At 46.7% G+C, this 133,622-nt stretch overlaps 4 protein-coding genes and 1 pseudogene across 6 annotated transcripts; 3 read left to right on the forward strand and 2 right to left on the reverse strand.

The window, feature by feature from the left end:
• Positions 1-1,478: 1,478 nt before the first annotated feature.
• LOC118590728 lies at positions 1,479-2,334 on the reverse strand (annotated as a pseudogene).
• Positions 2,335-42,317: 39,983 nt separating this feature from the next.
• Oxa1l (OXA1L mitochondrial inner membrane protein) lies at positions 42,318-49,420 on the forward strand. The gene is made up of 10 exons (XM_036199771.1): positions 42,318-42,409; positions 42,810-42,959; positions 44,573-44,786; positions 47,410-47,553; positions 47,766-47,851; positions 48,006-48,170; positions 48,323-48,427; positions 48,530-48,692; positions 48,915-48,995; positions 49,076-49,420. The coding sequence occupies exons 1-10, from the start codon at positions 42,347-42,349 to the stop codon at positions 49,192-49,194; spliced, it is 1,290 nt and encodes a 429-aa protein (XP_036055664.1). The 5' UTR covers positions 42,318-42,346; the 3' UTR covers positions 49,195-49,420.
• Positions 49,421-50,197: 777 nt separating this feature from the next.
• On the reverse strand, positions 50,198-95,850 carry Slc7a7 (solute carrier family 7 member 7). Of its 3 annotated transcripts, none has more exons than XM_036199774.1 (10): positions 95,781-95,850; positions 90,749-91,291; positions 58,750-58,875; positions 57,469-57,613; positions 54,050-54,173; positions 53,715-53,818; positions 53,336-53,432; positions 52,147-52,296; positions 50,863-51,046; positions 50,198-50,635 (listed from the first exon to the last, which is right to left on the reverse strand). In XM_036199774.1, the coding sequence occupies exons 2-10, from the start codon at positions 91,245-91,247 to the stop codon at positions 50,532-50,534; spliced, it is 1,533 nt and encodes a 510-aa protein (XP_036055667.1). In that variant the 5' UTR covers positions 91,248-91,291; positions 95,781-95,850; the 3' UTR covers positions 50,198-50,531. The 3 variants fall into 3 exon arrangements, with proteins under 3 accessions (XP_036055667.1, XP_036055666.1, XP_036055665.1); XM_036199773.1 differs by lacking the exon at positions 95,781-95,850 and adding an exon at positions 92,309-92,433; XM_036199772.1 differs by lacking the exon at positions 95,781-95,850 and adding an exon at positions 92,382-92,427.
• Positions 95,851-109,934: 14,084 nt separating this feature from the next.
• Positions 109,935-112,963, forward strand: Mrpl52 (mitochondrial ribosomal protein L52). Its single transcript, XM_036199350.1, has 5 exons — positions 109,935-110,088; positions 110,159-110,219; positions 110,298-110,365; positions 111,971-112,035; positions 112,788-112,963. Exons 1-5 carry the CDS (start codon positions 109,950-109,952, stop codon positions 112,932-112,934), a joined length of 480 nt encoding a protein of 159 aa, XP_036055243.1. The 5' UTR covers positions 109,935-109,949; the 3' UTR covers positions 112,935-112,963.
• A 2,648-nt stretch (positions 112,964-115,611) lies between these two features.
• On the forward strand, positions 115,612-126,083 carry Mmp14 (matrix metallopeptidase 14). The gene is made up of 10 exons (XM_036199811.1): positions 115,612-115,971; positions 119,780-119,928; positions 120,186-120,308; positions 120,636-120,943; positions 121,858-122,019; positions 122,515-122,675; positions 122,847-122,985; positions 123,113-123,263; positions 123,743-123,858; positions 124,201-126,083. The coding sequence occupies exons 1-10, from the start codon at positions 115,864-115,866 to the stop codon at positions 124,530-124,532; spliced, it is 1,749 nt and encodes a 582-aa protein (XP_036055704.1). The 5' UTR covers positions 115,612-115,863; the 3' UTR covers positions 124,533-126,083.
• Positions 126,084-133,622: the final 7,539 nt, after the last annotated feature.

The raw sequence follows: 133,622 nt of genomic DNA on the forward strand, positions 1-133,622 counted from the left end.
GGAGAGGCTGCTCAGTGGTTATGAGTAATTGGTGCTCCTGCGGAGGACCCGGGCTCAGTTTCCAGCACCCACATGACAGCTTACAACTGCCTATAACTCCAATACCATGGTATCTGATGCCCTCTTCTGGCCTCCAAAGGCACTGCATACATGTGGTGCTCATACATGCAGACAAAACAATTATAAGCATAAAATTTTTAAAAATCTTTTAAAGTATTTTTTAATTACATTCATCTATTGGTGTATGTGTGAGAGAGAGTGCCAGTATGCCATGGTGCATGTCTAGAGATCAGAGAACTACACGTAGAAATTGGTTCTCTTCTTCCGCCATGTGGGTACCGGGACTTGAACTCAGGCCACTGGCCTTGGCAGCAGGCACCTGTATTTGCTGAGCCATTTCTCTGACCAAAGCAGCTGAATCTTTTTTTTTTTCCATTAGGAGAGAATTTTATCTTAAAAGTGTCATCTTAAATTGCAAGGCTGTCCGTTAAACATCACAATTAAACATGTCAAAGGAGAAGCCATGTTGTCACAATGCCCACTTACCCCACCTGTAGCTGAAGCTTTCCTGGTCCTGCCTGGGCCATGGTCAGGACAAATCTCTCTCAACCGCCAGTCCCACAGCCGCTCAGACTCAAACAAACATACAGACACTTATATTATTTAAACTGTTTGGCCTAATGGCTCAAGCTTCTTGCTATCTAGATCTTACATCTTAAATTAACCCATTTCTATTAATCCATAAATTGCCATGTGGCTCATGGCTTACTGGTATTTTAACATCTTCTCGTGGTGGTGGCTGGTAGCGTCTCCCTCACTCAGCTTTCCACTTCCCAGAATTCTCTCCTCTCCTTTGTACCATCTATACTTCCTGCCTGGCTACTGGCCAATCAGCACTTTATTTATTAACCAATCAGAGCAACACACTCAGAGCATACAGAACATCCCACAGAACCCACCAGACACCTCTTGCTGACCCTTCTATGTCCCCTTTTTTCTTTTTTTCATTTTTTTTTTAATTAAATAAGAGAAAGTAGGCAGATACATGTTGGTAAATGCTAACTGTCTGTTTTCGCATAGAGATACAGTGTAATCTCTGAGCCCAATATACAGAGAAAGGAAAAAAGCTAGAATTCTATCACACAGGGGCCTGGCACCCCGGCAGCCTCCAAGGGGGCCAGAGGGCTTTTCTTCTTTCCCACAGAGCACGGTGGCACTGTTGACTCCACAGTTTGAGACAAGAAAGGATAAAAAGGAATTTAGGACAGAATAGTGGAGTTTTTTTCCTATTGTATTTTGCTCAAGGTGTTTCCCCAAAAACAGGTTGAGAACCATGGTGTTGAGAAGAGAGACCAGAAAACGGGTGAGTGAGGGGTTGGGGGGTGGGATGACCGAAACCTGCTCCCAGGGACTGGAGAAAATGTAAAAAGAAAAAGGAAATTTTATAAAAGAGGGTTGGAATCCATCAGTCTTCTGTGCTAGACATCCTCGCCTTCATCCTCCTCCCCTTCCTCCCCTTCATCACCACCTTCATCTTCTTCACCTTCATCTTCTTCACCTTCATCTTCATCCCCTTCCTAATCAATATCTTCCAAGCCTTCCTCTTCTTCATCATTATCATCATCATCATCATCTTCCACCTCTCCTTCTTCATCATCCATATCAGGAACCAAATAGTACTGCAAGGGGTTTGGCCAAGCACCGTCTCTGATGACCTCTCCTAACTCGTCTGCGCCTGCAGCAGAATGGTCAATGAACCAGGTGAAGAAGCTCTCCGGCTCTTCATGCTGCCTCTTCCTGCTGGCCTTATTCTGCATTCGACTTGAGCGTTTTGTCAAATCCTTTCCAGATTTCCATTTGATTTCAGTGGGCTTTGAAGATGGATCACCACTCTCATTCAGAGGAAATTCTTTGGAGAGAACTTTATTTTCAAAGCAAGGATTTTCATCAGAATAAAAGTCTATTCTGTAACCTGATCTAATGTCTTCCCATTCAGTCCCTTCCTCTGGTCACGTGATGCCGATCCTCCCCAAGCAGTGCAGACACGTGTGGATGGTTGACAAATGTTGTTACCCAAAATTTGGAATTTTGTAGATCAATTCTGACCTCTTCTGAAAAGAAAAGAAAAAAAAAACTGGTTGGCGGAGTTTGTTATATTTTTGTTCTGCTTTCAAAATTTCCTCACTGGCTTGTTCGTTAAGTCTGTGTATTTCATTTTGTACTTCGTCAATGGGTTCAATTGCTTCTCGCTGTTCTTTTTCTGAAGTCTCGTCGACCCCATTGATGGTTGGAGTTGAGCTCCTTTTATCTGGCTTTGGCCATCGGTGCCAACATGGTGCGAAAGAGGACCAATGGACGGCCAGCGGGGGGCTGCTTGCTCCAGCCGCCTCCTCCTGGCTCGCCCTCACCGCCAGGCGGACACCAAAGCTGGCAGAGGTGGGGGCGTTGTGACGGGCCGGGAGAGGCGGCAGCAGATAGGCTGGGAATCAAACCTGGGTCCTCTGGAAGAGCAGCCAGTGCTCGTGACTGCAGCCTCACATCTGGAATTTTTGTCATATTTTCACCCCTGCCTTGTATGTTTCTGGGTTTCAATTTGTTTTACATTTATTTATCTTGTGTATATATATGCCATGTGCATTCCTGGTGCTTCCTAGAGGTCAGAAGAGGAAGTCCAATTACCAGAAACTATAGTGGTTGTGAGCCATCATACAGGTGCTGGAATCTGAACCCATATGTTTTACATGCACTAGCAACACAGTCTCAATCTGGATTTTTAAAGTAAAATATGTTATAGAGGTATTTTCATGTTAGTAAATATATAAAATCAATTTAAATTATTTGAATCACTCTCCTATTAATCTCTCTGACAATAGAACACCATCAATTATATCATAATAAACACTTTAAATGCTTGAAACAATTTTAAGTGTTTGAACAAATGAAAATTCAAACACTATATAGATAAAGTCAAAACTTTGCTTTCCTCTGTTCCTAGTTCAATTTCCCACAAGCATCACCAGGGACACTTTATGACTGGGCTGTTCTTATGATTATTATTTTGTCTTTAAATATTGTTTCTACTGTTAGTAATATACCTGATGGTTCCTTAATCTGTCATCTTGAGAAATAATATGGGTATGTTTTGAAATATGGGAAATTGAACTTTCCTTAACCCCTCCAACGTCACACGCTGGTATTGCTTTGTTGATGTAATTCATGAAACATCGTGCTAGACTCTCTGTTCTTATTGTCACCGTTAGCTACTATTCCTAGCTAGCCCACTATCAAAGACTAATTAATTAGCTGGTATTCCAATACATTAGTATTTTTAGTTGTATTAGTATTTTATATTGCCAAGATTTATAACATTCGTGTGATGTTCCATGACTTCAACTAAATCTTTGTATCTTGCCTACAGGTTAATGAAGAAGTAGAAAAAAAAAAAGTCAGTATACAATTTATCCTATCATTGAGTAAATATTACTGTAATTTTATTGGAACTGGGGAAACAAATATAATTCACTTCATTTATACTTTGTTGCTTGAAGAACATCATCCAGATGGCTAGATCTAGCTAAGGATGAACCCAGGCTTTGTTGGTCTTGAATTTTGTAACATTTAGGAGGTCTACCAAGGGGAAAACATACAAATTTACAAATGCTACACCACAAGATCCATGCTTTGGCCTTGGATAAGCAAAAGAGCCAAACCCCAGCTTTCCCAGCTCCATGGTGAATTACCTTATTCCCTTGAGACAAGCTCCCACTAACCCTGGAACTAGGATAGTAGTTGACACCCCAGCGATTCCCCTGCCTTTGCATCTCCAGCGTGAGGTTACAGGGCTTCTTCTTCAGGTATGCTTTCACAACGAGGGCTCTTACTCACGTAGCATCTCCCCAGCCCTTAACAGACACTTTAAACACAGATAGTAGGCTCAGAGAGATGTTCAAGGAAAGAACAAGACATTCCCAACAAGGGGATGGACCTCTCAAGGCAGGATTGTACTTAGGTGTCTTTTCAGTGAGTTTTTACAGATGGGGGACTTTCAAGTTCCATCTGTAAAGGTTGCTGAGAGTTCCTCCCGCTTCCGCATTGCCCAAAGAGTGACAGTTAGAGCAGGGTTAAAGATTAAAGAATGTTCTTCCACAAACAGAGTGGCAAGGTGGATTTATGAAGAGTGTGGTTTAGATTGAGGAATGAGCAAGGATGCCAGAAGCGCAAAGTTATGCATCATTTGGCCCTAAGTAAGCACAGTTTATGTTTTCAAAAGATGTCTTTGGAAAACATAGCCCATTCCTGTGTGCAGTCTAGACTATGAGGAGCATTTGAAGTTTCTCAGCAGATAAGGTAGACCAGACCCTGGGACAAAGGGCCTATTTCCTCCCATGCCTTCCTTCCCAAATCTCCATAACTTTCCTATCTTTCCATCTTGCCTCAGTCCGTTGGTCTTTAGACCTTTTGTCCACTGCTTACAGTTGATCGACCTTCAGATGGCCTTAGGGAAACTTAGCCCATATCTCTGAGTCCTTGATTGTCCTTGAAAGTCAATGAGAGTGGTCACCCTAAGTCCCTCTATGCCCTGTTTCATCCAGAGGTGGCCATTTCTTGAATGATTTTAGAGTCTTTGCTCTTGAGGGGGTTGATTTGGTAGCCAGTTGTGTGTCAGAGACTGACACTGCAGGACTCTGGTCACTAGTCAAAAGGGATAAGGTTTAAGTCTTATCTCTGGCCCTGGGTGGAACAGACAGTCGGAACTGTCTATGAGGTCATAATGCAATTATCTAGCATGAAGCTTTTTGCTAAAGAACAAGGACATAGCACTGTCCCCTCCCCTAGAGTCAATCCAAATGAGCCTGTCAATCATCTGTACAAGAAAAACACCTCTGAGAAAAAGCTGTCTGTTCTAGAAACTTTGGAAATATTACAAAGCCTACATGAAATATAGGTCAGCACAATGGCCCCTTAGGCCATTTTCTGCTCTTACCCTTTGAGTGTGCCCGATGGCAATGGTCCCCTAGGCTATTGCTCCATTCTCAGTCCTCGAGAGTGCCTCACTTTACTTTGTAATGAACTCAAATTATCCTTTATGGTATGCTTTATGTGTTCATCTGAATTCTTTCAACAGAGTTCATAAAGCCCAGGGCTCCACAGTGAGATCCAGGGACAGGGAAATTTAGCATATTCCTTTCTTTTCTTTCTTTTTCTATCTTTGTAAAAATGTTCCCAAAGTTTTAAGATTACATCTATTTATTTATGTGTACACATATACAATGGCATGTAGGATGGTCATTGTGTATATTCAATGTACATGGTGTTATATTACAGAGGACATTTTCATCCAAGCATATGTTGTATATTAAGTGTATTGTCTATACCACCTTTCTATCCTCTTTTCTCTTCTTCTCCTCCTATTCCCTATGTTTCTCTACACATTTTGCCTCTACATCCATGTCATGTATATGTACATGATTTTCTGTGTATGTATACATTGAGAACCACAAATAGAATACATATCTTTGTTTGAGAGTGGCTTAATTAATTTAATATAATAATCTTTAGTTTTATCCATTTTCCTGCAAATGATATAATTTCATTCTTCTTTATGACTGAAAATATATAAATACATATATTTATATATTTATATAAGCATAATGTATATTTATATATTAGTATATATTATATAAGTGTACAATATGTATTTCTATTATAGATATTCATATATGAGTATATTTGATATATCTTTATCTATATGTATTTTATATATTATATAAAATATAAAACAAATATGAAGATATATATAATAAAATAAAAAATTTTAAATATATATATATATATATATATATATTTTTTTTTTTTTTTTTTTTTTTTTTTACTCCTCTGTTGTTAGACACCTAGGATGGTTCCATAACTTAACTGTTGTGCATAGTACTGGAATAAACACTGAAGTGCAAGTCTATAATGTGTTGAATTGGAGTGCTTTAGGTAAATATCCATGTCAGGTCCTGTCTGACTATCAGTCTTGAATGGAAGAATGAGAATTAAGAGATAATAGATATGAAAAATAGAGACACAGACATAACAGAAAAAAGGCAGAGACACAAAATAGCAATAGGAGAGTTCTGAGTCAATACAGAGTCACCCTGAGTTTATTTCTCAGGACTTTTTTATACCCAAAGCAAGGGGGGCAAAAAACCTCCCCCTCTCAATGACATCATGGTTCAAAGTACAAAATGCAAACACCTCCTTAATTCTCTAGACATCTGATAACCACGTCTTTGGCAAAAACATCCTGTTATTCGTCCTTGAAGGGCAAAGCAAGCTCAGACTCTCTGACCTTGAGCCAAGATGAAAGAAGGCCACACTATAGAGTCCCAGTGGGCCTCCACATACCCACAAATGGTCATATGTAGCTTTGCTTTTAGTTTCTGAGAAACTTCTCAGCACAGTCCATGGTGGTGCAATAGTTCACGTTCCCACCAGCCGTGTATAATGGTTCCTTTTTCCTTCATCCTTGCCAGCGTTTATCTGTTTTTTTAATGATTACAGTTCTGACTGGCGGGAGCTGGAATCTCAATGTGGTTCTGATTTTTATTTATCTGATAGCTAGTGAGTTGAGTACTTTTTATAAGTTTATTGTCTGTATTTCATCTTTTGAGAACTGTTGTCAGAGGAAGCTCAAATGCCTGAAAGACATTTAAGGAATTGCTCAACATCCTAATCATCAGGGAAATGCAAATCAAAACGACTCTGAGATACCACTTTACACCTGTCAGAATGGCTAAGATCAAAAACACTGAAGACAGCTTATGCTGGAGAGGATGTGGAGCAAGGGGAACTCTCCTCCACTGTTGGTGGGAATGCAAGCTTGTACAGCCACTTTGGAAATCAATATGGTGCTTTCTTAGAAAATTGGTATTCAATCTCCCCCAAGACCCAGGTATACCACTCTTGGGCATATACCCAAGGAATGCTCAATCATACCACAAAAGCACATGCTCAGCTATGTTCATAGCAGCATTATTTGTAATAGCCAGAACCTGGAAACAACCTAGATGCCCTTCAACTGAAGAATGGATAAAGAAAATGTGGTATGTGTACTCAATGGAGTACACGTACTATTCAGCAGAGAAAAACAATGACATCATGAGGTTTGCAGGCAAATGGATAGATCTAGAAAAATCATCCTGAGTGAGGTAACCCAGACTCAGAGAGACAAACATGGTTTGTACTCACTCATAGGAGGATACTAGATGTAAAACAAAGGATGACTAGACTGCTACACAACTCCAGGGAGGCTACCTAGAAAAGAGGACCCTAAGAAAGACACAGGGATAGCCCAATGACAGAGAAATGGATGAGAGCTACATGAGCAAACTGGACATGAGGGGGGATACTGAAGGGCAAGGGTCAAGGGAAAGAGAGCTTAGGGGAGCAGGAGATCCCAGCTGGATCAAGAACAGAGAGGGAGAACAAGGAAAGAGATAGCATGATAAATGAAGACCCCATGGGAATAGGAAGAAGCAGAGATCTAGAGAGGTCCCCAGAAATCCATGAAGATACCTTCACTGTAGACTACTGGCAATGGTTGAGAGAAAGCCCGAACTGGCCTAGTCTGGTGATCGGATGGCCAAACACCATAACTGTTGTGGTAGAACTCTCATCTAATGACTGATGGAAGCAAATGCAGAGATCCATGGCCAGGCCCTAGGTGGAGCTCCAGAAGTCCAATCGGCAGGAAAGAGGAGGAATTGTATGAGCGAGAATTGTTGAGCCCATGATTGGAAAAAGCACAGGGACAAATAGCCAAACTAGTGGAAACGCATGAACTATGAACTAATAGCTGAGGAGTCCCCAACTGGATCAGGCCCTCTGGATAAGTGAGAAAGTCAATTAGCTTGAACTGTTTGGGAGGCCCCCAGGCAGTGGGACAGGGACCTGTCCTTAGTGCATGAGCTGGCTATTTGGAGCCTGGGGCCTATGCATGGATACTTTGCTCACCCTGGAAGTAGGGGATTGGACCTGCCTGGACTGAATCTACCAAGCTGAGCTGAATCCCCAGGGGAGTCCTTGCCCTGAATAGGGGGTGGGCTAAGGGGAGAGGGAGGCAGGAGGAGGGAGGACAGAGGAATCCATGGCTTATATGCAAAATTAAATTAAATTATAAAATAAAATAATTTTAAAAAATAAAAACATGAAATTAAAAAAAAGAGAGAGAGAGAACTGTTGTCCATTTATTGATTGGGTCATTTGATTTCCTATTGATTAGTTTTGAATGTGTGTGTGTGTGTGTGTGTGTGTGTGTGTGTGTGTGTGTTAGCTATTAATCAGCTGTCAGAAGTACAGCCATCAAATATTTTCTTCCATCTGTAGACTGTCTTTTCCCTCAACTGTTTCCTTTGCTGTGGAGTTTTTTACTTTCATGAGGCTCCTTTGGCAGTGATTGACATATTTCTGAGTGACTAGAGTCTTACTCAGAAAAAAAGTCTTTGTCCACAGTTGTATATTGAAGTACATACCCTAATTTTTCTTCCAACAGTTTTAGAAACATTGGAGTTGGTTTTTTGTATGCAGATTGAGAGGCAGATCTACATCTGAGAGATAAACCCATCTGCACCTCCAGTTTTTCCAGCACCGTTTATGGAGGAGCATATCTTTACTCCAATGTAGTATTTTGGCATCTGTTAGATCAGGGTATGCCCTGCATCTTTCTTCTTTCCTTTTCTTTCCTTTCCTTTTCTTTTCTTTTTTTTTTTTTTTTTGAGATGGGAGAAGATTATTATTTTAGTAGTTGCATGTTTATTTTATTATGTCTTTTATTTTTGAAATTATAATATAACTTCATTATTTCCCCCTTTCCCTTTCCTCCCTCCAAACCCTCCCATGTGCCTCTCCTTCTACTCTTTCAAATTCATGGCCTCTTTTTTCATGAATTGTTGTTACGTGTAAATATGTATGTACATACGTAAATATAACTGCTCAGTCTATACTCTATGCATGTTTTCTGGGCTGGCTGTGTGGTATTCTATAACCCACTGGTGCCCTCTTCCCTGGGGAAGACTTTTTCTCCTACTCTCAGCATTTCTTAGTTACCACTAGTCCCTTGTGTAGGTTTGGGGCCTTGTGGGCTTCCCCCTGTCCACTTTAGTATGTCTGTTGATATTGTCCTTGTTCAGCTCCTGCTTAGGCAGCCATGTTGGTGAGACTTTATGGGTGTAGCCTCTGATGTTACTAGGAGACACAGTCTCACAGGAAAATCCCTGCTCCCTCTGGCTTTCATAATCCTTCCACCATTCACCCCCCTCCAGAATGTTCTCTGAGTCTTACATGTGGGAGTTTGTTTGTAGATATAGCCGCTGGGACTGGGCTCCATAACTCAGCCTTTTGGTTGGTTGTGTTTCTCTGTGATAGTCTCCAACAATTGAAAAGAGAAGTTTCTTTGATGAGAACTACATTTATATATGTGTATAGGGATAAATATTTGGAATGTAGTTGGGAATTATGCTGGTTTAGTGAAGTGGTGTTTGTGGGTTCTTCTCTAATATCCATGACCTCACTAGCCACACCCTACTCTAAGTTACTCCATACTAAATAAAACAGTGGTTCTTCAGTCTATGCCTTGCCCTAGAAGGCTCCACTTTACAAGCAGGTGTTTATTCCATTTTGAGGAAGGAGGATGACTGCAGTCCCTGGGGGAACCTGCAAACCATACCATCTCTGCAACACCACCGACTTAGCATAGACCGATAAAAGAACTATTCCTGCAGAAGAAAGTGTGCCCCACTTCAAGTATATTGGGGGGTAAACTAAGACTGTAGGGGCACCTAGGCATATTAAAACCCTCTCAGGAAAACCAGGCTCAAGAACTAAACAGACACATCAAAACCAAGGAAGGTATAACTCCCTCACTTGGACTCCATAAAGAATGGATGTATAGCCCTGTGACCTGACCTGAGCCTATGGGTGTTATGATATACACGTGCTGATGGGTGGTTCTGGCAGGTAGATCCAAGGTGCCTCACAGCGGGTGAGAGACAGAGATCTGTGTGAAGAGTTTTATTTGGTGATGAATGAGAGGGAGAAGAGAAAGAGGGGAAGAGAGAGATAGGAAGAAAGAGGAGGGAGAGAGAAGTTCAAGAGATGCATACCTTGTGGGAAGAAAGCAGAGGGAGAGAGAGAGAGAGAGAGAGAGAGAGAGGAAAATGGGTGGAGTTTTCCCTTAAGAATAGACTTTTATGTCAGGGCATAGGGTGGCGCCAAAGGGCAGCATCAGGATATTGGCAGTAGGCATCAAGGATGAACAGAAAGAGAAAAATCAAAGTGCCCTTTGAGCTCCAGTTCAACAGACAACAGTCCCTGCCATTAAGGTGGCCCACTTGAGTGCCTCCCACCTGTTTGCCAATCTGAATGAAAAGCTCCTGCCTCCTGCTCTGACTGGTTCTGCTCTTTTGCTAAGCAGCTGGACTCTACCCTGTAGCCCTTACTTCAGCAGGGCCTGAGCCCCAGCAGCAATTCCATTTGGCCACTGGTCCTGGGTTCCTTATCTATACAGATTATACTAACATTTCCATCAACCATTTCTGAAATCTTTTGAACTCAACCATGGCCTCTGTATTAGTCAGGCTTCTCTAGAGTAACAGAACTTATATATATGGAATTTATTAGAATGAGTTACAGGCTGCAGTCCAGCTAATCCAACAATGTCTGACTATGAATGGGAAAGTCCAGGAATTCAGTAGTTGCTCAGTCTACAAGGCTGGATGTCTCTGCTGGTCTTCAGCGTATGCTGGAATCCCAAAGAAGTAGGTTCTAATGCCAGTGAAGGAATGGGCTTGCTATGCTAGCAAAATGAGATCAAGCAGGCAAAGAGCAAAAGCATGAGATTTCTAGGAAAAACCCAGTTTCTTGGGGGCCATTGTCTCACTACTCCCTTAACCAGGTAGAGGGACTGGAGGTTCCTTAAATAACTTCAATGCTACCAGGCTGATTCTATTGTTCCCCCATTTTCTGTTTTAACACTTCAATCTGGAGGTAGAATGTCTGTGTTTAAAACAAATGTCACAAGTCAGGATGAAGGTTAGTGCTATATATCCTTGTAAAGAGCAGCCTGACCTGGCTGCCCTTCAGGAATGAGGCTCCTCAGGAGAAAGGGCACCAAGCCAGGGGGCATTAGAGAGAAATTGCAATGTGTCAAAAACAGCTTAGCACTCGGCCTGATAGAGGCTTCCCTTTAAAGCCTCAGAAGCAGGCACTTCTTTAAGGTGTTTTTAAGTGAGAGAAAGAGGGGCAGCTTCGTGAGAGGGAAGACTGGGGATGGAGGCAACTGAATTTGTAGAGAAATCTCCTGAACACAGAAAAAGATCTGGCTTTTTTTTTTTTTTTTTTTTTTTTTTTTTTTGTTTTTTCAAGACAGGGTTTCTCTGTAGCTTTGGAGCCTGTCCTGGAACTCACTTTGGAGACCAGGCTGGCCTCGAACTCACAGAGATCCACCTGCCTCTGTCTCCCAAGTGCTGGGATTACAGGCGTGTGCCACCACCACCCGGCAATATCTGGCTTTGATAACTTGCCGGGGAGAGGACTTGTCGGAACTTTATACCACACAATTTTGTGCCCCTAGACGCTGAGTGTCTCGCTAGAACCTCATTCCTGTTTCTCAGGAAGATTCCTAAACATGTCCACAAATATCTCCTCCCTGCCCAGAGGAGATATGGCACAGGGCCTGACATCAGTGACTCAGAATGGCTTTCTATTTAAAAAAAAAAAAACCTTTGTCATTTTTTTTTCTTTTTTGATAGGGACTCACTCATGGCTGTCCTGGAACTCACTATGTAGATTGCTTCAAACTCACAGTGTTCCACCAGCCTCAGCCTCCCAAGTGCAATTTCTTTTTATTTTATGTGTATGGGTGTTTTTTCTACGTATATGTCTACATACCGTGTGCATGTGTAGTACCCATAGGAGCCAGAAAACAGGGCCAAATTCCCTGCAACTAGGTTGGGGTGTGAGTGCTGGGAATAGAACCCAGTCCTCTGGAAGATTAGCCAGTGCTCTTAACCCATAAGCCATCTGTTATTTTTGGAAAAAACATAAATTTAACCTTTATCAATATTGAAAATGTATCTCAGAAGACTAGGTATGTCACTTGGAGGTAGCATCCCTGCTCAGTAGGCAAGAAGTTCTGTGATGAGTGATGTTGCCCTGTATGCTGTGAATGTGTTGCTCTGATTGGTTGATAAATAAAATGCTGATTGGCTACTAGCCAGGCAGGAAGTATAGGCAGGATAAGCAGATGAGGAGAATTCTGGGAAGAGGAAGGCTGAGTGAGGAGATGACAGCCCACTGTCCAGGGAGCAGTGTGTAATGGCACACAGGTAAAGCCACAGAACATGTGGTGACATATAAATTAACAGAAATGGGCTGAGTTTAAATGTAAGACCTAGTCAGTAGTTAGCCTGAGCTAATGGCCGAGCAGTTTTAATTAATATAAATTTTACAATCAAATGTCTTTCTGCAGTTAAAAATCCCTTTGTGTGTTTACTTGGGTCTGAGCAGCTACAGACCAGATGGGACACAGGAAAACTTCATCTACAAATGGCACCCAATGTGGGGCAAGAATTTCCATCTAAAACCTGAGAAAGCTTTAAAAAAGGATTCTAAAACAGAGCTAAAAACAGCTTCATAGTTATGTCTCTCAGAAAAGCTGTGATACAGAGACACTGAGGCCTGTGGGCTTGTGTTACAATATAGTGGGTTCATGGCACATGGGCTTTAATGCAGCATGGCGGATTCCTGCCACTGTAAAGGAAGTGTCGGCAAGCTGCACAACATGATGCATGGTGGATAAAAGTTTTTTGGCTATACACTTGTTGATAGTGGCATAAACCCACTGCTTCTGAGAGTTGGTGATAGGCTTGATTCTCCCAGAGCTGGCAGTAAATGTAGTTCCACCATGTTGGGAAGCTGAGGTGGGCAGAACCAACAGCCAAAGCCGCTATTTTAGTCCTAGTCATGCTGCAGTTTAAAGCAATAGATTCACAATAAAACAGATTCAGATGAGATAAACCCTAAACAGTTCACAATGTGTGTAAAAATGTATATAGGCTTGGAAGAGAGAGGAAAAGAAATATAGGCAGTTATGTAAATAAATATAAAGTTTTTTTAAAAGATAGTCTTGAAAGAGACAGTAAAGCTAATATAAAAATAAGCCATGTAAAGATGGATATTACACAGAGAATCTGGATTGTGTTGTCTTTGGGATTTTTAACTGCAGAAAGACATTTGATTGTGAAAGCTGCTGAGTATATATATTAAAGATATCTTGATTTCAAAATCTATGTCTAAGGATACATTGCTTTGGAAAAGAGGTTCTGCTTTTGTTTCCATAGAAGATGAGAACCTGTGGATTGCTTCCAGAATAATATGGTTTGACCAGCCAAGACCCCCTGAAAGGTCTTTGATGACACCATGGTCTAGATGATCCAACATCCAGAATGATTTCAAAGAACTGGCTCAAACAATGCAGCCTCACAGACTATTTCAGTCAGGACTTGACCATAATTCTTAATTGTCTCAGGATCCCCATAAGAATATAGTGCTCTCTATCAGCAGGAAGTAGCTGAGACCACTACGCCCACATTCCCAAAAAATGGATTATGGATGTTTGTCTTTGTTTAGGTTGTTGGTTACAAATTGTTATTGGTCATAGTCAAAATCTTTCTAAAAGAAGACGGGCGGTGGTGGCGCACACCTGTAATCCCAGCACTCAGGAGGCAGAGGCAGAGGCAGGTGGATTTCTGTGAGTTTGAGGCCAGCCTGGTCTACAAAGCGAGTTCCAGGACAGCCTCCAAAGCTACACAGAGAAACCCTGTCTAGAAAAACCAAAAAAAAAAAAAAAAAAAAAAAGAAGAAGATGAAGATGAAGGAAGGGGGATATGATATGGAAATATAGGATATAGATATGATAAGATAAAAGGATGGATTGTTGAACCTACTTGTAAAGAGCAACTTATTTAAAATGTTTTACATTGGTATAGATTTTAGTTTATTGATGCAAATTTTGTTATACTGTATGTATATTTCTACTCTTGTTTAAGATACTATGTTTGTGCAGCTCATTTAAATTGTAATAGATAATTAAAAATACAGATAAATAATTAGTCATCTATAATAGTAAAACTTTGTAGTCATGTTAAGTTTTCTAGGTATACATAGATATAATTTTAACTAGGTATATGTAAATATAATTCAATTAGGTAGGTAATCTTCAAACACTTCAAAGACCTACAAAATATGTCATTTAAAATGTTTTAAAAAACTTAGGGGGCTGGAGAGATGGCTCAGAGGTTAAGAGCACTGGCTGTTCTTCCAGAGGTCCTGAGTTCAATTCCCAGCAACCACATGGTAGCTCACAACCATCTATAATGAGATCTGGTGCCCTCTTCTGGCCTATAGGCACATGTGTAGGCAAAAACTGTATACATAATAAATAAAAAAAATTTAATGTTTTAAAAACTTAGATTTCCAGGACAATGAGACACATCTGCTCCTGGCAGCACCAATTTACTTCAGGGAGAAAGATGGGCATCAAAGACACTCCATATGTAGTTTATCTTCTTCTTGGCAAAAATAGACACTTGGACAAGAAACTGTTCTTTCCTGGACTGCTTGACAAAATGTTGTATCGACTGGACTTGCAGGACCCATAGGAAGGTGACCACTGAACTTTGCAAAGGAAACTGCCAGACATTCTACAGGACACAAAGAGAAGCAACTGAAAGATTCTAGGCTTGTAGGCTAAAAAATGGATGCCCCAACATTGCAGAAGAGCTTTGGGTAACTGTCCAGTTATCCAGCTGTCTCTATCATTCTAGATTTTTTTGGAATTTGATTACAATGCTCTTCCTGTTTACTTAGATAATATTATATCCTTCTGGGGTCTTTGATGTAGTATAAGACTAGATGGTTATAATTATGGTTTTCCTTGGTTATGATAAGAGAAAAGGTAAATATAAAACTTTAAACTCACAAATATAAAATAGATGATAAAATATTTTCTTTAATTTTATAAAATACAAATAGACTAGATATTATAACTGTAATTCTTGTTTGATAACTGTTCTATTATATGTAATTTTACTATTTTGAAGTTAAAACCTTCCTTTTAAATAGAAAGAAAAGGGGAAATGATGGGTGATGTTACTCTGTGTGCTGTGGATGTGTTGTTCTGATTGGTTGATAAATAAAATGCTGATTGGCCAGTAGCCAGGCAGGAAGTATAGGCAGGATAAGCAGATGAGAAGAATTCTGGGAAGAGGAAGGCTAAGTGAGGAGATGCCAGCCCACCATTCAGGGAGCAGCATGTAATGGCACACAGGTAAATCCATAAAACATGTGGTGACATATAGATTAACAGAAATGGGCTGAGTTTAAATGTAAGACCTAGTCAGTAGTTAGCCTGAGCTAATGGCCGAGCAGTTTTAATTAATATAAACCTCTGTGTGTTTACTTGGGTCTGAGCATCTGCAGACTGGGCAGGACACAGGAAAACTTCAGCTACAGTTCTGAACTAATGTTGTTTATGATAAAAAAAAAAAAAAAGTTGGGGTTAATTCCAACACCACCAAAAAAAAAAAAAAAAAAAAAAGATAAAACATGTCTCAAGATCACCCACTCTCCATTTCCATGCCTGACTTAGCTTGTCTCTAGAATCTGTCAAGCATGGCTGATGGTCTCCCTTCCTTTCCAGTCCTCTCTTGCATACCTCCAAAGTGAGCTTTATAACAGGTGACTGGATCCAACCACTTCTAAGTACAAAATTCATTAATGGCTTCTCTTTGTATTGTAAATCAAGGGCTCCACAGGCCTGCCTCTCAGCTACTCAGCACCTGTAGCTTACATCATCACCTGTGCATTTCCTATGCCATTACAAGCTGTGGATTTCCCTACGAAACACACACACCCTTTAAAACATCCCTCCAGACATTACAGTTCTCTCTCTCTCTCTCTCTCTCTCTCTCTCTCTCTCTCTCTCTCTCACGTGCTAAACCTCTTGCATTAGATCGGTTAGATCTTGTTGTTAGATCTTACGGTAGATCTGTTGTGTGGTGTGATCTATGCAGCATACCTTGGCCTGGATTGCCAAGGTCAAAGTACCATCCCCTGATTGATCCTAACATTGTTATCGCTAACTGTAAGGCTCTCCTGGTGCCTATGCACTGGCCCACATGTAGTCTGAGCCACACTGGGACCCTACCCACCCGCTCCACCTGGAACTACCCACCCGCTCTACCTGGAACAGATCCACCTTCTGGTCCACCAATCACTTGGCCTTCCATCAATCACCAGCAATTAGTGAGTGATCTATCTCAGTCAGTATAAATGCTTCCCTGAGTCTCTGGTACTCTTGGAAGTAGAGATACCCACCTCTGACCATTTCCCTTGGGTGAGGCTTCATTTTCTAGAACAAATTTTCACCTTCTGGCTTTGTTTAAAAGTCCTGGTACCAGGTGCCCCTGTCTCCTCAGGCTTTTAGCCCTGGTCCTTGAACTGTGTAAGCTGATGACCCCCACTATTCAACTTACATTCATTCAGTCCTCCCTGAGTCCTTGGGATGCCTTTGACTTTGGGTTCTGGACCTTCCTCTCCACTTCACCTATGGGAACTGCATCATCAACCTCCTCACTCCCCCTTGGGATGTCTTTTGGAGAGCATCCAATCACTCCTCTCCAGTCAAATCTGCTGGCCTCAATGCCCCTTAGATAATCAATCCAAAAGCCACCAGCAGCCAAGCAATGAGGAAATGTAAAAAATTCCCCATTCCCTGTCTTTTTCTTTGCTCCAAGTCATTGGCTTCTCCCTCCCCACACTGTGTAAACAACATGTTTTAAGTCATGGTTGATGGATCTTAAGTTTGTTGCAAAGTGGATAGTTGGAGCTACCAGATAGTTGGGGGAGGGGGAGAGAAGCAGGCTAGCTGTAGGTGCTCAGCAGTGTCCAGTGAGCTACGCTTCCTAAGGTATGTACAGATCATTTGTTTGTGAATTTGATTCCAAGTTGTGGAGTCCAGTTCTTCAGCGGCTGCTCCCTCTAGCCTGCTGTATCTTCCATGCGGCTCTGGCTCTTGTAACCCACTGACCCACGCGTGCAGCCGCCTTCTCTCCTGCTCTCTCCGGCTATCTCTGGCTCCAGCCTGCAGTCCCACAAGTTCAGTTCTCACCTCCCGCTTGGAACTTTTAGGACACACCCACACAGTGTTACACTTTTCACTCCCTCTCTCTCCTTCCCCCACGGACTCAGATTTTATTGTAACAGCTTGGCCTCAGCACAAATCAATGGCCAAAAATTGGTGAACCTGATTTCCAAATTCTCATAAATTGTTAACAACTACTACTGCCACAAACAAACGATCCCCAAATATCTTATGTCTAAACTTGCTCTGCTTGCCGCTTTCAAAAACCTCTTCCCGCTAAGGTTCTACTCCCCATTCTTCAAATCTTTTATCTCTATTCCTTTGCACTCTGCTCTCAAAAAAAAATTAAGGTTATGCTGTAAACTCAGGATTTGTTAGTTGCTCATCTGTTATGGTTTAAAAGCTATATAATCTATAACAAAATTTGGCTTTAAACTTATAACAAAAGGCTTATAATTAAAATTCTATACATGAGCATCTATATATGTGATTCAACTCTATATGTGTAAATGTAACTTGGACTCAACTTAATGTGTGTGTATGTAACTTGGATTCAACTCTCATGAAATATAGATAAATAGAAGATAGATAAATAGATAGATAGATAGATAGATAGATAGATAGATAGATAGATAGAGTTGCCAGTTTCTCTATGGACTGTATCTATTATTAAAAGTTTTATTTTGATACTAGAGCTTCAATTCAAAATTCTTATTTTTAAGGCTAAACCTAGCATGGATGGAACATGAAGTCCTAGTCTTACAAAGGCTACTAAATTATTGTAAACTCTTAAGGATAATTAAAAGGAATGCAAGTTAATAATTAGTCACCTTATAAATGATCAAATTCTTTAATGTGTTCAGAACTATAGTTGTAGTCATGCTAACTAATGTAGTTAATTATAGACATAGGCCTTATTTAACTTCATGTAGATGTTTTCAAAATTAAACCTAAAGCAAGTAGCTAAATAAGGTATCCTTAACAGATAGATGGTCTTCAAACTCTTCAGAGATCTGCAGAATATGGTATTTAAAATGTTTAATAAAAAGGCTTTTTGTAGCCAGGCTGTAGTGGTGCATGCCTTTAATCTCAGTACTTGGGAGGCAGAGGCTGGTGGATCTCAATAAGTTCAAGTCCAGCCTGGTCTACAGAGCAAGTTCCAAGACAGTCAGGACTGTACACAGAGAAATCCTATCTCAAAAGGGAAAAAAGGGGGGGGGAGCTTTTTTCATGATAGAGAGACATGCAGCTCCTGGCAGCACCCTATCTCCTCCAAAGAAGATGATGGGGCACAGAAGAACCTCCACCTGGAGCTGGCTTTAAATGTGGCAAAGCTGGCCTCTGGGCAAAAAACTGTCCTTCACCTTGACTGCTACCAGGACCCTGTCCAAACTGTGGACAAGCATGACACTGGGGAGTTGATTGCCCCACTTTGCCTAGACAAGGTAGACCAGTCCCCCCAAGTTCCTCCTCCACAGGAAAGTCTGTTGGATCTTCTGGACCTGGCAGCTGAAAACTGACATGACCCTGGGACCTCTGCCCCCAATGAGCGCAGAGGAACCTAGGGTGATTGTCATTTTTAATAGATTTGGAAGCTGCTTGGTCTGTACTTCCTTTTTACTTGGGTGAAATTCATCCTTCTCAGGTCTCTGATAGAGTTGATGACTAGGCTAGTAATAGCTGTGTTGGTTTTAACAGCAGCAACCAAGGCTTCTCAGCTGTCTTCATTTGTAAAAATCAGGGCTCAGGCCTCACTTTCCTGGAGCTATTACTAGGTCTAGACACAGTTTACCTTGTGACCAAATTCAGAAAATAGATAAATTCACAAAACAGATATCAATAACTTTTTACTATGCCTTTATTTAAAGGAATTTACTTTACGATGACTGCCCTCAGTAATCAACTACCTGTGTCTCATGGTGAATGATTAAATTAAAAAAAAAAAAAAGTATAAGGTTCACATAAGGTCTGAGGATAAGTTCACATAAGCTTAAGTTGTGAAGAGCTAAGAAAATGTTTTAGGGTCTAAGATGGTGTTTTAAGTTATATAAATGCACGTGATAAAACTTAGAGGACATGAAAGCTTAAGTGGTGATAAGAAAGTGATTTAAGGTGCATAAAAAGGATGAAAAACACTTCAGATTTCTCTCCCTTGCTAAGCTACTGTTTGTTGTATTGAGACTTCAAAAGTTCCGAGTTTTAACATTAATCAATGAAATTCTGATAAGCTATTAATCTAGCTCTGGCAAAGCACTACTACTATTATCATAGCCACAAGCTCAAGATTTTAAATTTCCTTTGATTAGCTTCTAAGTAGAGACTTAAAAGTAATTCACATTGTGCTAAAAAACATCTATCTAATCTATATACATCCAGTCTTCTGGATAGAGGAAAGAGGCCCCGCTTTCATGGTCTGTATTCATGCTGAAAATCAAGATCAAGAGAGCTATAGCCCTCTGCTCCAGGGGAGGTTTCCATCCTCCCTGAGCATGCCGTAATGAGTGTTCATGCTTTAGCCCACAACCATCTCACAAGCTCCTACTATGACACCAAGGTGTGCATCCACTGCCTTTTCTACAATGTGGAATTCAGTATAGAGTACAAACAATGATAATGCTAATGTGTCTAAAACTTATCTCTCTTTGTAAACTTAAAAAAAAATTCTTATAAACTTCAGGGAATTGACTTGACTCCACCTCTCATGGGTCAAATGGACTCCAGATAAGTTACTCCTGTCAATCCACAGCCTGTTTCCCCACCTGCCTATTCTGCTTGTTCCTAAGGGTGGAATCTCTCTCCCTTTTCCTGGTCCTGGGACTCCCCTCCCTCAACTACCGGGACCATGGGCCCACATGTTTCCAGTGTACAGCTAAGAAAAAAATTTCCCCCTAAACTCCTTAACTTTAGCTTCTACCCCTAATATATATATATCTATTCCAGCATCCTGCCAGGTCCAGGTGTCCCCTCAAAATCTGTACTCCAGACAGCTTCAAAGAAGCTACCCCAGGTGGTCCAGCCTCACAGATTGCTCCAACTGGACCTGCACTTTCCTAGCCCCAGATGGTCCCACAGAGCCTGGACAGCAAGTGAGACAGCCAGCTTTCCCAGCTTTCTTGAGTCTCCAAAATTGTCATCAGGAAGCAGTCTAAAGAGCATGGAACCCCCATTCCTGCATCGCCAGCATCCTCACCTTTTATAAAATGGGCAGTGGTAGAGCACATCTTTAATACTTGGGAGGCAGAGGCAGGTAGACCTCTGAGTTCGAGGCCAGCCTGGTCTACACAGCAAGTTCCAGGGCAGCCAAACTACACAGAGAAACCCTGTATCCAAAAAAAAGGAGGGGGTTGTAAGTCAGGTGCTCCTCCAGCCTGTCTTTCAGTGACTCAATGCTAGCACTTTATGTCGTCACCCACTGTTACTAGGTGTGGTGCATTTCCACTGTCACTATGAGTTGCACATTTTCCCATGCAACACGCACGCCCAATGAAAGGTCCCGCTGGACAGCACCGCTTGCTCTCTCTCATTCTCTCTGTCTTCCAGGCTCTCTGTGTCTCTCTGTGTCTCTATGTCTGTCTGTCTCTGTGTCTGTCTCTGTGTGTCTCTCTCTCTCTCTGTGTGTCTGTCTCTCTCTCTGTCTCTCTCTCTCTCTCTCTCTCTCTCTCTCTCTCTCTCTCTCTCTCTCTCTCTCTCTCTCTCTCTCTCTCTCTCTCTCTCTCTCTCTCTCTCTCTCTCTCTCTCTCTTTCATGCCCCCACTCCAAGATGGACTTTCACTCCCTACCCAATAACCTCTTTTGTTATATGCAGACCCATCAAGGTACCTTCTGCCACTCCATCCTAACACTTCGGTCTTCAAATAAAACCTTATGTCTCAGTGTCCTATGCCAGTTCTGAGTTCATTGGAATTTTCTTATTACACTTATTTTATGTGTGTGTGTGTGTGTGTGTGTGTGTGTGTATGTGTGTGTGTGTGTACACTGATCCCATGGTATATATGTGAAGACCAAAGGACAATTTACAGAAATCATTCTCTCCTCCCACCATATTGAACTCAGGTTATCAGGCTTAGCAGCAAGTGCCTTTACCCGCTGTCCCACTGCACTATCCCTGGCCACTGGACTTTCTAAGAAAGACTCCCCAGCTGACCTTGCCTGTCCCAGGCCTCCCTGCCAAGCTGCTACCTCTTAGTCCTTATCCATCCATCCTCCGGCCATGGTTGCCTCTACTAAGGTCTCTGCTTTTCATACACTTGGGGCCTATCAAGGACTTTCCTCCAGAAAGGTGCTTTCTCTATTCTGCCTGTGAGTTCAGCTCACTCTTCAGATTTCTACTTAAATGTCATTCTCCAGGAATCTCTTCCCTGACCACTCTATCTATATATGTTCTTTCACCCTACAGGTCCTTTCTGTCTCAATTTATTTCATCCACCGCACTTCAAATTGAACACTGGGGCTGAAGAGAAGGCTTAGAAGATAGGAACACATACTGATCTTGCAGAGACCTGAGTTCAGATCCCAGTACCCAAATCAGGTAGTTTGTAGATGCTTATAACTCTAGCTCTAGGGGGTCCAATACCTTCATGTGGCCTCTGTTGGCGCGCGCGCACACACACACACACACACACACACACACACACACACACACACTACACGTACACACAATTTGAAAATTAAATCCTAAAAATTTATAGCTAACCCTTTCTTACCCCCACTTCGTACTAAAGACAGGGTCATCTTCTTCAGGGCAGGCACCCTGCTGTGCCAGCTTTCTTCCTGTTAGCTGTTGTTATTGCGTTCCCCTTTGTGCAGAGAGAACAAGGCCCCTCTGTATTTACTGCCCATGTGGTGGGGCCCCAGAGTGTGTAGTAGGAGATACCCACAAGGTGGTCACCAAGAGGGCATAGCAGGAAGATGCTCACATGGTGACTGTGTTGGGTCCAGGGTCCCACAACAATGGGGACAAACCAAAAAAGTCTATTAAACCAGATGCAGGCTTTATTTAAAAAAAATAAAAAAAATAAAAAAAAAAAAAACCTGAAAGAATCGAAATATCACCTCGGGGTACAAAAGCTTATCAGCTAGCTGAGACCACAGCCAGTTTTCGGGATTCTGAGGCTCTGGCAATTGGAGGGGGCTATGAGCCTCTTTTTATAGTAAGGGGTAAGCGTGAGACATAGACAAAGAATTTTTTACAATTTTGAAATTAAACTTTTAGAGACAAATTGTTTTAGGTTTTTACACTTTTCCATTAACAAGGTTTTAGGGGTGTTGGCTAAACAATATTTGTATATCCCTACAGCCCTTCTTGACTCAGTTAATTGATGTTTGTCCAAACCTGCAGCTTCTCCTGACATAGCTGGGTTCCCATAGGAGGGGAATATGAAACAATGCAGGGCAGGTTGTCACGTAGAACTCATTAAAAGTTAACTTTGGTTTCAGTCCTGAGTGGTGGGGGGTTATCAAAGAACAGCTAACCCCAGGGCTGCAAAGGACAATCTTTAGTCAAAGAAAACTAACATTTGAGTTGTTGACAGAGCTGCCCATCATGAAACACCGACGAGCCCGGTTAAAAGTTAATCCTAGCCAAGCTGATGGCTGTCCGTTTCCGTTCCTTAAGTTTATTCCTATATTCCTATCTTATCCCAGCGTCCACCTGCTTTGGTATGTGAACTTCAGCCATTTGCCCTGGGTTTCTGAGACCTACTACCTACTTTATGTGTTAAACTTCTGTTTTATTTCTCTCAAAACAATGACAACCTTTTAACAAATGGGTACACTCATTTTAGCTTCTTCCCCAGGGGCTGAGAACTCTGAATCCCTTAGAGAGGAAATTCCAACTAAAACCTATTATTGCCTTTCTCTCTTCCTAGAGAGCCGGAGCAGGAACCTGGGACTTCAGAGTGGTCTCTCTCATCCCATTGTCCACTGTTGTCCCACATGAAGTCCCCAAAAGGAGGTGAAAGGAAAGCTGGCCACTGAAAAACACATGAAGACATTAACCTGGGCTCTCTCAACTCCATAAATAATATCCAAGGGCTGGGGACATAGCTCAGTGGTAGAGCACCTGCCTGACATGTTCAAAGCCCTGGGTTCAATCCCTAGTCCTCTAGTCCTGAAAGGGTGAGAGGAGAGAGACAGACAGACAGAAACAGAGACAGAAACAGAGAGAGAGAGAGAGAGAGAGAGAGAGAGAGAGAGAGAGAGAGAGAGAAGCATAAATACTTTGTAAAGTTCCGGGGACAAAGGCCTCACCTATATTGAGCAGTCTACCGATTGGAACCTGTGTGGTTCTGGAGAGAGAGCTGAGGTATTGGTGATCCGGGACAAACTCTCTTAGTGCTCTTCCTGGCGCTTTATCGCCCACCCCGCTGTCTAATGAAACCACTGCCTCTGAGATCTGAGGCCAGTGCTCTGAGCAACCTGAGGCGGTTAGGGCAACACCAGGAATTCCAGGAATGCAAGAGACCAATGTTCTCTCCCACTTGGGGAAGCACACTTGCCTGGAGGGACAGACTGTGGCCTTTTGGATTTAAAAGCAGCCCTCCCCTTTTAGCTGGGCTGCAGTCCCAAATCTGACCCCGGGAACTGAGGACAGCTGCAGCTTAAAGGAAAAATCAGCTGATTACAGCTTGTGAGTATAGGTAAGTCCTTTTGGAATGTGTTGGCAGACCACTGGCCCCCACCAATCCGAACGCTGAGTGTCATCAGACAGCATGCGGGGCCGTAGCAAAGGTGCCCGTGCTTTGCTGTGACGCCCACCTAAGGTTTCCACTGATGTATGTGAAGAGGCCTTATTTAACCCGTAACAGTCTTTCTGTTGATATAAAAACGTCATGAACCATTTCCACTTTGGAATCTGTGTTCCTAGGCCAGGGCCATTTATATTTGACTCAAGAATAAATTAGCGTATTCCCTTTGAGGGGAGAGCTGTGCGTTACATCAAGAAATGTCCGGATGGAAACTTTCTTCTGAGTGAAATGTGCCTGCTCCGAAAAGGGTGTCGTGGGCTCTTTGGAACCTGTTCTCTGGGGCTACAAAACCTTTCCTGCCTGATCAGCATTTGTAACATTTTCCATGTCATCATTGTGGAATAAGATCTGTGGAACTGAATACCACTCAAAACCAAGGTGACAAATATGTCTTAGTGTGTTTCCAATTGCCTCTCCTTCCCACCAGATAATTCTCTTTTAGGTCATCTGCCTTCAAAGAAGAAAGGGAAACTGAGTCAATGCTGGAGGAAGACATAGTGGGGTTTGTAAAACAGTGAGAGAGAGGCCTTGGCGGATGGAGCCGAGGTGCCCCACAGCAGGTGAGGGAGACAGGCTGTGCAGACGGTGGCCAAGGGGGCACTGCGGAAAGTCACTCACACCATGCAGATGAGGCACCATGTGGAAAACTGTATTAAGGAGGAGGGGAGAGAAAACTGGCAGGGTCTGAGGAGAGGAGAAGAAAAATTGAAACAGAAGGAAGGGAGGAGGCAAGCACTAACTACCTCATGGCAAGAGAGGGAGGGAGGGAGGGAGGAGAGGAGGAGGAGGAGGAGAGTAGTTTTCTCTTAACGAGGACTTTACTAAGATGATGTTGTCAGGGCACTGGGTGGGCCAGAGTCGGGTCTGAATGCTAACAGTGGGATTTGGGGATTTCTTGCCGACCCTTTGCGAATAGTACTGACCAGCACTGACATATTGAGATTGGATAGAGAACATTAGCCATGGCCACACCATTCAGTAAAGCTCCTCCATTTTGGTTAAATAATGAGAATTCCTGAAACTAAAATAACTTGTTTCTCTAGAGTCTAGTGTGAGGGCTAAAGTTATGTTTTAAGTTTAATTTACTGTGCTTAAGAGCGCTATAAAACAAAAAATGCTCTAACCTGTAAGCCCCAACTTCCTGGTTGCTAGGAGCTTTTCACGTAAGATAACAAGCCATGAGTTTTCACTTCAGTAATCAAGATTGGTTGCCCCAACTGCACCGATGTGCTTGATCACACGTAGGCAGGAGATACATAGGCAAGAAGTACGTCAGGATGTATGCTTGCTCCCGATTGGACTAAGGTGGAAAGTATGTAGCTTTGTGGATTTTGCCTTTATAAGCACCTGACTAAGGTAATTTGGAGCCATTCTCTAGGAATTCTCGGTATGGACCAGCCCAGTGTCCATCATCTTGGCGAGCATTTAATGAAGCTTGCTTCAAATTTGGCTCAAAAATTGTGGTAGTGGGGTTGGGGATTTAGCTCAGTGGTTGAGCACTTGCCTAGCAAGCGCAAGGCCCAGGGTTCGATCCGCTACAAAAAACAAAAAACAAACAAAAAAAAATTGTGGTGGTGATCTTATTCTCACCCCATGCGATTAACACTAACCCTCTGAGCTCTGTCTACTCCCAGTGTCTCCAGGTGATGGCTGACCCGAGAGATGTTCATTAATCCCTTAACAAGCATTAACTCACCACTCACCTCATTTCCCAGCTACTCCTAGCAATGGCCAACCATGGGCCAGGAAAGGAAACTTCTCAGCCCCTTTCCCCCTCCCTCTTTCCTGCCCCAAAGTTACCCCAGCCTGTAAGCAGCCAACCGGACGAGCTCTGGGATTCTTACTCTGGAGACCCCCATGGGTCTTTTCCTTAATAAAGCCCATGTTGTTATTAAGTCACTCACCCTGGTCTGCCCTTCCTTCTCTCTGACCTGACAGAGGAAAGACCATTAATAGAAGATAAGAAATGGAAGCCAGTCCCCAGTTGTGGAATATTAACAAGCATGGTCTGGGAATCCCAAACTGGGAGCTCCCAGACACTGTAACCTGACACCTCAGAGCTAGAGCGCCACCCCATCCTGTGACCCAAAGCTTAGATCAAGACTGCCTTTATTTGCATGGCAGAGGTCGCAAATGAAGATTGCCATGTACACAGAGGCTTGCATTGACTACCAGAGCAGTACACCAGCCATCCTGGACCTCCCTCCTTAACATAGCATGAATTACACACCAGGAAACTGCTCACAAGAAACTCACCCGCACCATGAAAATACTTCTTTCACACAGAAGTACCTGCCCAAGCCTTACCTACACATGCTATGGGTGATATTGTGTCCGTCCTTGTTCTTCTGACTCAGAGGTAAGTGCATTCTTGCCCACCAGCTCCTGACTCAAGCTACCATACTATAAGCTGCCTATTCCCTAAAGCACTTTGTACCATAATGGCCTCCACATTAGCTAACCGACAAAGCTGTGTGTGCAAAGGCTAGTGGATTAGAACCTCGGTAACTGCAGAGGTTGGAATGCTTCAAGTGCAGAGCCTAATTACAATATCTGAGGCTATCTTTTAATCCCCCTAAATAGCTGTTCTTTGTTGCTTAGCTCTGTGTCATGACTAACTGATAAAGCCAAAGCTAGCATCCTGTGACTAGCACATTTTAAATAAATTAATTAATTAAAATAAAACTTTTGGAATGTATTAACAAACTCTAGTTCCACCCAAAGGGGCTAATCCTCTCAGACAGTGTCTAAGGCCTCTAACAGTCTAATGCCTATAATAGTGTAAGCTGCCTACCTAATGTACCTGCCAATGTATTTGAAAAGTATCTTACTTCATAACTTTTGGTTTTGGTTTGGTTTGGTTGGTTTTTGTTGTTGTTGTTGTTGTTTGTTTTGGGTTTGTTTGTTTTTTTGTTTTGTTGTTGTTTTGTTTTCAAGATAGGATTTCTCTGTGTAGCCCTGGCTATCCTGGAACTCACTCTGTAGACCAGGCTGGCCTCAAACTCAGAGATCCCCCTGCCTCTCGCCTCTTAAGTCCTGAACCACCACCATCTGGCAATTCATGACTTCTTGTTGTTGTTGTTATTCTGTTCTGTTGTTATAAAAACTTCATGAAAGTTCTTCCATATAAAATACAGAATTTTGAGCAATCTAAACCTGTGTCCCCAAAACACATTTAGCTCCAGAATGAACTGTTTCTTACCCACTTTGAAGTGAGAGTTGTGGGGTTTTTGTCCACACATTCAATCACTCATCAGTTTAAGAAAACTGTGTTGCTATGGCCTATGTTAGGAGACAGAACCCAGGTATGATTTGAATGCTCAAGTAGTTCATTTCTAGAGGCAAGATCACACACACATGCACCTGGAATGAAGTCTGAGCTGAGGGGTGTGACACTGAAGTGAATGTTCATAGTCAGGAGATCTCAGAATAGCTGAAGATGAAAAGAAACCAAAGTTCAACCAGGAGGAAATGCCTGAAATAAGCATTGAAAGAGAAGCCAGAACAGATAAGCAAAAGAAATCGGGACCCTGACTGTGGGAACAGCGTCGGCAAAGGCCAGAGCCTGGAATACAGCGGAAGCTCTCCAAAAGCACCGAGCTGAGAAGAACAAAGCAGACCTCTCATTAGGCCCACACCAGCTTCCATCTCCTTCTAAAGGCATAGTGAAATTTTGTTCAGAGATTGTGTATGAGCTAGGCATCTTTTAACTGTGTGGCTTATAATTAAAGCATTGTCTCTAGTCATTGTTAGGTAGCCTCCCAGAAAAGCAGTTACCCCATGCTAATGTATAACTCCTTTGTTTTCTGTAAAATAGCCAGCTCTGCTCTACAAAGGAGCTTCATGCCTCTCTATTCAAGTGGAATGAATACCCCTCTCTGGCTGAATAAGAGAAAATCTTGGGCTTTAATGATCTGTAGACCTTTCTCGGACACACAGAGCCAGAGCACCATGTAACCCTGTTCCTTCTACAGCACAGAGAAAGAAAGCACACAGGGAGACTGAAGAATGAGCCAAGGCCTTGCCATCCCTGAGTGAAACTGCTGGAAGGCTCCTGAGGCAGAGTGAAAAGACGGAGATTACAGACATGGAGAGGCAAAGAGGCCCCGATACCCTGGAGGCCTCTGCAGCCTCACCAGCCAAGAAGCAAGAATCCAATGATTGACATGAGCTGTCAAGACTGCAGACACAGAATAGTGCTTCTCTGTTTTATGTTAAAATAACAATGGAAAGGCTTACGACCTTAGGGAGGACTCCATTCCTTTCCCAGACATTCCCTAAGACTCTCAAGACGTTAACTTGGTTTTTAGAAAAAGTATCCTACCTTCCTGCACCCCTGTGGTAGAGTTTTAGTTTGTCTATTGTAATCCCACCAGAACCCACCCTGTGACCTCATTCAGGTTCCTTAATGACCTTCTGAAAATAACAGCTTCAACCTCACAAAATCCTGTCTACGCACCACTCCCTCAAAAGAGGAAGAAAGGTGATTCATTCTGAGACCAATATGAGTGACCATGGCCCAGGAATACACCATTTGGTTACCCTAAATCCCATGTCTCCAAAGGATAACTGTTTCATGAAGTTTTTACAGTAAAAGGACAAAGAAAGTCCTAAATCAAAAAAATCTCTTTAAATACATTGGTAGGTACATTGGTAGCCAACAGTGGAAACTTCTGCTGTAGGTCTCAGATGTAATCTGGTGACATTCTTAGCTTTTGACTGAGTGGAAGCTAGGGATCTGTTCATGCATTCCAAAATTCTTCACCAGATAATCACAAGGATATTAGGTCAGACACTGTAACACAAATCTTAGAAGGTCTTATTAATAAAAACAAACCTGGGGCCAGGTATTGGGGTGAACGCTGAAAGATCAGAGAGATAAAACAAGCCACAGCTAACCTCACCTCGACAACTTCTCAGTTGATCCTGTTTCCTCAGACTGGAAAGCCTCTGTGTCCTCATCCAAATAGATCTCAGCTGAACTGCTGCTATAAAGCCTTAAAGCTTAACCAGGCTCTAGTTCCTGGTCCACACACCTTATATAGCTTTCTGCTTCCTGCCATCACTTCCTGGGATTAAAGGCGTGTGTCACCATGCCTGGCTGTTTCCAGTGTGGCTTTGAACTCACAGAGATCCGGATGGATCTCTGCCTCCAGAATGCTAGCATTAAAGATGTGTGTGCCCATGGATGACCCTGCGAAGGAGAAGTGGATGAGATCTACATGAGCGGACTGGGTGTCAGGGGGTGGCAGAGGGTGAGGAGTGGGGGATGAAAACATAGGGAAATGGGAGGATCAAGCCTGAACAGGGACAAAAGGAGGGAGGGCAGAGAGGAAGATACTATGATATATGAGGACATCATGGGAATAGGAAGAGGCAGAGAGCTGGGGAGGCTCTCAGGAATCCACAAGGTTGACCCCAACTTGGTCTGCTGGCAGTGGTCCATAGGGTGGCTGGACCAGTCTACTCTGGTGACCGGCCTAGCAAATAACCTAGCTGTCATCATAGAGCCTTTGTCCAGTGACTGATGGAGGCAGATACAGAGATCCACAGCCAGGCACCAGGCTGAGCTCCAGGAATCCAATTGATGAAAGAGAGGAGAGACACTGCAGGTGAGGGACGTCAAGATCATAATGGAAGGATGTGCAGAGATGACCAGCCACACTAGTGGAAGCCCATGAACTGTGGACTGGTGGCTGTGGAGTCCCCATGGGACTGGACTAGGCCCTCTGGATATGGAAGATGGTTGTTTGGCTCGAACTGTTTTGGGGGCACCCAGGCAGGAGGATCGGGGTCTGTCCCTGGTCTATGGGCAGGCTTCTGGGAATCAGGGGCCTGCACAGCCTTGGTGCAGTGGGAAGAAGCTTGGACCTGCCTAGGCTCAGTATACTGGGCTCTGCTGACTCCCCATGGGAGACCTCGATTTGGGGGATGTGGGGATGTGGGGTGACTTGGGAAAGAGGGCTGGGAGATGGGAGGAGGGAAGAGGGGAAATCTGTGGATAGTATGTGGAGTGAATAGAAAATTTCTTCATAAAGAAAAATAAAAAAGATGTGTGCGCCACCATTTTCTGGCCTTTGTGTATTATCTAGTGGCTGGTCTGTCCTCTGATCCCGATAAGTTTATTAGGATACACAATATTTTTTTTCTTTCTTTTTTTTCTTTTTTTTTTTGTTTTTGTTTTTGTTTTTCAAGACAGGGTTTCTCTGTGTAGTTTTGGTGCCTTTCCTGGATCTCACTCTGTAGCCCAGGCTGGCCTCGAACTCACAGAGATCCTCCTGCCTCTGCCTCCCGAGTGCTGGGATTAAAGGCGTGAGCCACCACCGCCCGGCAGATACACAATATTTTGAGGATCACAATATATCGCCACAAGACACAGAGGTGGACAAGGGATGGCTATCGATGGTGCCAAAGATAGCTCAAGATACATTATAATTAAGCTGTAGACTCACAACATCCCATAGTCACTGAGTTCTAATTAGTCCATCAACCTTGTAGAGCACTCAATGCAAAGTTCATCTCCTTTCCAGGAACTCCACACACAGTCCTATTCATGACTACCATAACAACAGTACAGAACCAACCATTTTCTCTCTCTCTCTCTCTCTCTCTCTCTCTCTCTCTCTCTCTCCCTCCCTCCCTCCCTCCTCCTCCTCCTCCTCCTCCTCCTTCTTCTTCTCTTCTTCTCTCTCTCTCCCTCCCTCCTCCTCTTCCTCCTCCTCCTTCTTCTTCTTCTTCTTCTTCTTCTTCTTCTTCTTCTTCTTCTTCTCTCTCTCCCTCCCTCCTCCTCTTCCTCCTCCTCCTCCTCCTCCTCCTCTTCCTTCTTCTTCTTCTTCTTCTTCTTCTTCTTCTTCTTCTTCTTCTTCTTCTTCTTCTTCTTCTCTCTCTCTCTCTCTCCCTCTCTCTCCCTCTCCCCCCCCCTCTCAGAACGCCACCTATGCTCTCAGGTGTCTTTTCTTCTTCCTGAGCATCTTTTTCCTTCTCTCAACCCTTGTGCTTAAGATCTATATTAGAGATGTCATTTTATAGAGCACAGTTGTGCCCCCACCGTTCTATGCCGCATGTCTGCCTATTAGCTGAGACTATGTTAATAAAGCTCTTCCTGGAAGGACAATTTGACTCACCAACTCTCTCTCTCAACCCTTCCCCTCAAAATAACTCTACATGCCCCACATCTGAGGCCGTCTTACAATTTGTAGTATCTCATGGGACAAATAGCAGTAAATGTGTGAATTTGGCTATGAGACACTTAACCCAACCCTTCGCTGGGGAAAAGACAAGTTTACCTGCATCGACTCCCTTGCTACAGAGACCGTTTATTTCTTCAAGTCCAGGCTTAAGGAAAATGGGGCAGGCTTTTCCTCTTAAAGAGCCCCTTTTTGCATGGATGGGAGTTGAAAGGTCTATTAGTGACTTTCCTGTTTCTGTGATGGACTATATCCTGGCCAAAAGCAACTTGGAGAAGAAAGGGTTTGTTTTGGTTTCTGACTCCAGAGAGATACAGTCATGGGCTTGTGAGAAAACGAGACATGAGTTCTGGACCCCAGTTTCTTCAGAACACAGAACTGCTCTTGGAATGTGCTTTTGTGCCTCCCAGGTATAGTGAAGAGAAGTGAGCTTACTTCAGATTATTCTTTGCAACTGGCCATTGTTATGTATTCATATGTGACTATGGAAAACCATGTTTTTGCCACATGACACTTGTCCTTGTCATTGTACACTTTACTCAGGTGAGCATTCTTAACCCTGAGTATAAATTGTCAGATGCTCTGAATAAAGTTGGCTGTAGCATGAGACTTTAGCCTGCCTCATTTCTTGGCTCTATTCTACCAGGTCCCATCACCTCTTTATCAATGACAAGTAACCAAAGCAGACTGTAGAGGAACACTGCTTCCTGACTTGTTTTCCATGACTTGCTCAGCTACCTTTCTTATATAAAAGGATCACCTAACCAAGGATGGCACTACCCACCATAGGCTGGGCCCTCCCACATCATTCAGCAATCAGGAGAATATCCCAGGGACATGCCTAGTGGAAGCAATTCCTCAGTTGAATTTCTCTTTTCCTGGGTGATTCTAGTTTGTGTCAAGTTAATAAAAACTACCCAGCACCAGATAGAAATAGTCCAAAGCCAAAGAACCTGGAAAGATGTGTTCCAAGTTCTGAAAGGTCATAAAGGTCATAAATGCCAAGCCTTACTATTATACCTAACAAAACTATCTATTAAAATTGAGCTGACACAGCAAATGGCAAAGTTCAATACCTATCACAGCCTGGCAGTCTGTCCTACAGCAGCTTCAGTGGTGGTAGAGGGCATGGTGACTGTGCTGGTGGCCATGGGTGACAAAGTCCCCTTATGCAGCTTACATAGGAAATCTCCCTTTTAATATAATTCAGGACAACATAGATGCTGTCTTTAAGGACCTCAGCATATGGAGTGTGCAGCTAGTCACAAAGACACAGGCAAACTTGAAGGGTTAAATTCTGTCAAATTCCCTGAATGAGGCTCTGATGCACGGCAGTGGGCTCTTAGGTGCAGTGGACATTAGAAAAGGCAGAAAACAAAATGAAGGTGAGTTTGGATTCAGGAGAGGTGGACCCAACAGCAGAGGAATGGGTGGCTCTTAAAAGCCACGAGGCAGATGGGACACTTCAATTCTGACGGCACCAATGGAGAGTCTTGTAGACTTCAGAAAGAACCTACAGATAAGAAAAAAGCACAAAGACCACGTGAGGGTTACAGCTCTGAGGAGGAAGGCTTCCCCAGTGGAAGTGTTAAAACTCTGCTCAGTTCGGTGGGGGGGGGGGGGGGTTCCCTGATCCAAGTGTTACAGCAGTTCCTAGCAGTCAGGGAGCCAAGGAATACCACAAAGTCAACCACACAGCAAACCTCACACAAGAGATTGATTGAGAGAGAAAACCCCAGGAGGGTGGCGGCCTCTGCTCAGGTGAGAAGCAGCAGAGAACTGAGCAGAAGACAGGGTTTATATAGGGTTTCTTTGGGAGGTTGGGTGCTTTCCAGGGTGACCTGGGATTTGGAAGGATTATATGGCCTGATCTTGGGGAAAGCTCAGGGACTGGTGAATTTTTTTTCCTCTAGGACAGGGCCTGGCCACTCTCCCACCATGGGGCTGAAAATGTCTGAGGATGTCTGGGGGTAGGGCCCAGCCATTGGAGCTCCTCAGGCAGGGGTCTGGTCTCTGGAGGCCTGTGCCAGAGTAGTCTAGGGGTCGAGCCTGGCAGCTGCAGGTATCCAGGGACAGGGCTTACAAAAGGAGTATCTGCATGTGGCAGAGAAAACTGTCCCTGCAGCTTGAGTTGGCGTGACAGACCACCACTGCCCATTAAACCTGGGCAGTGGCAACACCACTCAACTCAGTATCCAACACTGACTCCACCATCTTCAGGGAAACCAGAAGAGAAGAAGTGGTTCAGAAGGAGCCAGAAGGAGAGGGAGGCTGGGTTGGAAGGAAATGGGATGTGGGGAAGCTGGACCACAGGCTGGCAGCAGGAGCCGGTTACCATGCAGGCTTCATTCCCTGTCCTCCTTACGGCCGGAAACAGCTTGTGGGTGCATGTCATCTGTTTACAAGTGGTTTCTAGCAAAAGAAGAAGGAGAAATTCGAATTTTCCATAATGAAAATAGACTAAGGAATTTATGAGTACTCCACCAGCGCTGCAAAGGACACTGGGAAGAATACCTTAAACTGAAAAGGATAGATTATCCACGGGAGATAAACACTAGCAAACTGCTCACCAAAAGTGGTCTAAGAAAGCGCCACAAAATCAGCAAAATAACAGGAATAAGTGCACACCTTTCCACAATAACTCTTGAATATTAGAAGTTTCAATTTACTGATAAAAAGAGACAGGCTAGCACACTGGCTTAGAAAAGAGGACCCATCTGCTTGTTGCCTCCAGCTCTTATGATCCATCACCCTGGGGTGGACTTTGATGATGCAGCTGTCTTTAAGTCGTTTCTGCTCCTGTAAATTACTCCAGTACAACTCACTGCCAGGCAGTGGTGGCACATGCCTTTAATCCCAGCACTGGGATGGCAGAGGCAGGCGGATCTCTGAGTTCAAGGCCAGCCTGGTCTACAGAGGAAGGCCAGGGCTACACAGGGAAACTGTGTCTTGAAAGACGAAAGAAAGAAAGAAAGAAAGAAAGAAAGAAAGAAAGAAAGAAAGAAAAGAAAGAAGGGAGGGAGGGAGGGAGGGAGGGAGGGAGGAAGAAAGAGAGAGAAGGAGGGAGGGAGAGAGGGAGGGAGGGAGGAAGGGAGGGAGGGAGGGAAGGAGGGAGGGAAGGAGGGAGGGAGGAAGGAAGGAAGGAAGGGAGGAAGGAAGGAAGGAAAAAATTTTAAAAAAAGAAAAGAAAAAGAAAACAAACCCAGAAACAGCGGGGCCAGGAAGAAGTAATTAAAATCAAGGCAGAAACTGAAATATCACTTAAGTAGGACTTGCAGGCATTTCCTTCCATCATCTATAGTCAGACCTGGTAACTCTAAAAGCACAAGTGCCATATGTCAAGACTACTACTCCATAGCAGGCAGGGACAGCAGAAGTGAGACTCGGGGCACAAATCACCCGAGCTGTTGGCAATACGGCAGCAGCTATGAGATGAGAAAGATGCTCAATAAATATGGCTGTAAGTGCCAGACCCAGGAGGAAGATAAAGGCTATTGTTCTCCTGGTGCTAAAGTGGCCAGGACCATCAGATGTAGGAAAATGAAGTGACTTCTGTTGTTTGCCCAGCCACTTGCTTCCAGCTTTATGAATTGTCAAGAGTTTCTGCCTCATTGTGAGATAATTATTTCTACTGACAAAGACCTGGAAAGACTTAAGATACGTCCTCTAGGCATAGGAAACTTTCCCCCAGGAAGAATGAGTAATTGCATAAGTCATTTCAGTAGCTAGTGGAAACTAATAAAAGCTGACGTTGTTTCCATTAAAAAGTCAGGGCAATTCCCAGCAACTACATGGTGGCTCACAACCATCTATAACGGGATCCGATGCCCTCTTCTGACATGATGGCATGCATACATGTAGATAGAGTACTTGCACATAGAAAATAAATAAATAAAATAAATCTTTTTTCAAAAAAAATTCAGGGTAGAAATTAACGAACTAGAAAAGAATAAAACGGGCTGGAAAGATGGTTTAACTGTTGGGAGCACGTGTTGCTCTTGCAGAGGACTCAAGTTTGGCTCACAGTGCCCACATCAGGCAATCACCTGTAACTGCAGCTCTAGGATGTAACTCCAGTGGAATTCAACATCCTCTTCTGGCTTCCATGAACACTTTCATTCCCATGCACATATCCACACACAGACACACACCTATACACCTAACTAAAAATAAATCTTTTAAGAAGAATGAGAGAAAAAAGAAAAGCAAAAAAAAAAAAAAAAAAAAAAAAAACAATGCAAAGAATTAATGAAATAAAGAGTTGGTCCTCACAGTCCTGGCTGGCTGAAGGCATTCACATCCTCCCACCCACCCCATAGTGTCCGTGCCTTGCGGGGCTGGGCAGGAGGGTGTCAATATGATGAGCAAATACAGAGAGAAATAGGAGAGAAAGAGAAGCAGAATATTTCACGTGCTGTGGAAAGAGGCGGAACTGAAGAAGAGAGGGCAGTGAGGAACAGGCTGATGTGGGTGGCCTGCATACCACCCAGGGCCAGGGTGGCATCTGTATGTAGGCTGTTGCCAAGGGTCATGTCTGGGCTCATGGCCCTATCCCAGCCAGGGTCTGTGTCCATGTCCATGACTCCTGTTACCACCCAGGGTCTGGTCAGCCACCGGAAACCATGTTGGTGTCTGAAGGCCATGCTGCCACCAGGGCCATACTGATCTGGGTGGCCTGAACTGCCACCAAGGGCCATATCTGGATCCATGGTGCTGCTGCAGCTAGAGTCTGTGTTGATGCCCATGGCCCATGTTATCATAGGGGGCCATAGGAACCATGCATGTTGAAATCTGAGGGCCATGCTGAGCCTGCCCTGCCCTTCACTGGCCCTGGGATGGCTGACCCTTCCCCTCTCTGGATACTGCAGTGGGAGAGCTTGTGGAGTTCCAAATTACTCAGGGTCAGAGAATCTGCTTTACCCAACAGGGCCTGCTTAAGGATGGTTTGACCACGTGCGTGGTTACCAGGTGTTTAGAAGGGTCTCCACTTGGCTGTGCGGTGTGCTTTGATCTTGCAAGGGGGAGGTCTTTTGCTCCACCCCTTGGCACTGTTATAAATGTTATAAATCCTTTTGAATAAACGAAAGAGGCCGAGTTTTAATCCAGGTCCTCCTGAAGCTATCCTGTGTTTCTGTCTTTCTCCTCTTTGCTATCTTTCTATCTAATATTTTCTTTATCCCTCCCTCCTCCTCATAGAAACCCTGAGAAAGATGGGGAGCTGGCCTCTCACAAGAGCTGGCCCTACCTCTCATGGGAGAGCTGGCCCCCTGCACTTGGGAGAGATGGCCCCAACCCTCACCACGAGCATGAGAGAGCTGTCTCTGTCTCTCACCTAAGGTAGGGGCAGTCCAAGCAGCCCAGACTGACTAGCTCAGCTACCACCAAGGCCTACCTCCCAGGCCTTGGGTTGGTCCACCCTAACATCTACCCATCTATGACCTTCTGGAGCACATGAAGGAACTGGTCCTGCAGAACCATAGCTGCAGGATCTCTATGACTCAGGGCAACAGCAGGATATCTGAGAGGAGCTTCAGTGAGGGTCCAGTGATGATGGTGTGCAGAAACCAGAGACCTTGAACCAGACCAATGACTCATTGCAATGAACAGTTGCAGATGGGGCTGATTGAACAAAAAAGTATACTGCATGACATGCCATAGCTCCCAATGCACTAGGACAAATGAGGTGTTGGAGAGGCTGGAAAGGGGAGGAGTGAGATGTGTTTTTTGTTTGTTTGTTTGTTTGTTTGGGGTTTTTTTTATTAATTTTGGAAGGTTCTTTGGGGAGGATGTGGCTGGAGTTACTGTTACTCTGAACGATGGATTCAATGAGTACTTCTACTCGTTTATACTCATGAGCCTGTAACATACATTACGTAGTGAACTGTCATGTGCTATTTAAGCTCACTGAGAAACTGGCTCTGAGGGCAGGTTCGGCCCCCACTTTCAGACCCGAGCATGTTCGTTTTAGAGTGCCCTTCAAGGCCTCTTGTCTGGAAACTGCCTGGGCCCTCCACTGTGTGAGGAAAGGAAAGGAGAGCTAAAATGGAAAATGTCGTGTCCTGGAGAATAAGAGAGGAGTGAACCATTTGAGTAAAAACATTGTGTCCTTGGACCCTGGGGGAGGTAACTCCTTCCCAGAGCAAAAGTCTTAGCTGTTGTTTATCCCATGATATAAAACATCTGCGGTGAGAACCACTAATTGGAATTCTCACCCAGGAGAACTCGTCCGCCTGAGCTGCTCTTTGGGGATCGCGGCCGTGATGGACGCTCTCGGTTTCTGGGGCTTCTGAGGAATGGCGGAAGTGTCTGAGCCAGGCTTGCTCTTTTGTTCTCCCACTCCTGCTCACTGTATACTCAGTAAACGCGCTCATTGGAAACCAGGGCATTTCAATGATTTAGAACGGGCAAGTGCCACTTAACTCTTCTTCCCTGGGTTCCGGAACATTATACTCCTTCTCTGTCCACTTGAGTAAACACTGTGGAGGTCAGTGAGTCTTGCAGGAGGTCCAGAAGTTTAGCAAATGAACACTGCTCTCAACTAAGTAAGTCCTAAGGGTACAAACCATACAGTGCTTTTCTGCCCTCCAGAGGATTGGATTCCAGCCCGGGGTCAGGGGTGGTTAGAGTCGAAGAAGCCTACCCATGTCTATCCTGACCATAAAGACTCTTAGAAAGCCAGCTGATTCCCAAGCCCTTCTAAGATGTGTGCTGCACTCCTGGACTGACCCAGAAAGCCTCTCCCCCCCCCCACCCCTCCCAGCCGAAACAACCTCACTATGGCATGTTTCCGTCTTGCTCTGGGGAAGCCCTGATGAGAACCAAAACAGAGAAAACCAAGCCTTGAAGTGGCTCTGTCCGTGCACACCCAGAGTGCTGGTGACTCACCCTTCACATTATTCTCCTCACCTATTTTATTGACTCTCTTCCCCTCCTCTCAGTAAACCAGTGGTTCCCAACCTTCCTGGTGCTGCGACCCTTTAATACAGTTCCTCATGTTGTGGTGACCTCCAACCATACAAGTATTTTTCTTGCTACTTCATGACTGTACTGCTGCTATTATGAATTGTAATGTAAGTGTCTGTGTTTTTCCCAAGGTCTTAGGTGACCCCTGTGAAAGGGTTGTTGGACCCCAAAATGGATTGTGATCCAGAGGTTGGGAACTGCCACATTAAACATAATTAACCTTCAAGCATTTAGTCACTTTAAGTTATAAAATATCCCAGCACAGTGGAATGTCTTCAGGTGCCAGATTCTTACTTGGAAAATCTTGAAGAGTGTGGGAGTCTCACTAAAGAGACGGATGAGTATCGGATGGCTCTTCCTCTTTCCTTTACCTCCTTGCCCGTCCTGAAAAGGAGGCAGCATAGCACAAAAGAGGCAGCCACAGCAAGACCACGAAGCAAAGCAGATGTTGGGCCATGAGACAGCACTCAGAGCTGGGCCGGAAAGGTCAGCAGGTCAAGAAGAAAGCCAGAGAGAAAGCAAACCATGCGCTTGAAACACTGGTTATGTACAGGAGGTTGAGAACGTAAGAAAACATATCAAATGTGAGAGCCATATTTATTGATCACCAACACAGGACTTTACTTGAATGGACCTGGAGAAGACCAAGGAGGGGAAACTGAAGCACTAAGTTGGAATTGGAGGTACTGATGTTAAGTTTATGCTTGACAGATGATGAAAAAGACGGATGGATAAGTAAATACGATTAGTGTGTGTACATGATACCCTAGTTACAATGAACTTTCTAAGCACTAAAGATTTTGGTTTATAAATATCATTTGCCAAAGAAAACTCTCAGAGAAATGACCAATTCCAGAACTGGGGTATAAATGAGCTTGGAACATCGCATCTTCTTGAACAAGAGAGGCAATTCTCAAAGAAGGATGGGGAAACGGGTTGGGGATTTAGCTTAGTGGTAGAGCGCTTGCCTAGCAAGCGCAAGGCCCTGAGTTCGATCCTCAGCTAAAAAAAAAAAAAAGGATGGGGAAATGTTCAAAGGGCCTAGGACTCAGGTTGACAGGATTCTCACTAACCAAAACTGACACAGTTTAAGCTTCATACTAATAATGAGAGTAACAAATCCTAATCCACCAACTAACACAGAATTTGGGATATTCATATTGATATGAATAAATTAATGATGTTATTAAATAAGGAAGAACTGGACTGAGAGTATAGCTCAGTGGGCGCTTGCCTGATGGTTCCCACCAGTTCATTTTAAAGGAGGCGTGGGGGCTGCTGGAGAAATGACTGTCAACAGCTAAGATTACTAGCAGCTCCCAGCCCCCTCTAACTCCAGGTATCTGATGTCCTCTTCTGGCCTCGGTGGGCACTAGGCATGCACAAAGTGCTCATACATGCATGTAGGCACCCACACATACACAAAGAATACACATGCCTATAATCCCAGCACCCTGGAGGATCGTCCTCGGGGATACAGTAAATCCAAGGCCAGCCTGGGCTACATGAGAGTTACTCTCATTTAACTTAAAGAAAAAATGAAAAAGAATGAAATGTTCTTCTTTAGGGAAGATTTTAACTCATAATGCAGAAGGAATAATGCCTTTTAACGGTTGTCACGTGAGGCAGGGGATGTCATTTAGTTGATAGAATGCTTGCTTGACAGTCACAAAGTCCTAGGTTCAATCCCCAACGCCCCATACCCCAGATGCAATGGCACGAGCCTGTAATCTCAGCACTCAGGAAACAACTCAGGAAGGCAGGAGGATCTGGAGTTTAAGGCTGTCTTTGCCAACACGGTGAGGTCAAGGCCAGCCTGGGATACATGAGGCCCTACCCCTCAAAACATTAATAAATAAATAATTGTCAAGTGGTAAATATAATAATGACTGAATAGGTTCAAGTACGAAGGCAGGTGAGGGAATGTTTGCAGAGTGTCCTGGTTTCTTTCGGGTATTGTGATAAACACTAAGACCAAAAGCAACTCGAGGAGGAAGGTTTGTTGTATTTTACACTTCCAGATAACAATTCATCTCTGAGTGGGGGAGCTAGAGACAGAAACCAAGAAGGAACACTGTTTACTGACTCACTCCTAGGCTCAGATTTGGGCTTCTTTCTTATTCTTCCCAGGACCACTTGCCTTGGAGTGGCCTTATCCACAGTGGGCTGGGCCAATCAAGAAAACACCATAAGGATATGCCTACAGGACAATCAAGAAAACACCATAAGGATATGCCTACAGGACAATCAAGAAAACACCATAAGGATATGCCTACAGGACAATCAAGAAAACACCATAAGGATATGCCTACAGGACAATCAAGAAAACACCATAAGGATATGCCTACAGGACAATCAAGAAAATACCACAGGGATATGCCTACAGGCCAGTCAAGAAAACACCACACAGATATGCCTACAAGACAATCAAGAAAACACCACACAGATATGCCTACAGGACAATCAAGAAAACACCACACAGATACGCCTACAGGCCAGTCAAGAAAACACCACACAGATATGCCTACAGGCCAGTCAAGAAAACACCACACAGATATGCCTACAGGGCAATCTGATGAAGACAGTTCCTCACTCAAGGTCTTCTCCTCCCAGGTGACTCTAGTTTGTGTCAAGCTGACAAAAACCTAACCAGGACACAGAACCACAGAACAGTGGCATAGCTGTGAACTGTTTCCCACAAAATACTCCTTGACTGCTCATGAGGAAATGAACTTAGCAGATGACAATGTGACCAGGTGATCAAGGTTAACCTCCAGCAATAAGAAAGGCAGAGAAGAATATAGAATCAACTGTGGGAACACAGGCCTGGGTTATCCCCAAATTCCAAATTCCAACTTGGAGCCAGTAGTTTCATGAAATCTAGTTTCACAGAAAAAAAAAAAAAAAAGTTATTCATAAACCAAGTCAAGTTTAAAATACATTGGTGGGTACATCGGAGAGGAGGTTACAGAGAGACAGGTCTTTCCTGCCAGCCAGCTCCCAAATAAACACACAGGGACTTGTTATTAATTATAAATGCTCAGGTGATAGCTTAGGCCTGTTTTTAGCTAGTTCCTATAACTTAAATTAACACATTTCCATCAACCTATGTGCTGCCCCAAAGCTCATTTGCCTCATGTACGTACTTTTCATCCTGCTTACTCTGTGTCTCATGGTGTCTCCTTGCCCTTAACTCTGTCCCTCCTCTTCCCAGCCTCCTCTTAGTTTGGCTTTCCCCGCCAAACTTCTTTTTGCTTAGCTACCAGACAGTCAGCTCTTTACTAATCCAATAAGAAAGCACCTTGGCAACAACACATCTTTACAGTGTTCAAAAAGATTATTTCTTAACAACATCTGGCTTTAAAGAATTTTTTTATGTGCATGCATGTTGTATTTACATGTATGTATGTGTACCACATGCACTTTAAGGAGGCTTTCAGTTCCAAGAAATAGATAAACTAAGTCTACCAATAGTTGATAACAAGCTCGAAACAGCAGATCAATGACAGAAAGTTCAATTTTCATATTTAGTCTCATTTCTTCATGGACACAGTGATTTCCCGGAAGCTGCCTTCCATACACTTCTGTCAGATTCCAGGCTACTTTCAAATTTCATTGGATCTGTAATTACAGTATTATCTTTCAGTAAGAATCGAATGTCATTAGACAAGAAAAAAAAAAAAAAAAAAAAAAAAAAAACATGCCAAGCACAGATATGAAGGCTCTTGTTTTGTCTTGACTTTTCTGGTTTGCCTGTTTGTGGGGTTATTTCTGGTTTGGGTTTTTGTTTCTTTGCTTTTTTTTTTTTTTTTTTTTTTTGGACAGGGTCTCTCTCTTAGAGTCCAGGTAACCATATTGACCTCGAACTACTGGTCATCCTCCTGCCTCTGCCTCCCAAATGCTGAGATTATAGACGCAAGGCACCATTCCAAACGTGAAGGCTATTTTTAACCAAGAAATCAGGGGTCAATTAAGGTTTAGAAAATGGAAGAGAAAACGGGGGAAATATGCCATGTTAAACAATGTCACTAAACAGCGGTCACCAGGTCGCCAACGTGTCTCTTAGCTTCAATCTCTGTGCGACCTTGTTGCCGACGTCACCCGTAGATGCTTCTTGACCACTTCAAATATGACCGCCTTAGCTTCATTCTCCCTCGCTACTATGACGACGGGTCTGACTTCCTGCCCGTTTCCAAAATGGCCTCTCCCGCAGCGTCAAAGTTCTGAGTGCGCACGCGCGGAAAGTAAGTTCTCTTCCCGGCAAAATGGCGATGAGTTTAGTGTGCGGCCGCCGGCAGCTTCTGCGCCTCCTGGGGCCTCAGCGTTCGGTAAGGTTGCGTCCATACGGCCGGGATGCTGCCTCGTCCCTGTCACTTGAGCTGAGGTCACGAGCAGACGCTGCCCTGGTCACTGGGACCTGCGTGTCATGACCTCTGGTCGCGTGAGGACAGAGCAGGGTTACGTCCAGGGGTTGGTGGCCCGGTTTCTCTGGAGCTGCCTGGGAGCTGCCTTCCACCCTGAGCCCTGACCTCTGGGCCCCGTCGCCGGGCTCCAGTAACGGGGGAACAGGGCCCGGGCTGCACCCTGCACGCTCCAGGGCACGCCTGCGGGGCCTGCAGTCTGCACGAACCGAATAGCGGTGCCCCGACTGCCGCAGCAAGCTGCCTGCGGGAGAGCGGGGTCGCCTGGGACTCAAGGGTTCCTTCCCTTCTCCTTTCACACGGTCAGTTCCACAGCGTCGCAGGGTCCCTGAAACCGCTGGCCGCCGAGCTCCTGGTCGCAGCCCGCCTGGGTAGTGGGCGGCCACACTACACTCTGCTCGCCGCCCTAAGTCCTCGCTGCATCAGTACTTCCGCGACCTTCTTTGCAGAAGCCCAGGTAAGAGGATCCCACGGATGTCTGGAGCGCAGCTCTTGGGCCAGTTTCTTGTGTTCTGTTTTTGTTGTTTTGTTTTGTTTTGCGGGAGAGAGAGAATATGTAGCAGGTTGTTTTTCCACACTCCACGCAGTTCCTCATCATGAGCCTCTCTGTTTGGAACAGAAATAGATGCTCAGTAACTCAGCGGGGAAACTCTTGAAAGTACGTGAGAAGTTTGTGGGGCGGGTGACATGGCCCCCCAGTGCAAATGCGCTTGCCATGCAACCCTGGTAACACGAGGGCCAATCCTGGAGCCCAAGTAAAGGCGGAGCCAGTTGTGGCACCAGCCCCTGGAATCCCAACACCTGGGGAGGCAAAGACGAACAGATCTGTGAGTTCAAAGCCAGCCTGGTCAACGTAGCAAGTCAGGGCTACATAGTGAGACCCTGTCAAAAAAAGAAAAAAAAAAAAAAAAGGAAAGGAGAAAGGCAAGAACTGGCAAACAAAGTGGTTCTCTGGCTTCCACACATGCCGTGGCATTCATGAATGCCTACACACATCATGCACGTACACTAATACTAAATTAAGTTTTGTATTGTATTCAAGACACTGATTGCCAGAGTGTCGCACACAAGACAATAATGTGAAATGTGATTATGAGTGTGTGTATTTATATGCTGAATAGATGTGATTCTGTGAATACTGTTTCTTAGAAGACTAAGGAGATTTTTGTTGTTGTTTTTTTTTTTAAGATTTATTTTATTGTGTGTATGTGTATGGCTGTGTACATGTGATCATGGGCGCCCATGGACACCAGGCGAGGGCAATAGAAACCCCAGAAGCTAAAGTTACGGGTGGTTGAGGGCTGCCTTCCAAGGGTGCTGGGAACCAACATTGGACCCTCTTCAAGAGCTCTTAGCCCCTGGGCCATCTCTTGGGGATATACTCAATAATAGAGCTCTTGATTAGCATGCACAAGGCCAGCCTGGGCTGCAGAGCAATCAAGATCCCACCTCCAAAACTAACCCTCTCCCCCCCCAAAACAAACAAACAAACAAATTGAGTTGACTTAAAGAGAAACTGTGGGCTGGGGGCTAATTCAGTGGTCTATAACCTTGTCAGATGTGTGTGGGGCCCTGAGTTCAGTCCCCAACACAAAACAATAAATGATTTCCACCGGGCCATGGTGGCACACGCCTGTAATCCCAGCACTCGGGAAGCAGAGGCAGGTGGATCTCTGTGAGTTCGAGGCCAGCCTGGTCTACAGAGCTAGTCCAGGACTGGCTCCAAAAGCTACAGAGAAACCCTGTCTCAAAAAACAAAAGAAAAAACAAAAAAGAATTCCAGGGACTGTAGTCTCAGAATATGGAAAGGTTGATGACCATGATGCCCAAACACAAAGTCTGGGAAGTGTGGCGTGGGAATCAGTTTCCCTGCCTCCCCTTGGGGAAGCCGCTCATGTAATTAATTCTTCTGCTAGTGGCAAATCTAGTGTCCTTTGAAAGCGGGAATGTGTAGACCCATTGGGCATCTGGGAGGACAAGAAGGAAATACAACCCGGAACTGGTTAGTCTGAGGGAACCTGGCCTTTTGTGCGTCCCACTTATTATGGTACTTGCCCTCCTTCCTCACAGGTCCAGGCACCTCCTGTTGTTCCCGCCACCCCCACCCCTCCTGCAGTACCCGAGGTGGCTTCTGGAGGAACTGCAGATGTCGTCCAGTGTGCTGCAGAACAGAGCTTCGCTGAACTGGGGCTTGGGTCTCACACCCCAGTGGGATTCATCCAGAACTTGTTGGAATTTATGCATGTTGACCTGGGCCTACCTTGGTGGGGGGCCATTGCCATATGTGAGAATACATCCTGAGTGAGGGTAGAGGGCATGGGAACTGAGAAATGGGGGGGCCGAACCTCAATGATGGCGGTTCTGTCAGTGGATTCAGGAAACCGGTGCAGAATTTAGTGGTCAGAAGCAGATGATTCAAAGAGGGATCAATAATGCTCAACCTTTATTTCCTAAAGAGCATTAGGAAAGTATGTTATATGTGGTTCAAAACTTATAGATATTTTTTAAGAGGGTTTTTAAAAGCTGGGCTATGGTATTGCAGAGGCAGGTGGATCTCTGTGATTTGGGGGCCAGGCTGGTCTACCAAGTAGGTTCCAGGACAACCAAGGCTGAAAAAAAAATTTTTTTTCAACAACTTTGATTGAGCTAGGTGTGGTGGTATACACCATTACTCCCTGGAGGATCTCTGAGTTTGAGGCCAGTCTGGTCTACATAGCAAGTTCCATGCCAGCAAAGGTAACAGACATCCTGTCTGGAAAGGGGGGAAGGAGAGCTGGAGATGACTCAGTGGTTAAGAGCACAACTGCTTTTGCAAAGAACCCAGGTTCTATTCCCAGCACCCACCAGTGGCTCACAACAACTGTCTTAACTACATTTCCAGGGGATCTGATACCTATTTTGGCCTTCATGGGCATGTGTATGTGTGTACACACACACACACACACAGGCAAAACACCCATACTCATTAAATAAAAATGAGTCTTTTGTTTTTTATTCTATATATATGAGTGTTTGTCTGAAAGCATGCAGTGCCTGAGTGCAGTGATCTTGCAACTGTGAGGCAGGGCCCTACCCACTAAGGGAAGTTCTTAAGCCCCTTGATTTTTAGGTTGGTTTGTTTGGTTTTATGTTTGTTTGTTTGTTTGTTTTTAAGATTAATCTTAGCATGTGTGCACTAAATTTAATCTTAAAAACTCATAAAGCTGGGCAGTGGTGGGACACACCTATAATCCCAGCACTCAGGAGGCAGAGGCAGGCAGATCTCTGTGAGTTCGAGGCCAGCCTGGGCTACAGAGCTCGTCCAGGACAGGCTCCAAAGCTACAGAGAAACCCTGTCTCGGAAAAAAAACAAAAAAAAAAACCACAATCAAGGGCTAGAGATATGGCTCAGTGGTTAAGAGCACCAACCGCTCTTCCAGAGGTCCTGAGTTCAATTCCCAGCAACCACATGGAGGCTCACAACCACCTGTAATGAGATCTGGTGCCCTCTTCCGGCCTGTAGGGACACATGCAGACAGAACACTGTGTACATAATAAATAAATCAATCTTTAAAAACACTCATGAATGTGTATGCATGCATACATTTGCCTGTGCATGTGTCCACTTTCCTGCAGAAGCCAAAAGAGTATTAGATCCCTTGGAGTTGGAGTTACAGGGAGTTGTGAACTGTCTCACATGGGTACTGGGAACCAAGCTCAGGTCCTCTGCAAAAACAGCAGTCACCCGTAACCACTGAGCATTGTCCCCACCCCACCCCCTTGACTTTCTGGAGTGTGGGGTGGTAAGACCTTGAACTCTTGACCCTCTTGGCCTCTCTGGTGCTGGCCGAGATTGGAAACATGCTCCACCATTCCTGGTCTCAGTGTCTTCCGGTTTACGCCGAGTGTGCAGACAACCGTCCCGTGCTTGTGTGTTCTCTGAGGGATCCAGCGGGCCCACTTCCTGATAGTCTTGGCCCTCAGACATCCGGGTTTTGCTAAGATGACCTCACTGTGACTGCTGGTGATGCTGTTACTCACTCCCCTTTTCTCCTCAAACCTGGTCTTCCTGCATTTGACACTTTAGAGCTTGAAGGTTATGCTTTGGCTTTTGTGAGAATCTTTCCTACCCCATCATTTCTTGTTTTTCCAGCCACACTCTCCCGTGTTGGTTACCTGGTACTCCACCTTCCCCAGTGATGCCTTCTGGGTTGTGCCCTTGCTTTCTTCTTAGCCCGGACCCACTGACATGGCTACAGACAGTGTGAACTAAGTAGACAGGAGTGTAAGGGGAGAGAAAGGTTAAGCCACCAGATCGTGGTGGAGACTACTTTAGGGGCTGGTAAAGTGACTGGCCAGCTTTGTTCTAAACCGGGGATGGTGACGCATGCCCGTGTCTATAGCACCAGGGAGGCTGAGGGAGGACGATCATGAGTTCAAGGCCAGCTTGTACACACCAAGACCCTGTCCCAAAAAACAAAATCATGCTCCACTCCAAGACTCAGAGTTGTGTAGAGGTGTTAGAGTGAAGGTTCTGAGTGGATGTTTCTCCTTTATCATGGGTGACTTAGTTTGTGTATTTTCTTTCACACTTACCAGTTGAGGAAAAAGTGTCCACTGATGATAGAAAAGTTTGGAGGCTATTGAAGTACAAAAGGAACTTTTGCTGAGTGGTGGTGGTGGTGGTGGTAGTGGTTCTTTAGGGAAACAAGATCCCTGCTCATCTGCTTAGAGAAGTTGGGCCGAACTTTTATTCTACAGCAGCGGTCTGAGCCTCAAAGAGCTAGGTGTAGCCCGTTCTTTCTTCTGGGCCCCTTGGGTGAGAGCCATAAGTGTAGAAAAGACTGGAATAAGACTTGGATTGGGGACCCGAACCCTTCAGCCTTCGAGCTTTTCACTGCACTCCAAGCCCATGTTGTATCTTCCAGGTACGGTCCTCGCCCGCTGCCTCGTCTTACCTCTGATCGTGAAGGGCCAGCGAGAAGCAGCCAAGATCCACAACCACATGCCAGTGATACAGAAGCTTTCCACAAAAATCAGAGAGGCCAAGTTGTCAGGGGACCATGCTGAGTGTGAGTTGGTTACAGGGCAAGTGTGGGATGGAAGCACTTTGCACTTGAGGCACACTCTGCTGTGGAAGAGGGCAGTGCTGTGTATGGTGGGGCAATTCTGATAACTCTAAAGGTTTATCCATTCCTTGGAAAGTTCATGGACCCAAGACGAGGATGTTCACCTTCTCTGATGTCACTCTTAACCCAGGTGACGCATGTTCCTCCCCTTACAGTTTACAGGGCCTCCTTAGAGATGACACGCTATCAGCAAAAGCATAATATTAAACTCTCCAGGCCGCTCATTCTACCTCTCACTCAGGTGAGCAAAAATGTTCTCCTACTTGTCCACCCTGAGCCCACCACGTCGTCTCCTGCTTCCCATGTCCCGAGATCCCCAGAGAAGCAGGTGGCGGTGAGATGCATGACTTTTAGTGACGGCGTTGGATGTGCTGACTGTTTATCCTGTGTAACAGGCCCCCATCTTCATCTCCTTCTTCATTGCCTTGAGAGAGATGGCCAATCTGCCTGTGCCCAGCCTACAGACAGGTGGGCTCTGGTGGTTCCAAGATCTCACGGTATCTGATCCCATCTACGTCTTGCCACTGGCAGTCACTGCCACAATGTGGACTGTCCTTGAGGTAAGCTGGGGCTGGCCAAGCGTGAGGCCTGCCAGTAAACGGGGAGTAGGGTGAAGTGGTGTGCAGAATGGACCTTCCATTCCCTGGAAGAGGAAAGTTGATGGGTCAGGGATTGGCATTTACTGTTCTTCTCCTCAACCCCTCTTTGGCAGCTGGGCGCTGAGACAGGCGTGCAGAGCTCTGACCTCCAGTTCATGAGGACCGTTCTCAGAGTGATGCCCCTGATGCTCTTGCCCGTGACCATCCACTTCCCCTCGGTAGGTCATGGCTTCGGGGCTGTCTCCAGGCCCTTCCCCCTAGTGCCTCTGAGCAAGCCGACTGGACACACAGCTCTGAGCATCCTCTCTTCCCTCATGCAGGCAGTGTACATGTACTGGCTCTCCTCCAATGTGTTCTCCCTGTGCCAAGTGGCCTGCCTCCGGATTCCAGCCGTGCGCACAGTGCTTAAAATCCCCCAGCGTGTCGAACATGACACTGAAAAACTGCCTCCTCGGGAAGGCTTCCTAAAGAGCTTCAGAAAAGGTAAGGGTGTTCGGCAGTGTGGTGAGGAGAACCCGTAATCCCAACAGCAGAAAGCCGAAGCAGGATTGCACTCACTACCTAGCCAGCCAAGGCTCCGGGTGGGCTCAAGACCAGCCTGGGCTATGGAACTTAAGACTTTTCTTGAAAAGGAAAGGGCAAGGAGGTCAGGACCAGGAGAACGTAGCCTAAAAATAGAGGGTGACTGCTTTTCTCCTCACACAGGCTGGAAGAATGCCGAAATTGCACATCAGCTCCAAGAGCGTGAGCATCGAATGAGGAATCACTTGGACCTGGCTGCCAGAGGTAAGGAAGCCTTTCAGGCCAAGTTCTGTCTTCCGTTTTCTTCCTCTTTGTTCACTGAGATTTGTTCTTTCTTCTCCCAGGGCCCTTACGACAGACTTTTACCCACAACCCTCTGCTACAGCATGATCCAAGTCACCCTCCCAACACCCCCAACAGCAGCAAGCCAAAGTCAAAGCCTTGGCATGACACACTTGGCTGAATTCTAGTCTGTGTTCACTCTGACAAGAACTCTGCATCTTCAGGGACTCCTCCTCCAAGCAGACTTGATGGTGTGTCCTCAGCCCAGACCTGGGAACTCCAGGATTTGGAAGTGTCCGTTTTAAAACTTATTGCCACTACAGACTCTTACTCCTGTGTATAAAAGAGCACTAGAGAGCCAACCAGCCTTCTCATCCAGAGTCAGTAAACATCTGTCTTGTCTGGGCTTCTTATGTCTCTTAAATACGGAAGGGGAATTGTGCTCCAGAACTTCCACAGGGTGGAAGGCAATTGCCCACACTCGACCTTGCTCTTGGGAAGGAGCTTCGTGTTTTAATCTGGGCTTCAGACCTACCTCACACACTGTCCATCTACATTTGTATTTGCATTGTAGAGGTATGATAGGCAAGACTGTATGGCAGTCTCTTGTGGTACCGGGGATTGATCCTACATCTCCTGCCCTGAATGAACCATGTTCCTTGACACACACACACCCAAGGTTACCTATACAATTTCTCTAAGAAGTAGATGTACTGAAATCCTTAGTGTTCATTTAGAGGAATGAAGGGGGGCTATGGAATGGCTCAGCAGGTAAGAGTTCAAATCCCCAGCACCCATGTGGAAAGCTGAGCGTGGCCCTTCTCTGTGGGGTGTGGAGACAGGAGGCTCACTCAGGCTTGCTGACCATTTCAGCCTAGCTCCAGGTTCAGTGAGCAAGCCTGTCTCAAGGGAATAAGGTGGAGAGTGACAGGGCAGGACACCTAGTGTCCTCCTCTGGCCTCCACATGCACCACACATAAAAAAATGAGGACATTTTTATGCACTAGCTTTTTACATTGATAACATTTTAGTAGGGTAGTTTACATGTATTTGTAGAAATTGGCTTTATAACCTGTCAGCAACTGGCTCCTGCAAGAAAAATTGATTCATTTAGTTTCCATGCGTGTTTTTGAGCTGCATAAATACCCCAGAGTCACTAAATAGAGTAAAGCCACTCAGACTTCAGGAACGTAACCTTTTTATTGTTTTGCAACTATGACAGTTTTGTGTCCCTCTAAAGGAGACAAGTTTGGAGCATTGTTGGCCCTTGTAAAGGAAAAGAGGAGTGGGTAGACACACCAGGTGCTTCCAGAACCAAGCTCCAGAGGTGGCCTGCTTCCTGCCACAGTCTGCATTATCCCTTTATGAAGTCTGAAACAACACGTAGCAAAACAAATAAATTACTTTTCATCCCTCAAAAGCAAGTTCAAAGTTGAAGCTGTCAAGACTGGGCTCCTGGATGGGGGCCTCCAAAGGTCCTGGCCAATGGGACATAAGCAGCACCCTGGATTCCAAGCTCTAGTTAGACTTGCGACCTTGTTGTTCAGGCGTCTCTCCATCTTCCAAATCCAGTTCTGTAGCAACTGACATACAGAGCGTCTGGAGGTACCACGTGGTGGAGGCTACAGAGAGAAATCTGAGTTATAAGTGAGAACAGGTTCAGGGGGCTGAGTTCAGTGGCACCAAAGGGGACTGGGTCTGAAAGAAGAGACTCAGTTACGCCATATGGTTAGTAACAGGAACCAGTTGTGGTAAGGGGACTGGGGAGCTTAGGTTTGCAGAAAATGGCAAAAAGGAACAAAACCAACGTCTCTTCAGGTAGCTGACGAACTTGCAGACCCAAGCTCACCTACAATCTTTCGCAGACAAAGAGGTCGTTTGTGCTCCGGCACTCGGATGATGAGGAAGTAGAAGGGTAAACCTGAGAGCGCGATGGCAATGCCAATGAGGGAGTTGATGGTATCACTGTACAGTGGAACGGCCACCAGGAAGATGGTACAGAGGCAGAAGACAATGGGGAAGAAAAGGCTGAGCTAGATGCAGAGGAAACAACAGGGAGTTAGCTCAGCATGTTGTGGTTTGCTTGTTGTAGCCCAAACTAGCCTTAACCCCTCACCCTGCCTCAGCCTGATTAGTGCCAAGATGGTAGGCGTGGGTCACTCCACCCAGTTCAGAATTGCTGACAACCAAAACAATCCTAATCCCATAAAGATAAAAACACCGAGGCCGGGCGGGCGATGGTGGCGCTGAAGGTTTTTTCAGGGATTGGTTGCTTACTTTAGGGCAGTGAGGTAAGAGAGTGCTAAAGAGCCAACCTAAGGCCTTGTGTACGCTAGACAGGTGTTCTACCACTGAGCTGTATCCCAGTCCTTGATGGATGGGTTGGTTATTTGGGGGGGCATGGGGGTTGTTGGTTTGTTTTTTTTATTGAAAAAAGAAAAAAAAAAAAACAAGGTTTCATAAAGCCTAGCCTGACCTTGAACTCCTGACCTTGAGCACATGCTACTGTGACCCAGCCCTTATGGTTTTCATTGTTTCAGAGTAGTATTTGAGTTTTGTTTCTTTTAATGCATATGGGTGTTTTGTTGCGTGTATGTCTGTGCACCACATACATGCCTGGGACCAGAGGAAGCCAGAAGAAGGTATTGGATCCCTTGGAAGTGGAGTTAGACAATTTTGAGCCATTATGTGGGTGCTGGGAATCAAACCTGGGTCCTCTTCAAGAGCTAGTGCTCTTAACCACTGAACCATCTCTTCAACCCTGAGATGTTTTGTTGTTAGTTTTTTAAAGATTTATTTAGTTTCATGTTATGTGTATGAGTTTGCCTACACATATATGTGCCTAGAACCCACAGAGGCCGAAAGAGGTTGTTATTAGATCCCCTAGAACTAGAATTACAGACAATTGTGAGCTGCCATGTGGGTGCTGGGAATCAAACCCAGGTCCTTTGCAAAAGCATCAAGTACTCTTGACTACTGAACCATCATCTCTCTAGCCCAAGCTCGATTTTTTAATTGCAGATATGTGCCACTCTGCCTGACGTAGGGAAAGGATGAGCTCCTGTAAGATCCCTGCAGCAGCAGCACTAGCTGCACTAAATGCAACAGAGGCGGAGTAAGGGAAATAAATTACCTTGAGAGGGCGAGGCCGGTTGGGTTCCTTCCAGCGTAGATAAAGCTGACCCACAATAGAAAGCCCCACAAAGAACCAGTAGCTGAAGCTATAGTAGTTAATGAGCTTGAAAATGTCTTCCACACACAAGTAGACCAGTGCCAAGATACCCTGTTGATGCAAGTCCAAGTCAGCTCCTCACGGGCCCCGTTATTCTAGGTGCTTTCCACCACACTTAACCCCTCACAAGCCCGACCCACGTCACATCTTCAGTCTCCATGTCTGCCTTCTGCTCCAACCCCTGCAGCACTCTGTCTTGGGACTTCATTCCTCCTCTATTAGAAGAAACTTGCCTTTAGTCAGGTGGTGGTAGTGCACGTCTTTAATCGCAGCACTAGGAAGATAGAGGGGGCTGTCTGTGGGTTCAAGGCCAGCCTAGTCTACAGGAGTTTCAGGGCAGCCAGGGCTACCCGGAGAAACCCTGCCTCGAAAAAAAACAGACAGGTGTGGTGGCACACACCTTTAATCCCAGCCCTCAGGAGGCAGAGGTGGGTGGATCTCTGTGAGTTTGAGACAAGCCTGGTCTATAGAGTGAGTTCCAGGGCAGCAAGAACTGTTGTTATACAGAGAAACCCTGTCTGGGGGCAGGGAGAGGGGGTAGATACTTGCCTCTCATCTAGATTTTTAGTGCATTCTTCAAACCTTTACCAAAGTTAACTCTGACAGTCCAAAGCCTGCAGAGAAGTCTTGGGCAAATCCCTCCCTGTGGGATGTCTTCAACTAACATTTCTAGTTCTCTGGTGACAAAATCCACAAGCTTTATCGAAGGACTTTGTGATGCTGTCTCCCTTACCTAAAGCCCATCTCTGCAAGCCTAACCATCGTACTCCACCTTATAAGCCCCTCCACAAATTTTTCCTCAGCCAACTTCTGCCCCCAGAATTGATCATTTCTTCTCTTTAAGAGTGCATCACACACCATCATGGCAATTAATCATTACCATGTGGTCTGTGTAGCTTACTCCTTTCTTGGACCACGGGCGTTAGCACCTTTCACAGAAGTTTGAGTCTTAGGAACTTCAGCAGTTGGCACAGCGCATCAATGCTTTTTAGGTCAGAACCCCCTTTATGGAACCTAGAGTAGCTATATCCCGTACTACCAAGTCTCCCCCACAATCTGGCTTTTCAGGGTCATCCCTGAGATCACTCACATTGAAGAGTAGAGAAGGCACTGGCGTGAACCGCTCAACATGAATCATACTGATGGCATCAGGGAGGTGGCCTTCTCTTGAGCCCACAAATAAAAGCCTGTAAGGTAATAAGAGAGGCTGCGTCACCTGTCACATCATCCTCCCTCTCTGTGGTCCCTTTAAAAGGTCTGGATAACAGAAAAAAGAGTTTAATGTGGAGCTTAGACATGGGTGGAGGCTGCTAATGGGAACAAGAAAGGGATTGGGGAACACTGGCCACTGAAATCCCAGTCCTAAAGTTTAACTGTCTCCACCAAAGCTTTCCATGATCCCCATCAGCAAAAAACAAAACAAAAACAAAACAACAACAACAAAAAAAAAAAAAAACCGACAGCCGTACCTAGAAGCAGCCACAATAGAAGCATTGAGACCCCCAAAGCAGGATAACGCAACTGCCACCGGAATTGTCCAGTTGAATATTCCAAAAATCCGGTCTGCAAAGGTCTAAGAAAAAGGAATAGAAGTCATTAGCAGGTCCTAAAAGGGATGAAAAGCATGCACAGGTACATGCCCAAAGTCCTCTATCAGGAATGCAATCCCTGTAACGGGAGCTTCTTGGCAGCCCAGTAACCTGACGTGCTCTTATCAGGCTGTCTACTCCGTTTCCAGGACTGACACCGGGATGTCCCAGAAGCCCACAACACACCCTCATCACACTAGTAAAAAATCCTTTACCACAGCAACAGCTTCACTCGACAAGATGTCCTTCATGTCTAGCACGCTGTAATAGGCCACGTTGGTCAAGAGGTAGATGATGGTGACAATGGGCATGGAAATGCCAATGGACAGGGGCAAGTTCCTACAGCCAAACAGAAGATAAAAGGGTGTGTCAGTCCTACCACTTTATCCATGCCCCTCAGTCCTCAAACTCTGCCATGCCATCTCTCTAGGGATGCAGACTGCTGGGTTTCCCAGTTCCTTCGCCTTTGAGGTTGCCTGAAGTAGTGCCATAAGCGCTACTAAACTCTTACAAACTAAAAAATAGGAGGGAGAAGAAATACTTCCTTAGAAAAGTTATGCAGAAAAAGTGAAGTTGCATGTAGTGTTCTTTGTAATCCCAGCTACTCTGGAGGCTAAGGTAGGAGAATCCCAAGTTTAAGACCTCTGCGGCGATTTAGTGAGACTGTCCAAAATAAAAACAGAGGCTCGACATAGCTCAGTGGTTAAGAGTGTTCATTGCTCTTGCAGAAGACCTGGGTTCAATTCCTAGCACCCACATGGCAGCCCACAATTATCTGTAACTCCAGTTCCAGAAGAGCTGAACCCCTCTTCTGGCCTCTGAGGGCACTGAGTACACATGTGGTGCACACATGTATGCAGAAAAACACCCACACAGAAATTTTTTAAAAAGGCTTAGCCAGGCGGTGGTAACTTTAATCCCAGCACTCGGGAGACAGAGGCAGACAGATCTCTGAGCTTGAGGCCAGCCTGGTCTACAGAGCTCTGAGACAGCCAGGGCTACACAAAGAAACACTGTCCTGAAAACCAATAAATAAATAAAAATAAAGGGGCTGAGGGCAGAGCTTAGTGGTCCAGTATTTGTCTAGCATGCCTGAGGTCCTCTGCTCAATCTCCAGAACCACCAAAAGGACAACCAAAAGAGGACTTGACCAAGAGCCATGTTATGTTCCAGCATGATGACAGGGAAGTGGAGCTGATTTGTTTCTGCGACCAGTGGTCGGGGTCAGGACTCCGTCCCTGAGCGCTGGGAAATGTGTCTTCAGACTGAGAAACAGAAGACTGTGGAATCTCCCATCTTCAGGAGAAAGAACAGTGTGTGCACCCAAGCAGAATGTCATTTCAGAGGACTCCAGGTACCGATCCTAACTGACAGCCAAGGAAAAGACACAAAGACCCCCTCAAGGTCTCTCAGGTTACAAGAGGTCACTGTCTATATCAATGCTTGACAATGAGACCACCAGAGGAAGAGAGGAACAAATATGGGCTGCAGTCTATTTTTCTGGTAGCGGGAATTGAATCTAGGATCAAGGACACATCGCTCTAGAGCTTTAAGCATGCTAACAAATGTTCTACATGAGCTCTACCCCAAGTCCTCTTTGTTGATGATAGGATCTCAGTAAGCTGCTCAGAGAGGCCTTGAATTCACTCTGTTCCTGGGCTTTGAACTTGTGATGCTCCTGCCTCAGCCTCCAGAGTAGTGGAGTTAGAAGCCTTCATGAGGCAGGGTTGCAAATAGTGCAGTCATTCAGCTTCTGGCCAGTAGGTGGAAGCACCACTCCCCAGCCTCTGCTTGCATCTAGTAGCTCTGCTCCTCCATTCGTGCCAGCAGATGTGTACCAAAAAGGCTTTTTGTTTTTCAACGCCAAAAGCTGACTGGTATGGGAATTGTTACAATTTAGGGAAATTATTTCCTGGCATATCTTAGTTTCCAGGATCATAATATTTTAGAGCCAGGAAAAGCCATGGAATCCTATAATTCAACCCCCTTAATTTTCTAGTAAAGAAGCAGGCAAGGGCTGGGGAAACAGCTCAGTCGATGAAGGTGCTTGCCTGTAAGGAGGGCCTGGGTTTAGCTCAGAGCCCACATGCAAACGCTGGGCGGGCTGTGGAGGATGGTGTGCACGTGTAACCCCAGAAACAGAGAGGTCTGGACAGGAGGACCTCTGGGATTCCATGACCAGCCAGCTTAGCCTCATTAGCAAGCTCCAAGCAAGTGAAAGAACAGGTCTCCAAAATAAACAAAAAAGGGGGGCCTGGAGAAATGGTTCAGCAGTTAAGAACACATGTTCTTTCAGAGGACCAAGCTTCTGTGAATGCACACTGGTGGTTCACAACTGTCCATAGCTCTGGTTCCAGGAGCTCCTAGACCTCTTCTGACCTCCCATGTTCCTACACTGATGTGGTACACACCCATGCACTCAGGCACACACACATACATGGAAAATAGTTTTTTGGTGGTTTTTTTTTTTTTTTTTTTTTTTTTTTTTTCTCGAGACAGGGTCTCCCTGTGTAGCTTTGAGCCTTTCCTGGAACTCACTTGGTAGCCCAGGCTGGCCTTGAACTCACAGAGATCCACCTGGCTCTGCCTCTCGAGTGCTGGGATTAAAGGCATGCGCCACCACCGCCCGGCAAAAATAGATTTTTTTTTAAAATAGTCACTACCTGTGAAATAACACCCAAGTGGTTTCCACAAGCATGTGCTCACACACAACAGACATACACAAAAAGAGCACCAGGCAAGCTAGGCATTGGCAAGAAGTTTACAAATTTGAGGCCAACCTGGACTACATACATAGTGAGATGCTGTCACAGGGAAAAAAAAAAGAGTCTTACTAAAGAAAAAAGGAAGGACCAAGCATGGTAGCACATGGGAGGCAGAAGCAGCCAGATCGCTATGAGTCTGAGGCCAGCCTGGTCTACAAAGGGAGTTCCATGCCAGCCAGGGCTACACCGTGAGAGCTTGTCTCAAAACAAACCCAAGGAAGAACAGCAAGTACCTGGCTGCAAAAAGAAAGGGCGCTGTTGGTCCTTTAACAAATCAAGGACAGACGGATTCCAAGAGCCGTGGCCCTCAATCCCGCGCTCCTTATTCTGCACAACTATGAGGCAATTCAGAGCAGCACTGGTGAGGTGAGCCGGTGAATGGCTGGAACAAGTCCACACTGCCAGTATGAATCAAGGCAAAGAGAAAGGGTTCAGAAAGGAACCGGAAGAAGGAAGTCTATGACCTCAAGTTATCTATGTAAGGATAAGGGTGAGTGGAGGTCTTAAGACAGAAAAAGCTTTATGATACTATCTCACAATGTTGCTCAGATTAGCTTACAAATGTGAGGGCAAAAGCAATCCTCTTTTTTGCTTCAGCCCCCTGAGTAGCTGGCAAGGACCTGTTTGAAAGCAGATGTAAGCATGAAGTATAACCTGCTTTATTTAATGTAGAAATGAATGAATTACGAACTTTTTCTAAAAGGATTTACAAAGCATTCTCGAGAAAGTGCACATCTTGGCATAGTTACTGCAATCATGGACAATTAAATCTCTAGGTCTTAACTCTGTTCAAATCAGGCTGATGAAATGAATCCCAGAGCTGAGAAGGCATGATGCCTGGCACGGTAAGGTGGTGGTAAAGTACCTACCTCTCAGGATCCTTGATCTCTTCAGTGACATAGTTAAGGGTATCCCACCCTGAGTAGGAGAACAAAGCTGAGTAGAGCGCCAGGGCAATGTCACCCATTGCAAATGACGACCCCTCAAAGGAATTCTCAAAGTGAGTTGTGGCTCCTGGAAGGTGAGAACAATGGAAGGCAAGATTTAATGGCCCACGCTTACTTCAGCTGATCCTATAAAGGAGAGAAAGCCTATGGTAATGTCAGCAGGTAAAGTGCTACCAGGGTACCATGGAGGAGCAGGAGCCAAAAGAAGCACCTACAGAGGGCTGCAGGGCAGAGCATCATGGATGTGGTCTTGACAGGAAGAAGTCAAGCGAGTGTAGGATGAGAAACTACGGCAGAGCCGAACAGGGCTAGACAATGGGTGGTGTTCTGTTCTATGCTGCAGGCTGCCTGAGTCCTAGCCACTTGCTAACACTAGACAGGGATATCACGGGAGCAGGGTTCAGGATACCCAGGTCAACAGGGGAGTTGTAGGAAAGGCTTCATTCCTGGAAACCAGGTAGGAATGAGGACAAGGAGTGCATTTCTGACTGCTCACTTCCAAAGGCAGAAATGGCAGAACAATAGTGCTAAGCCCAGCAAGCTGTAAAAGCCAATCCCCAGGGTGTGGCTCTCAGCCCCCTTGCCAAGGTCAGTTTCCTGTGGAAGCAGCATAGTAGAAGTTGAGGGACAAGCCTCAGCTCTTCTAACTCACCACTAGGAACTTGAGGAGGATAATCTGGGAAATCTGTCTGGGGGCTTTGTGGTTTTGCTTTAAAATAGGGGTCTCACTGTACAGCCCTGGCTGGTCTGGAACTTGCTATATAGACCAGCCTGGCCTCAAACTTGGAGATCCATTCTACCTCTGAGTGCTGGAATAAAGCATAAACCACCACACCCAGTTTTTTGTTTTTATTCTGAGACGGGTGTTCTGTGTCCTGGGCTCGCCTCAAATTCTCTATATAGCAGAGGATGATCTTTGGTCCCCTGGCCACCGCCTCACAAGTTCTGGGACTATAGATATGTACCACTCTGCCTGGCCTAAGATAGGTAATTCTGGGGCCCGTTTCCTCACCTATATAAAAGGAATAATAATGGTGTCTACCAATACGTTAAAGTAAGACTGAAGTTGTAGATCTGAGATATACAGCTTGCCTAGCACGGCCCAAAACTGGGTTTGATCCCGAACACTCCAAAGGAAAAGACAAAAAGAAAACGTCTAATAAAGGCTAGTTGCTGGTTTGTTTGTTTGTTTGTTTTTCTTACCCTGGCCAAGTGTAACAATGCCTGCAATGATGACAGCGATCAGTGCCAACACTTTAGCATAGGTGAAAATATCCTGGACCAGGGTCCCCCACTTGACATAGGCACAGTTAATGAAGGTTAGGAGACCTGAAAGAAAAAGAACACTGATCGGGACCTATCCTTCCCACCTGGAGGACCCGAGACTCCAAAGTAGCTTTTCCAGCACTGGTCATGGAGAAGAACCCATTGAGCTACCAGCCACGCGTCTGGGCGCTGCCTGTTTGACGCCCCTCCCCCATGAACCTCAATGCCATCACTGCAAAGACATGTGCTGACCACCTGTGTTCCCACCGACACTCTCCCAAACCCCAGGACCTTAAACTGGAGTCACAGAGCAAGGTGGCAAAATTCCTGGTCAGGTGGGAGGCACCTGGGAGTTGTATAGATTAGTAGTGTATTCTGGTCCTTGGTTCTTTAAAATCAGTCTTTGCTTCCTATGGGCGCGCGCGCACGCACACAAGCACACAGGCACGCATGCACGCACACACACACAGGTCTAGAACTCAACATCCCGGCTCTGTGCTGTTGGTATTAACCTTGACTAGTCCTGCTGTAACTTACTCAGTGTCTAGGCCAGCAGGTGAGTGTGTGTGTGTGTCCAAGGATTAGGATGAAGACCAAGCTTCCTGCCCCTGCCCACTGACCCCGATGTTTGTTTTGTGCCTGGTAAAATTCTTGCTGCTAAATAAAACAAGTTCCTGCAGAAAGAGGGCAGGGCACTTTTCCTGCCTGAACAGTGGGAGCCATAAACATTCCTCAAGTCCTTCTGCCCTGGGCTAGAGCTAGCCCCTCTACTTGGATGCATTCAGGGAAAGTTCACAGCCCAACCTCAGAGAAGTGTTTGGAACAGGGCGTGACAGTCTCTTGCAAAGTGTTATGGCCTATGAACATACATATTTCCCTAAAAAGAGTCCATATCTTTCATCAGAATCTCAGAGTACCATGAGGGAGCACAGCTCAGTGGTAGATAGTCTGTTCAAAGGCACGAAGCCCTAGGTTTAAATCTTTTCTCCGAAAAAGTAATAACCTCAGAAAAATTCACTAGCCCAAAAGTTACAATCCACTACTTTGGAAGAAAATCAAGAAGGGAAGCCCACACATGCTGTGAGGCTGGCTAGCAGCCCAGGGGCTCTGGACTCGGAGGGAGAAAGTAGCCTTTCGAGGACTAGACTGAGACAGCAGGGTTGCCTGATGTTAGATCCAAAGGAGACTGCAATTCCCCAAACATCCAGAAATGAGCCCAACCCAGACTACAGGAGGATTTCTGGAGGCCAGATAAAAGCCAGCATGCCTCAGAAACTTGGGAAGCTGGTGCCCCTCTACCAAAAGGAGTCATTTCCCTTGTCACTGGCAGAAGGGACAAATGGCCGCCTGTGGTGCCTACTAAGAGTCCAAAGCACGGCTGACCTCCAGGCTCCTCAGTATCACAAGGACCTGTCACACTTTCAAAGTCTGTGCTAGCACCTCTTCTCACTTTCTCCTACTGTAAATTCCCTCCAGCTCACAGGCTTCCCTCCCCTCCAGTTATTCATACTTCTTATAACCCTGCTATTTTCACTATGCTCCTCCCACCTCTCTCTCTCTCTCTCTCTCTCTCTCTCTCTCTCTCTCTCTCTCTCTCTCTCATTTCTACATTTAAACCTTCCCCTTCACCATACCATGGAACACTCACACTGTCAGTTTATATACCTACAAATTTTAACTTGAGGCCAGCCTGGATCCCAGTGAATCTCAGGCCAGCCTGGGCTACAGAGACCCTCCTCAGGAAGAAAAGAAATTAACTTAAGCCCTCTGTGTCCCTGACAACGCCCTCAGGGTCCACAGACCTCCTGTGCTTGTTAGGTCCTGGCTTCCTTCTCGTTATAGGCCAGAGGCCACCAAGCTAAGAAACGGAAAATTAGCCATCTTCCTTCAAACATGTGTGTGTGTGTGTGTGTGTGTGTGTGTGTGTGTGTGTGTGTGTCTGTGTGTGTGTGTGTGTGTGTGTGTCTGTGTGTGTCTGTGTTTATGTGTGTGTGTCTGTGTGTGTGTGGTCTGTGTGTCTGTGTGAGTGTGTGTGTGTATATGTGTGTGAGTGTGTGTGAGTGTGTGTGTGTCTGTGTGTGTGTCTGTGTGTGTGTGTCTGTGTGAGTGTGTGTGTGTATGTGGTTGAGTGTGTGTGGTGTGTGTGTGTGTGTGTCTGTGTCTGTGTGTGTGTGTGTCTGTGTGTTTCTGTGTGTCTGTGTGTGTCTGTGTCTGTGTGTATCTGTGTCTGTGTCTCTGTGTCTCTGTGCATGTCTGTATATGTCTGTGTGTGTGTGTGTCTGTGTCTGTGTGTGTGTGTGTGTGTCTGTGTGTCTGTGTCTCTGTGCATGTCTGTATATGTCTGTGTGTGTGTCTCTGTGTGTCTGTATATGTCTGTGTGTGTGTCTCTGTCTGTGTGTCTGTGTGTGTCTGTGTGTTTGTGTGTACCTGTCTGTGTGTCTGTGTGTGTGTCTGTGTATGTGTTTGTGTGTGTGTCTGTGTCTATGTGTGTCTGTGTCTGTCTGTGTGTATGTCTGTGTCTGTGTGTGTCTATGTCTGTGTGTGTGTGTGTCTGTGTGTATGTCTGTGTCTGTGTGTGTCTCTGTGTGTGTGTCTGTGTGTCTCTGTGTGTGTATGTCTGTGTCTGTGTGTCTGTCTGTGTGTATGTCTGTGTCTGTGTGTGTATGTCTGTGTGTGTGTGTCTTTGTGTCTGTGTGTGTGTCTGTGTGTCTGTGTGTGTGTGTGTCTGTCTGTCTGTGTGTGTATCTGTCTGTCTGTCTGTGTGTGTGTGTCTGTGTGTCCATGAGTACAAGCACATGCATGTGTCCTTGTACAGGCACTTGTGGAAGCCAATGTCAGGTGTTTTCCTCAATCACTTTCCCGCCTTACCTTTCATTACAAGCTATTCCCATGTCAATGTGCATGTCACAGCACACACATGGAGGTCAGACAACTTGAAGGAGACAGTCCTCTCCTTCTACCACGTGGGACCTGGGGATCAAATTTGGGCTTGGAGGCAGGAGCCATCTTGTCAACTCTCCACCCTACTTTTTTGCGATAAACTCACTGCACCTGGAACACATAAATGTTCCCCCAATCACTCAGCAACCTGGCATTCCCAGCAGGTGCTGAGGATCTGAATTCAGGTCTCCTTGCTTGGGCAGCAGGCACTTGGCCTAGAGCCATCTCCCTGGCCCCCCTCTGACTCCTTTCTATTCATTGCCTACATTGTTTTCTAATTTCACTGAGGGGCTTCCCAGCTCTATTCAAATATATGTCTTTGTGCCTAATAGACATGACAATAAACAACCAAACCTTATCACAGGCTAAGCAAACATGTACCCATCACTCCAGGTCACCCCAGTGCTAAGTTAATAATTAAAGACACAAGTGTACTGACTCTCCAGTAATCCCAGAAACCAAAGTGCCTTTCTCGCGCCCTCCACAAGCCTGTCCATGCTGACCTTCCTCAGCAGGCATCCATCCCTCTCTCCACTGGACTTCCAGTCTCAGCCATTGGACAGCCTCGAGCCCCATCTCCCCATCCTGTAATCTCTAACCCTCACCTTTAGACTCTGCTCTGACTTATAAAGACAACACAAACCAGGTTTCCTTTAGAAACACTTAAGCACAGATTCGCTGATGCTGCCATATGCCCGATCAGGAGAGCAGGGTCCTGGACTGGACCCACCCAGCAGAAATGAAGACATTCTAAAAAGTCAAACTTCCATCCCTCCCTACGTGTGGCTAGCAGACTATTGAAGCAATGGTCCAAGAAGTTGGAATCTCCCTAGGAGTCTCACACCGGGGGAAGAAAAAAGCTGAAGCCTGGTGCCAACCGCAGGAAAACGTTGTCACTCAAAGAGATGCCACACAGTTCCGACAATTTCTCAGACCACTCTACAAGAGAGGCTGGAGCTAAGACAATGAGAGGCGTGAGTGGGCAAAACCACTCCTTTACTGAGACCACTTAGCTACGTACACCTCTCACCCTCTGTTTAAACCGGAACTCTTCACTGGCTTCTCTTCCCAGTGTGGCCATATCAAGTCAATCCCCTGCCTCCGCTTCGACTCTGACTTTGTCTCTTTGGGGCCTACTATACACCGGGGTGGCCCAGCCTAGCTCTGTAAGGCTGCCAGGGCCCAGGGTCTTTCCCTTGCTACTCTGGTAACATAACAAGTTCCTGGTTAGGCAGGAGTAACCAGAGGTCACAACATGGAACTGGAGTAGACATAAGGGAGGAGTTCTGGTTCACAGCGTCTGCAGCTCTATGCCACGGAGCTCTCGTCTCGAGTCTGTCCGTGGACATGAGCACAGAGAAGTAGAGCTAGCCGACTCACTCCCCTTCCTTACAGCAAGCCCCTGCCATGAGAATGTGGAGCAACAGTTCTCAACCTTCCTAACGCTGTGACCCTTTACTATAGTTTCTCATATTGTGGTGACCCCCAACCATAAAATTATTTTGTTGCTACTTCATAACTGTCATCTCCTACTGTTATGATTGTAATGTAAACATCTGATATGCAGGACATCTAATATGCAGCCCCTGTGAAAGGGCCATTCGACACGCCCAGGGATCATGACCCATGGGTTGAGAATCACTGATGTAGAGGTTGTTTCTTTTTTTTTTCTTTCCTTTCTTTTCTTTCTTTCTTTCTTTTTTTGAGACAGGGTTTCTCTCTGTAGCTTTGGAGCCTGTCCTGGAACTCACTTTGTAAAACAGGCTGGCTTCGAATTCACAGAGATCCATCCACCTGCCTCTGCCTCCCGAGTGCTGGGATTACAGGCGTGCGCCACCACCACCCTGTGGTTGTTTCTATTTTGATCCCTACTGCTTCTCCATCTAGTCACTTCAATCCTCCTGTGACCTCTCGTGGTCCCTGCTACTGTACCTACTTTTCAGCCCCAGACCCACCATCATGCCCTGCTCTACTCTCTGGACTGAGCATCATGGGGAGGGAGGCTCAGTTTGAACGCTGTACAAACAGAACAGAGCACTGAGAGAAGGAGGACATGAAGAGAGCTGGCTGGCCCCTTCCACGGCCCCCAGCTTCCTCCAGAGCTCCTGGTCCTGGGAACAGGAAATGGATAAGGCAAGGCTCAGTGCTGAGTAGGCTCTTTGTCCCCACCCCTAACAGATACAAGCTGACCAGAGTCCCCAAAGCTCAGCCAAATGCAAGGCTCTTGAAACAAAGCCCAACCTCTTGCTTCAGAGTCTGAGACCAGAAAGGAAAAGTAGGGTTAGAATAACAGATGCAGCTGCAAGTGAACCTCCAGACACAGAGCCTACACCCTTCTACCTCTGGGGTAATTCAGTCCCCACCCAATGCAGAGCCAAGTCCATGGGAGGATTGCCTAGAATGACCTTTAACCTTGACCCAGCTGCTACTCCATTCTTGCTTTAACTTCAGGGGAGAAAAGCAGCTGCTGCAGAGATATCAGCCTGTGACCTGAAGAAGTCCTCCAGGACAGGTCATCCCAGCAGATTCCAGGTCCCCAGGGAGGAGGCTGGCTCTACCACTGAGGCCTAGAATCAGCACTAGAACAAAATGGAAACTCCCAGCTCAGGTTGTTCTGAAAAGGAACAATGAGGGGTGATGTAGTAAAGAGCACCCATGTCTGATTCCCAGCACCCACACAGCGCCTCACAGCTACCCATCATTCCAGTTCTAGGGGACCACACACACTTTCTAACCTCTGCCGGTTCCTGCCTGCACGTGACACATACACACACTCAGGTATATATACATGAAATAACTTTTAAATCAAAAAGGAACAATGCCTTTAGCCTGCTCTGATCAATGCCCAGGTTCACTTCGAATAGTCTAAAGTCCCACACATTGGAAGTCCTTATCCTGCAGAGATTAATGCTGAAGTTTTTATAAGTTAAATGTTAATGATGTCTTAGATAAGCTTCAGCAATCTCACGGGGATGTCAACAGTGACAGTTCACGCTGTGCTGGAATCCCTTACACGCCTCCCGTCACTCACTCTACATGTTTGCAGTTTTCAGTAATACGAGCTTTTTAACTCACAGAGGTTCAATATCTAATAGGATGAAATCCATACCAGCAAAGGATGCTCAAGGAACTGGTTTCCTTTTCTATTCTGTACATATTTTATGATCTTTATTAGGAAAGCAAAGTGTTTCTAATCTGATAACATGCACCACATACCACAAGTACAGAACCTCTCTCTGGCCCTGCGTCTGCCCTAGCCTGGTTTTCTCAGCACAACTTGTCCTTCAGCACAGGTATTTATTTTCTTAAAAATGTTTCCTTCCATATATATATATATATATATATATATATATATATATATGTATGTATGTATATGTGTACATATATGTGTATGTATGTACGTATATATGAGTGCCTGCTTGTCTGCATGTACAACACAACAGTGAAGGTGCCTGAGAAGGCCAGAGGCCTGAGCTACAGGCAGATGTAAGCTACTCACGGTGGGTGCTGAGAATCAAACCCAGGTCTTCTACCAAAGCAGCAAGCGCTCTTACCTACGTGCGGAGCCACCTCCCCAGCCCTGATGTTCAGGTACAATTACAAAAGCAGACCTGATTGCCCCTGGTGGTGCAGGTCTTTGCTCCCTCCACGGGGGAGGCAGAGACTGATGAACCTCTGATTTTGAGGCCAGTCTGGTCTACATAGTGAGTTCCAGGCCAGCCAAGGCTACATAGAGAGAAAATCCTGTCTCAAATTTAGAGAGAAAGAGAAAGCACTTCAGAAAAGTGTAAATAGGAATGTGAGAGTCCAGCAGTGTTAGTAACCCTTCCTTCTAAGGTAGGGAAATACAACCATGAGGCTGGCATCTTTGTGTCCCTTCTAAGATATGGGCCACATCTCTTAAATAACAGAAGCACACAAAGAAGCCTCCCTGCACGCAGGCAAAGAACTGATAGTGCTCAGCAGAACTGTTCATTAGTCAGAAAGGAAAGAAAGAGGAACCTTTGGGCAGGCCTCAGGATCTTGGTATACTAACATTTTCCTCTTGCTGCAACCAAATACAAATGTGACCTTGGCAGAGGGGGTAGGTACACCTTATTATGGTAGCGCCTCACACAAATCTCTCCCTTTTGTACCATACACCCCAGTTCCAGCAAATCCATCAAATTACCATCTTTCACTGTCCGACTATAACCGAATATCATAATAATTACCAGTGTCTTCTTGGAGTAAAAAGTCAAAGATGCTTCTCGGTCTTGCTTATGGTATTTGTAGATATAAGTCATCAGCTTCTTTCTGATCTATAAACACTACCCTGAGCAACTCCTCCACACTTATCTTTTGGTGTGGCGCCAGATATCATCGAAATACCCATTCTGTGGGGCTGGGAGATGATGAGCAGCGGTGCTTGCCAGCTGGAGGACCTGAGTTTGCGTCTCCAGCACCCACCACACTCAGGCACGGTGTGCCACAACCATGCTTCGTGGGGGCACAGCGAGGAGGAGGGTTCCTGGGGCTTGCTGCTCACCAGGTCCAGGTTCAACGAGACCGTGTTTCCAAAGGAGCAGGCGGGAGTCATACAGAAAAACATTCACCGTGGGCAGGGCATGCAGGCACACAGAGCATGCTCACGTTTCCCCTTAGCTTCACTCTCTTCCTCCTTGCCTCCAAATTTCAGCTTTCTTAAACATGTCTCTCCTATCTCGTCTTGGCTTCTTAGGGAAAGTCCAGTGCAAACATCTCTCTACCAAGCACATGAAAGCTGCCCTATTCCCTGCACCAACTCTTTCTGGTGTGAGTGTTCACAGTCAAGTGTGTTCTGCATTCTTTCTTCAGCAGAGGGCATCGGAGCCCCTGAAGCTAGAGTTACAGGCTGTTGTGAGCCGTGTGATGGGAGTGCTGGGAACCAAACGCTGGGCCTCTCCAAGAGCAGCATGTACTCTGAACCACTGAGCCATCTCTCCAACCTCCTCTTCTGCGCTCTTTATTCTTTCACAAATATGCCCTTCAACTGACAGAGGAAGAACACGCTGCAGAAGTTCAGTTTGCTATCTTGAATGTCAGTGCAACCAGTATATATTTTTTGGCATCTTCTACTAGGCAGTATCATTTACCCCATAGCAATCCACAGAAGGACAGCAGTCCACAGGCTTAGCCATCATGAGCAAGTTCTCTGTCACACTGTGCAAAAACTACACATCTCTCCACTAGGCCAGCTGTACATACGGGGAGCTAGAGAGCAGATTCGGGAAAGAGTCCAAGCCCTGTGTCTAGTACGCTCAGGCCTCCGGAACACTCTGCATTGTTTTCCCAGAAGGCCTAATTTAAACTGTCTGGAAAGCCTCATCGCTGTTTCTGCTTTCTCCTTCCCTCTATTAGATGCCCGTTTCTGTTTTGTTTTGTTTTGTTGGTTTCTACTTCGGATCCAGGCTGACGCCAAATTCACTCTCTTCCCCATGCTCTTGCCTCCACCTCCCCCGTACCAGGATTACAGCTTATACCACCTTGCCTGGCTTAAGATCCTGGTTTTCTTCCTGGCTGTCTCATGTGATTACCTCCCAGGTGCTATTCCGGGTCACAGAAGCGGTTCGCTGACGCAGGTGAAGAAGATACAGCCACAAAACGACCATGGGTCACTGAATCGGACCCCTCCCTACACCTTCCCTAAAACTCAGTCAGCGCTTTAATCCCTGCGACTCTGGCATCTCCGAGGAAGCAGGCACATAATGTGCACATCCCTCTTCAAAGCAGCTAGCGGGCCAGCAAGGCAACCCAGTGAGGAAAGGTGCCTGCAGCCAAGCCCGAGAACCCAAATTTGATCCCCAGGACCAACATGGTGGAAAGGAAGAACCAGATCCCACAAGTTGTCCCCCGACCTTCACAGACGCACCCTGGTACATATGCACGCACACACATACACACAATAGATAAATAAAATGCAAATTTTTTTTTAAAGCAGTCAGATCCTTAATGTTTGCTGAGCTCTCAGTTCAGTTCAAGTCCTCAGAAGCCAGACCTGAGGCCTGAGTAGGCCTGAGAATCACCTGCCACAGCGAGAACTCCTGGGGAGTTCTGATTCGGGGGTGTCAGCACAGGGTTTCCCAGAGTAGTCTGGTGGCTGACTGCTTTGCATTTAACTGAGGTAATTACCTAGCGAGATAATCACACACAGACCAACTTTGGGCAGAACATGCCTGACCTTTCACTTAACTTGAGTTCCTACATCCCTGCAGCTCATTGCCATCGCTGGACAAGCTCAGGTGCCACCCAAGCAATGAAGTCAGAATCTGTGGGGCCGGGCCGCCGCCACCGCGCCCCCCCCCATCAACAAGTTGTTAAGGCTCCAGGTATCCATGGCAACATTGAGACCTAGTCTTTTCTCCCCTTCAACAGGAGATCCCCCTTTCTTGGCAGTAATTGGTTTGGCTTCCTCGAGTCTTGTTTTCCCACTGCCCCCCATATTCTTTGGGCAGCTCAGATACTTTCAGGCAGGGAGTAGGTGATGAATGTTTTGGAGTTTGGGGTTTTAAATTCTCTGGATGAGCTGACAGTGGCGGCCCATGCCTTTAGTAAGTTTGAGGCTATCCTGGTTTACAGAACAAGTTCCAGGCTTATACAGGAAGACACCAACTCAATTAATTAATTGATTGATTGATTGATTGATTGATTTGAAAAAAGGAGGCTACAAAGATGGCTCAGCAGTTATGAGCACTGGATGCTTTTCCAGAGAAACTGGGTTTGACTCCCAGCACCCATATGGTGGCTCAAAACCATCTGTAGCTTCGGTTCAGTGGATCCAACAACACCTTCTTCTGGTCTCCTTAGGCACCAGGCATGAACACAGTGCACAGACATGCATGCAGGTAAAACACCCATGCACACAAAAGAAACAACTTTATTTAATTCTCTGGAGAATTTCACTATACAACCAGGATTCAGACCCACTGTCCCAAGCTCTTCCCCTAGCCTCCTCTAGACCATTCCCTTGTACTTGTGAAGTGGAGACAAAGGTAACAGAGAAAAGAGACCAAGAATGAATCCCTAAGAGCTGTACAGGTCAAACCCGTACACGGCTCTTGCCCTTCATTTCTGGTGGGAAATTGGCTCCCAAATTCACATTGATCCTATATGAGGAAGAGACCAAGACTCTGATGCCGCCCTAACTGTTAAGGTGACTGTGGGACATGACCTCACCTCTAACTTAAGATGGCTCTTGGGAAAATCTTTCCAAAATAGGAAACTAGCTTCCAAGCAGGAATTCAAGGGGCAAGAGGCGGTCGGTCGGAGGCCCTGCTGTTCTACCTCATTAGTCACCGCACATGAGATCAGTCTCTCCAGTCAGGAAAAACTACATGGTCAAAGATCGCAGACAGACACACACAGTGATCCGAAGTCCTTCACAGTCCACTGTCTGCGCTAGCCAGCTCACGGGGAACTGCCTGCCCTCAGCAGTATCCACAGCAGCCCTCAGGCCTCAAGCAGACCCTTGAGAGTCCACAGCATGAAATGACCCGTCTCAGAGGGGCTGAATCTTCAGTTCTAGCTTCTGTAGAGTCAGCAAGCCAGCATCTACCAAAGATCCTATTAGTACATACAGTTCTGTAGGGCCAAGTGTAAGGCACACAAAGACACTTTTGCCTGCTCCCCAAAGAACGGTAGGTGCCCTGTCCACAGCCCTCAGTAAATGCTGCTGAATGTCTGGGCAGTAGGCTGACTAGAGATATGTCCTGTTAACAAAAGGAAAAAAATATATACCAAACTAACTAGTTCACAGAGAGCAAGACTAGGCATGAACAGCACAGTGTCTAACCACGCTAACAGTGCATCCAAGCTTTGAGAAAGGGCCAGTTGGACAGGCACGGACTCCTGGATGCTCAGCCCCAACTCTGCCAAGAGAAAACTCTACCTCTACCTCATCTGCAAACGGACAGAAAAAAAGCTTCAGCTTTCTTTTCCCTCTTTTTGTTTGTTTTTGTTTTTCAAGATGGGGTTTCTTTGTGTAGTCCTGGCTGTCCTGGAACTTGCTCTGTAGACCAGGTTGACATCAAACCTACAGAGATCCACCTGCCTCTGCCTCCAGAGTGCTGGGATTAAAGGCATGTGCCACCACGCCCAGCTTCCTTTCTTTTTTTAATTATTTTATTATTTTACATGTATGGGTGCTTCACCTGCATGTGCACCATGTGTGAGCCTAGTACACTAAGCAACGAGAGGAGGGCATCAAACCCCCTAGAACTGGAGTTACAGTCAGGAGCCACCGTGTGGGTGCCGGGAACTAAACCTGCCTGGGTCCTCTGGAAGAGCAGTCAGTGCTCTTAACCACTGAGCCATCTCTCCAGGCCCCTCTGCTTTCTTTTCTGCTCTCTGGAATAATACAAAATTAAAACTGGCTCAGAGGTTAAGAGCACCAACTGCTCTTCCAGAGGTCCTGAGTTCAATTCCCAGCACCCACATGGTGGCTCACAACCATCTGTAATGAGATCTGGCACCCTCTTCTGTGTACATAATAAATAAATAAATCTTTAAAAAAAAAAAACTGCCTTTAGGTCATCCAAAGACAGAATGCAGAAAATAACATTTTTAGACACTAATAAAAGTAGACAGCATGCATTATCACCAAGTGTGTTCCAGGCCACATGTATATGTACACACGTTCTCCAATTTAGCCTGACAATAGGTTTTATTTTTTTAATTGTTTTAATTACATTTACTCACTAGGGATGCATGCACCATAACACACATATTTAGGTCAAGGGCAACCCGCAGGAGTTGGTTCTCTCCATCCACCACACGGGTCTCCATCAACCTCCAGTCACCAGGATCCAAGGCAAGCTCTTTACCTGGCACGGAGCCACCTTGAGACCCAGTTGTATTTGGTATCTTAGTGCTGAGAAAAATCACATCTTTCAGTCAGCAATCAGCCTTAGGTCCGTGGCCCTTTCACCACACCACAGCCTTCCTCTTGTACAAACACGTAGGCTTGGAGGAAGAATTCTCCTACGTGATAATGCAGATTGCACCTGCGGAGAACCAGAGCACTCCACACAGCTCTGAGAAACCAGAACAGCCACCCTCAGATGGTGCTGGTTGGGAAAGCAGCCATTTTTAGCAGCCCGGACTGGACTCAGAACTCAGAATTCATTGACTCAACAAGCATCCATACTGAGTACCCACTGTACTTCAAGACATTGCAGGATCTGAGACTAAGACCCAAGCCTGGCCTTCACAGGAAAACAGAACACAGACAATTCCAAGAACTGAGCACCAGGAAAGTCCCTGAGAGCAAGCATCCTGTCTGGGGCTGCAGGGGCTGCAGATGGCTGCCAGGATCGCTGTGTAGAAATCATTGCTGCCGCAAGGGGCAGTGTTCCTCCCAGAGATGGCAGCATGTCACTACCCTGAAGAGGAAACCGGCCATGAGGAAAGTCACCCACTCATACAAACTCCAGCCACCTCTGCCTGTGCCTCAACAGCTCCTGTGGGGGACTGCGCCTGCCAAGGGCCAATAAAGAGCAGAAATTCGGTCGGCTGTTTTGAAATTATTGCTGTTTGAATAGGAAAAAGATGCAAATGCAGTTGAAATACAGATCACGCCTCTAGGAGCCAAGGGCCTTATCCTACAGAAGTGAAAACCTGAAACCAACACAGAGCTGACTTCAGATTAAGCCCAGTCCGGCCTGCCTCTTTGCCCTTAACCACCGTGAACACAGCAGCCCTGGCATGCTGCCCGTCCTCTGTGCTCCCTCTTTCCACACTACCACAGTGGCTTAGAATGGTTTACATATCCACCATGAGCTAAATAAAGAGCGGCTGGTTAATGGATCTTTGTCCTCCCCAGATGTAGAACAGAAACAAGCTCATGGTAACACTAAGATTTTTCTCAGTGAATAGCTCTGAAATCCAATTCCCACCTCACTGCCCCGAAATTGCCTTAGGAGGAAGCTCACGTGGGAAGTCACCCTGTCACGCATCCTTACCTAGCTTGACCTCTGACAGCATCAGACACTGCTGCTCCCCGGCTGTTTCTCAAACCGCTCTCTCCCAGTCACCCTCTTTGTCTGCCCCCTTCATGGGTTTCCTTCATCATCACTCTGCAGAGCTGACCTCTCTCGAACAATGGTTGCCTTAGATTCCGTTCTTTGCCCTCCCTTTGTACCACCCAAGGTCACCTCCTCTGTGGCCATGGTTTCTATTACTACATGATAACGTCCCCAACACCTTAGCAGCCAACTGACTAGCCAATTGCTGCTAGAGGGGCTGGAGAGATGGCTCAGCAGTTATGAGCGCTTGCTGCTCTCTCCAAAGGACCAGGGTTCAGGTCCACTGGGCAACTTACAACTGTGTGTAGTTCTAGCTCTAGGGGGTCTGACACCCTCTTCTGACTTCTGAGTGAAACTGTCAAGGAACTAATAAAAGATATTCCATTTCAAAACACTAACAAAGGTTGGAGAGATGGCTCCGTGGTTAGGAGCGTGTGTTGCTCTTGCAGAGGACCCTGGTTCAGTTCCTAGTACCCTCATGCCAGCTCACAACCATCTGTAACACCAGTTCCCAGAGGATAGGATGCCCTCTTCTGGCCTCCTTGGGCACACTCCAGGTACACACTAGTTAGTGCTCACCCTCCCCCCCAAAAAAATAAAATAACAAGCTGGTTATGGTACACCAGTACTCCAAAAGCAGAGACAAGTAGACCTTAAGAGAGTCCCAGGTCAGTCAAGGCTACACAGTGAGACCCTGTCTCCAAAATAAAAACACACAAGCAGAAGTTAAGTTATTTACACGTATGAAATTGTAGAAGCATTGCCGGGCGGTGGTGGTGCACACCTTTAATCCCAGCACTGGGGAGGCAGAGGCAGGTGGATCTCTGTGAGTTCGAGGCCAGCCTGGGCTACCAAGTGAGTTCCAGGAAAAAGGCGCAAAGCTACACAGAGAAACCCTGTCTCGAAAAATCAAAATTTTAAAAAAAAAAAATAGAAGAATTAATAAAAGACATTGCAAACCCTCACTGGTTGCACTAATGATAACTTCTACACTGCTCTCAGAGTCATCATGTCCTGTCCACCCGAGCACCATCTCCCTCATCCAAGTTTGTCCTTCGCTTCCCTACTGACAACTGTAAAAGCTTCTTCTCCTTTTTTTAAAAAATGTATACGTGTGTTTTTCCTGCTTGTATATGCGTGAACCACATGTATGCCTGGTGCCTGTGGAGGTCAAAAAAAGGACTTCAGACATCCTGGCAATAGAGTTAGGCAGTTGTGAGCCACCATGTGGGTGCTAGGAATCGAACCCAGGTCCTCTACAAGAGCTTGTAAGCACTGAGCCATCTCTCCAGCCCCCTGAAAGAGCTTCTTAATGGTACGTCTGCCACTGGCTTCGCCCTTGTTCCAATCCAGCTATATTGCTCCCCCGTTTAAAATCCTTGCCCACCCCATGCTTTAGGAAAACTGAATCCTCACCAAGGCACAACTCAAGCTCTAGCCCCGTGCTTTGTTCGCCCCTTATGTCCCTCGGTCTCCTCTAAACACCCACACCTATGCTTTTTCTCACCTGTGTGTCTGACATCTGCCTTTCCCAGTGTCTAGAATGCCACACTCGCCTTCTTCAAAAGATTTAATGAGTCCCTAGAAGGAGAAAGGTACTGATGTAGGTGCTGCAGCGCCAACAATAGCCAACAGAAAGTTCTTATTCCCATGATGTTTGCACTGAAGAGAAAAAGGCAGACAGTAAACAAATCAATCTTTGATGCCTGGTGCTAACGAGGGCCACGGAGAAAAATTAAGCCAGGCTCTGGGGTGTGGCTCAGTGGGAGAGTGCTTGCCTGGCATGGATCCCAGCACTGCAAAACTCCACAACCAAAAGGAAACAGAGAAAGAAAAGAGGGGTCCAGTGAGATGGCTCCGCGGGTGACAGCGTCTGTCTCCAAGCCTAATGGCCTGAGTTTGATCCCCAGAAGTCACATGATGGAAGGAGAGAGAACTTATTCCTTCACGTTGTCCTCTAACCTCCACACGTGTGTTATGGTGTGTGCATACAAGTCCCAAGAAGTCTGACGCCTCTGGTGTACCCTCTGAGTGTACTTGCACACGACACACACACACACACACACACACACACACACACACACACACAACAATGAAAACATAAGAGCCAGGTGATGGCGGCGCACACCTTTAATCCTAGCACTCAGGAGGCAGAGTCAAGCGGATCTCTGTGAGTTCGAGGCCAGCCTGGTCTACTGAGTGAGATCCAGGACAGGCACCAAAGCTACACAGAGAAACCCTGTCTCAAAAAAAAAAAAAAAAAAAAAAAAAAAAATTAAAGAAAGAGTGAGAAACAAACAGGAAGAGTAGTTGAGAAGAAGTTACTCTTGTTGTGGTTGGTTGGTTGGTTTCTGGTGTTGAAGATCAAACCTGGGGCATTATACACACTAGACACATGTTCTACCACTGAGCTAGTCCATCCCATAAGAAAGACCATTTTGACAGGTCTCTGGTAAGGTGATATTTGTACCACGAAGTGCATGGACTTGGTCTGTGAACCCCTGGGGAAAGAGCCTTCCTGGCAGAAGGAATGAACCAAACCCAAAGCAGAAACACACCAGGCAGCATTCTGGAGAAGCGAGAGGCAAGTGTGGATGAAGCAGAGGGCAAAGAAAACAGGGAAGCCAGGCAACGCAGAGCCTTTAGGCCACGGTAGGAATGTGAGCGCTTCATCCCTTCTTTGATCCCTCCATCTTTCAACACAGATGCAGACATCATCCTCTGAGTCTCCGCCCGTCCTAGAGCCTGTCACATACACGGTTTGACTTATGTTGCCTGGATCCCCTGCCACGCTGCCAGCTACTTCAGCTCCGTGTTTTATAAAGCCCACGACATTCAGTACATTTCCTCAGCTCAAATTCTCATTCATGGTCCTGATGCTGTTCCGCAAGCGGCTTCCGGATGACGACTTAGTTTCCCAGTGACTGTGGTTTTTCACCCTGCTAAAGGAAGGGAATGTCCTCCATAGTGAACATTTGGTCACTCGCAATTAGAGACGCATTGTGGGTCGTTTGTATGGCCCCCACAGACTTATGTGTTTGAATACTTGGTCATAGGGAGTGGCACTATTAGGAGGTGTGGCCTTGCTGAAGTGGGTGTGGCTTTGTTGGGGGAAGTGTGTCATTAAGGGGTGGGCTTTGAGGTCAGAAGCTCAAGCCAGTTCTCTGCCTGCTGCCTGAAGATCCAGATGTAGAGCTCTTAGCTCCTTCTCCAGCACCATGTCTGCCTTCACGCTGCCATGCTTCCTGCCATGACGAAAATGAACTAAACCTATAAAACCACAAGCCAGCCCATAAGAGTAGCTGTAGTCATGGTGTCTCTTCACAGCAACAGAACCCTAACTGGCATACACATGCTCACCACTGTACACTAATACCTGGCACATCTATTTCTTTTTAAAGTAAACATGACTCAGCACCCCGGAAAATGACCCAACTTGAGGTCACAGTGACCCACAGAAGGCTTTGCTGACAGAAATAAGACAGGGTAAAAGGTTGAGAGAAATGAAGGGGAATGAGACAGAAGCAGCCTCTCACTCCAGAATCTAGTTAACATCCCTCACCACAACTGAGAAAAATCTGCCACAAAGATTACCCAAAGAAACAATATTCCTTCCATACAGAAATAATTAAAATAATGTTAAAATAAAAATGGACCATGCTTACATGATCTTTTAATTTAACCTCATTCTTTTCCCAGATGCAAACCTGTCATTTTTTTTTTTTTTGAGGCTCTTACTAATAAGATGATTGACTTTGTTTATAATCAAAACACTTCTTTTTTTGTTTAAAGATTTATTTATTTATGTATATAAGTGCTCTATCTCCATATACAACTTTATGCCAGAAGAGGGCATTAGATCCCACTAGAGACGGTTCTGAGTCACCATGTGGTTACTGGGACTTTAACTCAGGACCTTTAGAAGAACAGCCAGAGTGCTCTTAATCACTGAGCCATCTCTCTGGCCCCCAAAACACATTTCCTTTTTTCTTTTATTTTCTTTCTTTTTTCTTTTTTTTTTTTTTTGTTTTTGTTTTTGTTTTTGTTTTTGTTTTTGGAGACAGGGTTTCTCTGTGTAGCTTTGCGTCTTTCCTGGAACTCGCTTGGAACCTGCTGGCTGGCCTCGAACTCACAGAGATCCACCTGCCTCTACCTCCCGAGTACTGGGATTAAAGGTGTGCACCACCATCGCCCGGCAAAACACATTTCTTAACTCCTTTGTAAATTATGAACCACCCTATGATCTCATTTACAGAGGGAGGGGGGAAGTTCCTAGCAACTCTTTGAACCACATAACTTCAGAAACCATGCAAATTATATAAATGGATATTGTTAAAAGCCCAAGAGTAAACTTTTCTGGAGAGGTCCACCCCACACATTTGTGTAAATAACTCCTTTTCCTGAGCATCTCTCTCTCCCCGCAATGGTCATGCTCAAACTTATGTTAAAACCTTTTGTTTAGAAACTCCAACTTTGGGGAGCTGGAGAGATGGCTCAGTCATTAAGAGCACTGGCTGCTCTTCCAGAAGACCCAGGTTCCAATTCTCACCACCAACATGGTGGTCCACAACCACCTTCAACCACTTTCAAGTCATCTGATGCCCTCTTCCTGACTCTGTGGGTACCAGGCAAGCAAGTGGTGTCCTTTACACACATGCAGACAAAACACTCATACACATAAAATAAAAAATAAATAAATTTAGACTGGAGAGACAGCTCAGTGGCTGAGAGCACTTGCTGCTCAGTTATAAGGACCAGAGTTCAGATCCCAGCACCTACATCAGTTGGCTCACAAATACCTGTACCTCCAGCTTCAAGGTATCTGACACCCTCTTCTGGCTTCTATGGGTACCTATACACACATCTGTGTGCATAGATTTACACACACACACACATATATACATAGACACAAAAAAAAATAAATTAAATCTTTAAAAAGAAAGGAAATTCCAACTTTCAGGCTAGGGAAAGGACTCAGCGGCTAGAGTGTATGCTGGACTTGCAGAGACCTAAGTGTTATTCTCAGTATCCACTTCGGGTGACTCACAACCGCCTATAACTCCAGGCCCACAAGGATCCAATGCCTCTGGCCTCTCCGGGTACCTGCAGAGACATGCATCTATCCACATGAGTATATCCACATGCACATAATTAAAAATAAAATAAGTTTTTAAAAACATATTATATAGTGAAGAGCCAAATGTGGGGGTGCATGACTTTAATCCCAGAACTCAGGAGGCTGAGGCAAGTGTACATCTATGAATTTGTTTGAGCCTGTCTACATTTTTTTTTTAATTCTGTATGCCAAGCATGGTGCCACATCTTTAATCTCAACACTCAGGATGCAGAGGCATGTGGATCTCTGTGAGTTAGAGACCAGGCTGGCCTACCTGGCAAGTTCCAGCCCAGCCAGTACTATATATAGTGAGTCAGTCTCTCTCTTCCTCTCCCTCTCCCTCTCTCTCTCTTCCTCCCTCCTTCTCTCTGCTATAGAGTGAGTTTCTCTCTCTCTCTCTCTCCTTCTCCCTCTCTCTCTCAATACATTATATATAACTCCAACTTTGCTTCATACTGACCCATACTGGAACTACTATCCACCATGAGGCTGAGAATCCTGGATTCACCTGAGTGGAATTCTACAAAGAACTCCTCAGCTGCTGTAGCTGCGGTGTGAATCTGGGCCTCTCCCTCCTGGTGCTATGGACAGAAGGACTTCAGGGGCCCAGCACAAGCTCAGAAGTCTCTACCTCATCATTCGGTCCATCTCCCTCACTTCAAACAGTGGCCCTACCATGCTGACCTGTTCACTTCTGCGAGCTCCCACACACTTCTCATCACAGAAGTCCCAGTAATTCTTTTTCCAACCCCTCACCTCTGTCCCTAAAACCACTCCTTTTCACTGCTCGCCACGAATGAAACCATTTCAAAGCAAAAGGCAAAGCTAGGGTTGTGTTATTGGCTTCTCGCATGCCTGTCCCCACACTTCCACTACATGGCACACTCTAGGACAGCATGTCTGTCTCCCTCCTGAGTTCTTGAATAGAAAGGGATATGCATTAATTATCCTTTACCAGCACCAAATAAAATATCTGGCACATAGTATGCCTACATCATGCTTTCTGAAGAAGAGATGAGTGCTGTATATTAAAGCCTTTCTCCTGTGAAACATGAAGAGTTAGCTTGAGAATGTCCTTCTAATTCAGAATGTCCTTCCAGGCCTCAGCATCTGACTTACACTACGAGCTTATGAAACAGTGATTTGAAGAACTGAAACCATCAATCATGTCACTAAATTCTTACCATCTTGGCTGCCCTTCTGAACCATCTTCCCAATCTCTGTCTATCGCTGAACAAAGTCCAGATACCTATGTAGTATCTCATGTATGTGACCACTCTCGAACTGCAGGAAAAGTAAAGGCCTATAAACACCCAACGAGATAGTAACATCAAGCATAATTATAGTCAAAACCTTACACTTGTCCAATGTATGGTTTTCACTGAATCTTTCTTACATATGGGTTCTGTTTGAGACAGAATATCACTCACTATGTCCCCTTGGTTGGCTTAGAAGTCACTATATAGACCAGGCTGGCCTTGAACTCACAGAGTTCACCTGCCTATACCTCCAGAGTGCTGGGATTGAAGGCATGTACCCCACCACCATGTTTTTTGTTTGTTTTTTTGTTTGTTTGTTTGTTTTTTCCTGGAGCTGAGGATCGAACCCAGGGCCTTGCGCTTGCTAGGCAAGTGCTCTACCACTGAGCTAAATCCCCAACCCCGTTTTTGTTTTTGTTTTGAGACAGGGTCTTGCTTTTCGTAGGTTAGGCTGGCCTTGAACTCATGATACATCCATTTTTACCTTCCAAACACTGGAATTGGAGACAAGTGCCACATGCCCAGCTGCTTTTCACCAAATCTCTGAACTATGTTATCCAGAACTCATGGGTTCAAGTAAGCATCCTGCCTCTGGAGTAGTTAAGTCACAGCAGCTAGGTTCCCTGACTCTCAGTTCATTCTCGCATTATACTGGAAGTAAAGTAGTGACATCTAGAAGCACCCAACTGTTGAGCTCAGCCTCAAACACACATGGAGCACACTCTTCACTCTACCAGGGTTGTCTTAAAAGTATGCCCTGAACCCACATGCACACCTCGTGCCTTTTACTCACTGGGGGAAGTCCAAAGATTCTTCGGAACTGTGGCTACTTTGCATGTTTTCTTGTGCATGTGTATGTATGTGGGTGCTCGAAAGTTTGAGCACATTTCTATTCCCAAATTAGAAACAGCAAATTAGGTGGGAGTGACAGATGTAGGAGGGCATAATGCCAGAATCCAGGGATGACAGGCAGCTGTCACAGGTGGCACAAAGAGACATCAGGAAAGAATGAGACCCAAAGAACCAAAGTCGAACTGCTGAGAAAGCAAATGTTCCTCCCTACCCAAGAGGCCCGAGGAGACCTCACAGTTACAGAAAAAATTTCAGATGCGTTTAGAGCCAGCCTGCATTATTTAGCAAGGCCCTGTCTTGAGAGGAAGGGAGGGGAGGGGAAAAAAGGAACTGTGTAATAATAACCCTGCGTCATCAGAAGAAATGTCAAATTACAAAGGCAAGCAAATGCACCACTGGTTTTAAAGAGATGTCAGCAAAAGTGGTTAAAATAATAGAGGCCTGGTGCTTACAGTGATGCAGTCGCCTTAAAAATATCACTTAGGAAAATGATCCTTCCCTACAGAAGCTACGTTACGGACCTACCAGATCTCACAAAAGTGACACAAGAGAAATTACAGGTCACATCTGAGCCCTCATGGGAAAGGCTTCCTTCCCCAAGAGTGCCTTCTGGCCTTCCTAACTATTGCCTTGCATGACAAACATCCCCCACACAGAGATCAGTGTCAGCCACAAACATGGGTGTGTAAGTCACAAGAAACAGCCAGCTCTTTACATAACTGTAAAGCAGGGAATGGAAGGAGATGAGCAAAGATAGCAACAAAGAAAGCAAGAGAGTAGGAAATAAGGGGAGTGGAGTCAGCCCTGGGAACAGCGGCACTGGTGTAAAAATCCTGCACACACTGCTGCTGCTCCATAAACTGACAGACTGTCTACACTTCACAGCCGGGGGATCAGAGCAATCTCCAAGGTCCTATGATCAGCCAGGCTAGAACAGGAGCTGGGAAGAAGGGACTAGCACAGTGGTTCTCAGCCTTCCTAATGCCGAGACCCTTTAATACATACATGGTGACCCCATCCACAAAATTATTTCGTTGTCACTTCATAACTGTAATTTTGCTGCTGTTATGAATCGTAATGTAAATATCTGATATGCAGGATTTCTGATATGTGAGTGTGGGGTCAAGACCCACCGGTTGAGAATCACTGGACTGCAGAGTCGCTGTCTCTGGGTACTTCCAATGTGGCTCTAGTCATACAGATTTTAAGAGAAGAAAAAGTCAAGATGGATCGAAATGGGTAAGTCTACACCTCTAGCCCATAGAAATAGTCATGCAAACTGCCTCCAAGAAATTTGCTTCACCAATAAAACTCACGCAGACTAAGATGAAGAAAGGAAAAAATGGATCATGAAATGGGGACCAAAGTAGCTGGCTTTTTATCAAAAGAATATGCTTGGATTAAAAAAACTATAAACTATCTCAGCATAGTGACGCACACTGTTAATCCCAGCATTCAGGAGGTGAAGGCAGATGGATTTCTGTAAATTTGAGGCCAGCCTGGTCTACACAGAGAGTTCCAGGCTAGACAGGACTACTTACTAAGACCCTATCTCAAAACACAAACAAAAACCCTACAAAGAAGATGGGTAGAGTGAAGTACACTTGTATTCCCAGCTGAAGCAAGAGGACCACATGAACCCAAGAATTCAAGAACTATAGAATACTACAAGACGCCAGCAGTGGTAGCACGCACCTTCAATCCCAGCACTCAGGAGGCAGAGCCAGGTGGATCTCTGTGAGTTCGAGGCCAGCCTGGTCTACAGAGCGAGCTCCAGGATAGGCACCAAAACAACACAGAGAAACTGTCTCAAAAAATAAATAAATAAATAAATAAAAATTAAAATAAATAAATAAAAACCCTATAAGAATAACAAAACTATAAGAATAAAAACTATAAAAGGTGAAAAAAAAAGTCAAAGTCAGAATGATAAAGAGATCAATCTGGGCTGGGGATTTAGCTCAGTGGTAGAGCACTATCCTAGCAAGTGCAAGGCCCTGGGTTCGGTCCTCAGCTCAAAAAAAAAAAAAGAGATAAGGTCTCACTATATAACTTGGCTAGCCTTGAACTCACAGAGATCTGTCTACCTCTGCCTCGGAATGTTGAGATTAAAGGTGTGGACTACCACACCTGGCCTAACAAAAAAAAATCTTTGGAAAGAAAGAGGATGGAGGAGGAAATAATTGTAAATATCCACCATCTCTGGCTTTTATAATCTTCCCACTCCTTCCACAAAAGTCCCTGAGCCTTAAGGAAGTGGGTCTGATGAGACATCCCATCTAGTAGCTAGCTCCTCAGAGAACTAACTCCTCAGTCTCTTGTTCTCTGACTTTGACCAGTTGTGGGCCTCTGTGTTAATGGCTGTCTCCTGCAAGAAGCAACCTCCCTGATGAGGGCTGAAAGATGCATGCAGTGGTTTGAGTGAGAAAGCCCTCATGGGCTCATGTGTTCGAATGCTTGTCTCCAGTTTGTTTGAACAGTTTAGGAAGGATGTGGAGGCGTGGCCTTATTGGAGGAGGTGTGTCACTGGGAGCAGGCTTTGGGGTTTCAAAGACTCATGCCATTTCAAGTTAGCTCGCTCTCGTGCTCTCTCTCTCTCTCTCTCTCTCTCTCTCTCTCTCTCTCTCTCGCTTTCAGATCAAGATGTGAGAGCTCATGGGTGCCTGCCACCATGCCTTTGCTCTGCCATCATGGGCTCTATCCCTCTAAAACTATAAGGCCAATTAAATGTTTTCATTTATATGTTGACTTGGTCACAGTGTTTTGTCAACACAATAGAAAAGCAGCTGATATGATTTGTTAATCTACAGTAAGTCATTAGGAGTCAGTTAAGTGCTATATCCATTTAGCAGAATAGTAGTAGGGTCTCTCCAGGGCCATTGACCTATCTACTCATAGGTCACGGCCCTAATAATAGTGCCAGGAATGGGTTTCATCTCACAGGATAGGTAGGGGTGTGTGTGTGTGTGTGTGTGTGTGTGTGTGTGTGTTTAAATGTATATGAGTGTTTTCATGTATGTCTGTGTACAACATGTGTGCCTGCCACCCATGTAGGTCAGGAGAAGGCCTCAGATCCCCTGGAACTAGAGTTGCACAATGTTGTTTGTTGAGCTCCCATATGGGTCCTGGGAATCAAGCCTGGGTCCACTGGAAGATCAGCAAGTACTCTGAACTGATAAGCCATCTCTCTAGCCCTGTAGATCAGGCTTAAATCCAATCAGAAAGCAGCTGGTTATTCCTCTAACATTCAGGCCATCATTGTTCTCATGGGAATATCTTGCCAAAAAGGCTGTTATTATAGTTCTCAAGGTTCATAGCTGGGTAAGATTGACCATTATTTTTCTCCTCCAGTAGTATGTATAACACCTTCCAGCACTATGAACACTAGCCAATAGAGACGAAACTTCCAGGTCAGTACCAGCTTGACCTTGCATGTCTTCAGCAATGGTGTCTTTACCATCACATTCTGAAGGTAACCAATAGCACTGGCAGTAGCCTGGAATGTTTGGAAGTCTACTGTACTCCCTGGCCAATAACTCCAAAAGGTATAACCCATTCCTAGCACTGGGCTTTTTATGTGTTAGCCTGTGGTATCTAAGCAAGAGCTCTAGCTAAACAAGAAAAAAAAAAAGAGAATCTCAAATAAGTGAAATCAGAGATGAAAAGGAGACACTCACTACAAGTGAAATCATTAGGGATCGCCAGGAATATAGGCCAAAAACTGGAAAACCTAGAAGGACTGAAAAAATTTCTTTTTTTTTTTTTTCTTTTTTGGTTTTTTTTCGAGACAGGGTTTCTCCATGTAGCTTTGCACCTTTCCTGGAACTCACTTGGTAGCCCAGGCTGGCCTGGAACTCACAGGGATCCGCCTGGCTCTGCCCCCCGCCCCTGAGTGCTGGGATTAAAGGAGTGCGCCACCACCGCCCAGCCTCTGAATAAATTTCTGAACACATATAATCTTCAAATGGAATTGTGAGGACACACAAAACTAAGCAGACCGCTAATAAATAATAAGATTGAATCACAGAAAAAATTCCCTCAAGAAAAAATTTCCCCAGCATAATGGTGCTTGTCACCAAGCCTGCTGACCCGGGTTTGATCCCTGTGACCCACATGGTGGAAAGACAGAACAGACTCGCATAAGTTGTCCTCTGACCTACACACACATTAAATCACTTGTTTGTTGGTTGGTTTGGTTTGTTTTTTCCAGACAGGGTTTCTCTGTGCAGTTTTTTGGTGCCTGTCCTGGATCTCGATCTATAGACCAGGCTGGCCTCGAACTCACAGAGATCCGCCTGGCTCTGCCTCCCGAGTGCTGAGATTAAAGGCGTGCACCACCACTGGCTGGCCTAAATCACTTTTTAATGTAAGTTATTTATAGAGAGAGAGACAGAATTAGGCCTTCTAGCAGACAGCTTTGCTGCTGAGTCCTGCAGAGCTGGAGACTGAACCCAAGACCTCAAACGTGCTAAGCAAGTGTCCCACCACTGAGCTGCTCCCCAGCCCATTGCCAGCTGGTTTTGTTGCTAAAGGAGACTGCAGTACCAGGGACCAAATCCAGCGCCTCACAAATGCTGAGCAAACAAACATTCTAGCACCAAAGCATTCACCTAGCCCATGCACAGGATGCTCCATGCCTGGAACCCCAGCACTCAAGAGGCTGGGGCAGGAGCGAAAGCACCACAGGTTCAAGGCCAGTTCCTGACTGCACAGCATTTGATATTTCAAAAAACTTTTTTTTTAATTTTTAAAAATAAAAAAAGCCAGACATGGTAGCAAATGCCTTCAATCCCAGCACTTAGGAGAAAGAGGCAGGTTGACCTCTGTGAGTTCAAGGCCTGCCTGGTCTACATTCCAAGTACCAGCCCAGCAAGGACTACATAGTGAGACCTTATCTCAAAATAAATTAAACATTTAAAGATTATAGACAATATCAAAGAGAAATATACAGGGATGCAAAAATGTTTTAACATATACAGTATACAGTCAGGCTGGGGCCATAGCTTAGTGGTAGAACATTTACTCAGCATGCACAATGCCCTGAGTCCGATTCCCAATAGCAAAAAAAGAAGAGGTAAAGGCATTTGCTGCTAAGCCTGATGACCTGAATTCCATCCCCATGACACACAGGACACAAGCTCACCAGCACACATAAACACATGCATACATAGAAAATAAATAAATGTAAAATATTTTTAAAAGCTATACAATCAGTACATGTGATACATCAATCACGTTAATAAAGTGGAGGATAAAAAGTGTATTAACATTTCAGTCAATGCAAAAATCAACATTATTTCATAATAAAAACCCTCAGAGTCAGTGATGAGGAGATGATATAGCTCAACAGTAGAGCACAGGGTGGAAAATAGTTCAATTAGTAAAATCTGATCTCTAGCACCTACACTTTAAAAAAAAATGCCCACAGTGTAGGAGAGATGGCTCAGCAATTTGAGTGCTCTCAAAGAGGACCCAGGTTCAGTTCCTAGCACCCACATGGTGGTTCATAATTGCCTATAACTCCAATTCCAGGGGCTCTGACTCTGCTTCTGACTTCATTGGGCACAACACACGTAGTGCACATATATACATGCAAGCAAACAGTCATACACATAAAGATAAATACATCTTTAAAGAAAAAAAACTAAGTTGTGGTGTGTGCACTTGTAATCCCTGCTCTGGGAAGGCAGAGACAGAATAACCCCTGGAGCTCCCAGGCCAGCCAGCCTAACCTAATTGATAAGTCCCTAGCTCCCAGTGAGGGATTCTGTCTCTCATAAAACAAGGACGGGAAAGATGGCTCATTGGTTAAGAGCACTGGCTGCCCTTTCAGAGAACCCAGATTCCATTCCCACCATCCACATGGCTCACAATGATCTGTAACTCCAGTTCCAGGGGATCTGACACTCTCTTCTGGCCTCCTTGGGCACCAGGCATGCACATGGTACACATACACACATGCAAATAGAACAGTCCTCCACATAAAATAGGAATAAATAAGGCGAATAGCTCCTGAAGAATGAAACCTAAGGTTGATCTCTTACCTCCAAACCTACACACACACACACACACACACACACACACACACACACACGCATGGTGGGGGGCACAAACTATATAGGCTAGCCAGGGCTGCACAGTGAGAGGAAATCAGGCTACAATTAAGCTGGAAGTTTCCTCCCTGCTGAGTATCTTTCATAGTGCCAGAAGGTGCTAAGATCCTATCCAGCTGTGAACCATGTGGTCTACAATGCCTGCCTACCAGGCAAGATGTCCCCTTTGGCACAACAGAAGATGTGACTGTGATGTGGTTAACCAACCACTTTGTGATTGGATTTGAGGCCGGCTCTACAGGAGGGAATTGCCACCTGGTACTGCAATCTGTGTCTAAAGCCACAGTACAGGAGGTCATAGGTTCTAGGGGGATACCTACCACTGTTGTGTGACTACATGAACATGGTACCAAACTGCCTTCTAAATAGTAATATTTATAAGCAGAGATTAGTGTTGCTCTCAACCTTGATCAGAGAAGCTCCTTTTGCTCTGGGCAATGATTAATGTAGTGACTCCCAGCTGGTCAATGTCCTGAGAATAAGTATCTAGGAATGCTCAGCCTAAATAGTACATCTATACCACCTGCTCCAAGGCTGAAGGGCCATCTCAGAAGAGAGGGTGGGAAAAGTGTCAGATCTGGAGGAGGGGGGAGGGCTGTGAAATGTCATTGCACTCAAGAACTCTCAGAGCAAGAGCTGCTCAAGGTGGAGCCAGTCAACATCAGGGAGAGAAGAGGGCTGGTGTCCATGAAGGACCACTGGTTGTTAAAGGTTGCTAGAGGAAAAGGAGGAATTTTTTATTTTCTTCAGTGGTCTAGCCCATACACCAGTAAATGACTGTCCACAAATGCTCATGCAAGCAAGCCTTATCAAACTCAGCAGGTCACAAATAAAAATAAATAAATAAAAAATAAAAGATGTGAAGTGGGGGGGTGGGGATGAGAGAGGTTAACAGGAGTGAAAATGACCAAAATGCATTGTATAAATGTATAAAATTATCAAAAAATAATACTTTTTTTTGAGCTGAGGATCAAACCCAGGGCTTTGTGCTTGCTAGGCAAGTGCTCTACCACTGAGCTAAATCCCCAACCCAATAATACTTTTAAAGACACATTTTTCTCACTAGGCAGTGGTGGCACACACCTTTAATCCCAGCACTTGGGAGGCAGAGACCAGTGAATCCAAGACCAGCCTGGTCTACAAAGTGAGTTCCAGGACAGACTCCAAAGCCACAGAGAAACCCTATCTCAAAAACCAAAAACAAAACAAAACAGTAAGGTTGCAAAATAGAAAACCAGCATTTAAAAAATAATTCTCTCTTTAAACAGAGAATCCTCAAAAAAGGAGTCTCAAATGGCTGAAAGACATTTAAGGAAATGTTCAACATCCTTAGTCATCAGAGAAATGCAAATCAAAACGACTCTGAGATACCACCTTACACCTGTTAGAATGGCTAAGATCAAAAACACTAATAACAGTCAATGTTGGAGAGGATGTGGAGCAAGGGGAACACTCCTCCACTGTTGGTGGAAGTGCAAACTTGTACAACCACTGTGGAAATCAGTATGGTGGTTTCTCAGAAAAATGGTAATTGATCTACCTCAAGACCCAGCCATACCACTCTATGGCATATGCCCAAGGAATGCTCAATCATACCACAAAGATACATGCTCAACTATGTTCATAGCAGCATTATTTGTAATAGCCAGAACCTGGAAACAACCTAGATGCCTGTCAACTGAAGAGTGGATTAAGAAAATGTGGTACATATACACAATGGAGTACTACTCAGCAAAGAAAAACAATGACAACATGAAATTTGCAGCAAATGGATGGAACTAGAAAATATCATCCTGAGTGAGGTAACCCAGATCCAGAAGGACAAACATGGTATGTATTCACTCATAAGTAGATACTAGATAGAAAGCAAAGGACAATCAGACTGCAACCCACAGAACCAGGGAGGCTACATAGCAGGGGGGACCCTAGGATAACTGTGGCTTATAATAAGTTTTGGTTTTGCCCAATCACTGGGCAAGCTTTAGTGAAACACTTCACTATTAGGATAAGAATTTGTACCGTATCAAGCTGATGAAAGAATATGCTGGCTGTACTTCCAGGAGGGGAGGCTGAAATCTTTTTAGATTATGGATTAGCCTATAGAAAAATGTCTGCTGTAAATCAAACAGTGAAGGGGAAGATGAATAGGAATCTCACTTACACAACTTATGTAAAACATAGATCTCTGAACAGATGAAGATAGGTTTCTTCTGTATCCCAGAATCTAATCAATATTTATATGTATAATTCAGCTATTATTTGGCTTAACGGGGCTTATTAGGAAATGTCATCATTTTTACTATTTTCTACAGAGAAAATATTTTCCAGTTTCAAATAACCCTGGACTTTTGAACTATAACCTGTTTTTGTGTTTAAAAAAGTCTGTATGATAAAAAATAATAATAATAATTAGCTCTTTTATACACCAATACTGAAATTGCTGGAAGACAAATCAGGACACATTCTCATTCACAACAGCTGCCAAAAAGAAGGTCCCCGGAATAAATGTAAATAAGGAAATCAATGATTTCTACAATGAAAATCACAGAACAACACTTAAAGCTAAAGCGGATACACACACACACACACACACACACACACACACACAAGTAAAAAGGGGGAGCTGAGCATGGTAGGGTCTTGATCCTTTGATCTCAGCACTTGGGGAGGTGGAGGCAAGTGGATCTTCATGAGTTTGAAGCCAGCCTAGTCTAAATGGAGTTCCAAGACACACCAGACCACATAGAGGAACCTTGTCATAATAGAGGGGTAAAAAATTCACAAAAGAAAGTTTGTCATATGACCCTGAAATGCAAAGGCTTGTACCCCCTAGTTTGCGGTTTTTCCCTTTAAAAACCATTCACTCTGAGAGCTTAGGGCCATCCTTGTTCACCTGGCTAGCCAGTGTGTTGGAGGCAGACCACGCCCAGGCTTGCTTGTTTTAATAAACCCCTTTGTACTTGCATCGAATATTGGCTCTGTGGTGGTCTTGCTTGAGGGTCTCGCAACACGGAAACAAACCCACACACAAGTCTGGGCATGGTCACACTGTCGGTGGCAGACACAGAAGCACCACTGGGCTTGCTGGCCACCAGCTTCAATCCAGGTTCAGCAAATCACCTTGTCTGTTGGAGCCCATTTAGGTTTCCTAGTGGCTTTACCCAGCAGGTCTGCATAGAGAGGATGACTGGACCACGGGCCTGAGTACCAAGTGTCTGGGATGGTCTGCACTTGGCTGTGCTGGGGAAGGTCTTTTGCTCCACCCCTTGACATTCCTTTAAAAACCCTATGGCAGAGACAATCAGGACCCATGGATTAGGATCCAGGCCCTCCTGAGGCTGTCCTGTGTTTTCTGTTTCTCTCTCCTCCATACTTCTAATACTTCCTGCTGCTCCTACTCTAGAGTACCCTTGGGAAAAGGGGAGGTGGGATGGCCCCCCACACCTGTTTCAGTGCATCTCGGTGGAGTAATGTAGACAGCGAGAGATCAGAACACCTGACATCTCCCTCCGGAGATGCACACAGTTTTTGTTTTTAAATCACAAAATTCACTGGAGGGGGGAGGTGCTTAATAGCTAGAGCAATCCTGAACATAAATGAAACTCGGGAAACAGAAGCAGGTTTGAAGCCAGCCTGGTCTACACAGCAAGTCCCAGGACAGAAAAGGCTACACAGTGAGATCCTACCTTAATTTTTTTAAAAAGATTTATTTATTTATTATGTATACAGAAGAAGGCGCCAGATCTCATTACAGATGGTTTTGAGCCACCATGTGGGTGCTGGGAATTGAACTCAGGACCTATGGAAGAGCAGTTGGTGCTCTTAACCTCTGAGCCATCTCTCCAGCCCGATCCTATCTTAATTTTTAAAAAAATTAAATTAAATTAAAATTTAAAAAATGATTTAAACAGTGGTTTTTAAGATAAATAAATGAATGGATGGATGAATGAATGAATGAATAAATAAATAAACAAATAAACAAATAGATAGATAAATAAATAAATAAATAAATAAATAAATAAATAAGGGGGGGAGGGAGGATTACCAGAACCAGAACCTGGAAAGGGAAAAGGAAGTCAAGGGGTGGGGATAGGATGATTGACAGCACAGGGGTGCAACCGGCCAGGACAAATAACCTCTAAGATTCTACAGCACAGTCAGACAGTGGTTGACAACAGTTTATCGAATGTTTCAGAATAGCTGAGAGGATTTTGAACATTCCCAACACAAAGAAATGATGACACAAGACAAAGAAACGATGGCACACAGATGAGAGACAGAACGCTGATTGTCCATGAGGTACATACCAATTGAAATGCCGCACTGGAGCTGGAGAGGTGACTCAGCCGTTAAAGGGTAGGCTCGCAACAAAAAACATAAAATCCACACTACATCTCATAATCCATACATCTACTCTGTGTGTCAATATACCTATAATCAAAAATCATTCATGACCCAGGCACAGTGGCACAGGCCTGCAATCCTAGTACTTCAAAGGCTGAGCCATGAAGATCCCAAGTTCAAGATCAGATGGAATAACGTGGTGAGTTTCAAGTCAGTCTGTGCTATACAGCAAGGCCCTATCTCAGGAAAAAGAAGGAGGAGGAGAAAAGGAAGGGAGGAAGGAAAACTGGAAGTGCATAAACTAGGCAGATAACTAATGCAGGGCACCATTACCCATGATCACCTGCAAAACTGGAACTAGTGTACAAGGCCATGAACAGGACCAGCAGCTAAGTAATCTGATAATGCTAAGAATTACAGGTACAGGTATTGTCCTACATCACTAGAAAAGGAAAGAGAACAAAACTATTCTTGAAGAAGAACAACCAGGAAGGAGCATCAGAACGTGCCAATTGCTACACGCCACCGTATTAGGGAAAGGTGAGGTGGGCCTTCTTCCTTTTCTGAGACAGGGTTTCTCTGTGTAGTCCTTACTGACTGTCCTGGAACTCACTCTGTGGCCCAGGCTGACCTGCCACTCACAGAGATCTGCCTGCCTCTGCCTCCCGAGTGCTGGGACTAAAGGCATACGCCACCACCGTCTGCTCTTCCTTTATTTTTTAGCACTGTACTAAATTGTTTGTTTGTTTGAGACAGAGTTTCACTATGTAGACCAGGCTGACCTCAGAAAGCTATCTAGCTACCTTCTGAAATTAAAGGCATCACACCCAACCTGTTGTTTGCTTTTTGAGACATGGTTTTCTTGTAGGCTAGGCTGGCCTCAAACTTGCTAAGAAAGACATGACCTTGAACTCCTGACCCTCAAGAGGGCTCCATCTCCAGGACAGCGGGGCTACAGGTACCATCACACACAATTTATACTGTGCTGGGGATCAAACCCACAGTCTCGTGCATGCTAGACAAGCTCTGTATTAACCCTTAAGTTACGATGAACTGAATTTTCACACAAAACTCTTTAGGAGTAGTACTGGTGGCTGAATTTGGAGCCTCCACTTGAGGGCTTGTTAAGCTAGACTACCTCAGTATACATTAATGTACAATTTAAAAAACTGTCATAGGCATTCATTCCCCAACTCCTTCTTCTTGACTGGACTCACACCCCCACTTCTGCCCAGTCCTCCACATCACCATTCCTGTCCCCTCTCTACTTACAGATGCAGGCAGCGGCCAGCAGGCGGCCAGCAGCATAGGGGGCACCACAGCTCGGGAAGAGGGGCTGCACCATGTAGTTGGCAAAGGTGATGGCGATGACGGCCTGGCTGGTGGGTTCAATGATGAGCAGAGAAGTCCAGAGGCGGATGAAGGCAAGAAATCCCCCGAAGGCCTCCAGGATATATGCATAGCTGGCCCCAGATTTCTTAATGGTGGTACCCAGTTCCGCATAACAAAGGGCCCCAAAGACGGAGAAAATGCCCCCGACAGCCCAGATGACGAGGGAGAGGCCAAAAGAGGCACTGTACATGAGTACACCCTTGGGGGAGACAAAGATGCCGGAGCCAATCATGTTCCCCACTATCAGGCACACGCCGTTAAGTAGCGAGATCTCCTTCTTCAGTTTTACCTGCTCGGCCGCTGGGCTGGCCCCATCTCCCAGAGCAGAGGTATTTGCCTCATGCTGGGCAGCCACTTCATACTTGGTGCTGTCGACCATGGTGGAGAGGAGGAAGGCCTTCACCAGCTTGCTTGCATTGCCCTCTAAGGAAGAAAGATTAGGTTGGTAACCACACAGCACCTCTTCCCCCAGACTCCACAGGGTCCAACACAGTCAGCACCCACCACAATTCCGGCTCACTTTCAACTTCCCCCAAGCCTTGTCAACGTGATCCCAACTTGACTTTTCCCCCAGAAGAACAGCACCCTGGTCTCTCATCCTTACGATGTAGCATACCTTATTTACCCTGACAACTAAATCCTGTGACAGAGGACAGGCAGGAGGCCATTTAGCAGTTCTCCATCCAATCATAGTGGTTTGAACCTTTTCTGCCTCCCCACTCCCCATGGCTCCCCAAAAAGCCTGTCTTCCCTCCAATTTCACTTTCAAATGTCACGATGCTGAGATGCCTGCGTGAGGAAGCAGCCCTGCAAGCGGCTAATTTGCTAGATCCTCTTTTTGCTGACAGGCTGCTCTCTCCCCCTAAGGACTCTGGGTGCCAGCCTGAAGCTTTCAAAGGGCTCCTGCGAGGGATGCACAGCCACCTCCCTGCTCGGGAATATCCATTAACAAATGGTCAGCTGGCATCTTTGGCGTTGGCAAAGCCCAAGCAGCCCCACCCACCCTGAAAAAAGACGGGCAATTCTCTTTATGTTGCTTTTCCTTTCCCGGATACCTGTCCCAGCCTCTACCATCCCAGGCCTCCTGCCACCAAATCGCTCACAGCCACACCAGGCAACAAGGAGCAAAGATCTTTCAGAAGGAGGGCCCAAACTATGCAGCAGAACCCAGAGGTGACTGGAGGCGGTGGGTGGTGGCTGCCCAGCCACCGCAGAACTGCTGGAGACATAGCAGACCAAACCAAGGAAAGGAAAGAGCTCGAGCCAGGCAGCAGATGCCTGGACATACAGAGCTCGAGACAGCTGCACACACGAGAAGAGCTTAGTAAGACAAATGGGGAAACACTAGATAGAGCGGAGAGGTTCTGGAGCCGGAGGAAGTGACTGGAGAGGCAGAGCAGCGAGAGGGGTGAGCAAGGGGACAGGGTGGGGCACACTCACTCCCTGGCTCTGGATACAAGTAGGTTCCTACAGCAATGGCCAGCAGCCGTCACAGAGACAAAGAGGCACGCACCCCACAAGAGCAGTGGTCTGACCTGCTCCTCCTTCCTCCAACAGTAAAAGGGAAGCCTAGACAAGTGCCTGCCGGACTTAAGTCGGGTCAAGAAGGGAGGAGGAGGTGGGGGAGCTAGAAAAGGAAGGGGTGAGGAAAAGGGAGAGGATTGTTAAGCAAGAATCTGGGTCCAAGGTTCACAGGCCTTTCACATCTGCAAAAGGGGCAGCTTAGGAGCCCTTGGCTCAGCACTTTCTGTGATAAGAAGGTGCTCGCTCAGGAGTCTCCTTGGTCGGCTCTGCCCCAGGACAGGAGGCCCAGAGGGAAGAAGGGACAGCCAACTGGGTGTGTTCTCTGCAACCCTGGAGTGTCTAATAAGTTAGCAAGGACACAAGCGGCGGCCCAGACCCCTTCTCCAGTGTCCTCCATGTCCCGCCCAAACCTCATTTCTCTCTCATCCCAAATAAGAAAGGCAGGAAGGCTATAGAGCGCGACACATTGTTCATATGCTGAGATTCCAGGAGGGGTGAGTGCGGTTCAGACGCCCTGTGTGGGCACCCCAAGAGAGAGCGCTGTACACTTCCCCATGCAGAGAGAAGGGTGACAGCCTCTGAACTCAGGCCGTCACCCCAAAGCCTGAGCCTCAAGTTATTTCAAAGGAAATATGGTACAAACTTCTGGGTACAACTCAATCCCACCAGTGGGCTCTTTCATCCTTTGGGAAACATACTAAGTAAGACCTCTGAAGCACCAAAAAATTCCTATGGGGACGACGATGGCGCACACCTTTAATCCCAGCACTAGGGAGGCAGAGGCAGTCGGATCGATGAGTTCGAGGCCAGCTTGGGCTACAGAGGGAGATCCAGGACAGTCAAGGTTATGCAGAGAAATCCTGTCTCAATAATAATAACAAACAATAAGTGAATAAATAAGCATATACACACCTATGAAGGGCTGGAGTGTCACTCAATGGTAGAGTGCTTACCCACCCCCACAAACAAATAAGCGTGGAAATAAGGTTTCACTGAGCTATGCTAGGCAGTCCCAGAATAAACAGAAAAGGTTTTGCATTTTGGAAATCATAGTTTATTCTGTCTTTATAGTCTACTTTAAATCTGGTATTCTGAGTCTTTGACAACCTACCTCTTCTGAAACTCAACTGTCTGTCCCTCCTTCTATCCTTCCTACCCCCTTTTGGTTATTCTACAAAAATATCCTAGAAGTTAATCTTTACAGCTCGCCTTTCCATTCTGGCCCCTTAAAATTTTTAGCTAATGGGGCTGGAGAGATGGCTCAGAGGTTAAAAGCACTGACTGCTCTTCCAAAGGTCCTGAGTTCAATTCTCAGCAACCACATGGTGGCTCAGAACCATCTGTAATGAAGTCTGGTGCCCTCTTTTGGCCTGCAGGCGCACATGCAGATAGAGGACGGTATACATAATAAATAAATAAATCTTTTTTTTAAACGTTTAGCTAAACTAAGATGGAATGCTGGGCTTAGGCCTTCTACAGACCACCCTTGAGGATGGAGAGATAGCTCAGCAGTTAAGAGCACTGGCTGTTCTTGAGAAGACCCGGGTTCAATTTCCAGCACCCACATGGTGGCTCACAACTTCAGCTCCAGTTCTGATGCTTTCTTCCGGACTCCATGGGTACTGTCCATACATGCAGACAAAACACCCATACACATAAAATTAAATTAAAACAAAAATTTTAAAGCTCATGTTCCTTACAAGACAGCCCTACTTACATCTGAAAACCACCTGCAAGACATTGTCCTTTTCTCCCAGCATCCCCTGAAAGGCTTCCATAAAAGTAGTCCTACCATTGCTTGAGTCCAGGCCAAACACACTGCTATGCACGTCAGTGTGCTATCTCACTGAACTGTATGCAGCCCCACAAGGCAGGTACCACACACTCTGTGGGGTGCCAAAGTAGAGGGTGGGTAGGCAGCAAAGATCACAGAGCTATGCTATCTGCTCAGCCTCCTGCTTCTCGGCCAGTGCTGGTCACTGGTCTCTTGGCCTCCCCTTTAGACAGGAAACCACTCCAGGTGGCTCCTAATGAGTTACCTAGAGGAGCTTGGATCAGATTGGAAAGAAAGCCCCTGGGGTCTGTAGGTGGCCTTAAGTGACACTGTCACCGCCTTCAGGCTGCTCCTCCCTGTCTCTGGGTGAGGATGAGCGGTGATGATGTCTACCTGGAGTGCTGTGATTGTCTAGGGTGCCCACTACTAAAGACACAGAAACACACATCAGGACACCTGCCCTTTGGGGATCAAAAATACACTGGCACCAACGGAGCACAAATTCAAACGTGACACCCAGAAAAGAGAGGAAGAAAGAAAATGGAGGGTGGGGTGCACAAGGCTGAATTCATGGCTGGCTATCATAAAAGTGAAATCCTCAAAGCACTGAGCCAGATCAGCCCAAGACAGAGCCCACACCCCAGCAAACAGCGTGCCCTGGTGGTCTCGCCAGGAAGTACTACAAATGGATGCATCTTCCCTGCCAGTCAGGCACAAGAGGCTGCCATTCATGGAAATTCCCCCCCTTACTCAACCACTGCCTAGCACCAAAGACAAGAAGACAACGCCTTTGGCAGCTCACTTTCCTCCCTCACACCCTGGCTCTCTGTGGAACACTTCCTCCGTTCAGACAGCCTGGTAAAGCAGCGTCCCGGGGCTCTCCTAAAGGAACTCAGCCAAGGGGGCTTCACAGAAGCCTTCATACTTGTCATTTTTCCCTTTCCTTTAGTGTGCTCATCTCTGAGGACATCGTGGCTATGCCAGGGGGAAAAAAAAAAAATACACTCATTCTACAGCCTAGAGGAGTTTTCAGGCCAGCACTTCCAGGGAGCCGGCAACAGAACATCAGGCATGGAGTGCTCACAGAGCAGCCAGCCAGTGTGGAACTACCACGCTCCAGCAGCAACACTGAAACTCCCTTCTTCCAGGAACCTGCACACAGTTCAGACTCTTGACTCCTCAGCCAAGCTCCACAAGCTCCTGTGAGAACACGCTTTCTCCCTCAGAGATCCCAGGGTTTGCCTTCCGCTGCCCAACTGGTCTGTGTGCCTCCCTTAACAACAGAAACAAACCAGATACTCGCCACTGCGGCCGGTGCACTTAGACTCCTCATCACTCCACAATAGCTACTCGGCCCCTCCCTCTCCAGCTCCCCATTTGTTTTGCTATATTCCACTATAACTAAGACGGTCCCTTTAAAAAAAAGAAACTGTTTACTGTTCTGCCCAGGACTTCCCATTAACCAGAAGCTGGTCTCCAGACAGAAGGCTCGAGCTAGACAGGGCCAGGGCTAGGAGCAAGAAATAAGGTTCTTCTTCTCCCCTTGGCCAATTTTCAGGTACTCCATCCTGTGCTTCCCCACACATCCACTTTCCCTGCTTCCCCACCTCTTACCTGTCTGGAGACCTTTGGGCAAGTGCAGGGAGGAGTGGGCTATCAGCACACACAGGGGTGAGGGGTGGTAGTTAAGACAATCAGGGGTGTGACTTCAGCAGCTGTTGACTGAGGAGCAGAAAAGGCAGAGGGTGACGGACTGAAATGGAAAACAGGAAAACACATGTGTGACTGGCCGGCAGTGGGGAGGGGCCAGAGGACGGGCTGGAGCTGAGGCTGCCTGGTCAGACCCAGAGGACCTCTGAGCACGCTGGCACCCAGGCATCCCCTCCTCTGTTCAGCTCCTCCTCCCCACATCAGCCCCTCATGGTCCTCACTGCCCTTGCTGGCTGGGCACTTAAGTGTACCCTGCAGTTTACAGTGCCCTCCGGGGGCCCCCTCTACCTCTCCTTCATTCTATTTCCTAACTCTCCTACCCTACCTCCCAGCTGTGCTTACAGCATTTGGTCCCAAGATCCCTCCCGCAGGCCAGTGAAATTCTGCAGTCCTATCTCAAGAGTTTGTACCATTTCGGCCTCTAAAACAAACCAAGGAAGCAAGCACATACCAATGAAGGCCACCTGTGGGTACAGCCAAGTGTGTACCCAGATATCAACAAGCCCACTCACAGCTCAGATCCCTAATTGGCTGAGGAGTTGTTAACAATGAATTTGAGTTGCTAGGTTAAAAAAAACTAGACCTGTGCCACCCTGGGCACATTCCTAAGTTGGCAGCCTTTCAAACCACGTTATTTAAATATCTGTTGAATGTTTACTTTGCAGAAACAGGGGAAATGTGATCTTGGAATAAAAAGTAGGAGAGGACTGGGGGATGTTTCTGCAGGTAAAAGTGCTTGCCTTCAAAACCTGACAAGCTGATCCAAGCCCTGGACCTCGCAGAGGAAAGGGGAAAAGCAACTTCCCAAAGCTGTCCTCTGGCCGGGCATGGTGGTACAGGTCTTTAACCCTTTAATCCCAGCAGATCTCTGTGAGTTCGAACCCAGACTGGCCTACATAGTGAGTTCCAGGATAGTCAGGGCTACACAGAACTTGTCTTAAAAAAAAAAAAAAAAAAAAAAAAAAAAAAAGCTATCCTCTGGCACACTTGCACTGTGGCATGTGTACACCTGTACACACATACATTCACACACAGGAACACACTATAGTAAAAACAATTAAAATGTTTAAAAACTGTATGAGCTGCTTTACACTAGAGATGTCATTTTCAGAAGGTACCTCTTGGTAGGCATGTTAAAACCACAGAAAAGGTAGACAGTGTAAATCTCTGTCCCGGGAGGGCCACTTCACAGCCCGTTCCCAGGTGTGACTGCTGCCCTTAGGCAGGCATCAGTTTGCTGGTCTCCAGTCCACACCCTGCAACTCGAACCTGTGTTCTGCAAATTACTCTCAATCCAGTCCAGATAAGGGCTCAAGAATTCTGACAGGGACCAGAGAGATGACGCTGTTAGGAGCATGCACTGCTGTCCCGAGCCACCTCACACATGTCAGGCAGCTCCTAATTGCCTGTCTCTCCACACACTTGACGCCCTCTTCTGGCCTCTTCGGGTACTTGCATTCACGTGCAGTACTACGCACAGCACGTATACACGCAGAAAAGAAATAAAACAAACTTAAACACTAATTCTGACTGCATCACTCGACAGGAGCCAAGTCACATGTTACCAAAAGGCAGATATGCGAATTCACTGGCACCCAATGAGAACTATTCCAAGGAAAATGTGAGGCCCCTTTAGATCTAGGCTGTTCCCTTTAATCCTACTGTGGGGAGAGGTCCAGGTTATCAAGTGGAGGGTGAGGGCCATAGGAAGAGAGAGAGTTACCCCTGCTTTGTATCACAAAAGTCTGGCCTGGCTCCTGGGACCACACAACAACCTCACTCTCACCACAGAGCTTTTGCAATGCCTGTTAGAATGTTCCCAGTACATTCTTTTCTGTGACATTTTTCATTCCTGGTATTATGTGTTGGTCTTCACCTCAGCCAACAGGAGATAAGCATCAGAGGAGGTTCTGTTCGCCATTGTACCCTGTGGGGAAGTCAAATAAGTCAAAAGATGAACAATACTCCTCTCTGATGTCCGGGCTGGCTGGGCTCCTGGGTGGGTCCTTGAATTTACCCTCCAGGCCACCTAGTGTGACCACACTTGGGTTAGAATAAGGAGAGTTCACAGATACTTGATCTTTTCCATCTTAACGGCTTTATAGGAGGAGAGTGTGGTTTTCATTTCTTACTGACAGACCTAGAACAGTTTGAAATTGACTTTCAGGACTTGGTGGCAGAGCACTTACCTAGCATGCACATGATCCCGGGTTCCATCTCTAGCAAGCCAGTGGTGGTGGGGGGAGTAATGAGAATTTTAGAGCTAATCACCAGGATAGCCCAAACCCAGCATTTGGGATGTCGACGCAGGAGGATCTGGAGTTCAAGGCCAGCCTCAATACACAGTGAGTCTGAGGCTAGCCTAGACTGCAAAAATTCTGTCTTCAAATTTTTTAAAAAAAAAAGAAGGAAGGGCTGGGCGGTGGTGGTGCACACCTTTAATCCCAGCACTCGGGAGGCAGAGCCAGGTGGATCTCTGTGAGTTCGAGGCCAGCCTGGTCTCCAAAGCGAGTTCCAGGACAGCCTCCAAAGCTACACAGAGAAACCCTGTCTCGAAAAACCAAAAGAAGAGGAGGAGGAGGAGGAGGAGGAGGAGGAGGAGGAGGAGGAGGGAAGGAAGGAGGGAGGAGGAGGGAAGGACTGCAAGAACTGAGTTCTAATCCTAGCACCCTGGTAAAAAGCCACTCTGGGTGGAGACAGGAGGATTGCTGAGTCTTGCTGGCTGCCACCCTAGCTCCAGATGGGGTGAGAGACTTTGTCTCAAGGGGCACGAGTACACACACACACACACACACACACACACACACGTGCTCATACACCACACTCAACATACATGCACACCACAAACAAAACTGACTTTTGCTTAGCTAATGGAAAAACTAAAAGGCCCATACCTAACGTTCTTTTCCAGGGCCCCCGGCTAGATGCGGCCCATCCCCCTCGGCCAGCGGGCTCACCTTTGCCTCTTTCTCCCACGCTCCCTCCCCAGCCACTCTCAGTTCACTGGGGCCCCGCCGGCACCTCCCTTTAGTTGGCTCTTCCTCTCGGTCTGCAGGGCTAAAATCTGGGCCGCTCAATACCCGACCTAGCCACGATGCCCTCAAATGGGCAGGCGCTGAACAGGGGCTCTATCGGGGTGGGGACCAAGACCCTACCCCATTCTACCCGGCATCCCTTCTATGCCCTTCCCTTGTGTCTAAGAAGCTCTGGAAAAAGGAATATTGTGCTGAATGAGAGAGAAGGAAACAAAGGTCTGAGAACCCAAAGGCCCAGCAAGCCGACCCCCGACCCCCAGGCCGGCCCCGCGCCTACAAGATGAGTCCCCGGGAACTCATGAAAACCACAGCCAAGACCCTTGCAGATGTGTCCTCTGCCCCGGGCACACCCAGCTTCCTCTTCCCCCCCTCCCAATCTAGCTGGAGCTGGCAGCCAGACGGCGGTCTGACCAAACACCCCAACCCCAGACAGCGCCTGCCTCCAACGGAGGAGCTGGCTGAACCTCGGAAGGAACCCTGGCCGTGAAGCCCCAGGGGCAGCGGGGGGCGGGGGCGGTGCCTGCTTGCAGCACTGGCTGGGGGTCTCCTGGACTTTATCTCAGCCTGCATTCACGTTCAGACTCTCCGCGCCCTCGGGGGAACGGTTGCATCAGCTTCAAGGTCCCAAATTAAAGTGGCTGCTCCAAAGGTGTCCCAAGTAGTCGCCAGGAGGCAGCACTTAACGAAAAATAGAGGCGGCAGCAAGGGTGCCGCGAAGGCTGAACTTGCCAGTGCACCTCTTCATCAGACCCAGGAAAGACAGATGTGGAGTCTGAACCTGGCAAGGTGGCAAACGCTTCTAATTCCGGCACTCAGGAGGTGGAGCCACGAGGATCAGAAGTTCAAAGCCACCCTCGGCTACATAGCAAGTTGAAGGCCCGCCAGTCACAAAAAGAAAAATAATGAAATATTTTCTGGGTTTTGGAGGACCAAGGATATCATTCATTGGGAATGCTTACCTATTATGTATACATGAGTTCCTGGCAGTCCAGCTCATGGAGGGCATGATAGAATTTGTGTCTGTTGCTGGGTGGTGTTAGTGCACACCTTTAATCCCAGAACTCAGGAGGTAGAGGCAGGAGGATCTTTGTGAGTTCGAGGCCAGCCTGGTCTACAGAGGATAACCAGTGCTATACAGAGAAACCCTGTCTCGTCGGGGGGAGGAGGGGGTGCTGAATGGCATATTGTATGTATGTACCTGTGTGTAGGATTGAGTGGGGGTGTTCAGACATGCAGAGACCAAAGGAGTACCTTAGATGTCTTCCTCTACTGCTTTTCACCTCATGCCTTGTGACAGGATCTCTCCCTGGACCTAAAGATCATCATTTTTGCTAGGCTGGCTGGCCAGCAAGCTCCCAGGACCTGCCTATTTCTGTTCCCCCATATTAAGATAATAACTCACTGAGCCAACCCCAGTTTTCTGGTGGGTGCTAGGGAGCTCTGAAGGGAACAGATTCAGTTACCCGGCCTACTCTGCCAGAATCGGTCCAGGATTCATGAGCTCAAGGTTGTGAGTTCATGTGTCGGGATGTCAGCATACAGGTCCTGGTATCTAGTCCATCAAAAATGCTAAACCAAACATAAATGTTTCCCAGTTTTTCATCTGCACTTTTCCGAGTACCTGACCTCTTGTACGGCAAGGACGCAATCTTTGGGAAGGTGAAAGATGGTGTGAGCATTGCAGAAGCCATGGAGTGCTTTCACCAGGAACAGCAAGATCAACAAGAAGCTGACCATTGCCCACTGTGAATGGCTCTGACAGTCTGGCTTGTGTGCATCTGAACCAGCAGGCCATTGCTCAGGAGATCACCTTCCAGGAGCCTGTGATCTCTGTGTTCTCACTGCGGTCCTGCGTTTTCATATTCTCCTCCAAGGCCAACTGGACAGCAGAGTTAAATTTCTGATTATGAGTAAAAAATAAATAGTTTTTTTTTTTTTTTAAAGAAAAGGGGGGGCATCTAATTTCCCAGAGTAATACTCTTGAGCAACAGTAACAGTGTCTAAACCCACAGAACAGAGAGGTATTTGGATAACATTGGGCAGGCGGAGAGGGATGAGTGCATAACAAAACACAAATGCTAAATTTGGAACCTGGCGTCCTTGAAAGGCAGAGGAGTCTCAAACTCAGTTTTCTATAGCTCTTGATTCCATTGTTCTCAGATGAAGTGCAGAGGACATTCAGTGTGACAAGGCAGAGCCACTCTCCTGTGGTTAACAGGGCTGAAGAAGTCATCAGAGAGGACTGTGCAGGTGCCAGCCCCAACTGTTCCATAATGTTCAAAAGCTGGTGGACTAGAGAGATGGCTCAGCAGTACTCGCAGCTCTTACAAAAAAAGACCCAGGGTCAATTCCCAGCACCCACATGGCAGCTCACAACTGCCTATAACTCCAGTTCTAGGGATCTGATGCCCTCTGCTGACCTCCAAGGACTCCTGCACATGCATGGTACACATACACGCACTCAGATACACACACATTCATAAAAATAAACATTTTTAAAAAGAATGGTGGCAGCCATGTGTGATGGCACACACCTTTATTTCCAGCATTTGAGAGGCAGAGGCAGATTTCTGTGACTTCGAGACCAGCCTGGTCTACAAAGTGAGTTCAAGGACAGCCAGGACTGGTACACAAAGAGAAACCCTATCTTGGGGGGAAAAAATTCAAAAACAACAACAAAAAAAATGGTGGTAATATTAGTGGTTTATTTATTTATTGGATTTTCAAGACAGTGTTCCTCTGTACAGTCCTGGTTGTCTTGGGACATGCTCTGTAGACCAGGCCGGCCTTAAACTCAGAGATCTGCCAACCTTCGCCTCTCAAGTGCTGGGATTAAAGGCCTGAGTGACCACTCCCACATGCAGTCTATTTATAACCCATGGTTTGCACCTCTGCTATAGCAAACTAACCATGTCAAGAGCTGGACTTGCCTTTCTTTCCTAGAATTTCTCTTCCATATTTTGGAGTTCTGATCAAACTTCCTATCCTGCCCCCCAAATCCTCTAGTTCTTGCTCTATTGAATAACTACATGGAACTTTTGTTGTTTTGTTTTGTTTGACAGGATCTTACCGTGTAGTCTTGACTGGCCTGTAACGCACTAGCACTACGTAGACCAGGCAGCCTCAAATCCACAGAGACCTGCCTGACTTTGCCTCCCAAGTGCTGGGATCCAAAGCCAGTGTTATCACACCTAGCACATATACCCATTTTTCCATGTTTTATTGTCCATATTATTATTCCCGAAAAGGCATTTCTATCACTTTGAATGATTTTTGCCAACTGATGGCATCCCCTTGCTGTGTAAGCTACTAAGAGATGGGAGAGCTGCTGGCCTAATTCCCTTATGTACCAAAGGTGATAGTATGAAGTTATCATCTTCCTTATTTCTGCAGAATATTGACACTGTTCTTCAAGCTTTGGGCTTCTACTTACTTCCTCAACTGAAAACTATGGGACTCCAGTGATGCCTGGAGACTACAGGCTTAGTAACATAAATTTAAGAACAGTGTGGTTCAGTCTCTATTCTGACACTATCTGTTAAAAAAAAGTAAATCAAGCTGGGTGGTAGTGGTGCACGCCTTTGATCTCAGCACTTGAGAGGCAGAGCCAGGTTGATCTCTGTGAGTTTGAGGCCAGCCTGGTCTACAAAGCAAGATCCAGGACAGGCACCAAAACTACATGGAGAAACCCTGTCTGGGGGTGGGGGAGGGGCGGTAAATCAATGGTAATTTTGTGCATGTGTGTATATTGCTAGCGATCAAACCAGGGCCTCACATACGGCAAGTGCACACTCTACCAATGGGCTACAATCCCAACAGCCATATTTGTGTCACTCTCCTGAGCCTTGAAAAGGTCAAGAAGGGCTGGAGAGATGGCTCAGAGGTTAAGAGCACTGGCTGTTCTTCCAGAGGTCCTGAGTTCAATTCCCAGCAACCACATGGTGGCTCACAGCCTTCTGTAATGTGATCTGGTGCCCTCTTCTGGCCTGCAGGCATACATGCAGACAGAACACTGTATACATAATAAATAACTAAATCTTTAAAAAAGAAAAGGTCAAGAAAAGCTGTACAATGTTTGCTCCAGCACTGTCTGTTCTTCTCCGTAGGATCAGTGAGAAAAACATATGAAGCCATTTATGTAGAAGTGACTTGAAAGATTTATTTTTGTTCCTTTTAATTAGTGTATGTGTGTGGTGATATTTTGTTTGTGCTCTAACAAAGCAAGTTTGCCTGAAGATCAGAAGGTGGAGCTAGCCATTAACTAATGATAGAGGTCTGGAGGTCTATAGATGGAAGTGATATGGCTGGGCAGAGAGAAGAAGTGATAACATGGGGTGGACACAGGAGCTCAACCCTTTTTCGGTCTGAGAAAGGTGGAGAGGTAAAAGTTTCTAGTGGCTGGTTGCTCTGCTTCTCTGATCTTTCAGCATTTACCCCAATATCTGACTCTGGGTTTTTATTATTAAGACCGATTAGAATTCACACTACATCTGGTGTCCAACTTGTGGAGGACGACTTCATGAAAAAGTCGCTTGCCTGTGGCTTCTCAGCCACTGGCACAGGTCACCACCCCACCAGCTGGGTTTTCCTTTCTTTTCCCCAAGCCCTCTGAGGAGGTCTTGGATTTTTCTGTGGCAGCCTCTCTGCATCAAATTCCACAGGCATTTGGGCTCCAAATGCTGCCGGAGTTAGCCCCTCACTGCCGGCTAGCTCTGCCTTTAGGTAGCTCCTGCCACACATGTCTCTTCCCCACTATCTCCTGTGTACACTTTTCATGTTCCCTCTCCTGGTGGGATTTCCCTGGACCCCCTACTCGGCTGCTGCCAAACTAGGGAGCTGCCTTGAAAGCCCACTCAGGCTTCTGCTGTTCTACGAACACTAAACCATCATCGGAATGGTCATTGTCTGCAGATTTGGTAAGTCAGTTGGGAATTCTTAAAGGGAGGAATTAGTTAAAAGAGAGTTTTTTTTCCCATATTAAAAAATGGGAAGCTCTATTACAATGGAGGGAGTTGGGTCTCTGTATTAATACAACGATGGCTTGAAAATGGAACAATGAAATGACAGGATAATTTAGATGGGATTTATGTAATATCAATTATAAACATCAGTTTTATTTTTGTATTATCACTAAAAAAAAGTTGGTTAATATGAATGTTAAAATACAAGTTTTAGAAAAACTTATTAAAACAGATCATAGAGATATTCAGAACCAGACAGAGGAATTTAAAGAACCAATCTTAGTGTTGCATTATAAGGTTAGAGAGGAACAGTCTAAGGTTTTCAAATAATCAACTTTAATTTATCCTGTAACCTTACAGGAATTGTCAAATGATAGATATCCCCAAGGCTGTGTAAGAGCTGAATACACTCTGGTGGAAATGTTAGATGTAAGGAAATTCAAGGAAGCAATAGCCTCATACGGCATACATTCACCTTTTGTGAAGCAGATGTCAAACTCTAAACTCAAGGTCAACTTGTAATAGAATTAACCCTCAAACTGGAAAGACTTGGTTACAGCAGTCTTGGAGCCTGGTCCTCAATTACAGTGGAGGACCTGGTGGAAAGATGAGGCTAAGAGCTACTGAAATCTCCCAAGAACTAGGGCTAAAGGTATTGAAATCTCCCAAGACCAACTTCTTGGAGAGGGAGATTATGCTAATGTACAAAGGCAATCTCTATATGATAACCACATCCTGACTTTATGCCATGTAGCAGATTTGAATGTTTAGGACAGAATTAAAGAAGTAGGAAAGAAAACTGAGTCATTTACTAAAGTTATACAGGGCCCAAAAGAAACCTTTACTGATTTCTTACAAAGATTGACTTAAGCAGTAAATAGAATGATACCAAATTCAGAAGCTAGACAAATAATAATTGAATCTCTGGCTTTTGAAAATGCTAATACAAAATGCAAAAGGGTAATTAGGCCATTAGAGGCAAGATCAGTACCCTTGGAGGAATCGATCCAAGATACAGTCAATATTGAATCTCATAACCATGATGATATTTGGATAGGAGAGGTGATTCCCTGAGGTTTAAGAAAAATCAAAATGCCAGGTGTTTCAATTTTGGTAAACAAGGTCGCCTAAAAAGGTATTATAAACAGGGCATTCCTAGAAACAATGTCTTTTCTAGCATAATCCAAACAGAACACCCCTCCCTTCTGGAGTATGCAGAAGGTGTGGCAAAGGCAGACATTGGAATAATGAATGTAGATCAACAAGAGACAGTCAAGGTAACCCTTTGCCATAGGGAAACACCTTAAGGGGCCTCTCTCAGGTCCCCATGTCAAATTTGGTTCAGTCATTTCCTGTCATTGTGGAGGAAACTCCTTCGCAGAGCAATTAAAGAACCTAATGCCTATTGTAAAAAACCATACTGCTCTGTATGACAGAACAGCTATAAAAGGTAAAACAAAAATTTCAAGAGAAACCATAAATCAAAATTGATGAAGATTAGATTTGAACAAGAGAGACCTCTTAATTAGAAGAGGTGATAGTTCATCAAACAGTGTGACCATTCAATTTAAACTTAGATGACTAATAAATGCTTTTCATTTGATCAGATATAACTTACCATAAGTAAACCTCCCCAAAGTTAGGGTTGGGGCAGAGTTTTGTTTTTGTCTTTTCGGGAGAATAAAGGCATTCAGCTAAGGAATCTGAAGACCACTGGACAAATGAGACATGTAAAGAAAAAGGACAAATCATCCAGAATAAATTTTCCAAGAAAAAGAGTAAATTGGTTTATTGATATATCACATTTTCAACAGGATAAAATTTCATAAATCTTCCAAAATGTTTGTTTCTGTTGTTGTCCACAGACACATAATGCAAATGGTCTTTTTGTAATCCCAGTCCAATTAAAAATTAAAGTTGGCTTTGGAGTTGGAGTGTGGCTCTCTTCTCTTCTCTAAACCCAAATGTGCTTGTTAAAGTAAAATCCAAAATCTCTGTCTCATGTCAGAAAAGCCACCTGAATCAAGGAAAGATTCTGTTGATACTAATCTCATAATCCTTTAGTTTTATTTTGACTCTTTAAAACTTTTCCTAAGGTGTGATATTATCTCAAAATGTGTAAGATCGATATAAATATATATATATATGTTTGTCATGATATTAATGGTCATATAGAGTACTAATTCTAGAAAATAAATTATGCAGAGCCTGGACAACAAATGATACAGCTACCTCTCCCAGGACTTGACAATTAACCCACATTTTTCTTTTCAGGATTCCCTAAAGATGCCATTGCCCCCAGAGAGCAAGAAGTAATTTTAAAAACACAACACCCAGGCTGGAGATATGGCTCAGCAATTAAGGGCATTGGCAGGGCATTGGCTGGCCGAGTTCAATTCCTAGCACCCACATGGTGGCTCACAGACATCTATAATGAGATCTGGCGCCCTCTTCTGGTCAGCAGGCATACATGCAGACAGAACACTGTATACATAATAAATAAATAACCAGGCGGTGGTTGGCACACGCCTTTAATCCCAGCACTCGGGAGGCAGAGCCAGGCGGATCTCTGTGAGTTCGAGGTCAGCCTGGTCTCCAAAGGAGTTCCATTTTGTTTTGCTTGGGGGCAGGGCGGCAATCTAGGCTGTCTAGTTAACTTTCTTTTGTCCCATTCCCTCTTTTAAGTTCAGTCCCATCCTGCATCATTCTTGTTATCAGCTTTTACTTCTTAAACAGGGATCCACCTTTCCCTTCTTTCAAAGTACAACTCAGAAACATCTCCGGTGTAAAAACCTCCCAGTCCTAAGAAGGAAATGAAAAGTTGAAGATGGGCCAGTACACCACTCTCTTGTGTTTGTCCTTTGTCAGCATGTGTTTGGATCTGCAACCCAGTAATGAGTACATTTGTAGCTTTACCATAAAAGACTTTGACTTGGGCTGGAGAGATGGCTCAGAGGTCCTGAGTTCAATTCCTAGCAACCACATGGTGGCTCACAACCATCTGTAATGAGATCTGGTGCCCTCTTCTGCCTGTAGGGACACAAGCAGGCAGATTACTGCATACATAATAAAAAAATAAATCTTAAAAAAAAAAAAAAAAAGACTTTGACTTACATTATCACCCTTGAATTGTTTTCAGGAGGACCAAGAGTTCAAGAGTTCCAGATCAGCCTGGGTTACACAGCAAGACTGTCTCAAAGTGGAAGTAGGAAAGGTTAGGAAGGAGGGAGAGAAAGAAGGGGAAAGAAAGGAAAGGGAAAGGAAGGAAAGGTGACTCCTTCAAAGGCAGAAATAAATATCAAAAGAAAATAAATAAAGCTAGACATGGTGGTACTAACTTGTAATCCCAGTACTCTGAGGAGTGACGCAGGAGCACTGAGGGCAGCCAGGGCTACCTAGCAGGTACTGGGTCACCCAAAGCTACATAGAAGACCCTCATCTCAAAAGGGGTAGTGAGCAGGTAAGGCAGAGCTAGCTTTAAAAGTTAAGTATCCTTTATTACAAATGCTTAGTATTGTTAGCATCTAGGAGTCTTTTTTTTTTTTTTTTTGTATTTGTTTATTTGTTTGTTTGTTTATTAATGTATGAGTGCTCTGTCTGCTTGGGCATCAGATCCCATTACAGATGGTTGTGAGCCACCATGTGGTTGCTGGGAACTGAACTAAGGACCTCTGGAAGTGCAGTCAGTGCTCTTAACCCCTGAGCCATCTCACCAGCCCCTGGTTTTTGGTTTTTAGAGACAGGTTCTCTGTGTAATCCTTGTTGTCCTGGAACTTCTTTTTGTTGTTGTTTTTTTGTTTGTTAAGTCTCTGAAGAGTTTCCCTCTCCTAATTTAGGGTTGGTCAGTTTGAAGACAGGATGGATGATTGATCCACAACTGTTTTGTAACATGTCCTTATCCAGCCATGAATTTATGGAGCCAGTTCATCAGCAGTAGGCCTACTAGGAGAAAAAGACCATAAGGCCCTTGATTTTTGTTGTTGTTGTTGTTGTTGTTTTTGGAGATGAGGATGGAACCCAGGGCCTTGCGCTTGCTAGGCAAGTGCTCTACCACTGAGTTAAATCCCCAACCCAAGGCCCTTGTTTTAAGCTGTCAGGTTTTTGTCTTAGGCTAGAAGAAAAAGCCAGGCATCTTGTAAATTCATCTTGTTTTGTTTGTTTGCTTTTCAAGACAGGGTTTCTCTGTGTAGCCCTGGCTGTCCTTGAACTCACTCTGTAGACCAGGCTGGCCTCAATCTCACAGAACTCTACCTGCCTCTTCCTCCTGAGTGCTGGGGGTTAAGGCATGTACCACCGCCTGGATGTTGTATGTTATTTTTGTGTATGCTGGAGATGAACCCAAAGTCTGAGCATGCTAGGCAAGTACTCCACCCCCAGCACCATTACCAACCCTTAGTGCACCTCGTTTTTAACTAAAGCTCTTTCATGACTCCAGGTATGGAATTTTCCATTGTAGCATCCTATTTGGATTCAACAAGTTTGATTTTGGAGCGCTTCCGAATTCAGTCTTCTGGTTTGGACCACTCAAAGTATACTTGTGAAGGCAATATGAAGGCCTAGACTTGACTTTACAGACTCCATCTTAGACCACCTGGTGACCGGGGGTTGTACTCAGTTCCAGGAAGAGCCTCGAGAATGTGCTACGACAACTCGAACAGATACCCTAGAAGCAGCCAATTAAGAAACAGAGGAAACAGAGCAGTAAAGTTTAACAAGATCCAGATGCTCCTGCAGACATCCTGTCAGCAGTTTATAGCCCTTGCAGATATCCAGATATCCTGTCAGCAGACTGTGGTTTCGAGCCAAAAGTCTAGACCAATAGTATCACCTTGCCCATATCCCTTCTACCCAATCCCAAAAAACCACCAAGGCACATAATTCCCCTGTGTGTGTGTGTGTGTGTGTGTGTGTGTGTGTGTTTAATTTATTTATTTATTATGTATCCCTGCAGGCCAGAAGAGGGCATCAGATCCCATTACAAGTGGTTGTGAGCCACCATGTGGTTGCTGGGAATTGAACTCAGGACCTCTGGAAGAGCAGTCAGTGCTCTTAACCACTGAACCATCTCTCCAGCCCGTGTGTGTGTGTGTGTGTGTGTGTGTGTGTGTGTGTGTGTGTGCGTGTGCGTGTTTCCCCTTAAAAATCCTCCAACCCGAGCCCTGACCGCTGCATTTCTCTCTGCCGGTGGCAGCCCAGGTTCGAACCTAGCAATAAAAAGACCCTTGTGTGCTTGCATCCACTCTTTGGTGGTCTCTGGGGATTTCGAGACACAGGTACAACATACTTAACTCATGAGAATATGCTAAGGCAAAGGCAAGTGGATCTCTATGAATTCAAGGCTAGCTTGGTCTACAGAGCCAGTTCCAGAACAGCCAGGGCTACACAGAGAAACCCTGTTTCAAAAAAAAGGAATCAGAGCTGCTGCCTTATATCCAGCATTCAGGAGGCAGAGGCAAGGGACTCTCTATGAGTTCAAGGCCAGCCTGGTCTACACACTAAATTCCAAGACAGCCACAGTTACAGAGTGAGACCTTGTCTCAAAAAACGAAATAATTTTTAGCACCAGTACAACCAACATCTTCAAAAAAAAAGTGTGCAACAGTGTCCCTTGTGCTGTATTTCATAAATAGTCTCACAAATAGCATACACTTCCCCTCCCCAACACTGGGCTATAGATTTAGTCATGTCTGTGGTTATGTCTTCTCTAAACCCAACCCTGTATCTGAACTGTTTCAGCTACAGTTTCCTAAACGCAGTCATTACTTCTTCAGTTCTGTTGGGTGAGAACCAAATCTTCCTGATCGGTCCTAACCTTGATCGTGTCTTGATTCGCAGACCAATGTTAAAATCATTTTGCAGAATGCCGCACCAATGAGGTTCGTTGGATGCTACTCTTCGGAGTTACCCCCAAATTCCCAAGCCTGGCGGGCGACAGCCCACGAAAGGTCTTGGAAACAGCTGCGAATGATTCCGCCACCGGTACCTCGACCGCCTCGGACCACGCAGGATGCACGCGGGACAGTTCCTCCTGCCCCAAACACCCAGCCCACAGCCTCACTTCCGTACGCTGACCCAAGATGGCGGGGCCCGGGATGGAGAACCACATTCAAGATGTCGGCTTCCGGCTTTCCCGGCAGCGTCGCGCGGGGCCGCGGGGCCACGCCCACTTCCGGCCCCTTTGCTGCGGCATGGCTGCGTTGGGGATTTGGCTGTCCAGTGAGTGACTGCGGGGTCGGGGACCCGGGGGCCGCTGGGTGGCCTGCCCTCTAACTCCCTGCTCTTCCAGGAGGTGTCCGGAGGTTGCACTGCAGTGCAGCGGCCCGGGCCGGCAGCCGGTGGCGACTCGAGTGAGTGCCGGGCGGGGGCGGGGGCGCGGCGGGACCTGGCAGCCAGCCGAGCCCTCATCCCACTGTTTCCCCACCCAGGCAGGGACTGGCTGCCAACCCTTCCGGCTATGGGCCCCTCACGGAGCTTCCTGACTGGTCTTTCGCCGGTGAGCGTTGAGTTGATGTCGGGTTTTTTTTTTTGTCTTTTTCCTCCGGGAGACCACCCCTGGTGGGGGCGGGGGGCGTGTCTGGGAAAGTATCGAACCTTTTACTTAGGAGAGTTCGCGGAAAGGAGCTCTAATTTTGTCTGACTACAGAGCTGGGTGTGGTAGCTCACACCTGAAACCTTAGCTTTTGGGGAGCTGAAGCGGAGGGATTGCTGTGCGGTCACTGCAAGTCTGTGCTACCTAGGGAGTCCCAGATGATCCCGAACTACAGAGTGAGACCGTGTGTATAAATAAATGAATAGTAAATTGGCTTAAGGAAGGTGAGCTGTAGGGTGTAGGGGGTCATGGCTTGTAGATGTAATTCTAACTTGGGCTGTCCTGGGACTGGAAGGGTGCGTGGTGACTTTTATCTTTTCAGAAGGGGGCATGTGTGGTGAGTGTCTTTTTAGAACTTACTCCACATACACAAGGAATTCTTTGGAAAGCCACTGCAAGGAACACTGAGGATCCCTCAAAACTGAAGATGGCAGGATCAATTCAGAGAAGTCTTTTTTTTTTTTTTTCCTCTCTCTCTCTTAAAAAGAAAAAAAAAAAAAGATTATGGGGCTGGAGATGTGCTTCAGATGCACTGACTCTTCTTCAGGAGGAATTTGGATTCTATTCCCAACACCCACACGGTGGCTCACAACTGCTTGTAACTCTAGTTCCAGGGAATCCACGCCATCTTCTCACTTCCCCCTGCAGCAGGCACCCACACAGTGCAAGCAGAAACACCCATTCACATTAAAAAAACAAAAACATTTTTTTAAACCATAAAATGAAAATAGAATGACACATGCCTGTAATCAGGAGGCGGAAGCAGGAGGATTGAGAGCTGAGGAACAGCCTTGGCTACCTCGTGAGACCTTGCCGCAAAAATGAAAAGTGAGCTGGGTGGTAGTGGTGCACACCTTTAGTCCCAGTGTGGTGATATCGTTCCCCAAAATATTGTGCACCCTAATAAACGTATCTGGGGTCAGAGACAGAACAGCCACAATATTAAACAAAGAGGTTAGGCAGTGGTAGCACATGCCTAACATTCCAGAGGCAGAAATTTGTCTGGATCTCTGAGTTCAAGGCCACCATGGTCTACAGAGCAAGTTCCAGGACAGCCAGGGATACAGAGAAACCCTTGTCTCAAAAAACAAAAACAACAAAACCACATACATTTCATTATTTAGTGAGATGAAGTTCAGCAAAGCCCCACTTTGAGTGAAGGGTTTCTGAAGATGAAACACTGAATTCAGCACTGCAAATGACCCTGCTTCCATGCTAATGACACGTCTAAAAGAAATAATAGGAACGTGCCTTAGCACTGATTTCCATGATTCTGTTGTACCACACCACTCAAGATGCTAGATGAATTTTAGAAAAGTTAAGCTAGAGTGGTTGTGAACTGGTTTCCTCTTCAGTATTATTTTTGATGGGCAGTGCTGGGATTTGAACCTAGGGCCCCACCCCAGCCCTGGTGAATGTGAACTTCCTACTTCCTATGACATCACAGTGTTTGGACAAGATGGCCAGACCACATTTTAACAGTTGCCTTTTTCTCTCCTCTATCTGTAGATGGCCGCCCTGCTCCCCCAATGAAAGGCCAGCTTCGAAGAAAAGTTCAAAGGGAAAAGCTTGCAGTAAGTGGCTGGAACTCCAGCAAGGCCTACACTTGCAATCGGAGGAGGAAAATTTAAATCATCATTTATCTTTGTTTCCTTTAAGAGTCACTCTTATTTTATATGTATGTGCTTTGTCTCTGAATGTGTGTTCACCAAATGTGTGCCTGGGGCCTATAGAAGTCAAAGGAGGGTGTCAGATCCCCTGGAACTGGAATTACAGATGGTTGTGCGCTGCTGTGTGGGTGTTGGGAGTTGAACCTGGGTCCCATGCAAGAGCAGAAAGTAATCTGAGCCACTGAGCCATCTCTCCAGCACCATAAATGATAGTTGGTTTTAAGTTGTGTTGCACCTGACTGTTTGGCAGTGCTTGGGATCAAATCCAGGGCTTCCTGCCTGCTAGACAAGTACACCAGCAGCAGCTCTATCTCCAGTGTGACAGCCAGTTATTTATTTATTATTTATTTAGGCAAGGTATATAGACCAGGCTGGCCTCAAACTCACAAGAGATGGGCCTGCCTTTGCCCCCTTAGTGCTAGGATCAAAGGATGCACCACCCTACCTGCCCAAGCCCAGTGTTTTAATGGCACTGTGAGAAGGGAGGACTGCAATAGGGAAGACATTCCCCTTCACATTGTCACCTCCCGCAGGTCTGATGCCAGTCAGCAGCATCAATATCCAGCTGAAAACCTCTGGCTTCTGGGGACAGAGGATAGCTGCTCCAGGGCTCACTTGAGCCCCAGATGTTATTTTTCCCTTCCTGTCTGTTTCAGAGGCGAGTTGTACTGCTGACACAGGAAATGGATGCTGGATTACAGGCATGGAAGCTGAGGCAACAGAAGTTGGAGGAAGAAAGGAAGCAGGAAAATGGTCTTAAACCCAAAGGGATTTTACTGAGAAGTCCACTTCCACATCAATAAAAAAACAGCTCCATTCCCGCTTTCCCAGACTCTCTGGCTTTCTTTTCTGTGGCCTAAATGCTTTATCCCATACAGAATGAAGCCATTTTTCCCGCCATTTGGATTGACAGCAAAAGACACCTCAGGTACCAAGAGGAACTTACAATCACTGCCTGGGAGGCTTGGCCCAGAGCCCTTAGTCCTCACTCCATTCCAGTTGGGCCAGATCTGACTCTGGGGCTATTATTTTGCCCCTCGTGCTAGAGAACAAACCCAGAGCCCTGCAGAAGCTAAGCATGCCACCACCCTACCACTTAGCCTTGATCTGGGATTTTCTTCTTTCTTCTTTTTCTTTTTTTGCATTTTTTGAGACAGGGTTTCTCTCTGTAACAGCCCAAGCTGTCCTGGAACTCTGCCTCCCAAGTGCTGGGATGAAAGGCGTGTGCCACCACGGCCAGCCTTGCTCTGGGATTTTAATCCTTTCCCATATTGGCCATAAGAGTAGCAGCTGCTCTGTGAAGGAAGAAAAGGGAGCAGCACCAGTTTGCCTGTTTTTACCAAGGTGCTTGAGTCATATCTCAGTGCATAATCAGCTCAGTTATATGCAGTTGGCATTCAATAAATGTTTTGATGAAAAGGGCTTCCCAGAGGCTGGAGAGATGGCTCATCAGTTAGGGGAACTGACTGCTCTTCCAGAGGACCCGGGTTCAATTCCCAGCACCCACATGGCAGTTCACATCTATAACTTCAGTTTCAGGGGACCCGTCACCCATGACCAAACACCAATGCACATGAAGAGGAAATTTGCTGCAGATTTCAAAAGGGGCTTCCCATTGGAGGCCCTTTTTTCTTTCTGAGATAGGGTCTCTATATGCCTCTGGCTGGCCTGAAACTGGGCCTGTAGACCAAGCTGTCTCGAACTCACAAAGATCCACCTGCCTCTGGATTTAAAGTCATGCCACCACACCTAGCAGAAGTTTCTTTTTTTATTTTTTTTAAGATTTATTTATTTGGGCTGGAGAGATGGCTCAGCAGTTAAGAGTACTGACTGCTCTTCCAAAGGTCCTGAGTTCAATACCCAGCAACCACATGGTGGCTCACAACCATCTGTAATGAGATCTGGTGCCCTCTTCTGGCCTGCAGGGATACATGCAGACAGAACACTGTAGACATCATAAATAAATAAATAAATAAATAAATAAATAAATAAATAAATCTTTTTGTATGCAGAAGAGGGCGCCAAATCTCATTACAGATGGTTGTGAGCCACCATGTGGTTGCTGGGAATTGAACTCAGGACCTCTAGAAGAGCAGTAGGTGCTCTTAACCTCTGAGCCATCTCTCCAGCCCCACAGAAGTTTCTTAAGCAACTAGTGTCTGGATACATGGTCCAGGAGACACTCACTCTAGAAAGCTGACAGAGAAAGAATTAAACTTGTGTGTTTAGTCTTCCGCTGAAGGAGTTATGTTCTGACTGAATTCCAGAGGTTGGTTGAAGAAGGGTCTGTACTTCCTCACCCCTACACAATGCCACTGTGGCACTAATACCCACTGTCCACCCCTGGAAACTGCTCATGGCCTGGCAACCATTCATTTTACTGATCATGAGCCCTCCCCTGGATTCTGAAGGCAAGGACCTTTGTTCCCATCCCAGGGCTGAATGTTGGCCTTTCATCTTTCCACCACAAACCTGGTAGGTAGGTGTGGATTTCTGGGGCTTCCTACCTGACCTCCTTTCTACCCCCCTGCTTCACTGCTTCCCTTGGCTAGCCCGCCCTCCCTTGCTCTCCCCACTACCTCCTTCCTCTCGCTGACCAAATGCAATTCTTGGATCTTACATTTCGCTGATGGTCGAATTTTCTGTCTCCCACACTTTTCCTGCCTCTGTCCCACTGCTTGGTGTTTTTCCAGATCTAGTTCTCGACCTCTTATCTACCTCCCTTTCTCACTGCCAGCTTCAGCCTGTCCTCCCCTCCCTGCATACCTCTCCTTTTGTTCTCAGAGCCCAGCCATCACGGAAGCTGGGCTCCAAGGAACTGTCTCCAGGGTAAAGACTGAACAAAACTCCAGAATCCTACCTCCCAACCCTTCCTCCTCCCACAGTTCCAATCAGATTTTATTTGGCTTTCCCCAGTTCTGTGACCTTGAACCCTTTTCCGATTCTGGCAGTTCACCCTCAACGGAACAGCTAGATTGCAAAAGCCATTAATAAAGGGACCCCCAAACTCAAAGTAATTGTGATTGTTGTTAGACAATGGTTTTTGTTACAATGTAAGTTTGGGGCAAGAGGAGGCTGTCCACAGATCCGCACACAATTCCTCCTTGTTAGTAAATGCCCCTTCCTCACAGGCATTGAAAACTTCATGTCACCACCATCCCTAGCCATCAGGCCTCCCAATACTTAACACTCTGAAGTGAGACATGCTGAATACTACAGGAATCAGGCCACCCAAAAAGTGCTTAGGAAGAGAAAGTCTTCCGCATCCCGTCCCCTGGGACACCCAGGCTCCTAGTTAGTCGCTGGCTGTGGCCTCAACCCCTGCAGATGGCAGCCTCCACCACAGAAAGACAACTTTTTCCCCCCTTCTCTCCTGCCTGCTCTTGGCTGTAATTGGATTCAGGCTGAAACAACCACGTCCCCACCAGGAAAGGAGGGCATTGGGGCGGGGGCGGAGGAGAGGCTGTGGGAGAAGGGAGGGACCAAAGGAGAGAGCAGAGAGGGCTTCCAACCCAGTGCGCCGACTAAGCAGAAGAAAGATCAAAAAACGGAAAAGAGAAGAGCGAACAGGCACTTTCAGGAGCAATCCCCTCACCTCCAAGCCGACTGCGCTCTAGGAATCCAAGTTCCGTGCCTTCAGGAGACAAAGGCGCCCAGAGAGCGGCGGCGCGACCCCAGGGCGTGGGCCCCGCCGCGGAGCCCGCACCGCCCGGCGCCCCGACGCCGCGGACCATGTCTCCCGCCCCTCGACCCTCCCGCAGCCTCCTGCTCCCCCTGCTCACGCTCGGCACTGCGCTCGCCTCCCTCGGCTGGGCCCAAGGCAGCAACTTCAGCCCCGAAGTAAGTGAGCTCCTTCGGCCCTTCCCGGAGTTGCGCCCGCCGGGTAAGCGAGCCCGGGGGTCTCCAAGGGGACAGCCCCCGCTGAGAGCAGGGCTCTGGGGGGGTTCTGCTGCTGCTCCCGCCCTTCTTTTCCCTCCCGATCTGCAAACTTGCAAGTCGATCCGACTTTTGCCTGCCTCCAACAAACCCCCTCCGCCGCCGCCGACTCTTTCCCATTCCTCCCTTCCCTGGAAGAACTTTGCAGCGGGGCCTGGGCCTCGCTCTCCCCGGCTCTGCGCGCACTCTGGCACCAGGCAGGAGCCTCGTAAACACTGGACTCCGCTCCAACCCCGCGCCGTCCGGGCCGGTGTCATTCGCGAGTTGTTCCATCAGTTTGGCAGCGCTCAGGTGCCCGCACGGGCGCATCTGTACCAAGTGGGGCGTCGGGGGCGGCCGAGCGCTACCCGCCTCCCCTGGACCGCCCTCGGTGCGGGCCTGGGGCCCTGGCGTCGAGGATCACGGCGGGCTGAACTTCCGCGCACACAAAGCTCTTCTTGTGAGCCTCGGGGCGCAGCCTGGCCACCGCCTCTTCGCGTCCTCACCCCAACCGGCGCCTTGGGCGGGGGGGTGTGCCTTTTCGTTGCTAATTGTTTTTCTGCGTTAATTACTGAGAGACTGGGGGGAGTTGCTGGGCGAGTGAGTTGAGGGCCGGCCTGGGTCACCCTCAAGCGTCCCAACTGACTTGGGCGCCCCCACCCCCAACCCTCCCAAGACCATAGCCCACCCCGGTCCTGAAGGAAGCTGCGTGGGAGTAGTCCGAGAAAGTTTTCCCTCCTTCTCTTATTTTGGGGTGAAGGTGGGAGATGGATTTAATCAGCTTCTTATTTTGGGCCACCCAACCCACTCATCCTGGTGAGGACCTGGGTGTGGTAGGGAAGGGCAGGGAAGGGCTGGGAAGGGCTCAAAATGCAGGATACGTCTGGATTTGACTCTCTCTGCTCTAGTCCCAGGCCCAAGCCTGATCACACCCTCCGAGGTAACGTCTCCGGGGCACATGCTGCCTGTCCCCCCCTAAGAGACCTGGGACTGAAGGGACAAGTGTGGCCCTAGGAGCGGGTCCACACTTGTGCATAGAGACTAGAAAGAGTAAAATCCTCCCTGAGACTGGAGACCAAACCTAGTTGTCAAAGAGGGGGTGACTTTCCCAGGCCTGAAGCTCCCTTCTTAGACCCAAAGAGAGAGTGCCTAACAAAAGGAACCTCTGGAAGACTGCCCACTGCCAACTTCTTTTTCCCCTCCCCAGCCTCCACTAGGTCCCCTAGGGGAGGGCCAGCAGCCCTGGCTCTGCCCTAAGTGGGTCATGGTCGTCCCAGAGCCAGAACCACCATTTGCTTCTGGAACACAGGAGGGTGGGAAGCCGAGGGAGGGCGGGGCAGACCCAGAAGAGGCTAGAATCCAAGGCTTGATGGAGCTGGAGAGCCCCCACCCTCTCGGCCTCCTTGACTCTCTCCTAGGGAATACCCTGCCCTTATTGATCAAGACAATGCCAGCCTACTGGGTCCTGCCACCCAACACAGTTGCTCCTTCTCCAGGGCTCAGGCAGCTAGGTTCCTTTCACCAGGGCCTCCACAGCCCCACACTAGCTCCAGGACAGTGTGTCTGATGCTTCACCCTTCCCCCACTCAGCCGCAGACACCAGAGTCCTCTCCTGCGGTTCCAGTCTCATAGTCTGTGGCTCGCGCTTTGCTCAGAGCCTGGCTCTGTGAGATGGAGAAGGAAACATGCCCAGTCCGGGAAAGGAAAATGATGAGGGCACTTTCTTTCTTGGCTTTGTGATAGTCTTCCGGGGAGTCCCTTTCCCTGACAAAGCATCCATTTTTCTCCACAGGGTACAGGGCAGGGTTTATGAGTCTCCTTATTTAGACCTGCCTATCTCTTGGAAGGCTCGTAGGAAAGGGATTTACCCAGGGCTTCCTGGCTGTGATGCTTTACCCACCGGCCTCCTCCATCCTCCTCCAGAAGCATGCCTTCCTTCTGTGTGGCGAAGGGAACCTTTACTCCTCCTAACTTCCAGCTGTGGGGGAGGGGCGGGCCACTCCCACCCTTCCCTAAGCCCTGTAGCAGCTGTTACCCCAGCCGGGGTCAGAGCCTACAGGTGAGACTAAGAGCAGAGGAGTTTCCTGCGCGCTTGGCACAGGCCACAGCAGGCCTCTGGAGGGCACTGGCAGTGGCATCAGCCAGCACAAGTCAGGGCAAGCCTTCGGATCCGAGGGAACAGCTCTGGACTTACACACCCTGCTAGGACCCTCTGACATACAAGAGGTTAAACGCAACTCGCAGAAACAGGTGATGCTAGAATTGTTTGGCCAGCCTTATTGGCTGGGGGAACGGCTGGGTTGTTTACAGCTCAGGCCCTAACTCGTGTCAGCCTTGAGGGGAATCACTTCCTGGAACTATGTTGCAATTCCTGCCCCTGATGGGCTCAGGTCCTAAGTCAGCTGCTCCTGAATCACCCCCAGACCCCACAAAAGAGCATTGCTCTGCCACCCATGCCTAGGCCTGAAGGGGGAGCAACATGTGGAGATAAATCCATCTTAATAACCGTGGACAGGGGATGCAGGACCCAAGACAGCTTTGGCCCTTTCCCCTCCAAGTGCCCATTCTGGGCAACGTGATTCTGGGTCATATCTCCTATAAAAGAATCCATACATAACATGACTTGCTTGGCTTTCCGAGCCTAGATAGCTAGGTCATAGAGTATTTATTTGGGGTTATGGCTGATTAGCTACCACCTCTAAAGAGCCCAGCTTCTTCATCAGCATCCAGCCTCAACCCTGACCCCTTTTCTGGACTCCTTAAAAAGATTTCTGCTATGCCGGGCGGTGGTGGCACACGCCTGTAATCCCAGCACTCGGGAGGCAGAGGCCGGTGGATCTCTGTGAGTTCGAGGTCAGCCTGGTCTACAGAGCTAGTCCAGGACAGACTGCAAAGCTACAGAGAAACCCTGTCTCGAAAAACCAAAAAAAAAAAAAAAAAAGATTTCTGCTGTGAGAGTCCTCAACATGTGGCACCTCTGATCCAGGAACTCCCTCACCCTGTTCAGATTCCCTCACCCTGACTCTACTATTCTACCTATCATGGACATAACCCATTTGCAAATGGGACATGCCATCTTTGCAAGGACTGACAGAGGAGAAAAGTGCTGGAGAAAATTTCGGCTCTAAGAAGATACTCTAGGGTGTGGGGATGGCTTAGTAAATGCTTGCTTTGCAAGCTTGAGGGCCTGAATTTGAACCCTGGTACCCATGTAAAAAAAAAAAAAAAGAGAGACAAGGTAGCACACACTTGTAATCTCAGGGCCATGGAGGCAGAGGCAGGCAGTTCCCTGAGGCTTGCTGGTCATCCAGCCTGGCCTAATAGGTGAGCCACAGATCCCAGCGAGAGACTGGAAAACAAGGTGGAAAGCTCCCAAGGAACACACCGAACATTGGCCTTTGGCCTCCACGTGATGTAAACACGAACCAAAAGCACCCTAAAACTCTGTCAGTCCATCAGTCCTTTTATTTGTAAGAGCACTACAGCCAGTCAGGACCAATGGCTCTCCAGCCTCATGGCAGTCTGCTCCCCATCACCCCTGGGAACAAGCCATACTGAGGTCTAGGCTGTAGAGTTCAAGTCAACAGCTAGCCTGAGAGTTCCTGCCAGAACCAGGCTGGGAGCTATCCTCTCTCTCACTAAGCCAAGGGCAGTAGGCCAGACACTGTGGAGAGGCAGGTGGGCCCCCTGGACCAAGTGGAAAATTCTCTAAGCCACACCCCTCTCCCTACAGGCCTGGCTGCAGCAGTATGGCTACCTACCTCCAGGGGACCTGCGCACACACACCCAACGCTCGCCCCAGTCACTCTCAGCTGCCATTGCTGCCATGCAAAGGTTCTATGGCTTGCAAGTGACAGGCAAGGCTGATTCGGACACCATGAAGTAAGTTCCTGACATCCACTGACCACACTGAATACTAGAAATGCTGCACTTGAAGCTGCCCCTGTGCCAGTATCCCAACCCTCTCCTGTTCACATCACCACCTGCCCTTTCCCTACGCTGACACATACACAAAGCCTCACCCAACACTGACCTGGAGCCAGAGGCCAGGACCCTGGGTCAGCTGTAGCACTCCAGTCTCTCCCCTGGGAGGCTTTATTATTTTATCTACTGTTCTGACCCCAATGTTTCCACCCCAGGGCCATGAGGCGCCCTCGCTGTGGTGTTCCAGATAAGTTCGGTACTGAGATCAAGGCCAATGTTCGGAGGAAGCGCTATGCCATTCAGGGCCTCAAATGGCAGCATAATGAGATCACTTTCTGGTGAGTCCAGCGGCCTAGAGATTTTTCTTGCATCCACTACCCTTCCCTGTAGTCGTATAATGTAGAGACAGAGATGGCCTGCACTAGTCTCCTCCGTTCTTAGGGAGTGGGAATGGCTCCAATCTTGCAGAGAAGCGCAGTCATTTGGGGGATGCATTCTAGTGCCAACACTCTTAAGCCTTTGATTCTTGGGGCTGAGATATCAAGTATGCAATAGCAGGGAAAGCAGGTCTGGCAAGGTGCCTGGGCAGTTGAGTCGGTGCTGGGAGAGTACAGGGAACTTTGCCTCCTTTAGCCTAACACTCCCCTTCTTTTCCCTCGTGTCAGCATCCAGAATTACACCCCCAAGGTGGGCGAGTATGCCACATTCGAGGCCATTAGGAAGGCCTTCCGAGTATGGGAAAGTGCCACGCCACTGCGCTTCCGTGAAGTACCCTATGCCTACATCAGAGAGGGTCATGAGAAGCAGGCTGACATCATGATCTTGTTTGCTGAGGGTTTCCACGGCGACAGTACACCCTTTGATGGGGAAGGGGGCTTCCTGGCTCATGCCTATTTCCCAGGCCCCAATATTGGAGGGGACACCCACTTTGATTCTGCTGAGCCCTGGACTGTCCAAAATGATGACCTAAATGGTGAGTAAGGGAACCCTGAGTTCCACCCTGGGTAGAATGTGCAATCACTTGGATATGAAGAATCTAAGCTAGCAGGGTGTAGTAGCCAGCCGGGTCTACATAGCAAGTTCCAGCCAGCCAGGGCTACAGTAGTGAGACCCTGTCTCATAAATCAATAAAGTTAAAGAATAAATCTAGCCGGGCGGTGGTGGTGCACGCCTTTAATCCAGCACTCAGGAGGTAGAGCCAGGGGATCTCTGTGAGTTCGAGGCCAGCCTGGTCTACAGAGCGAGATCCAGGACAGGCATCAAAGCTACACAAAGAAACCCTGTCTCAAATAAATAAATAAATAAATAAACAAACAAACAAACAAACAAATAAATAAATAAATAAATAAATAAATCTAAGTGCTGAGGCAGGAGGATTGTGAATTTGAGGCCTGCCTAGACTATATAGCAAAACTGTCTCAAAATAAATAACAGGGTTGGGGATTTAGCTCAGTGGTAGAGCCCTTGCCTAGCAAGCGCAAGGCCCTGGGTTCGGTCCTCAGCTCTGGAAAAAAAATAAAATAAAATAAACAACAAAAAGACCAACAAACAGCTAAGTACTAGTCACACAAACCTAGTGTGAAAGCAGGAATTATGTTTTAAGCTATTTATAGCTGTATATTTGGTCTGCTGTCCCTACCTGACTGCCTTGCCAATCACAGACTTCAAAGCTTCCTTTTCACCCACTATCCCAGGCAAAGATGATGCCTAGTTTCTGGGAGCAACTGAGCCCCACGGTGTAGGTTTTCTTGGGATTAGAGGAGGGTAGTGACTGGCTTCGGGCTTTCTGAACCAGAGGAGACTGACCCTCAAGACGTGATCTTCCTGTGGTGGGGAAGCAGGGAGCCTAAGAAGGGACCCAAGTTCTCACCATCTCCATCCCTCCAGGGAATGACGTCTTCCTGGTAGCTGTGCATGAGTTGGGCCATGCTCTAGGCCTGGAGCATTCCAATGATCCCTCTGCCATCATGGCGCCCTTTTACCAGTGGATGGACACAGAAAACTTTGTGCTCCCTGACGATGATCGCCGTGGCATCCAGCAACTCTATGGCGAGTTCTTCATCCCCATCCCTGCTCCTGTCTCTGTTCTTGCCCCTTTTTGGTCTCTGGCCTGCATTTTCTCTCCGTAGTGCTGCGACCTCTATACATACACTTCATACCACCTTTTACTGCCTCTATTAGCTCTGACTTTTTAAGTTTTTGTATATGTATAAGTGTAGTTAGTGTGTGTGTGTGTATATGTGTGTGTGTGTGTGTATGTGTGTGTGTGTGTGTGTGTGTGTGTGTGTGTGTGTGTCCACAGAGGCCAGAGGCATCCGACTTCCCAGAAGTGGTATTATAGGTGGTTGTGAGCCACCTGTCTGTCAGTGCTGGGAACCAAACTCACGTCCTGCAAGAGCAGAGCAGTATATGCTTAAACCACGAGCCATCTCCGGAGCACCTCCACCCTCTTCATGCTTCCTAAGGGTGCTGTCGGTTTATGTGTCTGTCCTTCCACCCTCTCTACCCCAAACTCTGAAGTGCCATTGTTGTTCTCTTCCTCAGGGAGTAAATCAGGGTCACCCACCAAGATGCCTCCTCAACCCAGAACTACCTCTTGGCCCTCTGTCCCAGATAAGCCCAGAAACCCCACGTATGGGCCTAACATCTGTGATGGGAACTTTGACACCGTGGCCATGCTCCGAGGAGAGATGTTTGTCTTCAAGGTGAGAGAGAAGAAGGGGGACAGAAGGACGCTCCGCAAGGAGGTGGAAATAGTCATAGAAGGACTGAGACCTAAAGCCGTAGGCCTGAGCGCAGTGGGGGAGCTGTGGGGACTGAAGAAGAAAGCTAAGGACAAGGCGTGATGGGCTCTCCCCGCCTTGACTGCTTTCTAGGAACGATGGTTCTGGCGGGTGAGGAATACCCAGGTGATGGATGGCTATCCAATGCCTATCGGCCAGTTCTGGAGGGGCCTGCCTGCATCCATCAATACTGCCTATGAGAGAAAGGATGGCAAGTTTGTCTTCTTCAAAGGTAACCAGGCATTTCATAGACTGGCGAAGTTGGGAGGGTCTCCTTGGATGAGCTGATTCCACTTGAGTCCCAGAGACCTCAGAGTCAAGTTGAACCCAGGTTCTTCTTCCCTTCCCTCGTATCTCAGGAGATAAGCATTGGGTGTTTGACGAGGCTTCCCTGGAACCTGGGTACCCCAAGCACATTAAGGAGCTAGGCCGAGGACTGCCTACTGACAAGATTGATGCAGCTCTCTTCTGGATGCCCAATGGAAAGACCTACTTCTTCAGGGGAAATAAGTAAGACCTCCAACCCTTAACCCCCAAGCCTCTCCACTCAGAAACTAGTAACTACCGCTGGCACTCCCAATGTCCCTAAATTCTAAAGAAAGGCCCACTTTTCCCCCAAGGTGTTGCCCTGGAACTGGCTAAGCCTTTACGTTGCCTAGCAATAGGCAGTTTTTCTTAGTGCCGCCTGAGTGGGATGTGACCGGGTCACCATTTCAGACCTGGTCATTTGATGCCTCCTGCCCCCAACACTGTGTCTCCACCCCAGCCACCAGGCACTGTGATTAAGGTCTGCCGGTGGCTCCGTACCGCCTGGACTCTCCCTCCCACCTCCTCCTTCCGTCTCAGCTGCAGGCTCTCATTACCCAAAACCCGTCCCCAACCGTGTCCATAGCTACCCTTTGTTCCCGGGTGCACTCTGTCATGGGTCTGCTAACCTCTGAGGGCATGCCCAGTATCCAATCCCTTCCCTTTCTCTCCCCTCCCCTTAGGTACTACCGTTTCAATGAGGAGTTCAGAGCAGTGGACAGCGAGTACCCTAAAAACATCAAAGTCTGGGAAGGAATCCCCGAGTCTCCCAGAGGGTCATTCATGGGTAGCGATGAAGGTGAGCAGGGCAAGGGAAACCGTGTGTACAGAGAAGGATGGGCATGGGGAGCTGAGGAAGACCAGAAAGACAGAGCATCTGCTGGGAAACACTGATGATGGTAGCAGTGGGGTCCTTGTCGATCGCCAGGAACTAGCCAAGTGCTTTCCTGTGTAGTCTTCCCACGCTTCCAACTGTGATCGACTCCGTGTTCCACTTGAGGAAGCAAATGTGGAGGAAGATAGAGAGGTGAGCATAGCTGGCCACCGCACTGACCATGTTTTCTTCTTCGCTCTCTTTGGGGCCCGTGTGGGCTCTGGCCCCTGTCTTGGTCCCTGTCATCTTCCGCCTGATGCCCTTCAGTCTTCACGTACTTCTACAAGGGGAACAAGTACTGGAAATTCAACAACCAGAAGCTGAAAGTAGAGCCGGGCTACCCCAAGTCAGCTCTACGGGACTGGATGGGCTGCCCTTCGGGGGGTCGACCGGATGAGGGGACTGAGGAGGAGACAGAGGTGATCATCATCGAGGTGGACGAGGAGGGCAGCGGAGCTGTGAGTGCGGCCGCCGTGGTACTGCCTGTGCTGCTGCTGCTCCTGGTGCTGGCCGTGGGCCTTGCAGTCTTCTTCTTCCGGCGCCATGGCACCCCCAAGCGACTGCTCTACTGCCAGCGCTCACTGCTGGACAAGGTCTGACCCCCACCGCTGGCCCACCCGCTTCTACCACCAGGACTTAGCCTCTGAAGGCCAGCGGCAGCAGGTGGTGGCAGGTGGGCTGCTCTCGCCCACCCTGAGCTCCCTCCCTCCAGCCTCCTTCTCAGTCCCTGATTGGCCCCTCCTACCCTCACCCCAGCATTGCTTCAGCCATAGGTGGGTCCCCTGAGGGCTGAGCAGGAAGGTAGTCCCTTCCGGCCTCTGGCCCTCAAGGGAACATCGCAGCTTGATGTGTGTCCGGCCCTATTTGAATGTTTTCAGGGCTCTGCACTCTGACCTCACAGGCAAAGGCCAAATGGGGTCATCTGCTTCTTTTCCATCCCCTAACTACATACCTTAAATCTCTGAACTCTGACCTCAGGAGGCTCTGGGCATGTGAGCCCTGTAAGTACCAAGTGTACCCAGTTGGCAGCCTCCCACCACTCTGACTAACAGGAATCTGAGAGTGTGTGTTTGGAGGTGGAGAGATTGCTCAGCTACCCTTAAAGACTTTGCTTTAAAAAAAAAAAAAAAATCGCTCAGTGAGGGTCTTGGTGGCTTGGACAACCAAGTTCCTCTCCACAGAGATCTGCCTCTATTCAACCCAGCCTGGAGAACTTCCAAGGAGCCTGAGCCATTAAGGACTAAATGGGTCTGAGGAAACCCTTGGCAAACCTGGCCCCTCCTGAATGTTAGCCTTGGATGTCGAGTTCAAGGTTGGAAGAGCTAAAAGCAGGGGAAATGGCCCCGGGTGCAGAGAGGTCAAGGGAAGCAGCAGGATCTGGAGCATGGGGGATGAGCCTAGCGGTTCAAAGCAGAAAAAGACCTGTTCAAACGCAAGTAGCTGGGGCTGGGACCCAAAGACAGCAGTCAGAGGAGACAGGAAATGAGGTGTGATGGTGGCAGTGTATGCCCGGAGGTCTGGGCAGACTGCAGGGTACACGCAGGGCACTGTGGTACCCAGGAGTGGACACATTCTATTGGATCTCTCAGAGAGGGTCTTAAGGACACCTTGGCCTCTCTTTGCCCCCTTGCTCACTGACTCTGGAAGGGAAGGGTAAGAGTGAGCACAGGAGGAAAAAGAACATACAGTACAGGGACTGAGGACTCATAGAGACCGGAGGAGGCCGTCAGTGGCCTAGCCTTGCTCAGTCTGCCTCACTACCCTAGTGAGGCAGGTGTCTGGGTGCTCCTGGGTAGGGTGGGCCCCTCCCTTTCCTGATGCAGGCCCTCCTCCGCCCATGTTTCCTGTGTCCTGACCTTCCCTTCCCCACCCAGCCGACCCACTGACAGTCACCTTCAGCCACTGAAGGTGGTCGTGGTACTGGGGACTTGGGAGACCCTGTGGAGGGGGTGAGAAGAGAGGAGTGTCTGGGTGGGGTTTGGGAATAGGGAAATCGGGGTGAACGGTGCTGGAAGCCCAGCTAAATTTCTGTCTTATTTGGGGTATTTTTTTTTGTTTTGTTTAATGTATATTTTTATTATAATTATTATATATGAATGCCATTCAAAACGTTCCTTTTTGTTAACAAGGGGCATGGGGAGGGGTGGGGGAGGGGGGCAGAGGCAATTGACCCCAGAAACCTGCAGGGCGGGGCTGGGTCAGTGCCCTCTAAGGACATTTTTGACCTTGTTCAACCTTTCCACGGAGAATAAACTGTGTTTCACATTCTTTGTGTGACTATAGCTTGGTGTAGGGGTGAATTTGATATGACCAAGCAGGGCTAGGAAGAGCAGACATTGAAAACAGTGTTTCCCACCAATGTGGGGCCTTAGCATTTGTCATAAATATTTATTCTTTGTGGACTGGTGGGATTTAAGAGCTGGAGTCGGGGAGCAAGGCATACCCCCACTAGAGGTTATAGGAGTGATTGGCAGAACCTAACTTCCTTCCCTAAAATCCTTAAAAGGCTACCTTTGAGACTCAAGGCTGCCAGAGACAGGAGGAAGTGGTCAAGTGAGGCCATTTGGAAAATCTTCCTAGATTGCATTATTCTGCCGTGTGATCTGGCCACAGACACTTCAGTTTCCTCGTACATCTGCCCCTGCAGCAAGGGTATTCCCATGATCACATTAGACTGAAACTCTGTGGTAGGCCTGAGGACCCGATGCTCTTCTAAATCTGGGTATGGTGGTGCACACTTTACTGTCAGCCCTCTAGAGACAGAGGCAAGCATTGTTCTGGGAGTTTAAGGCCAGCTTGGTCTACATAAGTAAGTTCTAGGCCACTTGGGGCTACACAGTAAGACTCTGCCTAAAAATGAAAGAAGGAGGAGAGGGTGGTGGTTTTTCCAGGCCTGGGACTCTGATGTTGGATCAGGAGATCAGGAAGGAGAAAGAAAAGAAAAGGAGAGGAGAGGAGGGAAGAGAAGAGAAAAGAAAAAAGGACAGAAGAGGATAAGAGAAGAGAAAAGAAAAGAAAAAAAAAAAAGAGGTGGTCTCGTGGTCTCATCTACTAGGTGTGTCCTGCTCCTGGCCAAACATAGTTTCTCAGTTGCCCAGAAGACCCAGGCCCCTCAGGTTGGAAGGGTAGAATAACAAGGCCTTGTTTCCATTTTCCATAGAAACTGCTGCCCTAGACAGGGTTCCCAGGCTGTTGACCCTCCCTTCCTCCAAAACCAGCCTGAAGGGAGAGGTTAGCTCACTTGCTGAGTCAGCTCAGCTGAAGGAGAGCAGCCCCCTTCTCCCCGCCTTCCTTTCCTGCCTCAGCCCAGTCTTCCCTGGGCTCCTGCCCAGGTCCTCCACAGCCTGCCTTTCAGGGCCTGGCCCCACCCATTCCTCTCTTCTATCCAGCTGCTCTGCAGGGTATAGTTGGCATGATTGCTTTGGCAGATGGAGTACCCCATCTTCCTGCCAGCCAGCAACCCTGACCCCAGGCATGGTCACCTGTGCCTCCCCTGCCAACAGCTGTTTGGCAGGGCCTGTGTGTCTCAGTGAAGTTAGGCACAACCCCCACCACCACCCTCACCAGAAGGAATTGGAACTGATAAGGTGGCCCTGAGGGAAGTCAGGGGCATCTAGGAGTGTAGTCAACTCCATGCATGTGACAAAAAAAACACTCAAAAGATGAGCTCATGGCCCTCTTTGTGTTTTTGTGGTCCACATATGGAGGCAATTACAGATGTTACCCAGAGGGAATTCTGCAAAACACAGCTGGAGCCAGTGGAAGAGCCCAGGAGCGGGGGACTGCCAGAGGGAAGAGGTGGGGGAGCCCAGAGTTGGAGTGCGGTTTCCCCATCACGAGGAAATTGTTTGGCTGGGATTCTGGAATCACAAGATGCTCTCTGAAGCCAAGGGGGAAAGATGGAAATGCAGAACTGGAGGCAAAGGGGGATGAGCTGGACGATTGATTCTGCACAGACAGGACAGTGGGGTGGAGGCAGAAGGGTCTGGTGCTGATGATGCACTTGGACCTGCCCACTGCACTCCATGAGGTTGCCCAGTGACCTTGAAAGATGCCTTCGTGGTCATAAGGCCCCACTTGAGTGAGCCACCATGTCAGGATAGGGTGACAGGAAGCAGAGGGCCCTCTGGCTCCCAAGGACCTGCAAACTGTTTTCACTGGCCTGGCCGATTTGTCTGCTGGGCCTGACCCAGTTTCTATGGTTCCAAGTTCCTTTATTCGAAAGCAGCACTTGTGAGTTGGGGCAGCCAGAAGGAGCCAAGTGGAATATGTGAGGAGGTTTGGGCGGCCTTGGGGACGCTGGTCTTAGAAGATACTGGAGTGGGAACGAAGGCCAAGAAGGAGCCACGCTTTGCCCACCAACACACCCCACAACCTAAGGTGGGGATCCTCTTTTCATCACTCCCCTTTGCCAAGGATCCTGCCACCCGCTGGTCCAAAGCCTCCTGGGCTGCCAGCCAGGCGGACCAGGGAAGGGAAGATCTTAGAGAAGCCACACCCTCTGAAAGAGAGAGTATGGGCAGAGGGGGATCTCCACCCACTACATTCTGCTTAGCCCTGCTGGTCCTTCCCTGCCCCTCTCCCAGTGCCCCCCCTCTCCCCCACTCCCTCCCCCATCCCCCAGGCCCCCCCCCCCCCGCTACTCCCCGGGCAACCTAACAGACTTCCCAGACATCTTTCCCTTCTGCATCCACCTTGCCTTTGCTGCAGCCTGGAGAATGGCAACTGCTGAGGCCTTCACTGTACAGAGCAACAGACTCCTTTCACACACCAAGAAGCTGAGCCCTGCAGGTCACGGTTCTTTAGTTCAAATTTAGCCGCCGCCCCCCCCCCCCCCCCATCGGAGACTAGGGGCTGTGGCTCAGTGGTAGAACATTTGCCTAACCTGAGCAGTACTGAGTTTGATCCTCAGCCCTGCAAAACCAAACTAAAACCCAAACCTAACCGGGTTGTTTTTCTCAGTAAGCAAATTCTGACAAGGCTTCTTGGGCATCTCTTCCAGCGTGGAGCCATGCTGCCGGGTAACTTCACGGGAGTGCGCTCTGGGGAATCTTCAGTATATCTGTGTTTGCTTGTTGTGATGCCGTGAAGCAGATGAGTGGAGGCAACCAGAGTAGGGGAGAGGGGGCATGGGAGAGCTCCTCAGGAAAGGAAGCCAATTTGCAGCCTACCTCTTAGCTTCTCACAGCAGGAGCAGGTGTTCTGAAGGAAGAAGGTGCTACCTGCTGTCAAAAGCCAGGAGGACACCAAAGCCTTCCCAGGGATCCCGACCATTCCTGGAATCCCCAGAAGACTCCAGCATTAGCTCAGGCTATTGTCCCACAGCCCCTGAACCTCCTTTGTACCCATCCCCAATCCAAGTTCACCTCCTTTAGAAGACCAGTTTTCTACACCTAGCCCTAATCCTGGGACTTCCTGCTTTTTTTTCCTCTCCGTCTTGGGGAGTTGAGGAGACCCAGTGGCAGCCTGCACTGGAGTCTAAACAGCTAGGGCCTGGAAAGCAGGCAGGCCTGACTGGACAGAAACCAGCTTCCCAATGAGCTCACACATACTTTCCACGCTGGCTCAGTGCCAATGGCTTAGTTCCTTCCAAGCCTGCCTTCCCCAGCCAGGCTCAGCCCCCTCTGTCCTCCCTTGCCACTAGACCTGGGGGTCCACAGCAGGACCATTAGATGCTTCAGCCCAGGGTTGTCATCACATCCCCAGGGAGCAGCTTACTCTGCATCCAAGCTGAGGCCAGGTCCCCCCACCCACCCACCGTCCCCCAAACTACTTATCCTCAGTCATTGAGACCATCACAGCTTAAAAGAGATCAGTTGCTTCCAGCTCCCAAAGACCCATTTCTGGCTGGGGATGGACCTCAATTGGTAGAGGACTTGCCTAGCCTGAGTTGGAGCCCAGCACCACAGAAGATGTTGTGGCACACTTCCATAACCCTAGCATTCTGGAGATGGAAGCAGGAATAGCAGAAGTTCCAGCTTGGGTTACAAGAGACACTATCTAAAGACAAACAGCCACACCTGGGCAGAAAACGACAGGAGAGCGCGCAGATAAAGAGGTGGCACTGTAGTGGGCACCAGAAGGACATCCTCTCAGTGCCTCAAGTAGCTCGCTGACTCAGGGCCCAGATGGACCTCAGCATGGGTCATATCCTGTTCACTCATTTACTGAATTTCCCATCTCAGGCACTTCCCTAACTCCGGGAAGGAGGGAAGGATGGAGTCCAGTGGGGCAAGACCAGGATGCCCCGAAAGAGGACAAAAAAAAAAAAAAGGCTCCTTGCAAGTTAGAGAAAAAGAATAAATGACTACGTGTCTATTATATCGCTTAAGAAAACAGAGCCAATGTCTTTAAAGGGCCCCTGTGTGTTCCCCAAATTCTCTCCTGTAGTGGTACCAAGCCCTTGAATGTTGTACTGTTTCCTAGCCTTTCTTTCTTTTTAATATTTATTTTTATTTTATGTGCATGAGTATTTTGCCTGCAAGGAAGTGCACCACATGTGGGTCTAGTTCCCACAAAGGCCAGAAGAGGGCATGAGATTTCCTGGAACTGGAGTTACACAGAGCATTGTGAGCCTCCAGTGTGTTCTCCCCCAGGCTGAACTCAAGTCCTCATCAAGAACAGCCAGTAACCTTAACCACTGAGCCATCTCGCCAGCTCTGAGGCTCTCTTGTTTCTCTAAGTGGGTTCCCCTGATGTTGGTTCTGTTCATCCCCTGTTGTTTTTGAGCTTTGCTCATGATGGTACATGCAGCTACAATTCATTTAATGGCTGTATCAGATTTCCCTGTTCAAACACCTCACAGTTTTATAGCTTCATATTTTCATCGGTATGTGGATTCACCAGGCTTGATCATCTTAATGTGGTAGAGCAATAGCTCACTGTCATCTTAGTTTGTATTTCTGTAAATCCTAATGAGGTTGAGCTTTTTTTTTTTTTTTTTGGCTCATTCATGCTTTTGTTTGTTTTGTTTTGTTGAGACAGGTTCTCACTGTGAAATCTAAGCTGCCCAAGAAATCCTGATCTTCTTGCCTTCTAAATGCTGGGATTGCAGGCCTGTCCTGCTGCACACACATATACACATAAGTGTATGCATTGATTTAGATGCATGAGCTCATGTCAGAGTCTGTCTCAAAGGATCAAAAAAAGGGTAGAGGCAAGAGCATCAGAAGTTCATGGTTATCCTTGGCTACATAAGGATACAAGAATGAGTATTTGGGGGGGGGGGGCGTGTGTGTGCACGCTCATGATGCGAGTGGGCATGCACACACAGCACACCTTAAATGGGTTCTGGGCATCAAACTCAAGATGCCAGGCTTGCATCGCAGCTTTTATCAGCTGGGCCATCTCATTTGTCCTCTTTATATATTTTTAGTGCAAATCTTTTCTCAGTATTAAGAAAAAAAGCAAAAAACAAGACTTCTGCCTCAGAAGACTTAGAAGATTTTCATACATGCCCCAGGCTCCAGTCACTTCGATCCCTTTGTGGTCAAAGTCCCCCTTCACTCAGCATCCAGTGACATGTAGTAGTGGGCCAGAGGGCAAGCTCAGTCCCCAAAATGTTTTCTGCATCTGCTCAGTGCCTGGTTTTGTGCAGGGACATGGTTGCCCTGAAGATACGTCTTGGACACAATAATGCCTCTGTAAGTATATTCAGACGTGGCAAAGAATTCTTATATACCTACCTACCTACCTATCTAAACAGGATCTCAAGCAGCCAAGGCTGGCCTCCAACTCCTTGTATAGCCAAGGATAACCATGAACTTCTGATTCCACCCTTGTTCTATTCCCTAGAGACAGAATCTGACCTGGAGCTCATTACATAAGCTGCACCTAAATCAATACATACATACATACATACATACATACATACATACATACATACATACATACATAAATGGAGCTGAGGATATAGCCCAATAGTAGAGCCCTTGCCCAGGATAAGGAAGGGCCTTCTTGGGTTAGGTTCCTAGTATGGAGAAAAAGAAAAAGTTATAGAAAGAAATACATCCAGGTAGAAGCTTATACCCTACTTTATTACTCCAGGATATATGCCCACTACCCCCAGCCTGTCCTCAATCTGGGAGTTAGTCTCTGTTGGCCCAACTATTGAGGAGATTTAAAGCCTTCAAGTGCCACAGCCAGCCCAGCCTTCACCCAGTCCTGGAGGGCCAGCAGGGTTTCCCTTTCTACATCCTTCTAATCTGTATGGCAGACATCTCCAAGTGTCTCACTACACTTTACTGTCCCGTGCCACAGAGGCCAACCCTCCCCATCCCCACCTTGTGCAAAACTGCGTGTAAGTTCCACAAGAAGGGAGGCTGGGAAGGGAGCTAAAGGACCACCCATCCCACTGTGTGGGGCCCGCCCACCTCTACAGCAGAAACCAGCTGGGTAGGGTTTGCAGGGTGGTATCGCCCCCTTGTGTTCTATGTTAGGACTGGAAGTCGACCCTGTGGGGAACCAGAACCTAGCAGGGGTAAAGCAGGTCGGAGTGAAGGAAACCACCAACCTCCCTCCCAATTTCCATGTTTCCTCTCTAGACACCTGTACTTAAAGGGGTGGAACTATGGGCCAGACGGGGCCCACAGCTGTTCTTAGCCTCGCAGGCACCGAGACAAAAGGTCAGAGTTTCCGTCACTGTCCCGTCCCGAGTCCCGGTGCGGGGGTTGATGGGCAGCCCTCACTAACTCAGGAACAGAGAGAGGGCAGCGGGTGCAAGCCTAGGTCCGCAGGAGGAGGCTCCTCTGCACCCGCCTCAAAAGTTTTGAGCTGTCTCACACTGCCCGCCCCCCAGTGGGCTCCATAGACCCTGATCATTCCGCCACGTCTGTGCCCAGGACCCCGGGGTCAGTAGTCCACTTAAGACTGTATTCCTGAACCCTCTCTAGCATCTAGCAAAATTCGCTTCATAAACTCCCCATTGCCCTTGTCTTCTGTGAAGCTAGACATCCTGTCTCCCAAGAGTCATGGAGTTATAAAGGATCACCAAAGACCCTGACGACAGGTGTCCTAACTAACTAGGCAGGCCCTTGGCTTTGCTACCTCATCTTCAATGAGCAGCTAATAATACAAAGGGTGATCGAACCGATGAAAAGACATCACCCAAGAGAGGCCTGTGACCAGCAGCCACTGACTTGTTGATTAATTCCTTCACTCATTCACTCAGCAAGTATTCCCTGAACACCAACACATGCATCACTTGTAGTACCAAAGACATAATAGAAAGCAAATGATTTCTGCTCTCCTGGGACATCTATTCTTGTGAGTGGAGCAAACAGCAAATGCAATAAATTAGGGAAATATATAGTATATTGGATAGCCATACGTGGTGAGGGGAAATTTTTGATGGGGAGGGGAGATACTGTTTTGACGTGATTTTAGATGGTGTGGCTAGAGAAGGTCCCACTGGACTCTTGGGCTATTAGCAAACAAGTCATATAGCTTGTAGTTAGAGTTTTCCTGCCTGGCCCAGTCAGGACAAATCTCTCTTACCCGCCAGTCTCACAGTCGCTCAGACCCAACCAAGAAAGCACACAGAAACTTACATTGTTTAGACACTGTATGGCCGTGGCAGGCTTCAGTGTATCTACTTTTTCTATCTTTTAAATTAACCCATTTTTGTTAGTCTATACTTTGCCACATGGCTTGTGGCTTACCAGTGTCTTTACATGTTGCTTTTCATGGCG

This window comes from Onychomys torridus, chromosome 9 (genome assembly GCF_903995425.1).
Source record: "Onychomys torridus chromosome 9, mOncTor1.1, whole genome shotgun sequence".
In the NCBI taxonomy this organism is placed as follows: Eukaryota; Metazoa; Chordata; class Mammalia; order Rodentia; family Cricetidae; genus Onychomys; species Onychomys torridus.

Excerpts from the sequence above, each read along its gene's own strand:
- Oxa1l (XM_036199771.1), top strand. The coding sequence starts at position 42,347 with ATGGCGATGAGTTTAGTGTGCGGCCGCCGGCAGCTTCTGCGCCTCCTG. Across the intron at positions 42,410-42,809 it reads TCCTGGGGCCTCAGCGTTCG|TTCCACAGCGTCGCAGGGTC; the intron begins GTAAGGTTGCGT and ends TCACACGGTCAG. Across the intron at positions 48,693-48,914 it reads CCTAAAGAGCTTCAGAAAAG|GCTGGAAGAATGCCGAAATT; the intron begins GTAAGGGTGTTC and ends CTCCTCACACAG.
- Slc7a7 (XM_036199774.1), bottom strand. The coding sequence starts at position 91,247 with ATGGTCGACAGCACCAAGTATGAAGTGGCTGCCCAGCATGAGGCAAAT. Across the intron at positions 54,174-57,468 it reads GAGATCAAGGATCCTGAGAG|GAACTTGCCCCTGTCCATTG; the intron begins GTAGGTACTTTA and ends GTTTGGCTGTAG. Across the intron at positions 52,297-53,335 it reads TGCCTTCTCTACTCTTCAAT|GGTATCTTGGCACTGGTCTA; the intron begins GTGAGTGATCTC and ends TTGCATCAACAG.
- Mrpl52 (XM_036199350.1), top strand. The coding sequence starts at position 109,950 with ATGGCGGGGCCCGGGATGGAGAACCACATTCAAGATGTCGGCTTCCGG. Across the intron at positions 110,220-110,297 it reads GGCAGCCGGTGGCGACTCGA|GCAGGGACTGGCTGCCAACC; the intron begins GTGAGTGCCGGG and ends TTCCCCACCCAG. Across the intron at positions 110,366-111,970 it reads TCCTGACTGGTCTTTCGCCG|ATGGCCGCCCTGCTCCCCCA; the intron begins GTGAGCGTTGAG and ends CTCTATCTGTAG.
- Mmp14 (XM_036199811.1), top strand. The coding sequence starts at position 115,864 with ATGTCTCCCGCCCCTCGACCCTCCCGCAGCCTCCTGCTCCCCCTGCTC. Across the intron at positions 115,972-119,779 it reads GCAGCAACTTCAGCCCCGAA|GCCTGGCTGCAGCAGTATGG; the intron begins GTAAGTGAGCTC and ends CTCTCCCTACAG. Across the intron at positions 122,676-122,846 it reads GAGAGATGTTTGTCTTCAAG|GAACGATGGTTCTGGCGGGT; the intron begins GTGAGAGAGAAG and ends ACTGCTTTCTAG.